Source organism: Eptesicus fuscus, chromosome 7, assembly GCF_027574615.1.
Source record: "Eptesicus fuscus isolate TK198812 chromosome 7, DD_ASM_mEF_20220401, whole genome shotgun sequence".
NCBI classification, from domain to species: domain Eukaryota; kingdom Metazoa; phylum Chordata; class Mammalia; order Chiroptera; family Vespertilionidae; genus Eptesicus; species Eptesicus fuscus.
Window position 1 is genome coordinate 68,848,568 of NC_072479.1, and position 144,179 is coordinate 68,992,746.

Here is a 144,179-nt window from a genome sequence, read left to right on the forward strand (position 1 = left end):
AATCAAATGCTTCTGAGACATGCTTGCCAGTAGAAACAGAGACGTAACAAAAGTATAGCTTCTGCCTTGCTGGCACCTTCCAAAACTCTTGCAATGACATGGGGCTCGTGGATGTTAATTACATACAGAACACAAGCTTCAGAGGAGTCTAAGGAGTGAAATTTCTAACTTTCTGGTCTCTACAGTATAGGAGACCACTAGAGAAGAATTCGGAGGAGATGTTGAGCACCAGTGAGCATAGCCACTAATCCCAACTTCTAGCATAAGGACTGTGAGCAGTTTGTTGCTTTTTCTTACTGTCATTAAGTCAATACATTTGTACCTACTTCTCTGTAATCTGATTTTTTAAAATTAAACAGCTAAATAGTTGTTCAATTTTATGGATATACAACAATTGATGTAATAAATCGCCCATTTTGAAAATGCAGATTGTTCTAACATTTTAATATTACAAATAATGTTTCAAGAAGTGTTTTTATTGCTAAATCAATGAACACATTTATGATATTTTGATATTTTCCTTAGATGAATTGTTAGAAGTGGATTTCTAAGTATGCAAAGCTGCACTGAAGTTAGTTTAGAGAAATATTGTATCAATTTATTTTCAAACCAGCAGTGCACACAATTTCCATTTCCCCCAAATCTGGCCCACACTAGGTCTTACCATTTTTAAAAGGATAATCATATTGTTAAACTTTGTAGTTACTTGACTATGAATGAGTTTATTTTTATATGTTTATTTGTCATACATACATTTTTTAAAAATATGGTTTCTTAATTCATTATTAAAACTTGGATTTTGTTTTAATTAATTTGTAAGAGATCTTTAATTATTATTAAGATGTTATTTTAATATTGTCAACCTTTTTTGCTTATATGCAAGAGTTCAATTATTCTCAGTTCAATTTTTAATGGAATCTTTTCAGTATATTTTTGTCCTATATGTTTCAATTTTTACAATTTAAGATTCTCTAAAAGAATTTTTCATTTTATGAATAATTTTACGTATTTAAGGCATTTAAAATTAAATGAGCTCTATGGTGATAAATTAGCTTTAAAAAGATAACTTCAGTGAGATATAATTCACATACCGTAAGAGTTGCCTTTAAAATTCTGTGATTCAGTGGGCTTTAGTGGATTCATAGACTTGTGCAAACATCCCATTATTTAATTCTGGAACATTTTCATCACCCCACAAAGAAACCCCATCTCTATTAGCAGCCATTCTCCATCCACTCGGACCCTGGAAGCCAGTAATCTATTTTCTGTCTCTACATATTTATATGCTGGACATTTTGTATAAATAGTATCATACTATATGTATTCTTTTGGAACTGGCTTCTTTCATTTAAGACAAATTTTTGTGGCTAACCTATGCACATATCAATAATTTGCTCTTTTTTATTGACAAAAATATTCCATTGTATGGATATGCCACATTTTGTTTATTATTCATCAACTGATAGAGGTTGACACTTATTGATTACTAGGAATAAAGTTGCTGTTAACATCAGTGTACAATTTTTTTGTGTGTGAACACATGTTTCCAGTTTTCTTGGGTAGATAATAAGTAGTGAATTAGTGCATAGATACCTTGTAGGAAGTTTCAAACTATTTTCCAAAGTGACCACATCATTTATATTTCCACCAGAAATGCATGAAAGTTCCACATATTTAGTCCACATTCTCTCTAAATCATATTATGTTTGTCTTTTTAGTAATAACTGTCTTAGTAAATTTGAAGTGGTGTTAAAATTATAGTTTTAATTGGCATTTTCTTAATGACTAATGTTGAGCATCATTTTTTAAAATTTTATTTATTTATTTTTGTTGTTGTGCATCTTTTCATATGCTTAATGATCGTTTATTTATCTTCTTTGGAGAAATATCTTTTCAAATCCTTTGCCCATTTAAAAAATTGTGTTATATGTCTTTTATTGTTGACTTACGAATTTTTTACATTTTCTGGATTAAAAAGTCCCTTATTATATGTGTGTTTTGCAATATTTTCTCCACATGTGTGGGTTACCTTTTCACTTTCTTGATGGTTTCCTTTGAAGTACAAGTTTTAATTTTCATGAAGTTGTATTTACCTTTTTCTTCCTTCATTAATTGAGCTTTAGGTGTCATATCTAAGCAATCATTTTCTAACAAAAGGTCACTAATAAATTTCTTATCTTCTTCTAAAAAGTTTATAATGTTAGCTTTTATATTTAGGCCTATGTACTATAGTGCGGTAATTTTGATAATGTGAATAAAAAGGTCCACCTTCATTCTTTTGTATGTGGATACCAGTTGTGCCAGCCCCAGTTGTTGAAAAGAATATTCTTCCCATTTAATTGTACTGGTACCCTTATTAACTATCAATTGTCTATAAATATGAGTTTATTTCTGGGCTCCCAATTCTATTCCATTAATCTATGTGTCTATACCAATACCTCACTACTGAATTACTGTCAAGCTTTGCAGTAAGTTTAAAAATGTGAAGTGTGTGTTCTCCAACTTTCTTCTTCTTTTCAATATTATTTTGATTATTCTGAGTGACTTACATTTCCATATTAATTATAGGAATATTCCATCAATTTCTGCAAAAAGGCAGATAGGATTTTTATAAGGATAGCATTATATTTGCAGATGAATTTTTTGACTCATGAACATGGGGAACTTTTCATTTATTAAGGGTCTTTAAATTCTTTCAACAATGTTTTGTAGTTTTGAGGGTTCTGGTCTTGCATTTCTCTCATTAACTGTGTTCTTATGTATTTTATTCTTTTCTTGCTGTTATAAATAGAACTGTTTACCCAATTTCATTTTGAATTGTTATCTGCTAATGTACAGGAACACAGTTTTTAAAATATAGGCCTTGTATCCTGCAACCTTGCTGAACTTGTTTATTAGCTGTAATAGTTTTGATACAGAGTTCTTAGGATTTTTAAGATCATGTCCTCTGCACACAAAGATAGTTTTACTTCTTCCTTTCAATATGGACACCTTTTTATTTCATTTTCTTGCCTAATTTCCCTAGCTAGAATTTCCAGGACAATGTTGACTAAAAAGGGCAAGTAACCTGATCTTAAGAGGAAAACTTTCACTATTACTATGATGTCGCTGGGTTTTTGTGTGGATGCCCCTTATTAGGTTGAGGAAGTCTCTCTATAGTCCTAGCTTATTGAGTGTTTTTATCATGAAAGGTTTTTAATATATTTGTTTTTAAACTTGATCATATTTATCAGCCAGTATTCAAGATTGATAAGTAAAATATTTAATCAGATAACACTATTACAATTTGGGTTTAAAAATATTGGTGTTATCCTGAAGTTCTCTGGGCTTTCCTGATAACAGGTGAAGAAGGAATCCCAAAAATGTTTTTGTGAATGTAGCAATATGGAAATTAGTGGTAACCCTATAAAAATAGCTATTCAGAACAATAATATACTGCTTACTTTATAGGCACAGTCTATGTTTTAGTACTTATTCTTTAATGTTGGGAGCCAAGAATATTACAAACTTTTCAACAAATTAAAATTGAAATATTGTGAGAACAATAATCATTCTCAGGCAGTCATTTCTCATATTAACCCAAAGCTGCCTTCCTGGAACCTACACCTTTTATCCTATTTCTGTTCTCAAGAGTAGAACACAATTGCATCATCTTTTCTGATGGGAAGTGTATTTGATATTAGGAGAATCACTTGAAGTCTACCAAGTTAGTCTTGCTTTTTTCTAAGCTAGCTTTCTTGCAAGAACAGGACTTGGAATTCAAAAGTTGCTGAAAATGTACATGCTATTTTTTTTTATCATGAATAAATTATATGAATATTTGCTCAATGAAGAAATTGTAATCATAGTAATTTATGAAGCCTTTGGTCAACATATTCTCCCTATGACACTTCTCAAAATAAACTAGTAATGTTTAAATTTTCCGATGTTTAAAAATTGGCATAGCACACTTAAGCTCTTAGTTCAAACTTGTCAGTCCCAGATAAAAGCTGCTTACAAGATATTATACAGTTTCATTTCGTCACTAAAAAGCTAAATTGTTGTTTTATTCCTAATCTTCCCATCATTGTTCTCAATTCTGGGGATGTACTGGGTGAAAAAGTCAGATATCTGGCTTTCATGGAGTCTGTACTCAAATATGGGGAAGATAGAATGTAAACACATAAACAAGCGAGCAAGAGGTACAAACTTTCAATTATAAAATAGTATGTCATGGGAATACAGTATCCTATCTAGTAAAGAGGGAATACGCTAATTGACCCTCATGCCATCGCAAAGATGGAGGTGCCCACAACCAATAAGGAGGGAATATGCTAACTGACTGCCCCGCCCTCAAAGATGGCGGCGCTCACAGCCAATAAGGATAGAATATGCTAATTGACTGCCACGCCCTCAAAGATGGCGGTGACCACAGCCACAAGATGGTGGCACCCAGTCCCCTCAGCCCCGCAGCTTCCCAGGGCCGGCCCGAGGCGCAGGCAAGCCTCAGATGTTGGCCGCCCAGCCGCCCAGGGCCACCCTAGGCTTAGGTAACCAGGGCCGGCTGAGGCATGTGCTGCCGGCAGTGCAGCAGCAGAGGTGTGATGGGGTCGTCGCCTTCCCCTGATCACTGGGTGCCTCCCACCCCTAAGGGCTCCCGGACTGTGAAAGGGGGCAGGCCGGGCCGAGGGACCCCCTCCTCCAGTGCATGAATTTTTATGCACCGGGCCTCTTGTAGGCAATAAAATCAATAATACTGTAATAACTTTGTATTGTGACAAATGGCAACTAACCTTATTATGGGAATACTTTTGTAATAAATATAAATATCAAGTCATATTAGGTACACCTGACATAAGATATTGTATGCTAATTCTACATCTTTGTTTTTTAAATATATTTTTCAGAAAGGAGCTAATGCTATAGAGATATCCTAGTATGATTTAAAACAACTGGGACCTCGCTTTAGCCAGTTTTGCTCAGTGGATAGAGCGTCAGCCTGTGGACCAAAGGTCCCAGGTTCGATTCTGGTCAAGTGCATGTACCTTGGTTGTAGGTTCCTCCCAGGCAGGCCTGTGCCCTGGTCAGGGCGTGTGTAGGAGGCAATCAATCAATGTGTTTCTCTCACATTGATGTTTCTCTCACATTGATGTTTCTGTCTTTCCCTCTCTCTCCCACTCTCCCTAAAAATCAGTGGGAAGATATCCTCAGGGTGAGGATTAACAACAACAACAACAACAAAAAACAGAAAAAGAAAGAAAGAAAGAAACCTGCATCCTCCTCAGTGAGTAGAAATTGGAGAACATTGCCTCAAGAATGGTTTTAGGGAGGTTAATGGTGTGCTGTGTGCTATGTAAGGTTATGCATTACTTCTTGCCTCTTGAGAAAGGTGCATTGCTACTTTTTAAGGATTTTGTGGGTCTCAACTGTTTTACTTTAGAATGAAATGTTGATCTGAGAAAGGCCTTGACAGGGAGTAACAAGGCTAAATTGTAACTGGTTCATATATCACGTAATCTTAATCCAAAGAATGATGGTGATGATTTGTATTGGCATAGTGTTCCATAGGTTTTTGAGCACTTTCAAACTCACTGTCTCTTTTGAGTCTCAGGACAATCCTTTGATAAAAGTAAAACACACTATTATTCTAACAGTAGAAAAGTAAATCGAAGTTCAAAGAGTCTGGGTAAGTTATATACCACACAAGTGGCAAATGACGGAACCCAGACCATGACTAAGGTTTTCTATCTAATTTGACTAACACGCACAATCTTTTGCTATTTTAGATTGGTTATTTGAATTGACTGGATATGAATGTTGGGGAACTGAGTTCTGGTGTACATTGTTAGGAATATTTTTTGGTTTTAAGGAGACCATACAGAACAGTGACTCTCTAGGTGTGGTCCCAGGACTAGCAGCATCATCACCTGGGAAGTTGTTGAAAATGCAAATTCTCAGACCACATTTCAGGCTTATTGAATCAGAAACTCTGGAAGTGGGGCCCAGAATTAACAAATGACATACATTATTCATGGGCCCAGAATTTTTATTTTAACAAGCCTTCCAGGTAATTCTGCCTACCTCCATGTCCTTTTATTAATTAAAAAATATTTTAAACTTTCATATTAACTTCATTTATACACATACATATTATATAGATTAAAATTTACAAATGTGTATAAATATGGCCATATCACTTACAGTTTTCTAGTGCAGGCTTTGAAAAATATACTCAAAATAATGGCAAGAATTCAAAAATAGTAGCACCTATTTTTGTAAGCAGGGATTGTGAAGAAAATATATTCTTACATATTTCTGGTGGAAATGTGAATTTAAACATGATTTCATGTACCAGAATTCTCTTCCTTGGGAATCCAGATCATATAAATGAAATCTCAGTATATAAATAAATATTACAAGGATGTTTACCATTATGCACTACTACAACATGTGTGAATGCATGACAGAGGACCCACAGTGGTGAATAATGAAACATAAAGTGAATCCCCATGAGTAGGAAAACAGCTGAATAAATTCTGGTATATTATCCCATTGAAAAACCTATAGTCATTTAAAATAACTAGTTAAAGGTACCCAGTTGAAATGAAGGGATTTCATTGATTATTGTTGGGTACGAACTGCACTTTTTGGGAAAATAGACATTGACAGAACAACACCTATTTATCTACACATCTACCTACATGCTTTTTTAATTATATGAAAGAGGAGAAGAATTTGACAAGATGCACACAAACTTCTTAAATGGCATAATTATTGGGGACAAGGACTTTTTGCTAATGTGAATTAAGAAGTAGGTAAAGGCCATGCTATACTTTTATCATAAGATGTTTTTATCAAGTACAGCTGCCAGGCTGAATAGCACTTTAATCTCATTCTGTCTACTGTATAATCATCTCATGAGGTTACAAGAAAATCAGCATACTGCAATAGTACAGAACCTAAATTCTATAACCTTAAGATCTTATTCCAAATCCAGACCCTGTCTGCTACCAATGCATCATGGCCTAAGAAAGTCTACTCCAGCTCTATGTAGCTCAGTTTTCAAACCTGTAAAATGGGAATAGAATAGCACCTGTCTCACAAGTTTATTGTAAGAATTAAGTGGGTTCACATCCTAAAAAGCTTAGAACTATACCTATCACTGTTCTAAATGTTAGAACCTCAGTTACTATAACAATTAGCTTACAAAGTACTTAGTTTTATATAGCAAATATTGATTATCATTATTAAATCACAAGAGGCCTGGTGCATGAAATTCGTGCACAGGAGGGGGGTGTCCCTCAGCCCAACCTGCACACTCTCCAATCGGGGACCCCTCAAGGGATGTCTGACTGCCCATTTAGGCCCTATCCCACTGGGATGGGGCCTAAATGGGCAGTCGGACATCCCTCTCACAATCCAGGACTTGCTGGCTCCCAACTGCTCGCCTGCCTGCCTTCTTGATTGCCTCTAACTGCTTCTGCCTGCCAGCCTGATCACCCCTAACCACTCTGCTGCCAGCCTGATTGATGCCTAACTGCTCCCCTGCCAGCCTGTTTGCCCCCAACTTCCCTCCTCTGCCAGCCTGGTCACCCCTAACTGCCCTCCCCTGCAGGCTTGATTGCCTCCAACTGCCCTCCCTTGCAGGCCTGGTCCCTCTCAACTGCCCTCCCTTGCAGGCCTGGTGCCTCCCAACTGCCCTCCCCTGCTGGCCATCTTGTGGTGGCCATCTTATGTCCACATGGGGGCAGGATCTTTGACCACATGAGGGCAGCCATATTGTGTGTTGGAGTGATGGTCAATCTGCATATTACTCTTTTATTAGATAGGATAGAGGCCTGGTGCACGGGTTGGGGCCAGCTAGTTTGCCCTGAAGGGTATCCCAGATCAGGGTGGGGGTTCCCTTTGGGGTGTGGGGCAGCCTGAGCGAGGGGCCTGTGGTGGTTTGCAAGCCAGCCACGCCCCCTGGCGACCCAAGGAGAGGCCCTGGTATCTGGAATTTATTTACCTTCTACAATTGAAACTTTGTAGCCTGTAGCGGAGCCAAGCCTTCTGCTCGCTCCGTGGCATGGCGGCAGCCATTTCTGTTGGGGTTAATTCACCTTCTATAATTGAAACTTTGTAGCCTGGAGTGGAGGCCTAGGCCAGCCAGGGCAGGTGGAAAGCTTAGCTTCCTCCGTTGCCGGGGGCAACCCTAGCCTGCTCTCTCCAGCTCTGTGGCTGCCACCATTTCTGTTTGGATTTGTTTACCTTCTATAATTGAAACTTTGCAGCCTTGAGTAGAGGCTTAGGCCGGCAAGGGCCGGTGGAAAGCTTGGCTTCCTCCGTTGCCTGGGAAACCCAAGCCTCCCTCCTGCTCTCTGTGGCTGTAGCCATCTTGGTTGGGTTTATTTCCATACTTGCGTTGATTGGCTGGTGGGCATGGCTTGTAGGTGTAGCAAAGGTACGGTCAATTTGCATATTACTCTTTTATTAGGTATGATATGTATAAGATAAACAATAGAACTGACACAAAGCAGGTGCTCCAAAGTTAGTCTCTGTGCCTAAGATACAAATGACCATGTTATTCCTTTTTGAAGGACATATTCCACTACTACCACTCACTCTTCCTTCTACTCCCTCCTCTCCCAACTTCTCTGGAAAGAACCATTTATTAGTTTCTACTATACCCTGGTATTCTTGAAACAAGGATAAGGCTTTTATTGCTGACAACTAGAGGGAAAAAAGATAGGGTTAATAAATGGCCTACATTATTCACTCAGCAAATATTTACCTAGTGACTATTATTGGTGGCACAGTACAAGACACTTGGAAAAGAACAGAGACAAAAGAAACAATGTTCTCTACCTAACAGTTTATCCAATTATTTGATTTAAATTCCATGAGCTACAAAAAGGAAATAGAGAATGAAAAGAAAGCACAAAGTCAAAGAATTCCGAAAAGGAAATAGACAGAAGCCAGGTCAAGAAGGCCACATTCAAGGTGCTTGGTATATCTAAAGCACAATGGGAAGGCACCAGAAGTGACACAACCAGAATTTCCCTTTAAACAGCTGATTAAGAATGACGGATTAGAGACATGCAGGTGTTCCTTTCCCACCTAAAATTACACTGAAATGACAATAGAGCAATGAAAGCTATAAATCTAAAAGAACATAAAAGAATAGAAGAGGACACCGAAGATAACAAAAGGCCAAAAAATGTCAGCAGTTTCTGAAGATGGAACAGGTGAAGGAGTAGAAACTGCTTAGCAGAGGTAGCTAAACCTCTAGAGGGAGACAACAATGGGAAGCTAGTGCTTCACCTCTCAGAGCCTCAGGCAAAACCAGAAATGGAGGTACCTTGTACTGATTCTGCAAAAGAGGGGGCAAGGTGAGAGGCTGAAAGAGGTGGCATTGGAGTTGTAATTCTTAAGGCCTCTTGAAGCTCAAGTCTCCAATCACACAACTCTTTAGTCAAGTAATTACCTTTCCCCAAACTTGCAAATAAAGAGAGTCTATCCCTCACACTATTTAACTAGAAAGAGTCCAACTCAAGACACCAAAACTACAGGAGAGCAGAATGAGGTCCCAAATTGAAAATGGAGTGTTAAGTACAAGCAGGCAGGTTTTAATTATTACTCTACATCCTTAATTAAATAGTCCCTCTTTAATATTTGGGGGATCTCCAATTCAAAATACCCTGAATCACCCATCAGTGAAGCCTGTGGTTATACTAGTAAGCCTTACTAATGCACTTGGAGCTTCAACTCCATACTATATTGCTCTTAACTATAACTGGAAAGTATTTACATTTAGTCATTTATATCAGCAGACACCTGAAATAATCCTGCAGCATGAAGAACAACTAAACAACAACAACAGGATGTTATTTGGAGAAAAAAGACACAAGACAGAAATGGGGAGAGTAAACTAAAATACACTGTTAATATGGTTAGAGAAATAAGCAGATTATCCTATATAATGAAAACCTAGGTGGCGCCTCACAACGTCATCACAAGATGGCCACCACAAGATGGCTGGCAGGGAAGGGCAATTGTAGGTGATCAGGCCAGCAGGGGATGGCAGTTTGGGGTGACCAGGTCGGCAGGGGAGGGCAGTTGGGGGCTACCAGGCCTGCAGGGGAGGGCAGTTGGGGTGACCAGGTCAGCAGGGGAGTGCAGTTGGGGGCTACCAGGCCTGTAGGGGAGGGCAGTTGGGGGCAACCAGGCTGGCAGGGGAGGACAATTGGGGTCCATCAAGCCAGCAGGGGAGGGCAGTCTGGGGTGAGATCAGGCCAGCAAGGGAGGGCAGTTAGTGGTGACCAGGCCTGCAGGAGAGGACAGTTGGGGGCAATCAGGCTGGCAGGAGAGGGCAGTTGGGGGTGACTGGGCCTGCAGGGGAGGGCAGTAGGGGGTGACCAGGCCTGCAGGGGAGGGCAGTTGGGGGCGACCGGGCTGGCAGGGGAGGACATTTGGGGGCCATCAGGCCAGCAGGGGAAGGCAGTTGGGGGTGAGATCAGGCCAGCAGGGGAGGGCAGTTGGGGGTGACCAGATCAAGGCAGGGCGCCAGTTGCTGTCATCTGGGCGAGCCTCTGGTGGTTACTGAAAATTCTTTGCTCCCATGCACTGTGGTCCCGCCTGGTGCTCGCACCTGCTGCTAGTGCTGGTCCTATCACACCCGCTGCTGATGCCAGAGCCGCCACTCACAGCCACTGTCAATGCATGGCGCCGGTCTCGATTGCTCAGCACCGTCAGCGGGTGTGAGCGGCTGCTGCCAGCCCCAATCACCCCTAAGGGCTTCTCCAACTCACTCTGCTCCTGAAGAGTGATTGGGGCAGCAGCCGCCACTCACACCTGCTGATGGTGCCATCTCATGCTTGCATCCACTGCTGGCACTGGCCCCAATCACTCTGCCCTGTCAGCACATGGGAGCAGCAGCAGTGGGAGTAGGGTTGCTAGCAGATGGGGGACCAGGGCATTGTGGGAGTAGTCAGGCGGGGGCACAGAGGATGGGCTGAGACCTACCCCTGTGCCACCTGCAGCCACCCAGTTCCTTTCAAAGTGCACAAATTCGTGCACTGGGTCCCTAGTGTATCCATAATATAAGAAACAAAAAAACAATAAACAAAAAGTATGCATATTTTAAAACCATGATAACTAATACTTGAAACCGTAGTGATAACATTATTCAGAAGGCTCAGAAGAAAAAGTCAAAGAAATCTCCCTAAAATCTAAGTACAAGGAGTAAAAGATGTTAGAGATGGAAATTGAAGAGAAATACACATTGGAGATTCAATTCTGGTAGTAAAACATCCAACATAAATGAGTTCCTGGGAGGTACTGCAAAAAAAAAAAAAAAAAAAAAAGGAAGGCAGAGAATTATTGAAGGAATAAATCAATTCTCAAAATTGAAGAACTCAAAACTGAGTCTCTGAAATGAATAGTACCTGTCAGGATGAATGAACAAAGTGAATAAATGGACAATGAGAAGACCCCAAACCTTCAGAGTTGAGTTATAATAGAACTGGACTTCTCAGTAGCAATACCCATCCATGCAAATCAGAAGTCTGGTCATCATCCTCACCATTTGGAATAATGGTCATCCTTCATTTTTCTGAATTAAGGAATACAGGAGCAGGCCAAAGCATGTACAGGAAGTTAAAATTGGGCTCTTATGAATCTGAGTTAGCTATAGAACACAGAGAAGTAAGGTAGGGATTTTTTCCCCCAGGCCTATAACTTCTTTCTTTCCCTTCCTTCCTTCCTTCCCTTCCTTCCTTCCTTCCTTCCTTCCTTCCTTCCTTCCTTCCTTCCTTCCTATTAAATTAATTGGTTGACGTTAGGTGACATGAACATACAGGTTTCAGGCGTGGGTTTCTTTGTTTCAAGATCTGTCTATTGCACCATGTGCTCACTACAGAATTTTTAAGGTAAACTGAAATTTAACATGTGTCTTGGATTTTCATCCAGACCAAGCTCGGCCGTTGTGAGATTTCCTCATTTACCCAACTTCTTAGTTCTTGTCTTGGGGGTTAAGTAAAGTTTGAAATTATAATCTCAGAAATGATTCCCAAATTCCCCTTACCTTAGGGATATCTCCGCTTCAGGAGATAACCCCTACCCCTCCAGACTTTGACAGGGGTGTGGGAAGGGGAGAAAGAAAGAATCGGAAGAGGCTTGAGCAAGCAGGGAAATGAATGTTGAATGATCAATTTTATCACTCAAGAGGTTAGGTTAGCTCACAAGGGAATTCTCTTAAGTTCTTCCCCTCCAAACCAACTCTTCCTCTACTTAATGCAGAGGTCATAAAGAAGGAAGCTGAGGCAGACACCCTTACAGTCCATATTTTTTACTATCAATATCTCATATAGCACTTCACACAGCAAATGGTGCTCAGTATCAGTCTAACATGCTCTCCTTTTCTTTATTGTTTAAGCAATTTCAAAGTGTGGGTGAAGAAGAATATGCAATCTGTATTGTTTGGCATATTTATCAGGCTCTTGCTAGTTGAAATAATTGGTGATTTTTTAAAAGATTGTAAATTGAAATTCTTGTCATCTTATCCTTCATCGTTGAGAAAAAATTACCTTGAATGCAATTTCTACTTTTCCCTAACCCTTACCTGAGCTGTTAATACGTAATAAGAAAAACTGGTTTGATTCACCTACTGATGAGCTGTGAGATAATCTAAAGAACAAAGGAAAAAACCATCAAAACCTTATGTATTAGTTTTAGATGAAAACAAAAATATTGCAAGCAAATTCAGAAAAATTAATGAATATCCACATGAAATTAACTCTGTTTGTTGTGTAAACAGTAGTAAGAGCAGCAACAGGTCAGGAACAGCATAAACAAATACCAAAAAAAAATTATTTTCTGAATGTGTTTACTTAATATTTAACACTGAAATCAAATATAAGAGGGTCATATTAGACAGACCTTCTGCATTACTCCAGTTAAGCAATCAGAGTCTGTAAGTAGTATAAGGTACTCATTTGGTCCTCCCACATAGCAGTGTGTTCATACAGTAAATACAAAGCACAGCATTGTATTTCAGCGTAGATTGTGGAGAACTGGAGAGCAAGGACAATTGGAGAGAGCCTTATTAAGGTGTGTTACTTCTCTCCAAACATACAGCAGATATTTAATATTTTAATTGACAGTGAATTTATGTCTTTAGTCAATCAGATCTAAAAAACACCCAAATCAATGTGCATAAAGACAAAAGCAAATGAAGCCTGCAGATTTTAGTTTGTCTTCATTCATGATAAAAATAGTCCTAGTTATAGCAATTGTTCTATGAATCAGGTCAAAATGATTCAACTAATGAATGCTAACCTACTGGGAGGCTGTGCCTAATAATTATAGTAAGTTTTACCATAGTGTCCTTACAGAGGAAATAATTTATCATAAACTGACCAGTAGTTGGAAATAAGATTATCTATTCTACTAGTAAAAAATATGCTAACAAGTTCAGGATATTCCACTTCAAAAATCAAGAATCCTCATCTAATTAAAGGTTAAATCAATCCTCAGGTTACAATATGGGATCAAACTCTGCCTAAAAACAATCTAAAGACAAGGTAAATGCATGTACTGTAACCTTGTGGTTCGTGTTTATCAACATTATTTTGCAGCGTTAGCTCCGTAAGTAATGTGCACCCGTTTACATTAAAGAAGTATAAGAACAGGAAGTCCAAGCCCCTCATTTTACAGACTGAGGTAAAGACCTGAGAGCAATTTCTTCAAGGGTAAGCAGAGGTTGTGTGACAGATTTGAATTTAACCTTTCTCCCCTTTAACATACAGGCCTTGTCTTTTCCAGACTTAAGTCCCTTGCACAGGTGACAAAGGGGACTTACCAAGTAGTGCATTCTCAATTGCCATTAACGGATTAATCGACAGAATTCTGACTACTAATACAAATAACACACTTCGTTTTGTGATCTTCTAAGAGGGTCAAAAAAACAAAAAAACAACTAAAGCAAACAATTTAAATTTGCCTATTCACTGTACTTATGCATAAAGAAAAACTGGACTGGGTGAAAAATAAATGCACCTCCTGTTGAATTTTACAAGTATTAATAATGAGACCTCTAGGTTAAATATTCTGTGTTAAACCATCACCGATAGAAATCATTTTAAAAATGCTTTCCAGGGATGTCTTTCTCCTTCCTATGGACGCCTGGTTAGATTATTCACCTATACATCTTTAAAATTTAACTTTTTCCATGTGTCTTCCGTTGGATTGACGCTTCGTTAAAGAAGAAGCGGAGAGAAACACAGGAGAACGTATCTGTAGTAAAGTTGAAAGGACTGAGGGTTGGTGGGGGCGGGGTCTGAGCCTGGGAAAAGTACCGAGAAAACTGAGATCTCCCCGCCCCGCTGCGCACCCACCCGTGCACCCCCGGCCTCAGCAGGGAGGCCCAGCACCAGCGCCGGACCGCCCCCTCGGGTGCCCACCCTCCCCAGCTGAGGGCGGCGGGGGCGCTGTGCGCTCCCCCTCGCGTCGTCCGGACCCGCGCGGAGCTGCGATTGGACGCGCCAGCCTCCGGCACCCGCCGGGAACACAAAAGCGCTGGGAAGGGGAGGGGGGCGTTCTTGGGAGTCCAGGGCTTTTGCTCCATTCCGTCTCCCCCCTCTCCTCCGCACTCCATGCCCCGGTTCTCTAGGCAGCTCGCCTCGGCTTGCTCTCCGCGGCCGGGAGTCGGCGCACACCTCGCCGCGGCCGCCTCGCGCGGGCTCCCGCCCAGCCCCTCCGCCCGCTCCCGCGCCCTCCGCTCCCGCCATGGGGCCAACTTGGGGCTCCTAAGAGTTGCCGCCTCTCAGCCGCGCGCGCTGCGGCCCAAGTCCCCGCGGGCGGGATATGGCTTAGGACGCCAGAGGGGCCAGCCGAGAGGCAAAGGCGAGGGGAGGGCAGCCAACTGAGGAAAAAGAGGCCAAACGATGAGTTTCCAGAATGAGGACCGAGTGAACAGCCTGTGCCAGAAGGCGCTGCACATCGTCTACGAGCTGTGTTTCGCGGGCCAGGTGGAGTCGGAGAAGTGCTCGGGCATCTTGCCCCCGGACCGAGGCAGCCAGGGCGGAGGCAGCACAGGTAACCGGGGAGGACCCCGCTCGCGTCCGCGCGCTCCCCTCCGAGCTCCCGGTTCCGTCCTCCCGCGCCGCGCTGGCGGCGTCTTTAGGGCGCAGCGCCTTCCTACCTTGCTCCTTCCTCCTACTCAGCAGCTGGCTACTTGGGAGTGCGGGCTTTTCCTGGGTGGTCTCCCCATCGCCACCCGCCCGGCTCCTTCCACTTCTCGGGTCTGCTCCTGGCCCGCCGTCTGGCTCCCTGGCTTCTGCGCCCCTTCGCCGCGCACTCCCACGCCTCGCGTCTCCCTCCCCGAGCGGAGCGGCCAGCGCGGGCTGCGGCGCAGGGGCCGCTCGCCTGGGGGACTCGGGCTGCCCGACCTTGCCCCGGGCTTGGGGAAGGGGCCTGGCGTCCGAGCTTGGATGCAAAGAATTGCCTTGCACAAGGGGGCTGCCTTGGCCTCGGAAGGCAGGGGGGACCCTGGAGAGGGTAACTCGAAGCTGCAACCTGTTGAGCACTTGATAGTTTCCAAAGCCCTTTAATATATATGATTCTCCAGGCTCCGTGTCCACGGTGGCAAAGCAGCAGGGGTTATTGATCGCCCCTCAGGACACACACAGAGTGAGTGGAGGAGAGGGGAAAGGTTATAAATCCTTCCCTCGCACACGCTCTCGGACGCACCCCAACCTACAGGCGTCTTCCTACCCCTTTAGGAAACTTGGAAATAAATGGGGTGGGATGGAGGAGGACATTGACCATCAGAAATCTGGAGATGGGAAGAGATCTCAGGTGGCAGACTTCTCTCAAGAGGGAGGGACGGAGGGAGGGGCCTTCTCAGAACCTCTGTTTTGGCCACGCTTTGGGGCAAGGGTCTTAACCACCTGCGCAGTGACGTGGTCAGCCTGTTGTTCTGTTCACATGGGAGGGATGGACTCCGGGTTTGTGGTTCGCGTGTTCGCCAGGGTCCCCCGAGAGAGTCACTTGTTGCTTTGGGAGATAAACACTGGCTGTGGGATTTTTGGCATAGGGTTTCCATGCCTCCTGGAGGGTCTTGTTTCTTCCCTACGCTCCTCCGTCCCTCTAGTCTCCCAGAGGGGCTTCGTGCGTTGCCGGTAGCCAGGGCAACAAGTAAGAGCTGGACCTCTAAGCTCTGGGAGGAGCGCTACTGCGGAGAGCCTTGCTTGCTGGGAAGGAGGCCAGAAGGGTGCACCCCGCCCCCCCCCCCCCCACCCTCCCCACCACCACCACCAAAACAGAGGGAGAGGGGATGGAGGTGGGAATAAATTTGGTTTAGCTTTTACGCACCGTAATTTAAATGGAATGTCTGCGGGGTTTTGAATGCTCTGATCCTAGGTGAGAGAAACCTAGAGAGGCTCCCGTGTGCACTTGGCAGAACCTGAGGAGATGCTGCTCCTTGGACCCCGGAGCAGCATAATCCATTATTGCTGCTGTCCACGTGCTGGAAACTTAGACGTTTTATGAATCTATAGTAACCACAACAGAAGTCTTTCCCATTTGTTCAGTAGGTGTTAAATTCCTAGGAATGGATGATACTCAACTATTAGAGGGAGCGACTGGGTGAACATCACATATACGCGTGTCATTTGTATGGTTGCTAAGCATGGGGTAAACTGTCAAAATAGTGTGACCATAACGTTCTCTGTGGTGATACTGGATAAGCTCTTCTGAAATGTCTTTAGGGATTCACATGCTAAAGATTAGACTCAGAAAAGGGTGTACAGTGGGAGAAATGACCCGTCTAAAGACCCGTTTTTTTTGGGGGGGAGGTGGGGTCAATTAACAGTTGATGCTGTGGAGAAAAATACTAATTTCTTCCCTTCCTTCCCCTTTGTGATCATACACCAAGTAGTGTTTTCCTGGGTCTCGGACTGGCTGATAATGTGGAAAATTTGTGAGGGTTGGAAACCAAATAGTACTAGCTTCTCAATCTTTGTAAATGCACAACTCTATTAGCCTAAGGTAAAACACAGTGCTGTATATGAATTGAAGAAAGGGTTCTGAGCTTAGCCTAAGCACTACAAGAGGTAGTGGTCACCCTAATTCCTTTGAACTCTCCATTGGGAACAAAAAAGGGGAGGTTAGTCTAAAACAAATACATGGACATTTTCCCCCTTACGGGAAAATATATGCGATTCAAATGTGGTATTTAATTTGACATATGAATATATATATTGAGTGGCTGTCACTAAAGAAAACACTCTGCTAGGCTGTGTCTGACATACAAAGATGCACCAGATTTCATCACACTTTCCATTTGTAAATCTAGGCAACAGAAGTAAAATGCTTTAATTGGCAAATAAACTCCCAATATCAAGAGGCATCTATGAAGTGAATTCTAAGATTAGTTACCAAATCTTTAATTGTATTAATCAGCCACTCAGCCTCACGTGTTTTAAAGTAGATTTTCTTATAACTTATGCACCTGTGCCCTTTACCATAGGTTCCAAAATAACACTTTCCGTAGGTGATCCTTCTACTACTCACTATTCGCCTAATTAGAAGCACGTCACTGGTAGGAGGACCTTGACATTGAATGGTACAGTGGTTATTTACTTTGAATGTTAATCAGCACTGCCCAGATGGTGTCAGTTACTCTAAGGTTGCAGTGACAATTGCAGGCTTCCAGATTGTGTGTATTTTTAGATGCTTTCACACGGAGTAGAGGGAGAGAAATTGAGGTAATCCCAATTAAACTCAATCTGCATTAAAGAAGTCATGAGTTACATATTTAAATAAGACATTATCCTACAGGTTTTTAAAATGTCAATACAGAGCAAGTTTCACCACCCCTTTCTCTGTATCAGCAGTAGCAGTGATATTGATATTGAGAGTTTACCAATTAAGTTGACCAATCCCATATTTCAGTAAAATTTGTAAAGACTTAGACTTCCTGCAGCTACCAACACTAGTTACTCTACTCTTTTGGAACAGTTTGTTAAAGACATCATTGATGTCAACATCACTAGTACACTAGAAACTTCATTATGTGTAATTTTTAGAAAATCAGATTTTCACAGTCTTTTTACCATTGATTCTCCCATCTCCTTAAAGAAATATGTCTACCTTGGCTGGTTTGGCTCAGTGGATAGAGCATCAGCCTGGGGACTGAAGGGTCCTGAGTTCAATTTTGGTCAAGGGCACTTGCTAAGGTTGCAGGTTCCACCCCCAGTAGGGGGCGTGCAGGAGGCAGCCAATCAATGATTCTCTCTCATCATTGATGTTTCTTTCTCTCTCTCCTTCTCCCTTTCTCTCTGAAATCAATAAATATCTATAATAATAAAAGCATAATATGCTAATTAGACCAGACGGCCAAACAGCGCAACGACCATCCGGATGACCTTCTGGACAAAGCCAGGGCTGTGAGGGCTGAGCCCCTTGCATGAATTTTGTGCATCGGGCCTCTAGTATATATATATAAAAAAAAAAGATATGTCACCCACTAAATTATCTTAATGCACAATATGATTTAATACTAAAACACTTAGGAAAAATACAAAACAATATATTGGTCTCAAATATTTTTTTTTAGATATACTGTGACTAAATATATGTAATATTTTCTGAGCCTGATTTGGGTTCATTTCCAGTCAGTCTTTAATTACTACTCCATGTCCAAATGCTTTTAAGGTTTTAGAAAACTAGGTTGTTTGCAAGGCAGACCTCATAAATCATGGCTAACCAAACCCACTTAAACTTAGTCATATCACAATTGTATAGATCTGGGTTAATGTAAATAGTTGAAATAAACATTTAATACATCAATGATTTAATTTTGCATTTTGCCACTTTTAATTTGAAACTAAATTTTTAAAATAAAAGTTTTAGATGTAGTGCTGAGTAGGCAAATGGCAAAGAATTTCATTGAAGTTAATTATTAAGAAAAGAGATAGCTACATAAAATTTTAAAAGTTACATAATGATTTTCCTCTGTGGTTAAGGAATTTAAATTTTAACATAAGAGCTTAAAATGAGTAAGGGGACTTCATAAGTTTTTCTCTACAGACATAAAGCAATGATTACTCAGTTAATTTATTTATAATTGTTATATCATTAAACTGCTGAGTTTTACACATTCTAATCAGCGTATAAAGAATTACAATTTAGAAACAGTGGAATTTTTTGTGTGTGTGACTTGTAAATTTGGAAGAAAGCAAGTAAATCACAATGAATTCAGAAGTATGGACCATTTGAAGACGATGCATAAGAGGATTTCATCCTTCCTCTCCATTGTCACTCCACTGATGAATGACCTGGTTCTTATATTTCTGGTCTCAATTTTGCTTGCTCATCAATACATGTTGTGCTTTGTCTTAATTTTTTCTAAAGGGAAATGGACAACTACTTTCAAAGGCCAAGCAGGTCCCAGCAAGCATCTAATTTTCTTAATTCTAAAACATCAATATGTTTGCAGTATTAGCAGGATATTTTCTCTTGTAACAAATTAAGATCTATAAATTCTCTTTATTTGAGCAGTAAGTCTCTGACATCTGATTCTTATAAGATTGATTTTATGTACAAAGTATATAGCTACCCATTTTATTCAAATCACATTTTCTTTAAAACCTAATCATTATTGTAATCTTGTTTAGTGGCAAAAAAAATCTTATTTGGGGGATATATCTGATTCATTTGTTGTATAAAATTCTGGCAGAAAACAAACATTATCATAAATATTTAATAAAATTTCCAGTGCCAATTAAAATGATCTATACTTGAAAATATAGTTGTGTTCTTCCTGATTTACATTGTAATCTACTAATGATGTGCACATTAAGTCAATAGAATATAAACTCTTTGAGGACAATTGTTTGTTTACTGTTTTGTCCTTAGTGCCAGGAAAAATCTGTGGCTCCTAATAGAATCTCAATGAATGAATAGTTGAATCAATGAATTTGTCCTCAAGAAGCCTCAACTTCCTTATTTATAAAATTATGGGTGGTATTTAATAACCTTCAAATCCCTTTTGTAAAGAAATTGCATATAGTTGTATGTTTGTGCCTCCAGTTTCTAATACAGTATCCTATGTAGATAAGCATCATAATATTTAATTTCTGGAATGACAGGAATTACAGTACTTGAGGCATTTAGAAGCTAAAATGTAATGAGCAACATGCTCATGAAAAAGCAATGGACACCGTCACTATATTTGTGTTGTATAATAAATGTATGAGTTTACTGAAGTTCTACTAAAGTGTATATGTCTGTTTAATATATCCATGTATAGTAGTAAAAGGAAAGCCTGTTTCCTTAAGTAGAAATGAGTTTGAAAATAATATATCATTATTCAAATTGCTGTTAGTCATTCCAGTTAGAACTAGAAATCATTGTTTTACAGTTGTGAAAACTAATGCAGGAAAAGTTGGCAACTTCCCTACAAATTACAACTAGTTAGTGATGGAGCTAGGAACCCAGGGCTCCTAAGATCCTAGGCTCAACAAAAAGTAGGAATAAGAAGAGATCCTGGGGGCATTCATGGTGCTAAAGGGCATTGGAACAAATGTTTGTAAAGATAAACTCTTAACTATTATTATACTGTTGGCTGTAATTAGTGGTATACCATAAGATATCTATAAGATTTCTTAGTATACAATTATGACCCAAGCCCTAAACTTTCTTTTTATTATATTTGCTGTCATCCTAATATAAGATACAGTATTCATTTTTTACTTGAATACATGCATGCATATGCAGTTAAGTATAGCAACTGTTTACTCATATCCTTTGCCAAATATATAATTGATTTATTTCAACAGTAAAATCTTGTAAAAGGTTTTAGTGTGTTTCAAATACACAATTTGAACTGATATAATTATAAATATAACTCCTTTTATATGTTCATAAAAAAACCAATAATGAAAGCAGATATTAAATTACCAGTTACATTGTTTTTAATTATATTTTTATTGATTTCAGAGAGGGAGAGAGAGAGAGAGAGAGAGAGAGAGAGAGAGAGAGAGAGAGAGAGAGAGAGAGAGAGAGAGAGAAAGAGAGAGAGAGAGAAACATCAGTGATGTGAGAGAATTATTGGTTGGCTGTCTCCTGCACGCCCCCGACTGGGGATTAAGCCCACAACCTGGGCACATGCCCTTGACTAGAATCAAACCTGGGACCCTTCAGTCCGTAAGCCAATGCTCTATCCACTGAGCCAAAACAGCTAAGGTGTTTTTAATTTTTAATTAGAAAAACAATACATTAAAATTGCATTGATTTATTTTCCCACCATATTTTAGCTAAGTAATTAACAGCCCATATTATTATTAAAATTCAGTACTATGAGCATTGAAGACAGAATATTACAAAAGAGATGAAAGTTATCTATTTAAAGATTCCAAAGTATAATTGGTATGAATGTGTCAAAGAAAACTAGACCTCCTGTTAGGGAGTGTTATTAAAGATCAATAAATTATTTTACTTGTATCTAATTTGTACAATACCAATTTGTTTTGTTGGTGGAATACCCAACACTGGCCAAGTTTAGAAACAAAATCCCTGACTGAAGAGATAGCTTCTTGTTATTATCTCATACATTAGTTTTTCTTTTCCTCATAACATTAAATATCCTAAGTGGCCACTGAAGCTGTGAGAGCTGACATTAACATGACCTATGTAGACTATTAGAAAACAAGACACCACATATAATTGGAATTGTGCTATGATGGCCTCAGAGCTACAAAAGTAGAATCATCTTGGGGTGGTTGGGACAGGATGGGGGAGGCGACTGATATTAATAACTATTTATTTCATTCAGGTACACCCTGAAGTGTGTTATAATCTACTGTCCAATTTAACATTTCATCATTAAATAGGAAACAATTACAGTCAATTTTTTAAATCTTGTAAATGTCAGTTTGTTCATAGGGCAGAATTATTTTAAATGAACAGCAAAGACTATTGTATTCTCTTCAGCCCTTATTATCCCCATAGTTCTGTTTCAGAAGTCATAAATTTAAGGGATAATTGATATAACAATATTAAAAAGCTTACTATCATTTCTAATATGTTTCTGTATGAGTTATTAATGTATACACGAAGTGGTTTTAGTCTTACACTTTTATTCAACAACTATTTATTGAGCACTTACTATGTGAAAGCCACTGTTCCAGATAGTAAAATGTACTGGTGCCATTAATTGAATGCTGTGCACAGTTGTGCAAGTTAATTTAAATATATAATTAACATACAATCACAGGTTATATATCATTTACTCAGGAATGAGCATATATAAAGACTTTTTAAAATAAATTTGGGTATTTGAATACCATATTGGGATATCATATTATCTTAGAGCCTAATCTAATTTTTATTGAATCTAAGATGTTATTGATTATGAGATGCACCGTTATTTTACATGGTACCAGAAAAATAAAACAACCAAATGGGTTAAAGTAACTTTAAAGTTCTGAGTCTAATCTTTCTGAATGCCTTTTTTGATTCAGAATTGAAGATGCCTTTGTTATTCCACTCATTATTAGACTGTATGCCATCAAGAGTGCTATCAAGAAAGTTATTGATGCTTTTTTTTTTCTTAAAATAATTTACAAAAACACAAAGTCTGTTTTTGTTGTGCTCCTAAGTTAGCTGTACAATTATGTGGAATGTAGGCAATGTTGCCAAACTCAACTAACACACAATATGCTCCCACCTAATCCCACCAAAAATTTGGCTTAAAGGGTCAAAGGTATGCTTCACTGTTCTCTTCAATGTTTCCTTCCCAGCCACTGAGATTTATTCAGTGGCCTTCAGTAATGATGCTTTTCCTGTGGTGCATACATCGAGAAAGCAATGGCACCATTACTTCCTGGCTATTAGTGATTGTAACAAGCGATTGATACTGATATTGACTCTGATTTCAGGAAGTGAAAATGTTTAAAAATATTGATTTTATAATCAAATCTATAATAATAAAATCGTAATATGCTAATTAGACTGGATGGCTGAAGAATCTTCCGGACGACCTTCCGGATGACCTTCTGGGTGAAGCCGGGGCTGTGAGGGCCGAGCCCCTTGCACAAATTTCATGCATCAGGCCTCTAGTATGATATAAAGTTTTTTTTTTATCATTTACTGAAATTCAAAACAAAGGCAAAAGCAATACTATTCAAGTGGAAACTGTAAGAGGCATTGCTGCAAGGGTAAGTACATGGAATGATTCTGTATTGAATTTGTAGATGAGGAAGAGATTGCTAGTTGTTTCCCAATATTCGCTTTCCCCTTCTGTTTCACAGATTGGAATCCTTTCTTTTTAAGTGGCATGTGGCAGAATTAAATTTTTAAAAAAAACCAACAACTTAAAAAGGACAACTTTTCTCAATCTCACTTGTAGTTTGGTGCAGCCATATGACTAAGTTCTGTTGCTAGGAATGTCAGCAGCAGTGATGTGCACTTCTTCCAGATTGTGCCCTTAAAATGAAAGGACTGTCACTCATCATCCATGTCCCTTGTTATTCTTCCTCCATTCAGCCGCCTGGAATATGGACATGGTGTCTTGCCATCTTAGACTTGAAGGAAAAGGCAAAACCCTTTGCATAGCAAAGCAAAAATGCAGAAGAAACCAAGATTCCAGACACCTTGAAGCTAATGTACTGCCCTGGCCTGCTTATTCCAGAAGAGTTAGTTACCTGAGCGAGAAACTTCTGTCTTGTTTAAACCACTATTAATTTTGTCCCTTGTTATAGAAATCAGAAGTATGCCCTATTATAATAGTACTAGAGGCCCAGTGCACGAAATTCGTGCATGGAGGGGGGGGTGTCCCTCCGCCCAGCCTGCACCCTCTCCAATCTGGGACCCACCAGGATCAGGCCTAAACAGGCAGTCGGACATCCCTCTCACAATCCAGAACTGCTGGCTCCCAACTGCTCGCCTGCCTGCCTTCCTGATTGCCCCTAACTGCTTCTGCCTGCCAGCCTGATCACCACCTAACCACTCCCCTGCCAGCCTGATTGATGCCTAACTGCTCCCCTGCCAGCCTGTTTGCCCCTAACTGCCCTCCCCTGCAGGCATGGTCACCCCTAACTGCCCTCCCCTGCTGGCCTGATCGCCCACAACTGCCCTCACTTGCAGGCCTGGTCCCTCCCAACTGCCCTCTCCTGCTGGCCATCTTGTGGTGGCCATCTTGTGTCCACATGTGGGCAGGATCTTTGACCACATGGGAGCAGCCATCTTGTGTGTTGGTGTGATGGTCAATCTGCATATTACTCTTTTATTAAATAGGATAGAGGACTGGTACATGGGTGGGGGCCAGCTGGTTTGCCCTGAAGGGTGTCCCGGATCAAGGTGGGAGTTCCCTTGGGGCGTGGGGTGGCCTGGGCGAGGGGCCTGTGGTGATTTGCAGGCTGGCCACGCCCCCCGGCGACCCAAGCAGAGGCCCTGGTATCTGGGATTTATTTATCTTCTACAATTGAAACTTTGTAGCCTGGAGTGGAGCCAAGCCTTCTGCTTGCTCCATGGCGGCAGCCATTTCTGTTGGGATTTATTTATCTTCTATAATTGAAACTTTGTAGCCTTAAGCGGAGGCCAAGACAGGCCAGGGCTGCAGAAGCTTGGCTTCCTCCGTCACTGGGGGCAACCCTAGCCTCCTGCTCTCTCCAGCTCCGTGGCTGCTGCCATTTTTGTTGGGATTTATTTATCTTCTATCATTGAAACTTTGTAGCCTTGAGTGGAGGCCTGAGCCCACCAGGGTGTGTGGAAAGGTTGGCTTCCTCCATCGCCGGGGAAACCCAAGCCTCCCTCCTGCTCAGTGGTCACAGCCATCTTGGTTGGGGTTAATTTGCATACTCGCTCCTGATTGGCTTGTGGGCGTGGCTTGTGGGTGTAGTGGAGTGATGGTTAATTTTCATATTACTCTTTTATAAGATAGGATTACCATAAGTAATTCCAAATTTTTATCTTAGCAGCGCTTGCCTCAACTTCCCTGAGGCAGCTCACTTTAGTTTTTTTGAATAGGATATTTACTTTGATTTAAGTTTTATTGCCCCTCTTTCTTGACAGAATGATGCCATAAATGTGGTCTGTGGTCAGGCAATAATGGAAACCACCATAAAAACAAAAAGCTAGGAATATCCATGAACTAAATTAGAATTTAATTATGAGAAATAAATTTTTGTACATTTTTAAAATTTACTAGCATTTAAAAATTTGGAAACAAGATACAGAATGTGCAGATAAGAGTATCAACTAAAGCAGTGGTAATTGGGAATTCAGAGCATGCCAGTTGGTCTATGCTTTTCTGTTCGATAATAGCCATCTGCATGGGGAGTAGGTAATTAGAGTTAAATTTTCATAATCCACAGTGAATAGGATCTTGTGGTAGTTATGATCTGGTTATACAGAGTTTAGTAAAAGTTTCTGAGAAATAGGCATTTTTAGGCTTACTCTGTTTTCTCAGTTTTTCAGAACTGTGTCACTTTATTTCAAGATACCAAGATGTGATAACAGAGTGTGACTTCTATAGAAAAAAAATGAGTCAGAAATATACAGTCAGACAGAGAGTGATAGAGCAATGGTTATATATGTACTAGAGGCCCGATGCACGAAGATTCATGCAAGAATGGGCCTTCCTCCCCCTGGCTGCAGGCAGTGCCTTTGCTCTGGCCAGAGCCGCCTTTCCGCCTCCCCACGCTGCCCAGAGGCCTGGAGCAGCTGGGGTGGTGCCTGTGTATGCAAATTAACCTGCCATCTTTGTTGGGTTAATTTGCATACTCACTCCTGATTGGCTGGTGGGCATCACAAAGGTATGGTCTATTAGCATGTTACTCTTTTATTAGGTAGGTGTAAGCAAACCAGAACTTGAGCAATTTTAAATCTAATTATCTAAGAGCCTTCTCTAATTTTCTTAAATTTCATTAACTTTTAGTCTTACCAAGATATAATAGGATGAATGTTATATAGTGGATTCTTTTTAATTATACAGACATTAAAAATTTTAGCCAGCAAGTCCTAGTCATCACGTTGGCCCACTGCAATGAGCAACTTTATAATCCGTATGGAAAAGGCAAGCCATTCATACTTATCACCCTGGACTCCCAGGTGGCACCTTTCCTCCAGTGATCTTCTCTTCTTCACCACCTTATCTCTCTTCTTTATGATCATGCCCAAACACTTGCTATAATGCTGAAAAAATACTGTCTTAGAATTATAAATTCAGGTATCTCAGCCTACAACCAAAAGCTCCTATGATTTCATCTTTCTCATGTAGAAACTTCAAAATGTTCACTTTCCTACTTTTCTGTGAATTCCCTATCAGTAAAATATGGCATCACACTTATGAGGCATCCTTCATCATTGCAGTCACTTTTTCCTTTGAGGTTTATCAGAGTCCTGGATAAGGGGGGACCTCATTCGTGGACAAATTCATCTGTGTCTCTATCCCTACACCAAAGCAACTGGAATAATTAGGTGATTTTTAAAACCAGGCAGACTCGTATCACTCACTCTATTAGTATAAAATTTCAAAAGAAGCTTCAATTTTGACCAAAAATTCTATTTTTTTCCAATTAAGTTTTCTTTTGTCCTCTATGTTCCTATTTCAAACTTTTCCACTCTAGTTAAATATTCCAAACTATTCCCAAATAACTGACGGTTAACCCTAACTTCCACTTTGGAGAGAAAATACAAATAAGAATTTACTTGACTTCCTACCAAAAACATATAAACTTACTCATTCCAGAACCACCCTCCTTTGCTTACAATGGAAGAAGCGATCCAATTGTTTTACCTCTGCGTCAGCCCCCATCCATTTTCATGTGTTATGGGACTTCAATATTAATTATTCACTCTTGCTTAACTTTCTATCTCTTTCTGTGTACTCATTCCTTCCCATAAGTTTTAAAACGTACTTAAGTATTACACATCTTACTAAAAGTACCTTCATCAATGCCACATTCTACTCGAGTTGTTGATCTAACTCTCCTCTTTTCCTAAATCTGGTTTCCTGAAGGAATTATCTAGTCATAGAATTCACATCCTCACTCCATTAATCTAGTTAACACCTTTGTTTCTCTAGCCTCATTGAATTCATTAAAGACCTACTTGTTAAAGTTAATGGTTACGTAACCCTCAAATTATTCTCCTTCAAACTTATGAAAACACATTGATCTGATTTTTTTTTTATACTCCTACTCTTTACCAAACTTTATCCATGCAAGCTTTTTGTTCCTTAAAGTTATATTTCTTAAATATTGGTGTAATCAGGATTTTGTGGAGGAGTTTATCTTCTCTTTCTTGGATTCAGATTCCACTATTTAAGTAAGTCCTTCAATTTTATCTTGAGTTGCAGTTTGCTCAGAATTTCTACTAGCATGACCACAGGTACTGGAAACTCAGTAAGGCCAAAGCGGAAGTTAGGGTCTTCCTTACATCATCATCCTGTTTGTCTCCTAAAGTGTCACATTCTTGTCCTTCAGTCCACACTCTTTCACTACAGCTTTGACTTCCCAATTATCTCCGGAATCTGATCTTTTTACCCATTTGAGAAACCCTCATTTGGAGCCGCTATAATCTTTTATGTGGATGACTATTGTAATTCTGTTAACTAGTTTCTCTTCTACTCTGGCTTGCACTCTTATCTTCTCCCTAGCCAGAGCAGCATTTCTGAAATGTATACCGGACCATGTCAGTAATTGACTTAAAAATGTTACTAGGGCTACTTGTTTTTCTCTGCACTAAATCCAAAGTTATAATATTCTTTATGTCATGGTTAAATGTTGAATCACAATCACAAAAGAATCATTAAAAACATTTTGATGACTTTATAAATCCTCCCGTAATCTTTTGATAGATTATTTTTTATTTTGTTAAACAGATTTTGTTGAAAAAATCATGTCATAAAAATCTAAGTATTAAACAGATTTTTAAAATATTTTTAATGATTAGTCATAATTGCAAGCAATGTAAAATTATATAAAATGCAAGAAGCTTATTTATATAGTATTATTTTTTATTCTTCAAAAAATAAAATTGCATTTAATCTACCTTCTTTCACTTGTTGCTATTGAGGGGAAATACCTTGTCTCCTTGCTTTATGTTTCTGGATTGAAGGAGATGCAAGATGGGAATATTTATGGAACCTTATCCCACTCCCATCTCTGAGATATGACTTAGCAGTTACCCTTCCTTTGAGGTGTATGCTCAGGAAACAAATATTCTCTGCTCCTCCACGTAGTGAATTTTACAGGATTGAGTCCTGATGGGGAATACCTATGGTAAGTTTAATGAATTCAAGGTGATATATTAGCAAGTCCACTTTCTAATAGACCTAAGGTGATATTCCCAAGTATTTTAATTGCCACCAGCTTGAATACTGTGTCTGTCCCTCAGCTGTGCTCTGCACAAAATAAGTAGGAAAATAGAATGTTATTTATTAGCTTCCTAAACATTAACATTTACTTAGAAATATTGGTCTCCATTATAAAAAAATTCACTCTTCAGTACCAGATATCATCACAAGATAAGCCTCTGCTCTCCTTTCTAAACTGTGACCCACCATTCAATTTATACCCACTCCATGTCTTTGCCTTTTTACTCCCCAGTACTTACTCTTGGTTTAAAAAAAGATAATTGATAATAATAGCAACCCATTTTCATATATATTATGTGAATTACTTAAATACTTTATATACATTTTCTTATTTAAATCTCACAGCATTTCTATGAAATAAATATCCCTACTTTATTGAGGTTCTTAAAACCTAAACAGCTTACCCAAAAATCACACAATGGTGGAGTGGACATTTGAATCTATGTCTAAATTGTTCCACAGTACAAGCTGTTATACTACCTTCCTAATAGAAGTGTTTCTGCATATTCCCTCCAAATCAGTCAACTTTAGGTCAGTCAGTCACCTTGAACTCCAGAGTGTCTTTTTAGACAACTCCCAAAATATATATTCAGTAGCTCAATAAACATTTTTGACTTTGTGATATATATACTAGACACTAGAAATAAGAAAGTGAATAAATTTGGATTTTGTTCTGAGGGATAGGGGAGTGAGTGTATTGGTAGTATGGGAACATTTGGAAAAGCAAAATAAGTACAGATCCATAATCCCTTATCCACAATTATGAAACCTCAAAATCCTGAAAACAGAACATTATTTTGTAAATTATGACAATTTGGTATTAACACCTCACCTGAATTGGCATTAACTACTTACAGTCTTTAATCATCCCACTCAGTGTTAACTAATTCAGATAGTTCATTATAGATATATTAATGTGTTTAATTACTAGATGTTATCCCGGATAATGTGTACCATGTTACCTTTGTAATATCCAAAATAAAATAATAATAATTTTGAAACCTATCATGTTCTAAGAGTGTGGGTTAAAGAATTATAGGCCAATCAATTATTATAATACTAGTGTTAGAGTGGTGGGTGTGCTTTAAAAGCCTGTAGGAATAGGAGAAGCAGAGAGAGCTTCAGGCAAGAGGTATTATTGTATCTCATTATTGAAGAATGAATAGAAATTTTCCAGGCAGCCAAATAGGAGGAGAAAATATAGTGGAGCTACATGAAACAGCCTGAACAAATTCCTGAGAGAGGAATGGTGTAGTCAGAGTAAGAAGTATAGGTAGGAGAGTGGCAGAAGAATGAAGCTGGGTCAATAGCCAGGAGTCAAATCACAAAGATGCTATGGAATGCCATGCAAAGTTTGGCTAAGAAGTGACCTGGAAGGATGTTAGGCTAATAGAGCTAAGACAGTGAGTATATAACTCAGTTGCCAGGACAGGACTTGGTTTTTCTTCGTGCTACCCTGGAATTATTGGTAGCACACCCTTTCACTTGCAAAAGTGACTTGGTTGAAATGTTTTATGGTTCCACCAAATGATAGAACCAGATACTCATTTTAGAAAGAATATTGTCAGCAATGGGCAAGATGGAACTGGGGTCAGCCACACGGCTTTTCTCTAAGATGAGAACAACCTTATGAATGCCAAAGCCCATCACTAAGGAACAAGGGCATAAGAGGATTTCATAAAATCCTTGTGGGTGGAGTAATAAAAGATCTCTAATGTCTGACCCCCGTTAGTAAGAAAGGAGGAGTGTTCCGTTACAGACTGAAAACTACTCCCCGCCTTTTCCCTACCTCACATTGTCCCACAGTTTTCTTATATCTTGGTGTTTGGAGAAGTTAGCCTGTTGGAGAAGTTAATTTGGTTAAAATATTCATAAAATACAATGTAAATGGGGCTGAAAATAATTGAAGATTAGGAAGCCAGCCTAACTGGTTTGGCTCAGTGGGTAGAGCATTGGCCTTCGGACTGAAAGGTCCCAGGTTTGATTCTGGTCAAGGGCATGTACCTTGGTTGCAAGCACATCCCCAATAGGAGGTGTACAGGAGGCAGCTGATTGATGTTTCTCTCTCATCAGTGTTTCTAACTCTCTATCCCTCTCTCTTCCTCTCTGTAAAAAATCAATAAAATTATTTAAAAAAAATTAGGAAGCCATAATTGTCATATTTATTCTTCCATTTTAAAACCATAGTTAATACTCAGGAAGCACCTTAATTTTATATATTTTTGTCTTTCCCACAAGTATGCTGCTGATGAAAATAAAAAGTAAAAATAAAGTGAAGTACAAAATATAAAATATGATCAGACATTCCTCACCAAGGGAATATAAATGGGAAATATATTCAATTATTGATGACTGGAAAGTGAGGAAAATATTAATGGCTCTATATCACATATCAAATTAATATTTATCCTTATAATTAAGTAACAGTAAAAATTTGGAATTATTTTAATTTCTGAATGGATTTTCATTAGCTACAAATTGGGAGTTTAAACAGAACCATTTTATCTTACTAATCAGGAAAATGTAAATTAAAATAAGGTATCATTTTTCCCATCAGATCAGTGAAAATTTAAGTACAACAATATTTCTCTGAGATTATAGGAACTGACAAACTCACGTGATGTTTTGTTACAGCCTCTCTGGGGTCAAAATTTAGAAATACCTAGTAAAACTAGATATGTGCATAACCTGTGACCCTACAATTCTTTCTAGATATTAACCTTAGAGAAACATCCCCAGATATGCATATGGAAGAGGGTACAAGGACACTAATTATAGCTGTGTTGTAATAGCAAGACATTGGGCATAAACTACATATCCATTATGATGACGTATTATAGATTGCTATGTGACATAAACTTGGACCTCAAGTGTTGCTGAATAAAAAAAATAAAGCAAATTGAAGAAATATGAAGTAAACCATTTATGTAAAAAGTATGTTTTTGTTCATATATATATATATATATATATATATATATCTATTTCAGAGAGGAAGGGAGAGGGAGAGAGAGATAGAAACATCAGTGATGAGAGAGAATCATTGATTGGCTGCCTCCTGCACGCCCCCTACTGGGGGTCGAGCCCACAACCCGGGCATGTGCCCTTGACTAGACTCAAACCCGGGACCCTTCAGTCCACAGGCTGACGCTCTATCCACTGAGCCAAACCAGGTAGGGTTGTAAAAAGTATGTTAAACAATTCTGTGTTTTTATGTTTTTCCAGAGATATTTTTGTTTATTAGTGCTTGGCCTGGATAGATACACACCTAACAGAGATCAGTGGTTGCTTCTGGGGAGGAAAAGAACGCCTGGATTTACAGCGCCAGTTGAAGGAAATTAGGTTTATTCTGTATTCGTTTGCTAAGGTTGCCAAAACCAAGTTCCACAGACAGAGTGGCTTGAGATAAAGGTGTCAGGAAGGGTTGATTGCTTCTGAGGTCTCTCGTCTTGGCTGGCAGAGGGCCACTTTCTCCCTTTGTCTTCACATGGTCATCCCTCTGTGAGTATCTTTGTCCCTATCTCCTCTTCTTGGAAAGACGCCAGTCATATTGGATGAGGGCCCATCCATATGACCTTATTTTGCCTTAATCATCAATTTAAAGGCCCTATCTCCAAATGCAGTCACAGTCTGAGGAACGGACTTCAACATGCAAAATTTTGGTGGGGTAGAGGAACAGACATAATTCAGCCTATAACATATTCCTAACATTTTTATTTAAAACAAATGAAAGAAATTGGGTTCATATTTGACATGGAGGCTAAACTAAATTTGTGAAATAAATTGCAAAGTTATTTGAATCTAGAACAATTTTCCTTCGTAGGAAACCTATTTGGTCTTCAGAACTTGAAGAATACTAGAACACCAGATTGCTAGCATTGGTTACCTAGGGATATGAAAATGGAAGCAGATAGGGAGATATTTACTTTTTTAAAATAGACTTTACTTTGTAGAATGGTTTTAGATGTACAGAAAAAATTGTGAAGATAATACAAGTTTTCTTTTATTATGATTTTATGTTAGGATAGTACATTTATTGCAATTAATGAAGCAGTATTGGAACATGGTTAACTGAAGTGTATACTTTATTCAAATGTCCTTAGTGTTTACCTAATATCCTTTTTTATTCCAGGATTCCACCTGGGATACCACATTGCACTTAGTTGTCATGTCTCCTCAGTCTCCCCTTGGCTATGACAGTTTCTCAGACTTTATTTTATTTTTGATGACCTTGACAGTTTTGAAGAGTACCAGTCAGGTATTTTGTAGAATGCTCTACTACTGCAATTTGTCTTATATTTTTCTCATAATTGGACTCAGGCTACAGGTTTAAGGGAGGAAGACCACAGAGGTAAAGTGTCATTTCCATCAGGTCATATGAAGTGTACATGCTATCGATACAATTTATCACTCTTGATGTTCAACTTGACCCCTGGGTGAGGTTTCTCCACTGTAAAGTTACGCCTCTTTTACCCCTTTCCATACTGCGTTCTTTGGCAGGAAGTTACTGTGTGCAATCCACACTTGAGTAAGGGCATGTGCTCCACCTTCCTGAGGGCTAAATATCTCCATAAATTGTTTGTAATTCTTCTGCCTAAGAGAATTTATGTAGTCAATCTTATTAATGTTTGTATTATATTTCTTTGAATCATTTTACATAATAAGTATATATTAATTTGTAAATATTTTGCAATAAGAATATTGTAAAGGGATTTAGATAACAAATCCTAAACTAGTTTTGGACTTTGGAAATTAGGAGCATGCAAGGTTATCAAACTATGGGGTTTGAAAATACAGCTAATAGTGCACACATTCTCTATGAGTAATATGTTATTCTCATTTACACTATATAAAGTGGTTTATACAAATATTTAACATTATTCCCTGCTCAGAGAGAGAGAAAGTTGAATTAAAGGTGAAGCAAACGAAGCTTTTTCTGCCTATGCAGTTTCTGAGTTTCTTAAGCTTCATGACTTCATGGCATTTTGCAAATAGCCAACCTTCATTTTGCAAACTCTTGGACCCCTTGTCATGTCCTTGGAAATAATATGCATCTATCATGCTTTTTTGGTATACAACCAAAACTTTCCCTGGGATGGGATTTTTCAAATATGTCCTTTGAGAATTTTCTGACATAATTACTAACTTCTCCCTACCAAGATAACTTAACATTTAATTTTTGAAATTCTAAATGAGGAAGCTATTATTAATAGTTATAATGTAAAATCACCTCGCCACTTCTGCTCTTTTATATATGTATCAATGAACTAATATTTCTTCACATTGTAACTTTTCCCCAGATATTTCGGTCAGCTTGTTAGCAGTCGTCGTCGGCTTCTGTGGCCTGGCCCTGTTGGTCGTCTCTCTTTTTGTCTTCTGGAAGTTGTGCTGGCCTTGCTGGAAGAGCAATCCCGTGACCTCCAACGTCGATGCTGTCCCGCAGACCCCTGAGAGTGCTCCTGCCGAAGTGCTTGAGACTGAAGAGAAGAAAGAGCTTAAAGAAAATGGAAAGCCAGCACTGAAAGCTATTGAGCCTGCAATAAAAATCAGCCACACTTCCCCCGATATCCCAGCAGAAGTTCAAACTGCTTTAAAAGAACATTTAATTAAGCATGCACGTGTGCAAAGACAAATTACTGAGCCTGCATCTTCAACCCGGTAAGGGAAGTTGAAACATTTAAAACTGTGTGTGTGTGTGTGTGTGTGTGTGTGTGTGTGTGTGTGTGTTATGTATGTGTGTTGTGTGAGTATTGTGTGATTTCAGAAGAGAGAAAAACAGGTGGGAAAGGAGAAAAAGAGATAAACAGAAGAAATGAGAAATACATATGAAACATAATTAATTGGATAGAGGGAATGGGTAGGACAGATTATTATTATTGACTCTTTCCCTTGAAATATTATTAGTTGATAATTACTGCATATAATCTTTCAATTTAGTTGAATTCAACCAATAAATATCAAGAAAACAGGCATGGCATGAAATCATCTAGACGTTCACAATCAAAGCCTAGGAACAGAGATGGATGTTGACTCTACAGTTGTTTAGCACGACACCATAAACATGGGGTTGCTGGAAATGTTCATTGCTTTGAATTTACATAGACCATACTCTTACACTGGACTGAGTATGGTAAGTCCCACAAGAGCTCTGTTGAATATCAGAAACAGACATGAAAAGAACAAAGAGAGAGACATTTTACCTCAGTCTGGAAAAAAAATCATTTAAAATTTGCTTTAATGAAAATAAGTTGCTATAGTGTATTTTAGATTGTGTTAACTGTTAAGGAAAAAGAGATTCTTATGAGGAGTCATTTTTCCTACTAAGTGCATGTGGTCTTCAATCCTTAAAATGAACAACATGCTAGTAGCAGTTTCTCTTTATTTCCCAGAAGTAGTAACTAATTTTAACCTAGTGCGGGGTAATAAATGGTACTGGCAGGTAAGTTGCTAACTGACTTTCTGATCTTCCCTTCCTACCACTCTAAATTGAAGGTGCAGCCTAGCTTTCCGACATGACATATTTTTGTGTGTTTAGAAATCTGTCAAGTTGAAAAACTGGGCATGGGTCATGTTTGCTACTAGAATTGAAAGAATATATTCAATATATCTTTTATGAAGTAAAAAAGAATTGTATTTATCAATAAATCCTCTTCTTTCTGATATAAATTCCAAATGTATAAGTAAAAATAATTATTGTTTGGGGGATAAGGAATTTTGGGATAAAGAGGATATATAGGGGTATCTTTTCAATGTTGTACTTTTCTATTTAAATTTTATTACCAAGGTATGCCTCATATTTAGTTATTATTTTGACAAGACTTCCTGAGCGGTGGCACTTAGGGTTCTGTTTAAAATTTTTTATGATTTTTATGTAACATGACCCAATATATGTTTATTATGGATATTTATAAAATAATTATCCCATGTGCCACTTTTTAAAATATCTATAGGAAAAACTGCTTTAAAATTATCTCATGTAGTTACTTGGTAATCACTACTATCATGGCTGCACACTGTGGCCAAATATTATATGTAATAAAGTATTAAGACACCCAGGAATTCCACAGTTAAAATATTCAATTGAATTACAAACATTTAAAAAATATTAACAACAGCCATGAATATATATCACCTTATTAGCATTCAGAATTATTCAACTCTTTTAGTCGAGAAGTGCACCCTCCATAAGGACACTCAGTTCATGAAGAAAAATTGAGGTAAGCTATGAAAATTACTTGTTTTTCTCTGCCCAAAAGCTTTTTGGAAACCTCAGAAAAAATACTATCTTCAAAGTATTATCTCTTGAGTGTAAAGAGTTGGCTTATCTTTTTATTCCTAGCTAGGGGAGAATGAACGAATATGTACTGAGAACACGTGTGAAGACTTGGTCTTGGCTACAGAATTGGTTTCCAGAAACAATATACAATAGGGGTGAAGACACATCATTCTACATCTCTTTTTCTCAGTAATTATGTGCAATTGAATAAGTCAGAAAACACTTTTTCTTTGAATCTTAAAAAACATAAAATTGGATTGTACACATCTCATATTTTCTAAAAGAAAAAGTGAAATAGAGGTTCATAGTTTTTCTAGAACTTTGATATTATTTTACCAGCATCTTTGAATTTTCTTGTTTATATGAGTGGCAGGTAAAGAAAGAAAAAAAATATTGTTTTTATTGCTTGCAATTTAGTCACTTTGCCAGGCACCCTTCCTACAAATCCTCCACCAACCTGCATGAAGTTAAGTGTTGTTAATTACCCCCATTACTTGTGAGTTAACTGAAGCTTAGAGAGATTTCAAAATTTGCCCAAAGTCATGCAGCTGGCGAAGAGTTAGAGTTCAAATTTATCTAGATGAAATACATTTTAAGCAATAAAGCCAAGCAGAGTTTGGAGGTTAGAGAATGAGAGTATCATTCTGCTCATTCTACTCAGAAATAAGGAATTATATATGGTTATTATGAATGACTAGAGTCATGATTTTAATCTGTTTGGCCTTGGGATGAATTCCATGCAGAAAACTTAATTATATCTAGTTGTCAAAAATCCCAATCTACATTAATTACTTTATCATGCTAGAAATTACCTTTCCATGGATAGGAAGAGGAAATTGCTGAGTTCATTATACAGTCCACTTAGACACAGAGATCAATGGTACGTTATTATAAATCAGATTATTCTGCTCAAATGCTAACTTTTCACTGAGATGTAGCAAAATCAAACCATATATACACACACACAAAAATGAATTTAACATTAATGCTTGGTTTCCTACCCTTATTAAGATATCCCAGCTACTCTTCTATATTTGGCTCAGGCAATAGGTGACAAACATCAGACTCTTTCAAGTTTTAATTGTCTCTATACTTAACATCCTGATTTGTTCAGAAGTTAACAGCATTGCTGGAAATTGCCACATTTTTTAAATTTCTCATCTCCCTGCTCAAATATCTGGACACTTGGCCCCATCAGCCTGCCAGGCAACCAAACAACCCAGAAGACTTTCATGTGAAAACTTCATTACACATTCTTCTAGCATCCATCTTGATTGATGGTGTGTTTTTTTATCCAATAGGCTTATTCTGTACATATTTACTTCTGGGAATAGACAGTGTATTCTACACACTCTTCCACTCTGCTAACTCTAAGGAGCTGGAAAAAAATTGGCAACATGATACTTAATACCAACTTCAATATAAGGAATTACAAGTGCAAACTGTATAGTGGAGAATGCAAAATTCAGATAATAGGAAAATCATTGCCAGCTGAGGCATGGAGGAGTGCCAGCCAGTAAGCTGAGGCTAAAGGAAACTAGGAATTTACATAAATGGCAATTGGGAGAGGTTGTGCATCCCACATGGAAACAATTTATGTGAAAAGACATAGAACAAGAAATCTCTCTAAGAAAACATCAAGTAAATTACCTTAATCAGAATATAGGGGAATAATAGAAAATAAAATGAGCTGGAATTAAAGTATGAGGAGAAATCATAGCCAAGACATTCAAAGTCTGTCTTGTCAAAAATATTTGCAGAAGACTCCCTTGAATAAAGAGCTGTGTTTTAGGAAAACAATTTGGCAAAAGTCCATAGGATAGATTAGAGGAGAAGACATCTAGTATTTTGTATCTAACACAGTATTTAAAATATAATAAAAATCAGGAAGTAGCAAGCAACAACAAAAAGACAGAAACCTGAGAAAAGTTGTAAAGGAAGAATGTAAGATTCCTTATAAAAAATAAATTAAGTGTCATGTTAGTCTTTTCAAGTTTAGTCCAAACATTTTAAAAGCCTGACATTCAAACTATTACAATCTGATGATACCAAACTACCATTATAGCACTTTTGGTACTTCCACACACATAGCACTATACTGCTTTCTGAGGCAGAGAATCGGCCAAATTCATTTCTGTATTGCTCTTGACACCTTGACAAAGCACTGTGGGAACTCAGGGTATATAAGGTAGGGCAAAAGTAGGTTTACAGTTGTTTGTATGGAAAATAATATAGTAATTAATAAATAATAATGCAAGAGTAAACTTACATTTTGCATACTTAACAACTGTAAACCTACTCTCCCCCAACCTCCGTATTTGTTGAATAAAAAATATCTACAACAAATGAATGCAATGACTTCATCTTATCCTTTCTAATAGATATTTCATGGTTGCCAATGAGGAGGGTCTCTGGTTTTTTTTATCATCCTCCGATAGACCTTAACTCTGCCTCTGTGCTTTTTGCACATGCTGTTTCCTTGGTCTGGAATGATGACCTCCTTTTTGTTTACTGTAAGATCTTTAAAGAAAATGCATCTGAGAGTCTACTTTTTCTGCCCAATCATAAGTTATTATCCTGTATTATTTAAAGTCACAGTTACAATGTAGCAATTAATGCTTATTGTCTTAATATTGAACTACTGCTGTTCTGCCAAACTACATCCTAAATTCTTAGAGAACAAGGCTGTGAAACCTGATTTCCATTGCTTTGTAGGTACATAATAAATGTCAAATGGATGCTTTTTATTGACATCTCTCCACTTCACTTTCTCCTTTAAAAGCAGCATCAGGTGGTGATATAAACTGTGCTCATATTAAAAAAGAGGTTAATGATGGTATACTCCCAGGAATGAGTATGAGGACCAATTTCCAGGGCATTCATTAGTGGTGTAAAAGTGAAGTGAATAAAAAGTGGCAAAATAATTTGTTGAGGATGATGAATAACATAGGTTAGCCACTATTAGAGAGGATTCTAAGTACCTACTGAAAATAATCAGGAAACCTAATGGCAGACCCAATGAAAAAAAGCAGATAAAGGTACATGGAAAGAAATCATTGACTCATATGTGCTGATGGATTTATAGTTAGTTTTGGTTGCTTAGAAAGGTAAGTCTTAAAATCATCACACACAATGTCAGAAAGAGCACTCAATGTATACTCTTAAACTCTTCAACAAGAAGTGAAGAATTATGTAAAAACTAGAGGCCTGGTGCACGAAATTTGTGCACTGGGGAAGGAGGTGTTCCTCAGCCCAGCCTTAACCCTCTCCAATCTGGGACCCCTCAGGGGATGTCCGACTGCCAGTTTAGGCCTGATCCCTGTTCGGGCCTAAACCGGCAGGCGGACATCCCTCTCACAATCCGGGACTGCTGGCTCCAAACCACTCGCCTGCCTGCCTGATTGCCCCTAACCACTTCTGCCTGCGAGCCTGATCACCCCCTAACCACTCCCCTGCCAGCCTGATCAATGCCTAATTGCTCCCCTGCCAGCCCAATTTCCCCCAACTGCCCTCCCCTGTTGGCCATCTTGTGGCAGCCATATTGTGACCACATGAGGTGGCCATCTTGTGACCCCATGGGGGCGGCCATCTTGTGACCACATGGGGGTGGCCATCTTGTGCGAGGGCATGATGGTCAATTTGCATATTATTATGTAGGATATGTAAAACTGGATTGCATAGTATTCTTTAAGATATTTTTTACATTAAATTTCTCTCAAAAGATAGACAAAATTGCAGTTACCCATCCCAGGACACTGTAAGGACTGGAAAGCAACATGTAACACCAAGGGAGAATTTAAAAGGTATATAGTTGCCCTGGCCAGTATAGCGCAGTTGGTTGGGTGTCGTCCTATGTACCAAAAGGTTGCTGGTTTGATTCCTGGTTAGGGTACATGCCCAGTTGTGTGTAAGAGGCAACCGAGGCATGTTGCCTCTCCCATGGGTGTCTCTCCCTCTCCCTTCCTCTCTCTCTAAAAAGCAATAAAAATACTTTTTAAAAAAAGTTTATAGTTAACTAGGGTATCAAGAAGCAGGACTTGTCCATAACCATGGGAGAAACTGAGATCTAACTCCTTGAAATAAAATTGCATGAATCATGCTATACAAGTGCTTGAAGTGGTTAAATAATCCCCTTTATGAAATATATGCATTTGATGTACCCTTAACTTCTTTTCTGAAATAGGATGGCTCTTTGAATCAATCAAGGTCATGTATAAAACCTTACAAAATAGATTTAAACTTGGAGAGTTTGTTTTTCTGGCACTGATAAATATCATCTCTTTAAAAGCACTGATTTTAAATTACTGGGCCCTCCTTCTTCATAATACAAACAATGTTTGGGGGGTTTGATTCTATCAGTCACAGAAATGTTAAGGTAAATTATTTTGATACAAATTTCAAATGGCATTTCCTTAGTTACAGTATATATTATTATGAAATTCATAAAAACATGAATACTACTGACTCCACCATTATAAAGACCACAATCAAGTAAAAGGATTTTAGAATGGAATGTTAATCTGAAAACAGGGAATTTTAATACACTATTTGTAGCATACTCAATGAAATGTGGAATATAGAAGAGGTGTCACCCAGGGTGGTAGGTGAACTCAGTGGGAAGACTAAGACATTTTCCTCCTCTAAAACTTATCTGTGCTCACCAGGAAGTAGGCTCATGATAACTAGCAGACACACTGAGCTAGAAATGTAAAGCTATAATACAGAGTTTAGATCAAAAGACCCTCTAAAGAACTGGTTATGCTAAATAGAATGTTCTTAGATTAATTATTTTGACCAGAGGTTTATCTGTATTATTATTATTACAGGGGGTTCTTTTTAATATATATTTAAAGCTTCATTTTGAATTGCTTCTTTTTAGTAATATTAAATATGTTCTCAGAACTTTATTTGTAGGTTGAAAACTACCAAGATATATTTCCCAACCTAGTTAATAGCTTCATAACATTTCTGTAAATATATATTAGAGCAAAAGCAATTGTTTACCACCTGTTATGATTTATATATACATATATTTATTTTTTTTTTAAATTGAGAAAGGTCAGGGGGAAGTCTTTTCAGAATAACCTTTGTTTGAATTTTTATTTTATTAATTGCTATTAATTTATAGATTGCTGGTAAATTATTTGAACAGAATAAAAATAGATTACTTAAATGAATTTTAATTATTATATTGCATAATTGAGAAGAAAACAGTTTTCCCTGTAAACAGCTTTTGTTGTTATTGGGTTGTTTATGAGATGTCTAAATTTTTTGGGGAAAAAAGCATTCAGTTAATTTATTAATTCAGTGATATTTATTGAACACTTGTTATGTGCCAGACATTTTTCTAAACATTTGCTTTATATTAGGGAACAAAATGGCCAAAAATTCCTACCCACATTCTTGTGAAAAAGAACCACACAACATGTAAATTACATGATGTATTAGAAGGTAATAAGTTCTATAGAAAATAATAGTGCAAAATAAAGAGATTGGTGGGTCTAAATGGGAGAGGGGGTAGCATTGTAATTTCAAAAATGACAGTCAGTATAGAGTTTGCTCAGATGTTTTGGCAAAAACTTGAAGAGGTGGGAGGGTGGGCATGAGAGTGCCTGGGGAGAGCTCTCCCTGAAAGGGCCCTGAAGCTAGAACTTGCCACTTGTGTTCCAACTGCAGCCAGGAAGCCAGTGGCTATAGTAGAGAGAGCAAGACTGAGAATGCTGGGAGAAAAATCAGAGTGGTAACAGAAGCTGAAACATTTAAGCTAAAACATTTTTGCCTTTTACTCAGAGTAAAATGAGAAGCTACTAAAGGGTTTTTATTCAAAGGGGTGGCATGATCTGACCTATGCTTTGAAAAGATAATTCTGTGTTTTGAGAATGAACATTGGCAGAGGCACAAGGATAGAAATAGAAAGGCCGTTATGGAGGCTGTATAATCCAGACCACAGGTGATGGTAAGTGAGACCAGGAAGGTGGTATTAATGATGGTGAGAACAGGCTGGATTCAGGATCTATTTTGAAGGTAAAACAAACAGAATATCTTTTTTTAAATAAAATTTTATTGACCTTAGGAAAGGAGAGGGAGAGAGATAGAAACATCATAATGAAAGAGAATCATTGATTACCTGTCTCCTGAACACCCTTCACACACACACACACACACACACACACACACACACACACACACACACACCCCACTGGAGATCGAGTCTGCAACCCCGGCATGTGCCCTGACCGGGAATCAAACCGTGACCTCCTGGTTCATAGGTCCATACTCAACCACTGAGCCACTCCAGCTGGACTAAACAGAATACCTTGACAGATTAGCTGAGGCATATGAGTAAAAAGAGGGGAGTCAAGAAAGACTCCGAGGCTCTGGCCTGAGCAGCTGGAAAGATCAAGTTGAGATAGACAAGACTGTAGATGGGGTGAGTGGGAGATCTATTTCTGTTGAATTTCAGAATTCTATTAGAAATCAAAGTGGAGAATGTGAGTAGGCAACTGAATATACTTGAATTCTGGAGAGAATCTGTGATACGTATATAAATTTGGGGTACAGCTAGTGTCTAAAAACAGGAGATGATATCATCAAAGAGGTGATTGTGGATTTAAAAAAAAAGAGAGAGAAAACCAGAGATGAATTTCTGAGGAACTCTAGTGTTAAGACATAAGGAACACATAGTAGATGCATGAAGTAGGAGGGAAGCCAGGAGGAAATAACCCAGAAGCCAAGTGAAGAGAGTATGTGAACAACCAGGAGTGACTCCGATCTTCCCAGCTTGGTTGAGGACTGTGGATTGACCTGTGAGTTTAGTAATATGGGGGAGACATTGGTGATGTTCTCAAGATCAGTTATGCTGGAGTTGGGATGTGAAAAGCTAATTAGAGTGGGCTTAAATAGAATGAGAAGAGATAAACTGGACGGTGAACATACCATCCTTAACTCTTTCAAGGAATTTACTGCAAATGTGTTAGAGAAACAGAGCAGTACAGAAAGAGAAAGTGAGGTGAATAGAAGGTTCCTTTAAGATAGGAGAAATAAGAGTATGCTGTCATGCTTATGGCAATAATCCAATAAAGAGGGGAAATTATGCAGGAATTAGAGAAGAGCATTCCTGAAGGTAACATGAGAGAAAATGGGAATTAGTCTACAAGTGGAGGGATTGGCTTTAGATAGGAGCATTGGTGGTTAATTTAATATCAACTGGAAGGCAAAATATATGGGTACAAATTCAGATAGGAGGGTTGATGAAGTATTGTGAGTCTGGAAGGTTTCTGCTCTTTGCCTCAATTTTCTTAGTGAAGTGCAAAGTCTGGTCATTAATGGAGACTGGGACTGAGGAAGAAGTTGACTAATGTGTAAAGAAAGGTGGGAAAGTGTGAAATAGTCTTCTTGAGATCTAGGAGATTTAAGAGAGAGAATAGATTGCTGTGCAGCATTAAGGTCAACATGAGAAATGTGGTCTTGAATTTAAAGTGAAACCGTGAGAGTTGTTTTATGTTTCAGTACAGTCAAATTCACTTGCACATGTGCAGGTGTAGCAATGATGGAAAATTGCATTTAACTGGTGCTGTGATTTTGCTCTAGAACTAAGAAAGTAGAGAGTAATAAGGGAATTGGGGATGTATGCATAGAGTGGCTTTAATGATTAATCGTGGGGTTGAAACTGGGTAAAGAGGGAAAATTATATTAAGGCATTCGTGATTATGAAATGGTAGTAAGATCTATGGATTGGAGGTTCTGTTGAGTTGGGAAAGTTGTCTAAGTTGGAGTAGAAGAGATGAGATGTTGATCAGAGAGAGGCATGCATCAAATAATATTGACTATATCTAACTACTTTCAGGTGTTCAGATAAGATGGAGAAAGTTTTTCCTTCACCATCTGTAAAAGTACTTGAGTGGTGCTTTCCTAGTTTTGAAGGGTAAGAATGGGATCAGAAATAATCAAATGGCCTACACTTGGATTGGTTGAATATTTTTGTGACACTAAATAGCCATTTATCTCTGTCATTCCAAAAGAAAGAAGAGAAGAAAAAGCAAGCAAGACGATCTGTGTTGTCATGGTAATAGTTTAACATTGTAATAATTAAAGCTTCTCTTAGCTGACTAGCTCAACTGTGACTTAGAATGTGCACTATTTACCCTATAATTAGGGCACTGGCTTACTAGAACAAAAATGTTACTACCCTGATTCCTGTTAGAAAGGGGCTCTTTACAGCTCTACAATTATATTCTGAAGCATAAGAAAGAAATTACTGATTATTAGGGAGAGGATAGAAGATTAAAATTTCATTATATTGAAAAGTATAAGTGAGTGTGAAGTTATGGAACTAATCTATAAAAAATGAGGAATTAATTTTTAGGGGGTTTCTTTTTTGCTCACAAAAATAAAAATTGGTGAATAAGTGAAAGTTATTTTTTATAGAAATATTAGATTATTTAATAAAATATTCAAAATCTATTAGGAACATTGAATATTTAAACTGGGTTATACCAGGCCCTTTTAAGAATTCACAATAATATGTACTACCTGTATGCCTTTTTACATTCTTATTTTATAAATGCTCTTTGATGGTTCCTTGACACTAATTTAGCCCCTGATTTTGATCCAGTATATCCCAAGGTCAAAATATATTTAATAGTATCATTGATGCATTTAAATGGGATCAATCTGTATAGCAGATTATTTCAAGCTTAAGCCAATAAAATAGATATAGGTACAGGTATAGATAGATATAGATATAGATATAGATATAGATATAGATATAGATATAGATATAGATATAGATACATGAAGAAACTAAAATATTAGGTCTTAAATTCAGTATGATTTTAATTAGGAGCTAACTCCCTCATATAAGATAGAATAGTCTTACTATATTTCTTTATATAGAAATAATATTTTCATTATTATCATATCTTAATTAGTTTTCAATGTATAATACTGAAATTTTACAAATTTTACAAGTACTTACAAATTTCTTTTTGGTACTTAGTGTTTTCAAAACATGTTGTTTCATATAAAATAAAAACTACAAAGACTGTAGAATTCATAAGAATTTTGTATATGTCTGATCATAACTTACAAATTAAACATCTTTGCTTTCTTTCAATTTATGGTAACTAGCCAAAAATGTTTAAAACATCTCAAAAAAAATCTCAAATTATTTGAACCAAGTAAACTTTGTACTTTAGTGGATTAAATAATGTCATATTTCATGTGTAAGTAGAAAAACTTAATAAAATATATACTATAAATATTGCTAATTATTTTATTCTAGTGGCCTGGTACATGAATTTGTACACATTGAAAGGAAACTAATTAGAAGAAATATTTCTATTTGCCCTTTCTCTATAATAGAAGTGTCAACCAAATTCACGATCAACAATGACAGATAGAAATGCACAGGTGCAATTGGCACCAGCAAGAGCTTTATATGTATCATGCATGCATGAGTCAACTTAGCCTTTTATATTTATACTAGAGGCCCGGTGCACGAAATTCGTGCACTGGTGGGGTCTCTCAGCCTGGCCTGTGCCCTCTCACCAGCCAGGGATCAGGACAAAACCAGCAGTCCGACATCCCCTGAGGGATATAGTAGTGCACAAAGTGGCATGTGGCTGGGGAGGATCCTAAGCCCCGGCCTGGCGCCGCGGCGCTCCCACTCATCCTGGCCCCGCTGCTCCTGCTGCCACCGCCACTTGGTAATCTCGCTGACCCCCACTGAGGAGCACAATGACCACCCGGGGGGCAGCTCCTGTGTTGAGCATCTGCCCCCTGGATGTCAGTGCGCATAATAGCTTCTGGTTAAATGGTTGACCAGTCAAACGGTCGCCTGGTCGTTTAGGGTTTTATATATAGAAATAGAATAAATTTGCTTAATTGTACTTGCTTTCTGATGTAGCTAAACTTTTTCCAGCCCAATGAAGCACCCAACTTCTCTTTCAGGTAATTGTCAGCAACACAGCAGTAAATATTAACACAAAGCAGATTATTATTGTAGATCATACAGAGAGAACAAAGGGTAAAATATTTAACTGCAGCAGTGTTTGACTATATTTTGAGCAGTGAGAAAACCTGAAGTCATTTTCAAAGTCCACCATTTCTTACTTCTTTTCAGTTGGGTCAAGTTTCTAAGCTTTCTAAATCTCCTTTTTCTGGCTAATGAAAAGAAAATAGGATTCCACTGAGTCTCCTATCTACTGACTCCAGGACTTCTGTGAGGATCAAATGAGATTAGGCATGGGAAAATGCTTCACAGACATTTGGTTAAAATGTAAAATGTTTCCACCTGGCTATAAGCAAGTCGTGTTCCTGGGCTGAAGAAACTGCAAGGAGGCTAGTTGCTAGGGAGAGGAAGCCAGGCGTTGCTATGTGACATCATTCCTTGGCTCCCACAGTCTCCATTTTCGGGTTGGGCTGGGCTGTGGGCCACATTTTGTGCCATGGGGTCTCGGCAGTGTTGGCTGCGATTTGGTGGGGTGCCACTCCAGGGTGGTGGTGAGGCCTGTGTCCCACTTGGGAGAAGCCGAGTGTTGCTTTATGGGCACCAGGTTCACAGTACCGTTTCTCTGTAAATGGTCAGTGCACGTCATGGCAGCTCCTGTGTTGCGCATCTTCCCCCTGGTGGTCAGTGCACATCATAGCAACTGGTCAGACACTTAGCATATTAGCTATATATATATATATATATATATATATATATATATATATACACTAGAGGTCCAGTGCACGAAATTTGTGCACGGGGGCGGAGGGGTGTCCCTCAGCCCAGCTTGCACCCTCTCCAATATGGGACCCCTTGAGGGATGTCCGACTGCCCATTTAGGCCCGATCCCACCAGACATCCCTCTGACAATCCAGGACTGCTGGTTCCCAACTGCTCGCCTGCCTGCCTTCCTGCTTTCCCCTAACCGCTTCTGCCTGCCAGCCTGATCACCCCTAACCACTCCCATGCTAGCCTGATTGATGTCTAACTGCTCCCCTGCCAGCCTGTTTGCCCCCAACTTCCCTCCTCTGCAGGCCTGGTCACCACGAACTGCCCTCCTCTGCAGGGTTGATCACTTCCAACTGCCCTCCCTTGCAGGCCTGGTCCCTCTCAACTGCCTTCCCTTGCAGGCCTGGTCCCTCCCAACTGCCCTCCCCTGCTGGCCATCTTGTGGTGGCCATCTTGTGTCCACATGGGGGCAGGATCTTTGACCCACATAGGGGCAGCTATCTTGATCTTGTGTGTTGGAGTGATGGTCAATCTGCATATTACTCTTTTATTAGATAGGATAGAGGCCTGGTACAGGGGTGGGGGCCAGTGGTTTGCCCTGAAGGGTGTCCTGGATCAGGGTAGGGTTCCCTTGGGGCATGGAGAGGCCTGGGCGAGGGGCCTGTGGTGGTTTGCAGGCCAGCCACGCCCCTAGTGACCTGGTATCTGGAATTTATTTACCTTCTACAATTGAAACTTTGTAATCTGGAGCAGAGCCAAGCCTCCTGCTCAATCCGTGGCTGCTGCCATTTCTGTTTGGATTTGTTTACCTTCTATAATTGAAACTTTGTATCCTTGAGTGGAGGCCTGGGCCCACCAGAGTGTGTGGAAAGCTTGGCTTCCTCTGTTGCCAGGGAAACCCAAGCCTCCCTTCTGGTAGCCATCTTGGTTGGAGTTAATTTGCATACTCACCCTGATTGGCTGGTGGCCGTGGCTTGGCTGGTGGGTGTGGCTTATGTAGCAGAGTGATGGTTAATTTGCATATTACTCTTTTATTAGAGAGGATAGATGGTTACTTAGAAGTAATTCAGTCAAATAGGCCACCATTATGACAGTACAAGGTTCAAGGGCATAGCTACTAGACTCAGGTGCCTCAACCAAATTGGTTAAATTTCAATTTTAGCACCTGCCTAGCTATGTGACTTTAAATAAGTTACTTATCACTTGTGCCTCAGTGACCTAATTTGTAAAATGGCGAACATAATGCTAAGTGCCTTAAAGGGTTACATGAGGATCAAGTGAGTTGATGAAGAATTTACAGCTGTACCCTCCACATAGTAAGCACTCAATACTATATTAACCTTTACTGGCAAAATCTGAAGAGGAAGATCACACTTTAAGTTTTCATTGTGAATATTTTATAGCATATACTTTTCATTTTTTCCTGTGTTTAATCTTATATTGCATTCATATTTTCATTGAGTATTATTTCTTCAAAATACTGGAATATAATTTTTTTCCTTAAGCCTTCTCTCTTCCATAGAAGTCTCTAAGACATCGCACTGAAGGTCTCTCTCTTGGGCATGAGGAGAAGATCATGCAGAAATGCTGCAGTGTGTTTTCACCTGTGGTCTCTTCCTCCACTTTACCAGCCTCAACCATTACCTTAATTTGCAGCCTGTGTGCTGAACTATAGTTCCTTTTTTGTTTGTTTGTTTCTTTTTTGCCTTTCTTCTTTTATTTTTTTCATCACTATTTTCTACCCTATTACCATCTTCCAACTAAACCCCCCTTTACCGCCTCCCCAGCAGTTACAACACTCTAAATCCTTTTTTAAAAGCTTTTGAGAAGCCCATAAATAATACAGTAAAAGGCAAAAAATTTCTGACACTCGCACAGCTCATTTTGGGTTGTCTTCTTCATTTGTATAAAATGGGACTATTGAGAGGTTGAATTTGTTTCAATACAACTTAAGCATTTTTTATGGTGTTCAATTAATTGTTTGGTATTTCAGTCCAGTTAGAGAAAATAAGCTAATTAAATGTAAGAGAGTGAATTTGGAACACCTCAGATTATAATTCTTATTTTTAAAAATTTAACTTTATTAATATACATAATAATGATATATTAAATATTTAGACCCATAAAATAATCAAAGAACCACAGAATGACAGAGAATCATAGAAATTAAATATTAGAAAACACTTAGAGGTCTAGCATCTTACCTGAGACAGAAATGTTTTTGTTCAACATCTAACATTGTTTCTACATTTCCTGTTTAGGGAAGTTTATTACTTCTCCATTTTAGAGCTCTAGATATCTATATATATAAAAGCCTAATATGCAAAGTGTCTCTTTGGGAGTTCAATTGCTCATTATGACGTGCACTGACCACCAGGGGGTGGTGCAGAATGAAAGAAGGCCCCGGCTGGCAGCTGGCAGCCGCTAGGGACCCTACCCATGCACAAATTTCATGCAGTGAGCCTCTAGTGTTTAAATGTTCCTTTATATAAGCCAAAGTCTGGCTACCTTTAACTCCTACAAATCTGATTAATTATGTCATGACAGTCCTTCAGATTTTAGAAGATGGCCAGCATTAATCCCATTTTTGTTCTCTACTCCTGTTTCTTAATCTTCTTTCTGGATTTAACAGTCTCAGCTCCTCTAACTACTTCTCAAATGGTATCATGGTTAGGTATCTTACTTCTGGATACTTACTAACTTGTTATTACCCTTAAATGAGTCCTTATGTGTTCATCATGTATTGATTAAACAGTGTCATCAATATTTGTGCTATAAAATATGTAGACCTGATGTAGACAACAGATAAGTAAAGGATTTTGAAGTAAGTGCTAGATAGGTATTAAATGTAAGAGAGAGCTGAAAGAAAAGTCAGCTGAAAGCTACTCTAGAAAACAAAGTATAAGATAATGAGTATCTGGATTGCATAGCAATAAAAATGGAACAGAATGGACAATTATATGTGGTATTTCAATGCAAACATTATCAGGATTTAGAAAATTGAGTAAATCCCATTGATAAAGGTGATTCAAAGCATACAGTTTCCTAACATGAGTGACTGATAAAAAATGTTAATGCTATTGTCAGAGACTAGAATAGAGACCTAGTTTGAGAGCAAATCAAGAAAATAATGAGTTGGCTTGAAATTGAGACAAAATTAGGACATCCATTAAGAAATCTCTCTTGGAGATAATAGAGAATGGAACTGGAAATGCATATATTTGAGATATATTTAGATAACCATCAGATTCAAGATAATAATTGTAGTCCAAGAACTGATGATTAGTTTAATAGACAGATGAGGAAAGAAAAGAACAAAAGACCTGGGACCAAGTTTTGAGGAGACACATACTAGTAGTTGACAAGCTCATGCCAGAAATCAGGGAGGAAGTATAAGAGTAGCAGATCTTAATGTCAATCACATTTACAGGACACTAGTAAGATTATAGAGCTAATGTTCTGGAAATGTTGACTAGGTGAAACTATAAGAAAATCAGTTTGAATTTTAAAAACTTGATTATGTTATTATGTCCCAAATTCTAAAAGTCTACATTTTTTTAATCCTTAGAATTTCTGAAGCCCACTCTCTGTTGAAAAAGGAAAATGTACTTATTTGGGCTGTCAAACTATATATGCTTTTTAAAAGTAAATAGTCATTTAGTTATCTTAAGTATTAGAAATAATTAACACTGTATAAGAAAATGTGGATTAATGTTTTTATTTTAATGCTTCAATCACTGAAACATGGAATCCATGAGACATAAATATCCAGATGAAAAGAAACCAACCATCCATATGATTTTTCTACACAATGTTTACATTTAGATATGCCTAGACAATTGATGATTCATAGTATTTTGTGAAATATTGAACTTGTTTGGTAATTGCGTTTCTTTACAACTAAAATGACAAAATTTCAAAGGTCATAAATATTTGCATTTGAGTGTTTCCAGTGTTTCTATAATTTTAGGAGACCTTTCCTTTGAATTATTGCATTTCTGGTTTTACAAAAGTGTGTGTGTGTGTGTGTGTGTGTGTGTGTGTGTGTGTGTGTGTGTGTCTTATATTGATATAAATATAATGCTTTCATTATCATGGGGGTAGGGGACAGTTTATATGCCACTATTAAATATTGTCACCAATAGTCTGCCTAAATGATCTTGTGTGTATGTTTGTGTGTACAGCCACAGTTCTTTCAAGAGACACCTACCACGGCAAATGCACGTGTCCAGTGTCGATTTCAGTATAGGCACAGAAGCCGTTTTACAAAGAGGAGAAACAACAACCAGCATTGGGAGGATAAAACCAGAGCTCTACAAACAGAAATCAGTCGACTCCGAGGGCAACAGGAAAGAAGATGTCAAAACCTGTGGGAAACTTAACTTTACCCTCCAGTATGATTATGAAAATGAACTTCTGGTTGTTAAACTCATCAAAGCTTTAGATCTCCCTGCTAAAGACTTCACAGGAACGTCTGACCCGTATGTGAAGATGTATCTTCTCCCAGATAGGAAAAAGAAATTCCAGACCCGCGTGCACAGAAAGACTTTAAATCCTCAATTTGATGAAACTTTTCAATTTCCTGTAGCATATGATCAAATAAGCAATCGAAAACTGCATTTCAGTGTATATGACTTTGACAGATTTTCTAGACATGACATGATTGGAGAAGTGATTCTTGAAAATTTGTTTGATATCTCTGATCTCTCCAGGGAAGCCACAGTATGGAGAGATATCCATTGGGCTACCGCAGTAAGTAATAGTTCTACTAATATATTGCTTTTTATTTGACCTGCAGTGGTATATAAAACAAAGAATTACCCAGCTTATTGAAATAAGTTTACAAAGTTATGGAATTTATGTGCAAAGAACCTGCAAAGGTAGGACTTGATTACATGCAAGTAAAAACTCAGGTATCTAACAGTACATACTAGTAGCTAACATTAGTGATTGGATAAATTTTTAAAAAATGTTCTTATAAGTTACTAAAAATAATAGTTCTTCTAAGAATCCCAAAACACCAATCAGAAAGAATATATGCACCCCTCTGTTTATAGCAGGTCTATTTACAATAACTAAGATCTGGAAACAGCCCAAGTGCTCATTGAGGAGTGGATAAAAAAGCTGTAGTACATTTATGCCATGGAATACTATGTAGCACTAAAAAAGAAGGATTTCACCCTTTGAGACAGCATGGAGGGTCCTGGAGAATATTATGCTAAGTAAAATAAGTCAGTCAGAGAAAGACAAGTATCATATGATCTCACTTATATGTGGAATCTAATGAACAAAATAAGCTGACTAAAAAACTAGATCCAGAGACATAGAAGCAGGGAACAGACTGATGAATTTCAGAGGGAAGAGGGGAGGTAGGGGGTGGGAAGAGATTAACCAAAGAATTTATATGCATATATGCATAACCCATGGACACAATGAAGACCTGAGGGGATGCAGGGTGGAGAGGGTCAATGGGTTTTTAAAATGGGACATCTATAATACTTTCAATAATAATGATAAATTTTAAAAAATAAACATAAATAAAATATTTGTTTGTCACCTATTCCCAGCACTTAATTACCTCATAGTTAATATTGACGTATTTAAGGTGATCGTGTTCCTCAGATCAAGCCTAAAATGTATTTTGATAATATTTTGAAAAGTCTTTGGTTTGGTCTAAAACAGCCCATTTCTTCAGAAGCTTTTTTGGAATAGACACAATTACAGTATTAGAAATGCTGAATGGTCAACAAGTGATTTTTTACATTAGAAGTTTTTACTACAAAATGCCTGATTATAAAATAACTTTAATTTGGAAAAAAGCATAGAGTTAAAGTACTCTATAATGCTATCCATCTATACTAATAAAAGGGTAATATGCTAATATCTTCGTATTTCAAATCTTTGACTTGATTCTTGTGATCGTCTAGTCTGCTGTTGGATCTCTGTATATTATTCTTTATTTCAGTCAGTGTATGCTTAATTTCTAGTTGGTCCTTTTTTATATCCTCCAGGGACTCACTAAATTTATCGGTGGTTTCTAGAAGATTCTTGAATAACCTTATAACCATGGTTTTGAACTCTATATCCAGTAGTTTGCTTTCCTCCATTTCTGTCATTTGTGACCTGTTTCTTTGTCTCCGCATTTTGGCTGCTTCCATGTGTTGATAGAGTGGCTTTGTGTGCTAGGTGTCCTATAGGGCCTAGTGGCTCAGCCTCCCCAGCTAACTGAGGTGGTCATTCTTGGTGTACCCTTTTGTGGGCTGTGTGCACAGTCTTGTTGTAGTTAAGCCTTGATTGTTGTTGGTATCTCTGGGAGGAATTGACCTCCAGGCCAATTGGCTATGAGGATCAGTTGTGTCTATGATGGGAGAACTTCTGTGCTGGAGACACACTTATGAGACAAGACTTGCTTCAGTGGGGCTTTGGTGCTCACTGAGTCTGCCCCCTGAGTGTGTCCCTTATGGATCTGAGGAGTTGTAATCTGGATGGTCCCACTCTGACCACTGGGTACACTGGCTCTTGGATCTCCAAGGAGGTGCAAATTTAGCTCTGCCTGAGGCCACCCAGCAGGAGCTACAGAGAGATCTGCAGATTCCTCTTCTTTGTTTGTGGTTTGGAGGTGCCCAGATGAGGCCCAGCTGTGAAGCAATGCAAGCTGCTGTGGAGCCTTGGGCCTTCTTTTGGAAGTTCTGGGGCTCTCTGACCCAGCTGCAGTTTGTTAGGTAATTTTAGATTGCAAAGGGCCAGGCCATTCATATGCAAAAGCCTCTGTGCACAGCTGGGGTAGGGTTGTAAATTGGGTGGGGCGGGGTCTCAGGGAATCAACAGGTCAGAGCAAAAGCAATGGCTGACCTTCATTCCTGCCCTAAGAGGCCCCCAGGTCTCAGTGTCCCGCGGTAATCGCTGCAAGCACCTCTGAGAGAAAGCCGCCCTCATGTTCAGGCCCGATGCCAGACAGTCCAGTCCCCCTCCTCCCCCCATATCCTCTGTATGAGTCTGGGTCCCCAGAGTCTCACCCAGAACTGGAGTTCAGAGCAGTCGGGAGCCTGTGTCTCCCTCCTGATTGAAAAAGACAACCGCGTCCTCAGTTGCCAGCCCTTTCTGCACATGCCTCCGTACCTCCTCACTTTACTTCTGCACCTTCTCTGATTCTCTGTGTGCTTTTCTCTTCCCTTCTAGTTGTAGAATTTCCACTCAGCCAGCCTTCCTGTGGTTCTGGATGATGTCCGTTTTGTTTTTTAGTTGTAGTTTTGAAGTGGTTGTGCGAGGCAGTAAGTTCAGGTGTTTACTTATGCCGTCATCTTGGTTTCTCCTCTATAATAATTTTTAAATAATATGTTTTTATTGATTTTTAGAGCGACAGGAAAGGAGAGGGTATATATAGAGAGAAACATTGATAAAAGAGGGACATCATCTATTGGCTGCCTCTTACACACCCCATACTGGGTATCGAGCTTGCATCCAGGGCATGTGCTCTGACCTGGTAGCGAACCAGTAAACGCCTGGTTCCTGGGTCCATGATCAACTGCTGAGCCACACCGGCCGGGTTCAAGCTTTATAATCTTAATCACATCTGCAACATTCCTTTTGCCATTTAGGTAACATATTCATAGATTCTGGGAATCAGGATGTGGCTATCTTTGGGGTGCCTTTATTCTGCATACCACATGTTTGGACAGTTTCATTTCAATATTCTAGAAAGAAAAATAAATAGGCAGATAATTAAATACATTACTATATTTTTCTAGTCAAATGACATTTCTCTTTAACTGGAACATTGAGCAACACACAGTTCCAGATACAGCTTATGAGTTTTTTATTGAGAAGATAGTAATGAAACCTAAATGTCTTGGCTATGGGACCAAAATCCACAATATACAGTAGTATCATCTTCAGGAGTATTATCTTCATGGCTAGTATTTAATTAAAACCTCTTTTAACTTTTGAAAAATCATGAAACAATTTTATATGTTCAGATTAATAAAATGAAAAAAATGTATAGGTTGAAATTTGCTTAAGAAACTTTCTTTTCTAACCTTTCTTTGACTTTAAATAAATTTATACATAAATTATAGACAATTATACAAAGAAGAAGGAAAATGGAAAGAAAGAAATATAATAACATGCCCTCACTCATCCAAATCCTGTGGAAACCCAGGTAATCCAGCTATATAAACATAGACATAAAAGAATTTACATACCAAATAAAACATATATTTGAATTAATATATTTGCTATTTATGTATTAGGAGACACTGATGACAGTATAAATAACTACCTACTTAAGCACAGATCTTGAAAAAAACATTCTTATAATATTTTTACTTGAAATAATCATGTATGAGTTTTTAAAGAGTGTCTTTATGTAACTACAAATCTCAAATTTAATCAAAATTTAGTAGGAAAAAAACATTTCTCATCAATTTGTAAAGAAATAGTTGATATATCTTTAATTTCTAATGAATCTCTTGAGTATCAAGTCCTGCTTTACTAGCATATTTATATCAGTACTATGGACCTCTTTTTTTCCTTCTCTTATAACTGTTGAAAATAGAACTTTGTGGAAATCAGAGTAGCTGCTTTTTTTCGAATTGTTGTTTTTAATTATTGTATGTGTCTCACACCACCAAATTTTCATCATAGAATCTGTCACATTTTTCCATATATCCAAAGGCCTGCCCAAAGTCTTATTCAAAAAATCATTCTAGGCCAGTTTATTAAATGAAATTTTTTTTCTATAGCATTTGATTTAAATAACTTCAGTTTGATTACATAAATATTTACTGAGAACCCTCTAAATACAAATTTTGGCCAAGAAATTTAATCTAATGGAAGAACCAGTATACCAAAAAAATAGAGTATATGCCAACATATAAATAATGCTATCTAATTACTTCCTGATAATCTCCACAAAGATTCTGTTGTCTACACACACACACACACACGCACACACGCACACACACGCACACACACACACACACTTTTTGTCACAGATTGTATCTCAGATGAAAATAGTATTTAAGATCACCTTTGGATGATGATAGAATTCTGGGGGGAAAAAGGAGATAGATGCTCCCTGAAGAGAAAACAGCATGAGGTAAAGAAAATAAATTGAGACTCGAATATGTTCAGGGGGAAAATCAGTAGACTTGTGAGTGGGAATATGGGATGAAGGTACTAAAGAGAACCCAAAGTAGAATGTGTTATTTAAACTACAATCAAGAGGACTTTCGATACCATAGGGATTCACATTTATTTTGTTTTCATTAGGGAAGTGAAACTACTGGAAATATCTTGTGTGGCATCTTGGTGTGTTTAGTGGATAGGAGTGGAGGATTATGAAATAGAGGACATCAGGAAGGAGCTTAACAGCAGTGTAAATTAGGTGAAATAAAGTCTGATTGAGGCTGGGAGCAATGGAAATGAAAAGAAGGTAATATATGTTAATGAAAGCATTATCTGTTGCACTTATGTCAACATTCTAGAAGTATATGTGTTATGTCTGCCACTTGCCTCTGATTTCTGGAAGAAGCAATTATCTTAGGCATCTCTTGCACCCTGCATGGCATATATGAGCAATTAGTGGTTAACTTTAAAATAAATTTTCATAGAAGGTCAATTGTAAGGATGTATGTAAGTACAAATCTACCACTGGAAAAAAACAATGCAGTGATGTACCCTTCTGATTACAAATTAATAAACATATGCTTAGTTATATTTGTTAACATTAACTACTTTCTATGGACAGGTGTTTTTTTTTTTATTATTCAGTCTATGGCACAAATTTATTTGTAAAATAAACCAAGAATATTTTAATTTATTGCCAAAAATTATATCAAATTGAAACAAGAGTCACACATTTTATATTCATAATTTCCTTACTAATAAATTATTTCTATACAAGGATTTATGTTTTATTTTTTTTTATTTTATTGTTTAAGGTATTACAAATAGCAGTACATATGTCTCCTTTTTTTTCCCCATTGACCTCCCTCCTCCCCCCCCCCGGCCTCCCCTACCCTCCCGCACTTGCCCTCACCCCCCGACCCAGTGTATTGCCTCTGTTGGTTGTGCTTACATGCATGCATACAAGTCCTTCGGTTGATCTCTTACCCTGCCCCAACCCTCCCCTACCTTCCCACTGTAGTTTGACAGTCTGTTCGATGCTTCTTTGCTTCTATTTTTGTTCAGCACCTTATAATGTTCTTTATTATCCATAAATGAGTGAGATCATGTGGTATTTATCTTTCACTGACTGGCTTATTTCACTTAGCATAATGCTCTCCAGTTCTATCCATGCTTAATCAGAATTATTGCCATACTTTTTAAATAAATACAGAATTGTTAGGTAAGCACAGTGTGATATTTGGATTCAGTGAAAGAATGTCATTCAGAACTTAGTAGTGAAAGCTAACCATATTTTAATCATGATATTTGTGGTTGTTTATAAAGCAAGATGATATTTTCCAAATTCTTTGTATCTACATAATTTACAATCTAAATTTCTTCATTGTTCTACCTCTAAAGATTACAATTGCCATCTAGCCCTTTCCTCCACACGCCTCTCTCTCTCTCTCTCTCTCTCTCTCTCTCTCTCTCTCTCTCTCTCTCTTATTAAAGCAGTGTAGCCTATATGGCTTTGAGCATGTTACTAAATCTCTCTAAGTTGTAATTATTTTATCTGTGCAATGGGAATTATGACAAGGCAAGAAGGCCACTCATAATTTGTTAAATAAACTAAATAAGATATTCCCTTAGCACAGAGCCAAGCCATTTGTAAATTCTCACTGTATGTTAACTGCAAAGTATTAGCAGAATGATATCTCAGGATATGTTTTTGGTTGTTAATGTAGCTTACATTTTAAATAGGAAAGTAGATCTTGGTGCTAAAAATGGCTGTCCTATTACTAGGGTAGGAGCTACCTTTAGGTTGTGTTTCTCTACTTGAGTCAGAAAGTTTTGTGTGAGGAGTAATTTAAATCTTTGTAGTTACTGTATGCTGTGACTCTGTGAGTACTGTTTTTTTTTTTATTTTTATGATGTGTGTATATATATATATAGTATATATATATATACTGTCGCCTAGCATGCCCTCATGTATATATATATACTTTCAGTATATATATATACTGTCGCCTAGCATGCCCTCATCTCCCACTTGCCTTGACTCTTCCCTCTCCACTAGGCACTTCCTCCTCTGTGTTCCTTCACCAGTCTGTACATGCTCTTATAAAGTGCACCTTTTAAAACCTCAAGAGCTAAGGATGCTGGGTATCTTCTGTGTGCCCTTTAGGCTCACTCTCCACTGTTCTCTTCCCTGTTTGGTGCCGCAGAGGCTGCCCTGTTTGGTGCCAAGATTCTCTGCCATCTGCAGAGATGTGAGGTCAGGAGGAGAATGACATTCGGATATGTATTCTCTTCAGATCTTCGTCTGTGAGATTACCCCGGGCTGGTATGTCCTTCACCTGAGGTAGTTCTTCTCAGAGTAGACTTTTCTCTTGAATCCAGGTAACTGTCCCCTCCCTCGCCCTTTCAGGCTTAGGGGTCCTTACAGCCTCTCCTGTCACCAGCCTCAGGACACTTGCATCAACTCTTGTCGTTTCCTACTCCCTGCTCACATCTCAGTAAGTGGTCCCTTGGTTAGGCCCCATGGAGTTACTCTAATTTGTGCACGCCTTCTGCTTCCTCCTGGATCCCTGACTAATACCCTGAAGAAAGAAAAATATTCCTGATTACAATCAGGTTAATTTCCTTTAACCACCTAGGACGGTGCCATGTACCTATGATTCTCTGTGTGTTCATTAACTTGGGAGACACCAAATTAATTCCTTAAAATCTTGATATTAAGACAAGTCTTTTCTTCCACCATAGAAAGAGAGAAGGAACCATGACCATTGCTAAAACCTTCTAATCTTCATGACACAGAAAATTTCAAAGGAACTCCTTAAACTGGAATGTCACATTTCATCAAAATTTTAAAAAGCTAGAGTTCCTGTCACTTAAACTCTAGGTTTCAGTCAAGAATAATACATTATTTATTTAGAACAATCTGGAAAAAAATAATTTTATGTTAATTTTATAGGTTTCAAAACACAGATTTACCTATTCAATGTCTTACTTTAGAAATTTAAAATTAAAATTTCAGTGTTACTTCTAAAATGATATACCTGACCCTGCTTTTTAAGTAGAATCTACTGAATAATTTAACCTTTTCTTAATAGTGGTGATCTTTAGCACCAGTAACCATTACAATACATTTTACAGGCAGGCTTTTATTTCTATTGATTGCTCTTCTATTACACTATTTTATCTCCACTATAAAGGTACATGCTTCCTGCATTCTTTACATCTCCAATTTGTTGCTTTCGGATTGTATAATAAAACACCTAAGTTGGGAGACTGTGTATAAATAAAATAAATAAATCTTAAACAATGCCCTGAGATATTGTTCTCAGAATAAAGTGCATGAGACTTATAACAGGTCAGGAGTGTTTTCATATTAACTTAAAAGTTCATCGGTGTGAGCTAAGTAGAATTTTTGAGAAGTGTTATGTCTAGATCATATGAGCATATTATTATAGAATTGGTAGAGTTCAAGTGTGATCATTCCATTTTATAGTTTAAAAAATCACTTAAATTCACTCAGATGATTAAAAAAACCTAAGCTTTAAATCTTTAACTCTTAGTTCAGTGTTATTTGCCTTGACTTATATCAAAGTATTACCATGCTAAAAAGAATTGGAAAGAATTGACTATTTTTAACATGAAAGTTCAACTTTTGGCTTACAGAATTGAAATCGCAGAATACTTATATAGTGTAAATTAAATAAAATGTTGATGATACAACAAAATATATATACATCATCTTTACAACTTACAATCTTACAAAATCCATCTTGTTAACAATTTTTATCTAAATTCATGGAGAATTAAGCAATAATTCTGAGCATCATTCAAACAAGCAGTTGGTATCAGTGTTACTTCAGGAAATTTGTAGGCAATGTTTTTCTCTTAAATGCAATTAATGAAAACCGTATATTTGGGATATAATTTAACTGGATCATTTGCATCTTGTGGTATTTTACAGCTTGGAGGTTGTAAGAGATAAGGAGAAGCTTTTTAGCCCCAGAGTGTTTTAGTAATATATGATCTGTTGCAAGTTTTAGGAGTTTAGTATATTTCTAAAGGTACTGTTGAGTTACCCTATCTCTCTTGCATGTAACTAGTTTAGTCATTAATTATTAACATGCTATTATACAGTGAAAAAGAATATGCAGTTCAATTATAAGTGTGAATGTTCAAAATATTCTCCTCTGTAATAGACTGCATTAAACAGATTCCTGTAAATCAGGTCACTGATTTTCTAATTTCTAAACATTTTTCATCTGCTAGCTTTGACATCTAAGACCATGAAAACAATTTTGTTTGCTTCTCTGACTAGTAACATTTGAAGCACTATTTCCATTAGGGAGGGTGCAGAGGGAAAGAGAAACTCCAGGAAGTGAAGCGGGTGTTCTTTAACTAGAATCCTGGCTCTGCTGCCTTCTCTCTCTCTCACTTGGGTAAGCTGCTTAGCATTTCTCAACTTGTTACTTCATCCATTAAAAAAATAGGTTTATAATAATATCAAACCCATAGGAATATTTTGAAATAAAATGAGATAATAGCCCTAACCGGTTTGGCTCAGTGGATAGAGCGTCGGCCTGCGGACTCAAAGGTCCCAGGTTCGATTCCGGTCAAGGGCATGTACCTTGGTTGCGGGCACATACCCAGTAGGGAGTGTGCAGGAGGCAGCTGATCAATGTTTCTCTCTCATCGATGTTTCTAGCTCTCTATCCCTCTCCCTTCCTCTCTGTAAAAAATCAATAAAATATATTTTAAAAAATGAGATAATAAATGTGAAGTTTTTGTAAAATTTAAAGTTGCCAAGTGTCATAATCTTGCACATAAAGAAAACAACTATTCCAATTTCTTTCATGTCTTGAATGCTTCACCCTAATATTTAAATTTTTTAAAAGTATACCCTTGTGTATTTTTTTAATGAGTGAGAGATACTTATTCTGTACTCTTTAACTCAATCTTGAAATTGAATAAAATGCAACAGTGTTGTAAAAGATTATACCATGGCATATATTGCATGAGGTCTTTCCATAAACTAAGTAAACCAAAGATCTTACTGACCGAACATCAATTATATTGATGTTTTCAGGGGTGCTTTTAATTTTTTAAAACTGTGCACAATCCCATACCCCATAGTAAGTAAAGGGATGCTTTACAAATGTTGTAGGCACCTATAAATACCAATCTACAGAAGAGCATAGATAACAAAAGCAGAAAATTGTGCCAAATAGATTGCTATCATACCAAGTAGACTGCAAATGTTTTAACTTGTGACCTAGTTATATGGAGAAAAGCAATTGTTATAGCTTGCTCATCCAGAGAAAATAATGGCTAAGTAAACATTTTGTAATAGAGGCTTGCTACCTGCTCTGTCCACTTGTAGAACAAGCGTGTGTTTTTTGTTTGTTTTTTAGAAGAAGCATTTTAAATTCATCAATTCAACCAACTTCTGTTTAGTTTTTCTATTTACCACCCACTCTCCTGGATGTTACAGGACATAAAATGTCCCCATTCTCTGAGTCCTACTTTGTAAGAGAGGAGACATGTAATAACAAAGGAAATATATAATATGCCCAATGAATGCAAGTGCTTTAAGAAACATGAGGCAGAGTAGGGGATAGGATGTGGCGATAGGGCAGGGACACTCTAGATAAGGTGGTCAGATAAGGCCTCTGATAAGAGTGATAGCAGATGAGATCAGAAAGGGGGCTGAGGGTCAGATTATTGAGAGGCCTTAGGCCAGGCATCCTCAAACTACGGCCCACGGGCCACATGCAGGTGTTTTTGCCGTTTTGTTTTTTTACTTCAAAATAAGATATGAGCAGTGTGCATAGGAATTTGTTCATAGTTTTTTTTAAACTATAGTCTGGCCCTCCAACGGTCTGAGGGACAGTGAACTGGCCCCCTGTTTAAAAAGTTTGAGGACCCCTGCCATGGAAAGAAGTTTGAATTTTATTCTGAGTGCCTCTGTAGATTATTCATGACTTTTGATCAGAAGTGAGCCATCGGCTCATTATCAATAAATCTCTGGCTACTATGTGAAGAATAGACTTTGGGGAGCAGGAATGAAGCCATGTGAACCAACTTAAGGTAGACTCGAGAATTGTGAAGTCAAGTTCATCCAGTCCAAGGTTATGTACAGCAATACTGACAGGGATTCCTTTCGTTAGGGATTTTGTAAAGGCACTTAAAAGCATCAAATGCTCCAAGGAGAGCTGTATACTAGTACAGTTTATTACGCTAGTTTCTATGCCCCTATCTATAAATAATGATTAAGGTTTGGGAATAAGCCTCTAGCCCCGCTCACCAAGAAGCTTAAGATATCTTTTATCCAGTATGATAAAGGGAAGAGTTCTCATCAAATTTGTGTCCTCTTCTTACGTCCTAGGTTGCTCTTGTCCCAGTGTCTGTATTGGGCTTTGCTTCAGGCCCCTCTTTGCTTCAAGCTTCTTATACCACAGGTAGTTATGAGACTTGATTTGCTAAATCCAAGGAAGGCTGTTTTAAGGCCTCAGCTCTAGCTCTACAACCTGAGCACATCGTGGCTGGTGGTAGCTTAGTCCACAGCTGTGTAGGATAGAATAAGAGCTAAACCATTTTGGCAGGCAGAGATATTTCCCACTTGCATTGGACCTGAAAATGGTTCTCCCACTGAGCAGCCACATGGCACGATTAAATAGCATCCCTGGCAACAATTGCTCTGAGTTGCGACTGTTAATCACTTAATGCTCCTTGGGGTTTGTAATTATCCCGTCTCTAACATTGCCATGTTCTCTGCCCTTTTCTGCCCTGAGTTCAGAAAATTTCACCTGGATTGTGTACCATGGCCAAGCACAATTCCTAAGAATATATGCTTAATACAAAGTGCATCTCTTCCTTCCTGCAGAAAAACAAGCAGGTCCTACTGAAGGGGACCTGGTAGCATTTTCTGTGTCTTCAAGTGGAGATGGCAGGAAAGAATCCATCATGGAAAACGTGATAGAAAACTCCAGGAATCTAACTAGGTTTTGTGAGAGAACCCTCCTTTGCCTCTTCCTGCCCCCACCCTCATTGATCACAATGAAATCTAATTTAATCAGAATCACCAGAAGAAGAAAGGGCAGGGAGGAAGTGCTGTGTGAAAACTGTAGTTCTTTGAAAGAAAAGGAGGGAAGCGGGCTAGAAAGTGAGGAAGGGTTATAATGTTAATTACATTTCCTAATTGTATATCAAGGTAGGAAGCATATCAAACAGCTTCCTCCTTCTCGTGTGCCTCTCAGACTCACTAGACAGCTTCTGCTGGTGGGTTGGAAGAGGTGGCCAGATGGTCAAAGACAAAAAGCAATGTATACACCTTAGGGATACATTTGGCTCCGAAATGCCAATGTGCTATGGAATTATAGCACACAGTATCCCAAATCACACTAGACCAGAGGGACCTGTGGAGAAATAAAGTTCAATAAAACTAGTCGATAAGTTTCCTCTAACTTTAGCTCCCCAAACCATAAATATATCTTTAAATGGCTCAGAACTGTTATGACTGTTAGTTTATTGTACTCTCAGGGCCACAATATACAGACATGCCCTTGCACAGTTCTCAGGGGTTCCACTCACAAAGCCCACAACACCCAAAAACAGTGTTGCAGTTTGCTCACTTGTCCCCTGCTTACTGAGTAGTCTTTACTCTTTGAGCAGCCATCCCTGCTGCCATTGAAGTCATGATCAGGCCTGATGCTTTTTCGATTTATTCATTCACTTCTTCATTCAATAAACTTTGTATTAAGCATCAACCTTATGCCAGTCACTGACCCCAGAAGAATTGTTTTAAACAAGAAAAAAAAATAGTAATGTTTTAATATCTACTATGTGTCAGGCAGCAAATGAAACCCATGACATACATTCTCTTTTTATATTAGCCCTTTTAAATCTAAATGCAACCTACCCAGGAAGTTGTTATTGGCTGTGGAAATGCATCTCATCCTGACTGCAGAGAAAATCAGGGTTGACCTGAATGAGTATTCTGAGGGGTCCTGGGAATACAGTCAGTGTGTTGCCATTTAAATTGTACTCTGGCATTGCCAGAGCCTGTGGTCTCTGTTTGCCTTCTGTTCCTTGTGGGACATTCCAACCCTCAAAGCCCCTTTATATGCATCTTCTCCTGTTTTTGATCCCCTTTACCTTTACTTATTCTTAAAGGTTCAGATTAAATGTCACGAACTTAATTACTCTGAAGTCCTCCGAGATCCTCATGGGAAGAATCGGGTACTTTTTATCTCTGTTCCTATAATTAAAACCCAAGAATTTCTCTAGAAATTACTTGCAACACTGGATCCAAAAAAAAAAAAAATAACAAAAACAAACAAAAACAAAAAAGCATGTACTGTAAAATTATGCAGACTTATGTGTTTCTGCTAGCTTGTTTCCTGATTAATTGCGTGACATCCTGAGAGGTTACATGACTTATTTAAATCACCTTATAAGGAGAAAAATTTTGTCTTGGTCATCAGTGTTCCCCCAATAACTAGAACATTGCCTGGCATTCTGGATGCTCTCAATAAATAAGAGTATGCTAATGAATGAAAACAATGTTTAGAGATTTACATGGCATTTGATATCGCTAGAGTGCAGAGTTTTGGAGTTGTGGAAACATCACGAGAAATTTTTAAGGTCAATGTAGAAAAACACATAGGGACCAGATTCTTAGGAACCACGTGTGTAATGTGGAGGAGGGTGGACTCTATATTTCAGGTTCTGTGTGTCTAACACATTTAAGAGATTAAAAAAACAATCCCCTTGAGATTTTTAGCACAGCCAGGAGACAATATAAATGACAATCACGTTCATTATCCTGTAAGGTCTTTCCTCATGAATCCCAACCAGATCAACCCTGATGCACTCTGCCTTAAGGAGTGCATTCTCCTCATCTAGCGTGTCATCTGGAAATCAGCATGATACCCATTTTGTATGACCATTTGTTCTTGAACTTGAAATCAAGTTATTAGCACCAGTTGATCCATTGTGGTCTTTCTTATGAGGCTCCACCAGTTCTATAGCAAACAGGGCCTGAAAATGCCTGTCCATACATTCCTGAACATGCCTGAACTATATGTGCTAATTAACCTTCATTTTGCCAGTGCTTAAAATGAAAAACTTTTAGAACTAAAGATAAATTAGTTCATCTCTTTGAGCACCCTCATGTTACACCAAAAAAGCTGAGATCAAGTGAGCTTAAGCATATTGCTCAAGGTTAAATGCCATAATCTTTTTTAGGCAAATGGGAGGTGTGCATCAGAGAGAAATAAAAATGTTAGGGTACTTTGAATCCAGTAGAACTTTCTGAGTCTGCATTTCACTCTAGCTTCATTTTATGAGCAGGTGGATGAAGGACTAAAGTAATTTGATGAAGAATCTCGTTTGCTCTCGTAACTCATTGTTTAACAGTGGGTGAAAAACCATCCGTTCTCTTGCCAACCAGGAAATGTAGAAGGCAGGCTGCATTTAGGGTGCTAAGTGGATGTGATGGCTGCTGTCACCTTGGCAACCAACTGCTTGTTTAATGGTGTGTGTGTGTGTTTTTCCAATAAGTCTTAATGATTTTTACTTTCTAATATATCACTGAATTCAAATCTTTCTTCAACCAGCATCTTCCCACACCTGTTTACTTCAATGCCCTCACTCTTCTATCTTTTTCCATTCTAACCTAGCTTTCTCAAAATAAAGAAACATTTTTCAAATTTTGTTACCATTCCTACTAACTATAGTTCTCACATACCACATTATTCCTCTTCTTCTCTCTAAATCCCATCTGTTTAATTTTTCGAACCCCAGTGTAATGATTATTCTCCTCCCAGAATACCTCCCTTGGCTATCACACCCTCGAGTATGGAGCTCTCAGTGTGCCTTCTCTAGGTCTCTTACACTCAATTGCTGTAGTTCGATCTTGCTATTAGTTCTGTTAGTCCTGAAATAGGATGTACAGTGCAACTACTTGTATATCAATTTGTTTTTCCAATGCTTTTTATTTTGGTGAGACAGTGCCTGGAACAAAACTACTTCATCACCGTGACTTCGTTTGTGAGGTTGACTATAGCCCATCACCCAGCTCTGTCTGTGGAGCCAGGGTGAAGAAATCAAATGTACAGGCCCTGACCCAGCCAGAAGACTGGGTCAGGGTGAATGTTCAACCAAATACATTAGCGTGTCTGAAATGAGAGAAAGTTCTTAGAATACTATATCCTAGACTTTATAGCCAGCTTTCAAATGATTATTTGCTCAAAGATAGCAGTGTTTTAAAATTTACTACGTAAAGTTCATATTTATATAGAATTACAGTAAATAAATTACTCATAAATAAACATTTCAGAAACTCAAAGCTTTTCATTGTAAGCCAAAATTACCACTTCAAACATTTTAAGGATTTTAGATAAAAATAACTGTAAAAAATAGTGTACATGTCTCTACCTTCTTGAACAGAACATTTAGGATATTTTCCCTTAGCTTGATGACTCAGAGTCATCATTTTGAATATTACTTTCTTTTCAAGTCTGTAAAAAACTCTTGTTTTTAAGTTGCTGAAGCATTAATGTTAGTTCCCCATGATACAAAATGACCTAGGTTGCTATCCTTTTCAGAATATTGGCTTCTTTTTTATATGTATGGCGTCTTTGCAGCTATCATTTATTTCTGTCTCCACTAGACCTAAAGGTATAAGTTTCCCCACCTCCCCATTTCGCATGAGTTTTGACCTGATATATATTGATATACTAAGTAAACATTTTTGTTAGAATTTTGTCTAAAAGAATAGTAAATTGGTGTTGAATAAGAAACGATATAGTCTCATTAAATAAGAGGCTTATTTACTGCATAACTTTTTATATTTATGCTGGTTGTTCAAACACCTTTCAACTTATTTCCTGGTTCTTTGCTAGGCGTCAGAGGGTTCATACTGTTGAGACTGAGTATGGCCTTATAAACCATAGTGGTCTGGAGCAGAGAGAGAAGAGGCAGCAATTAGAACTTGACCGTCTCCCTGGAATTGGGTCATCAACCAGGACAGACTTGGTGGTGGGCAATGGGGATCAGTGCACACCAGCTCAGAGCACTGTAGCTAAAATCCAGAATTCTGCTGCTACATCTGCTGGAGGACCTTTTTAAGGTCCCATAGCCATTTTTCTTCATTAAGTTCATTTTTCATGATTATCTCTTTTTGATCGCTTCCAAATTTTAAAAGTTGAAGAATAATGGCATTTACCTTAGAGAGCATTCTGCCCTTTTCAGTATGTAGGCAGTTCTAGTTCTTTCACAGCTATACTTCCTGAAGGATCATTTAGTCTACTGAAGAATGAATCTTTTGTGCAATTATCATGGCTGCATATTATAAATCAATTTTTACCACCCAGTTCATTCCAATTAAAAAAAAACACAAACTCCTGGCTACATGTAGTTTAAATATTTAAGTAGGTTTCTTATTACTGGACTAGGCATAAAGCCAGCTAGCTTGTTAATCGGAGCTGCTCAGAGATCATGCTTTTTGTTTTCCATATATTTGGACTAGTACTTTGGTCAACTCCTCACTTTAGACTCTGTGTTTACAAATACCTGTTAACAATGGTCAAAATTATGTTGTATCTGGATTCATAGGAAGGGTCTTTGAGAGATAGGACCAAACATGATGAACTTTTTTGTTTCAGCTAGTAAGCATGTCATCTACCCAGAGAAGTACAAAATTACTCCTTCTGATTATTTAATGTGTAAAAGTAAATCCATGTCAGTCAGACACATGAAAATGTTTTATTTACGAATCCCTTTGGATGCCTCTTCACACGTTTTTCAAGTTTGCATCTGGTGCACTTCCCATTGGAGTCCAAGCATTTCATCTCTGAGATCTTGTCTCCTATTTCATTCCTTGCTCCTCCATCACCACCGCTCACCCCCATGTTTCTTGGTGGAACTTGGTACCTTGCTCTACATTCATAATTTTTACCAGCTGACAACACAATATGCTGACTCTCATTGATAGTTCCTGGGAGGAGGAATACCCAATGCAGGAGGGGTATGGCTGCCGACAGGAAGCTTCAGCCCCTTGACTAAGCCTAAAGGAACATTTGGAAAAAGAGATAGAAAATGAAACAAGGAGAGACTCATCAGATAAAGACAGAATTCAGAATTATTTTATTTGCCCTTTGCAGACTACTCTCTTCCTTTTCAACGGATATCTTCAAGGGCAGAATCCTGCCACGTCTGTCTTGGTGTCTATAGCACCTACCATGGGCCCAGGAAGTAATACTCAGTACTTGCTTGGTGGTGAAAAGAATGAATCCTTGGCAGGAAGCTGTTTTCCCTGAGGCCTCCCCTATTAGGTCTTGCTCACTACTTTGGGTCTGCAACAATCCAATAGCACAGAGGAGACCCAGTTGGATATAACTTTTTAATAAAATACTTATTTTTAATAATTTTCTTAAAAAAATAATATTTGCTTCACCTTATTAATTTTTATTTATTTATCCAGTACTTGCAGAGCACCTGATATGTATAAGGCACTGCTCCATGCGATAGCAATACAGCAATGAATAGCATCTTTTACCACATGCCAGATACTGTTAAATAAGTTGGGGTTTGTTTAGAGCATGTTGATTAAAACCCTTGTGGCATGGGCATTTTCCTCAATTTAAAAATGAAGTTTCAGAGAGTCAAAGCTTACTAGTAATTAACTTTTGTAGGATCTCACAGCTGAGAAGCAGAAAATAGGAGTCAAAACCAAGTTTAACTGACTCAAAGTTTATTCTGTTTATTATTTGGCTTTACCACTTCTAGACCATGAATAAAGAAATGGCAATACATAAATCAGAACCTGATCTGTAAGAATATGTCCAATAAATGATAATAGCTTATCCTGAACAATTTTTGAGAGCCTAGTTCTTTGACCTAAATGCGTAGCAACCTATTTCCCACCAAATTAAATCCACCACAGATTGTCTTAACTAGGAATGATTTGATCAAATCCTGTAAATGACTTTTTGAGAAGCATCCTAAATGCGCATTGTTCACACTCATTTTCATTTGTCCACAATCTATGCGCCAATGACAGCAAATATATCTATATCAGGGCACTGTGGACAGTTTATAAATGAAACAAAGTAGGTCATTTTTTATCCAGGTTACTTAATAATCTTTTCATTCCTTCAAAAAAGTGCACTGAGAGCTAGCTATGCACCAGCCACTTCAGTAGGATGCAAAAATAAGACAGACAAGAACTCTGCTCTTATATATGGGAACCAGGGAAACAAAAAGTGAATTTCAAGGATAATTTCTGATGATGGTAACTTCTATGGGGGAAAAATGTGAGGGATCTGTGAGTAGGGTGAGTGTAAGATAGGAAGGGGGAAGGCCTCACGGGAGAGATGCTATTTGAGCTGAGTCCTGCATGGTGAAAAGGAGTCAGCCATGTGAAGATTTACAAAATAGAAAATTCAAGACCAAAAGCAAGAACAAAATTCATTTGTTTGAACAACAGAAAAAAAAGGCAAAAAGGCTTTTGTATCTGTATCAGAGTGAGCTGAGGGGAGAGGCAAGAGATAGAGTTAGAGAGAGAGGCATGGTCCAGATCACACAGGACCCTGTATGTACAACTTTGTAATGCATTGTCCAAACAAAGACATGTATAAGAATTAAATAGGATGTTCTTAATAATTATACCAGACAATAGGTAGAAAGCCAGAATTTCCCAGATACACCAGGATTTATAGTTATCCCACTTACATGCCAGGGTAAATAATTTTAATTTTATTACAGTATAGTCACGAACCTTTAGATGGTATTAAGTAGGAAAGTGAAATAATTTGATTTGTATTTCTAAATAACCTCATTGACCACTGTATGAAGGCTAACTCATGAAATGGGAGGTCAATTTTAGAGACTAATGAAATAGTCCTGGTAAGAGGTGATAATGGCTTGAATGGTAGTAATATAGTTGAAAAGAAACTCAGTAATTTGGGATACATTTTGTAGATAATGTAGATAAGACATGGGTTTGATGTAGGCATGAGGGAAAGCTAAGAATAAAAGTGCCTGCTGGGTTTTTGGCTCTAACCTCTGGATGAATTATGCTACTATTTGCTGATTGTGGAAAGACTGACAGAGGCATTGGTTTCAGAAGGTGATGGGGAATGAGTGGAATCAACAGTCTGGTTTTGATTCTATTAAGTTTGAGATTCTTGTTAAAAATACAAGTGGGGTCTGGCTGGCATGCCTCAGTGGTTGAGCTTCAACCTATGAACCAGGATTTCACGGTTCAATTCCTGGTCAGGGCACATTCCCAGGTTGCAGGCTAGATCCCCAATAGGAGGCGTGCAGGAGCATCCAATCAGTGATTCTCTCTCACCATTGATGTTTCTATCTCTCCCTTTTCTTCCTCTATGAAATCAATAAAAATATACTTTTCAAAACAGAAATACAAGTAGAGATGTTAAGTAAATATCTGAGATAGGATATATTCTCTTTTCTTTCTCCACGTGGAACAGCTTTCTCGCAATGTTATTTGTATCCTCAATAAAACAATTTAAAATGACATTCAAATATTCTATTAAAGTGATTTTTCACTTAACCCCTTCAGTTACATTTTGTATTCACTCTCTGGTGTTTGAAATTGCTAACATTACCAATTGCCTTTCTAGGAAAGCGTAGACCTGGGTGAAATCATGTTTTCCCTTTGTTATTTGCCAACTGCTGGACGTATGACATTGACGGTCATCAAGTGCAGAAATCTGAAGGCTATGGATATTACTGGCGCATCAGGTATGCACAAGAGTGGTTAGTGAGCCAAAGATACATTCCCGAATAAAATAGTCCATGTACCTACCCAAAAGTATGTGTGGCGATGGAATTAATGAGTTCATTTGTCTATATTAGGGTACTATAAAAGTGGACAAAGAGATTACCAACGAAAGTGCTCCAAATAACCTTTTTTATTTGCATTATCATCACAAAATTTTAAACGGTGTTACCAAATAGATTGACTTTGAACTTGGGTTTTTATTTTTATTTCTTCCTCTACTGATTAAATCTTTCTGAAAAGTATATGATTTACTGCCGAAACCGGGTTGGCTCAGTGGATAGAGCATCGGCCTTCAAACTGAAAGGTCCCAGGTTCGATTCCGGTCAAGGGCATGTACCTCGGTTGCGGGCACATCCCCAGTAGGAGGTGTGCAGGAAGCAGCCAATCGCTGTTTCTCTCTCATCGATGTTTCTAACTCTCTATCCCTCTTCCTTCCTCTCTGTAAAAAATCAATAAAATATATTTTAAAAAAAGAAAAGTATATGATTTACTATCCAATTCCCTACTTGCAGCTAATCACTTGCTTATAAAAGACAATTCTTGGACTTGAAGGCATGTACTTCGAACTTGCATTAGTTTATGACTGGGGACCACTTGAAGACATACTTAGACTGAATTTATTTCCCTAACCTGATCTGCAGAGGAATAACCAGGTTTCAAGAACACCATTTGCATTTGCATTCTTACTACCTAACTAAAAATTTGGCAATAATTGGAAGTATGTTCTAAGGGATGGAAAGAAATAATAAAATAAATAAATGCTTCTTGAAGTTTCTTAAAATCATTCTTGAAAGAAATATTTTTTGTGCTAACTTTGTTAGTATTAAAGCCACATCATTCTTTTATCCCTTCATTTACATCATTGCAGTTCTGGAGGATTATTTATAACTGAATATGTGACCTTTGGCATACTCTGGGGAAGGAAAAATAAGAGCAGAGTAGAGAGGTCAGTAACCATTTGTTGAAATGAACAGAAATAATAAATAGTAATAGAGATACAATAAAGGATGACATGGGGGGCAATTTATAATGTTGTGGTTCTTAAGAACAAAAATACCCCCTAAATTTGCATTACAAAAAGCCTGAGGAAACTAAATTCTGGTGTGGAAAGAGGGACAGGATTTAGTATATATATTAAAAAAAATAAGATGCAAATGTAAATATGGATATCATGCTCCCTTCTATGTAAGAATGGGAATTTTTAGGATATATGTTCATGTTGCTAATATTAGCATAAATAAATACTGGAATGGTACACAAAAAAATTGGGGTTGGAGTTGAGAGGTATGGAGACAGATGGGAGAGCGACTTCTTATTGCACATCCTTTTCTAGCATCTTGACTTTTGAACTATGTCAAGATTTACTATTTATTTATTGTATTTGTTGCCATTTTATTGTTTATATATTTTTTATTTTTTTCTAATCTTTATTGTTGAAGATTATGTCCCTTTTTTCCCCCCATTGACTCCCTCCAGCCCACTCCCACTCCCCACCCCAGGCCTTCATCACCCCACTGTCTGAGTTCATGGGCCTATTCATTTTTCTTTTTTAATTTGCAATACATAGTTGATATATAAATGTAGAAGAAAGTAAGTAAATTCCACATTTATTTTTAAATAACTCAAGAAAAATTATTGGGTCAACAAATATTGAAGAACTTAAGTTAAACAGTGTACTCGCAAATTATTGTTTATTCTATTCTTTCTATCGCGAATCAAAAGAGATCCAATTTTGAGACAAGCAAACAGCATCAAAGTTGTAATTAAGTACAAGATTACTTTTTATTTATGTGAGGCTTTTTATGAGATGAGTGCGTGCTTTAAGAACACCACCTCATTAATTCTCACAAAAGGCTTGTGAATCAACTCAGGAGCCGGCAAATTATCCTTGTCATGAGTAGAGTAGAGAAATGTCATCAGAGACACGATGGGGGCATGGAAGGATAAACCAGGCCTTGTTCCCATTGTTAATGAAATGCCTAAGCCTAGGGGCTCATACACAAAAATAGATCACAAAAATGAGCTTCTTCCTTAGAACATACTTCAAGTTATTGAAAAATCTAAATATATACATTTTTTTTGCAAAATAAATAAATGAAAATAAATGGAAAATAGCCATTGAACATTGCCCTTTCACCTTGTTTTCTTCTCCATACCTCAATTCGAGCCACAAAATATGTTTTTAACCCATGGAGGATATGCTTATAAAATACATAGATACATTTTTCTAAAGATCAAAAAAAACATTAATTTGCTCAACTAAATTAATATTGCCATCATTTTGGCCTATTCTAAGGAAATAAGATTTATTATTACATTGGTGGAAAGAGAAAAGGAGGTGGTGCTATAGTTGGAGGATGACCAGAAAATAAAAACATAAAGATAGAGCTTAGAAATGGATTGTTTTAACCATCTACCATGCCAACACCCCCTCCCAAAGCCATGCCTTCTTTTTATAAAAAGTAAAGGTTTTTTTAAAAAAACTTTTGTGTAATACTATATAACTTTCTATTGTACTGTAACAGTTGTTCTACGTAAGGTGTCAGGAGTAAGACAGTAGAGACAAATATAACCCAACTAAATTTTTCTCTTTCCAGTTGGCATCATATAAACAATGTCATAATAGAAACCTTCCTTGTGGCCATCTTTAAGGCACATATTGCCCTCTTTTTGCATGCTCTTGAGCATCTAATAATTATGTGTAGTAATCATTTCTTCAATCTGAGATCGTTACTAAGCACTAATGCTATGATTAAAATGAGACCTCTGATTGTAGTATCTTTTACAGTGATTGAAGAAAATGCCAGCTATTGTAGTTGTTGCTTTCTAATTTCTACTTGTTATGACTATATATACTGGTCTAGATAGAGTATTGCTCTTTCATACGTTTTAGTATTCTTATTGTAAATTATTTTGAAAGAAATTAACTTTAATATAATTATCCTTACTTGTTAGGATCCTATTCCTTAGAAATCACTTCTAACACGCTGTGTCCTCAAATAGCTATGACTAAAAGACTCATTGTAGCTCTGGATTGGCTCTTGAGAAACAAGTGAGTTTTCTCTGTTATAGTACAAATAGTGAGATCAAGTTCATTATTTTCCAGTTCATTCAAGATAAATGCTTTTACTTAAAGTAAGAAGTCCTAGAGAGTCTACTGCCCCCAATTAAGTCATTTGAATTTAAAACTGGTAATATTAAATAGTTTAAGTGCCACTTTTCTTAGTAATAATTAACAGCAATTTTATTTCTACTTCATACTATTACCTGTATTTTAACAAAATTACCTTCCCACTCCTAGATCCTTATGTCAAAGTGTCTCTGATGTGTGAGGGTCGAAGATTAAAAAAGAGGAAAACAACTACAAAGAAAAACACTCTAAACCCTGTGTACAATGAGGCCATTATTTTTGACATCCCTCCGGAGAATGTGGAGCAGGTCAGCCTCTCCATCGCGGTCATGGATTATGACAGGTACGTGTATCTGTGTACTCACTGATGAACAGTCATGTTCAGTTATATGCAAACCATATTCCACTGTAGTGGTTTTAATGTCCATTGGAAGAGGAAAACGTTATTCATTCTAAACTCATTTATTCCATGTTATAATATTTCTTTTTTTTTTTCTTCTCCAAAAGAAGTCACTGTTAAGTTGAAGAATGGGACACCTGGGGCTGGTGAAAGAATGGGTACACAGACGCAGTATGGAACACATTATAGAAAGCACTGTGTGAAGCCTTTTGACAGTGGCAACAGAAATTAAAATCCACGGAGTTTGTTTTTCCAACTGGGCTAGAATATGAATATTATGATTCTTATCAGAGCTCTATCATTAACTGGCTGTGTGAAAGGGAAAGTTATGCAATCTCTTGGGGATTTGCTTTTCCCATTTGTAAAACATCAGCATAATATGGAACTGTGAACAGTGAGCATTAAGAGGAGAAATTGACTAGTGGCCATAGGAATGCAGCCTTGATGCTCTCACATCTATCTTAAAACATTGCTGTGTGGCCAGCTCTTCCAGCTCACACACATGGAGTCACTTCTCCTTTCATGAGAGAAATTGCAAACTCCCAGGTACAGCTCTGAAGGTTCCTCCTACTGCAGCCCTTACCTTTTATCTTCCCACCCTTCCCTTATCTGAGATAGTATCACCTCGCTCTGTGTATCTCATCCCACCCATGCCTTACAGCCCTGCTCAAGTCACCAGTTCTGTCTTTCTCTGCTAACCCACCTCTTCTTCCTCTGAACTCTTGTCCCACCTTAAACATTCATAACTCTTCTTTGGTCCTTGCTCTATACTTCTTTCTATTGTTTTGCTTTTCATATTAATAAATCCTTTTTGGAAAGGACTATTGTATGTTTAACCTACAAAATTATCAGCAATAGACAGTATCTTGTTACATTTATTTTTTTCTAATAATAACACAAGTGGAGTGGAATACACATATGTAAATATTTTAAAGGAGCGTCCACTATATAGGACCATGAAAATGGTAGTAACCAGGACCCTATAACCTTGAGAAATTAATATGCTATCTTCTGGCTCAGAGCTAACAAAATGAAGCAGTGAAAAATAAAATGACACGTATCACCTAATATTTGAAATTAAATTATATCACAGTTTACAAAGAAAGCTATCCTACCTAAGAAAGAGAGAGCTCTTGAGTTAGCTGAAATTTCAAACGCTAAACATGTTGTGCTGTTTTCATTGGGAGCCCTTGTCCTGCTTTACCAAGAAAATGACTCCTATTGATTTCTCACCACAGTGATTGCAGGTAGATCCAATGGAGAATTTGTCATTCAGACAAGTTTAGGGAAAATGGATCCTGACAATATACAAAACAGGAAGATGAAAAAAAAAACTTATTTTTAAAAGTATATTTGTTTGGGAAACTTAATATTGAGGAAAAATGATAGTAAACATAAAAACCAATATCAATGACAGGAAGAAAGTAATGAAATGTCCTAAAAATAACCTCAAAGTCTCCTTAGAGATGTCTGTCAAAATAACCTTTAGAAATGCCTTTAAACTATACTCCATTCTTGAGAAGCAACCTAACCACTTGCACACTTGAGTCAATTATCTCAATTCAAATGCTGCCTCAACCTTTTACTAAGCGTGTAAGGCAGGCAGGTCCCTGGACTTCTGGGTGTTTGTCTCTGTCTGTAAAATGAGATGATGGTGATGCCACTCACTGTCTTGGTGTGAGGATTAAGTGAGGCAGTACCTTTAAATTACTTAGAACAGTGTCTGGTATATAATAAGATCCCAAACTACTAACTGTCATTGTTATTTTGATTTGTTGCTGTAAAAACAGGACATGAATGGAAAATAGCAATGTTGTTCAGTATGCTCAGCTGCTATGCAATGATAAATCGGTGGAACTGAACATAGCCCTGCCCTGTTTAATTATAGTACAAGTATAACATTCACTGACACATCATTAAGAGTCGATTAAATATGGTCATTTATACAAAAAAAAAAAAGTGGATACTGAGGTCTTGGTGAGAAATATGAGCATCATTACAAAACACTAAGCCTTGTGGAAAGAACAAGATTGTGATTCACATCACTTAACGTTAATAGGATTGCTTCCAAGAAAGAAACTCATCATATAGGGACCAGCTGGCATTCCTCATTCACATCATGTTTATTATGGTGCAACGTGCTCAAGTTACGAAGCACCAAAATGGTTTGTGTGTGCACCTTTACAGATTCATTTTTGAATGCTGCTTCTGTTTAGTAACTTTTAGTTTACTTGAGATTTTTTTTATTTGCCCTAAAGTAGTTTGATTTGCAAAATCATTTAGAACCTGTCACAAAATCTAGTGTTTAAATCATATGTTTAAAATTCTGCTAAGATGTGTGAAACGCCACGTATCTTTGAATATGGAAATGAAAATGTAACATGCTCTGAATTGTAGGGTAGGACACAATGAGGTCATAGGAGTGTGTAGAACAGGACTGGACGCTGAGGGCCTTGGGCGAGACCACTGGAATGAAATGCTGGCCTATCACCGAAAACCAATAACACATTGGCACCCCTTGCTGGAGGTGAGTGTGATTCCCTGACACCTACTCTCTATTTAAAATCCCTTTTGCTTAAATATGTTATCTGCTAACCATTCTCTGATGTTTTATATATTCACCTATTTTTTTAAAAAACACCGCACAGATGTTTCTCTTGCTTTGCCCCCACAGGCTCTGTCATCCAGTATTCAAAGTTCTGTGTTTCTTGTTAGATTTCCAAAATCACTCAACTTTCTGGGTTTGATATTCCTTTGGACAGTAAGCTCCTAAAAACTGCAAGTCTATTATTTTCTTTCCATAGCGGGAAAACTTAATCAGTGAATGGTGGGGCACTCCAGTAAATTCATTACTAACTGGAAAAGGAATGTTGGTGCTTTCCTTTTGTGAAAACCGCCACCTCACCTAAACTTCTCCAGAAACCCTAACTAGAGGTCCTGTCAATGAATACCACTCATCTATGTAGGAGGACAGGTATATCTACCCCAACTCTGGCCAGGAAGTAAAAGTGCTCACAGATTTTTTAAATATAGAGGCGTCCGCTTGTTTGAGACCAAAGCGTGTCTGTGCTGTGTGACTACATATTGGAGAAGCTTGGGGCGAGTTACTTTAACCTAAGTTCTGCTATTACTCTGTCATAGTAGTAAACGGAGAGAGTAAAACTAAATAACATGCTGAATGTTGAACTCTTAGCCCTGAGTGTGATGCAGTGTTAGCTTCGATTATAATAATAGTTATTTCACCAGAATGGGTATCAATACCAGCTTCTGTCAGGATTTTTAGCCGTGAAGTTAATTGTCAGTCTACTCGAAACACTGAATGTTGCTAGATGGAAAGGCAATTGCTGGAGCCTCTGGAAGAGTCACAGAGTGAGTCATTTATATGACCTGGTTAACTGAGAGGTGATGCATGTTGGCAGATGATGGAATTTATGCAATTCAATAAAAAGAACAGTTATGATAACCACGTGGTAAGTGGACGATGTATTGCTATCTCGCTGTGGATATGATTCTGCTTCTTGTTCTGGCACTGGGTGCAGTGTAATTAACTACTAAATGCCAGTGGGCTCAGGTCCTAATCTTAGCTTAGTCACAAAAATGTGACCTTGGCCGTGTTACTTAGGACATTATAGAGAAAACTGGATGAATGTGGTGTGAATATTGCATGCTCAGATAACAGAGGTGAACTGTCATCATAGATATCTGCTTATGTGTGTGTGTTTCACATGTTTACCTCATCTCATCATTTAAAAGTCAGACACTCACACAAATGCACATGTACACAGCACTTACCCCTAGGGTGGTTCAGAGAGACAAGTATATCCTCTAAATAGTTCAGTGAGTCTTGGGAAGGTTGTATTTTATTTTAACAGTGTTTTTGGCTAAAGTATAAAGTATACTCTACTGCTTATTGTACATTTACGATCATTTTCCTGATTTTCATCTTTGTTTTTATTTAAGGATTGAAAAGTGAATATTAATTTATTTTTATAAATATGTTTTTATTGACTTTTTTAAAGAGAGAGATGAAGGGAAAGGGATAGAGAAGTAGGAAGACTGATGAGAGAGAGAAACATCAATGGGCTGCCTCCTGCTCACCCTCCACTGGGGATCGAGCCCACAACCTGGGTATGTGCCCCAAGCGGAATCAAACCAGTGACCCCTGGTTCACACTGGCTGGGTGAAAAGTATATATTAATTTTAAGAATCTAGGCATGGGAGTAAAATTTGCTGGGCAGAGAACCACACTGAAGGGGAGACGTGGATTCTAATCCTTGCTCCTCTGGCTGGATAATCCTGGGCAGACCACTCTCTCTGCCTACAGCTGCATTTCTCCATAGTTAATGAAAATGGAAATGCATGCCCCTCAGACTTCACAGGCACTATGTAGGGAGAAATGAGGTAATGGGAGCAAGAACTTTAATGAAAAAACATATGTTGTGCAACCCAGGGCATATGATAATGACATATGACTGTTTAATAAGCAGTTACACGTTTATCTGATGAAGGGGAGCTATGGACTAGGCATGTATTTGTGTCAGTCATTGTAGGGTATACAGGAAGAATGAGCTACAATATGGATATCAGAAGATCCCAGATATTTTTCTAGCAGTGGAGTATCAGAGGATAAGTGGACTAAAATATGTAAATATACTTTCTCCAGCAAACAGCACCTTTTATCCAACTCCTGTACCTACATTCAATGGTCAAACAGAACATATGGACTAGAGACCTAAGAACTGGCTGGATTTTGCACTGTGGGAAAGTGATGCGTGTGTAATTATGTGTTTTGTTGCCAGAGAAAGGATTAAAATGAGAAGGGAACAATTCCAGAGCTGGGTAAGTTGGTGGGACAGAGACTAAAGCAGCATTTAGAAAATCTGGTTACTTCTACCTAGATGATCATGAATTTATTCTGTTGTAACTAAACTTTTAAAATACACATAATATTTGGGGACTGAAAGAAATTATTCTTCATCACTTGTGGCTCCCATTTGCCAAACTTAGTCCCTGTCATCTCATTAATTGCTCCTATGAAAGTCACTTTCTGCTTTGGAGCAAGTGAAATGCAGTCTCTTGTGTCTAGAATCTCTTATTGCATTTACCTAGCAATTGCCACCAACGCCCCTCCCCCATTACAGTAAACCAGTAATTAATTTACAATAAGAACTAAGCTCCTGTCATAGAATGTGAAAGGAATAGTTGTCCATGCCTGGCTGTTCTGCATACCATCTGTGTACCATACCCTGCCTACATCTCTATGATATATTTGTGTCCTCTCATGTGACTTCAGGAGGTGAGTTGTGGAGGGCAGGGGGAGTTATGTATATTTTCTCTTCAGAGGCTTGCATATCATGAATGAATATTCACTGTTAAAAGGTAGCAATAGCCAGGCTGGTGTGGCTCAATAGTTGAGTGTCGACCTATGAGCCAGGATATCAAGGTTCAATTCCTGGTCAGGGCATGTGCCCAGGTTGCAGGCTTGATCCACGGTAGGAGGCGTGCAGGGGACAAATGATTGATGTTTCTCTTCTCTCTCTCTCTCTCTCTCTCTCTCTCTCTCTCTCTCTCTCATCATTGATGTTTCTCCTCTCTCTCCTCTGAAATCAATAAAAATAAAATTTTAAAAAGTAAATAAAAGGTAGCAATAATTACCCACTTTATTATTTTTATACTAGGTCATACATTATGAAATTATTGTCTTTCAGTTACCTGGCCGGGCGAACAGTTTTGATAGTCAAGGATCCTGTTCATCTCCCAAACCACCTTCCACACCGTAATGCCTCCAAAATAAGATCATTGTAGTGAGGACCCAGGACATGTGCTCATCAGATCAGAAAAAAAAGCAGAAGGTTTGATTTCCTCATTTAAAATATATTCTGGTAGTAAACAAACTTGTGCAATTTTTCGTTTACTTTTTTGTCTGTGTATTAACTTTGGACATCTTGATATATTTTACTTGAAAACAGATAGTCCTTACTTCCACGAGGTGTTTTATTCTTCTTATCACATGCCTATTAGCACAGAGTGTTGTATTAAGTTGTAATTCTTTGCATAAGCAAAGAAACACGTTTTTTAAAAAGATCGATACTTATCTAAAATTTAATATAGTCTACGCTGCTATTATATAAAGTAGCACATCACATGTGTATGGTTTGGATTTTATTAACTGTTCATTTCTCATTATGCACATATTTCTATAGAAGCTTTAATGGAAATTTTGAACGTGATTTGCACAGGATTAAATCCTTGTGCCATCAAATTAATGTTACTTTTCTGATAATCTTTCATTCTCAGTAAATTATTTTCTTGATGAGGTTTGGCTCTGCTAAACTCAGAACGTTGTCTCTCAAGCTAATTGTTTAAAACATACAGTTGAAGCTCTAATTTAAAGAAACATTTTGAATATAAATGTAAAAAGTAATATTTAGCAGCTGGAAAATGGAGGTTGAGCCACTTGGGCTACCATTTTATACTGTCTTAATGTTACATTAGTTCACACATCTGTTACACTGTTTAACTGATATTTTAAAATTCTAATAATCTTACTCTCAAATGTAGCAGTAGTATTCCTAAGCAAATAGAATTAGAATTCGTTCATTTTTTGTGTTCGTAAGGTATTCAAGTACTGTGACGTATATTTTGTGACATGAAGCGTTCGTGTAGATCTCGTGTTTCTGACAGATCATACTAACAGACACCAAAGGTACAATAAATATCTGTGCTCATTGTCATTTAGGTTGTACTCAGTACTGGTGACTTTCAAACCAAATCAGAAGCTAATCGTTAAAATTGGGTATTTTCTTAAAGAAAAGGATGACCTATTTTTCAGGAAATTATAGAAATGTACCATAAATAATACAATTTCAACATTTAATAAAAATAAATTCTGACGGCCCAGACCCACAGTCCTTTCATAAAAGGCATTTGCCTTAAATAAGGATCAAGGATCAGGCCACTAGCGGTAAAAACTATGCAAACGTTTTTACAAGACAGAACTTTCTTTTAAATTATGTCAACTTTTTATTGTTGTACTTCTTGGCCCTTTTGGAAGGTATCTATATTGAACAACCCAACCTTACTTTTGAGATTTGTACTGTGGATAGTGCATATTTCAAGCTTATCCCAAGATAGGAGGTTAAAAGAATACAACAAAAAGGCAAGAAAATATGTACTTATACTTAATATATAAAAACACCTTCATCAAGATGAGAAATTTGTATTAGCAATTTTAAAATTTTATCCCATATTTCTAAATATTAAAGAATAAAAAGGTTTAAAAACCTTGAAATTTGTTTATTGGCATCTCTCATAATGATGGCATCACTGTTCATTAAGATGTAATTTACACATTTAACATTATAAAGGCAAACACAATTTCCTAAAATTTTTCAAATGCTTGTTAGCATCCTAATGAAAACGAGTATTTCTAGCTAAATTTTCTAATTGAAAACAGTAGAAGAAACCTGTTTGAAAATACCTGGCTATCTTATCCAGCCTAAAAGAATCATTGCTGTAGGTAGAATCACTGAATATGACACTCCCATTTTGGAATTCTTTATTTTACTGGAAAATAACAATTGTCATATGGGAAGACAAGTTATCCTCTTAATAAAATGACATTTTTGGAGGCGCTTGTTTTATTAGTAGATGTAGCTGCAGCTTACGATGAATTAGTAAATATATTTCCTAAGTGAATGTAATAACTATTTTCATCTGCAAACATATTTTCAGAACTTTATACTCATTCTTAAAGCTAATGCTTTTCTTTGCCTCATATGGGGAAAAAGCTAATGATTGTGATGGTGAAAAAAATGCCATCAGCCAAACAGGATTGTAGATTAAATAAGTTTTAAAGATAATTTTTAAGAAATGTTTCCCATGGATTAAAATAAACTCAGCAAGTTGTCTTTCATGCAATACAGGAGAGGGGTTTACACTCATAATTGATAAAGCATAATCATTTAAAATGATAGCTCATATTATAAAATTGTAATCCCACCACTTTTCAATACAACACCTCCTCACTCTACACAGCCACACATTCATACAACCAGAATTTATCCTCTTCCTACTTGTGATTGAAGGTGAAATGTGTTTAAAATAAGGTTTCATGTTACATATTTCCTGCACTAGTTTGTGTGGGATACCACATTTTAACGATAACACTGACACATTATGAAGTTGCAGTTTAGGTAATGAATGCCTAATTTTCAGGGATTTATTCAGGGACTTACCAAACTTAAGTCTAGGAAAAAGGAGCCAGTGTTGATTCATTCGCATAACAACACCAATGTTCTTTTTCGGTTATTTATTTATTTATTTATTTATTTATTTATTTATTTATTTATTTATTTTACCTGATTCACTAAGTCAGTGGTTGGCAAACTGCGGCTCGCGAGCCAGATGCGGCTCTTTGGCCCCTTGAGTTTGGCTCTTCCACAAAATACCACGTGCGGGCGCGCACGTACATGCAATTGAAACTTCGTGGCCCATGCGCAGAAGTCGGTTTTCGGCTCTTAAAAGAAATTTCAATCGTTGTCCTGTTGGTATTTGGCTCTGTTGACTAATGAGTTTGCCGACCACTACTAAGTGAACAGGAGAATGAGGAAACTGAATATGAAGAGCATTAGTGTTTGTGGAATATGTAATCTCGCAGAATTCTGAACAATTGACTTTTTTTTACATTGGCTCCTTAAAAATATTTTTCTTAACAATTTTAATTTTTTGGTCAGACCAGCCCTGGTTTCTAGTACTTTATTTACATGTAAAACTCATGATCTTCATACATTCACAGTTGAGTGAAAATTTCACCCAGATTATTGCCAGGGAACAAGACACAGGAAGGCAGAGCCAAGCACCCACTTTCTCATGCAGTTTTGGGGAGTGAGTGCGTGTTCTAGTTACTGCAGGGAGATCACACTGATCAATACTGACTCAGGTTTTAGATAAAAGCAAATATATTTGAACCTGTTTGGTTGTGATATTTAATTGACATTTTCACCTGTGTTTATTCTCCTGTGATGTTTATTATTTAAACATTTTGCAGACTCAATAAAGAACTATCAATGTCTTAAGGCTTTCACTTAATGATTAACTGTTTCAAAAATGAGAAAGCCAAACTCCCACTCTTTTATCAAATTTTAATACCCACAAAACAAATTGTAAGTTATTTCAGAAAGAGTTAGCCAAAGAGCCAAAGGACTCTTACAAATAAAAAGACCCAAAATCTTAACATTGAACACGTGGTAATTTCTTAAATTACTTCTTTAAAACGAGTACTTGATATTATCTCAGAATAAAAGTTTTCATAGAATGGAGTTCCATGTGAATTTTTTTTTTTTGCTACTTTAGTTGTGACTATGACCAGGTAATTTAATAACCTGATAATTTAAAAAAGAAAACTAGAGTTGATAGGATGTAAGAAAGAGATTCTATTAAATCTAAGTGAAAATGCGGAGATCTGTTTTCTTCACAACTTGTTTTTTAAACAACTCCGGTTATTCCAAGGTACTTCAATTGATAAACTCAGTTTCCACTCTAAAAATGTATTGCTGACAATAAGAAAGTATACAAAAGCAAGAAACATAAAATAACTTAAAGTAAGAATCTACATAAATAAATGGTAAACAAATGCATTATAGCATATGGAAATAAACATATTTTGAATGCAAAACAATAAACTCCTTAGTATTTTAACTTTTAATGGAAAGTGAATCCTCCAATATTATTCAAAAAACAACAACCCATGACACAGTATTTTATTAGTTAGTGAAATGGCTCAGGATATGATTCATCTGAACCTATTATGACCCATTATGTAAAGAAAATAGTGATTTGTATTTTACATAAGCAACAGAGCTAATTAAACTAAATGCTATTTCTAATACGTTATTCAGTGATGCTCTTTAAAATAAGAATTTTCTGTTTCATTAAAAGACTTCCTACATTGACTCAATCTTACATTAATTAGAGTGAATTGTAATTTAATAAACGATGCATTGTCTTCTGCCATTAACAGTTCACCAAAAATATGTACATTTGAACAGAGGCATTTAATAATCAGTTCAGGTGTTTCTCATCAAAGTAAAGAATTGTTTTTATTTTTGCCCTGTTCATCATGAAGATAGGTAACTAGGGTTTGACTTGATGGGATGACAATATCATGCCATAGAGACTTAAAAAAAATCAGTAAATTAAGGTTTGAGATGGGATTTAATGATTTATTGAATGCCAACATTTTAAATGCTAGAAATGGTGATTGGAAGAAAAAGTGGAAGATGTTTAAGAGAAAAATAGATGTTTTCATGCCTGAAATGATTTAAATATACTCCTACAAGGAGGAATTGATTAGAATAATCGTACTTTTACTAGTATCTATGCTGACACACTGGAAGTGACTTGATATTGATGGATCTAGAGATGGAGATAGTACTTATATGGAAACACTTTCATCTCAAACTGACAATAACTTCTAAGCTCACCTGGGTCATGAGAACCTTCTCCAAAGAGCAAGCTATACCTGATCTTGTCATGAAAGGGTAAAAATAGGCCATTGTCTTTGGAAATTATGTTGAGATTTGCATTTGCTATGCACAGAATCCTTATTTACTGTACAGGGTGGTGGATTTCAATTATTCAATTTCATGTTTTGTTCCGTCAAAAACTAATTTGTTAAAAAACAATGCATGTTATAGAAATGAATCAAAATTGTTAAGAGAAGTTGAAAGGTTAATACATTGGATTTTTGTCTTTTTCTGTCTTTCAAAGAAAATTTTCCCCGTTTGAACACCAATACATGAAATTATGTTTAACTAGGATTTTGCTGTAGAATAAAATTTGTGAACCAAAAGAATCCCTATCATTCCTAAAGCTATGTGCAAACTGGCCACAGAATCGTTCGTTATAAAAATCACATGGTTTTTTTCTATTTATATAGATTGTTTGTGTGGGTTTTATTATAAATCTTTTTGCTTTTTCCCTTAAAAAGACCCTCTAAGCTTTCTATTTTAAAAAACAAAACAAAACACAATAACCCCCAGTGTGACTAACTTTATAAATTCTATTACTGTATAAGAAAGAACCAAGTAGACCAGATACAAAATATTTGCATTTATAATTTTTTGTAAACAAATAGTTCAACCCAGGTTCATATCATTCACATTAACTTTTTATTGACCTTTCCAACTGAAAATGTGATTTGGTTTATCTGCAAAATAGGGATAAATTATGGATCACAATGAAGTAAGACCTTCATTTTATTATGAAGAAAAAAGTCAAAATAGAAAAGAACTGCCTGACATTGTAAATGTAGCAATTTCACTAATGAATAGTCTGATATATTTTCCAATTATTCTAAACTGGCAGCAACCATGTAAATTGAATAATTTGGATCCATCATATTTAATCCTCCTTTGTATTCTTCAGACATTGTTCATAAGGTGACTTTTTAACTGAATTTTGTGGTGTAATACGTAGCCATTGTTCAAATCAATATCGTTGACTTCCGTAATATAGAAGAAACATTTTTAAATCGTTTGAAATTCGTGTTTCTGGCTTTTGTACACAGTAACCAGCCATTTGTGAAACTTGACAGCATATAATTGTATTCCTGAGAACAAATGTTTTGCAACCCCCTTTAAAAGATGTACACATTTCAGTATTTTTACAATGTCTTCTTTAGAATGTGTGAACATATTTGTCAGGTTCAGATGAATTATGTAACAATGAAACCTCAAAGCTGTTATGAAGTGTACAGTTTATGATTACTTTTGTAAAAGAAAATGGAAAAGCACTTGAAATATAATTTTACTGTTTCATATGTATTTTGAAAAAATAAATAAAGTGATTATAAATTATTTTTGTCTGTCTTTGAAGAAAATAACTTTTTTATATCTAATTTTGAGACATCTGTGTTGCTAAGTGTTTCTTTATTAGTCATCTTTTTGGCACTCATGAGAGAGCAGTGTAACCCATTTATCAATATTTCAACTGTTCAAGCAACTATATCTTAAACACTCTACTTAATACATACATTTCCCCCCAGAAAATTATTAATTTAAAGTTCTGGATAATTTCCATTAAGGGTTAATTAAACAATCATTAGTCAAGTGTTAAAAGAGGTAAATACCATTTACACATATTAGCTACATTTTTTAATCTGGAAAAAGTCCCTATAAATACCTTAGCAGGTGATCCATTCGTTGGGGTATACCAGTTATTTTTTGCTTGTTTGTTTCTGCTTTGCCTCAAATTTTCAAAAAATATTTTCATAAGGAATGTTTGTAGCAACTAGGTAATCAATACAGCACTGGCTCAAAAGTAGTTATATTTGTTGAAAAACCAGATGTTCTGAACCTAGAATCATTGTTATAAAAGAGATACAGCTCAAAGAAGCAAGTAAATAAATCTGTATAGAATGGAGGGTAAAGATTAGTTGAAGATCTGACTTGTCTGTTCTTGCTTAAGTCTTTACATCCAAAAAATGGGGGAGCCTGATTGAAATCTAAACTTCTTCTGAAAACAAATGCTCATTCTTGTTAATATTTCTAAATATTTCCCCAGGAAGCATTTATGATTTAAAAATCTATATTCCCACTAACAATACATGTGTTTCCAAATACTCTGATAAATACTTGGCATTATTATTTGAATTTTTGCCAATTTGTGCATGACAAAAATGGTATCTCATCAGTGTTTTAAAATTTTTTTCTAGTGGTATTGATCAGTTTTTCATATATATTGATTGGCAATTTGGATTTCATTGTTTAAGATTTTCCCCATTCTTCTGTTAGAATTGTCTCCCTAATTGATTTATAGAGGTTTCTATTCTAGTTTATTTTTTAATGGAGACACATTCTTCATATGACCACATCTCAAACTGATCTCTGCATTATGCAAAGCAGAAGGCATAATATTAGGTTATAATCTGTAAAGACAATTTATACAATATATATGAATGAAAAATGTATACTAAGAGTACCGGTTAATAATGGCAGATTTTGTAATCAAAGAAAACATGATAATTTCAAGAAAAACATCAAAAGTGCTTTATTCAAAGTAATGTCCATTGCTAGCTACACATTTCCCCCACTTTTCAGGTAATTTGTGGATACCATCCCAATAGAACTTTTCTTGTTTTGAGGCAAACCATTCAGAGACCAAATTTTCCACTTCTTCATATGTTTTGAAGTGCTGCTCAGAAAATTGGTGTGCGATCGATCGGAACAAGGTAATCTGAAGGAGCAAGGTCTGGTGAATACAGTGGGTGGGTTAATACTTCCCAGGCAAGATCTTTTAATGTGTCCTTAACTGGTTTTGAAGTGTGTGATGGTGCGTTATCATGAAGCAAAATTACTTTGCCGTGTCTTCTGACACATTCTGGTCGTTTCACAATCAAAGTGTGTTTCAAATTGATTATTTGTTGTCAGTAGTGATCAGTATGAATGGTTTCACCTGGTTTTAGAAGCTCATAATACACCACACCTTCCTGATTCCACCAAACGCAGAGCATTGTCTTCTTTCCTAAGCGATTTGGCCTTGCAGTCAATGTTGATGGTTGACCTGGATCAACCCATGATTTTGTGCATTTGGGATTCTCAAAATATATCCACTTTTCATCACCAGTCACAATTCAATGCAAAAAAAGACTTTCTTTTGTGCTATTGAAGTAACATTTTACTGATGACTTTTTGGTTTTCCATTTGTCTTTCCTTCAGTTGATATGGCACCCATTTTCCTTTCATTAAAATCTTTCCCATTGCTTGTAAACAATCGGAAATTGTTTGCTGAGCAACATTTAATCTTTCTGCAAGTTATTTTTGAGTTTGACATGCATCTTCATCCAATAATGCTTGTAATTATTGGTCTTCAAACTTTTTCGGTTGACCTGGACGTTCTTTGTCTTTCACATAGAAATCATCACTTTTAAAGCCTTTAAGCCAGCGTTCACAAGTATCTTGAAATGGAGCATGTTCACCGTAAGCTTCCCGAAGTATACAGTAACTTTTTCTTAAAAATAAAGTAATGAATTAAAACTTCTCACAAATGCTCTTTTTTTTGGCACAAAATTCGACATTTTACTTAATTTTTAAGTAAAATTATCTATGATGTTAACACCTTCAGCAAATTTGACATATAAAGTTTTGAAGCTTGCTGTCAATACAACAAAATAGCATACATATCGAGTCACATATATCAACATATGTGTAATTCCACCTATTGAAAAAAATCCACATTATTAACTGGTATACCTAATACATTGAAAAACATGTGAGAAATAGAAAGCAAATGCAATTAAGAGTTAATGAACTGCTGTAAGAGATCAACCGAAGGACTTGTAGGATGCATATAAGCATAACCAATGGATACAAGACACTGGGGGGGGGGGGAGGTGAGGGCATGTACTGGGGGGTAGGGGAAGGCTGGGGGAGGGGTCAAGGGGGGAAAAAAGGAGACATATGTACCACTATTTGTAATACTTCAAACAATAAAAAAATAAAATAAAATAAAAAAGTTAATGAACTCTTGAAATGTATGAGTTGTTATATTGACAATTTTCTAGGTAATTTTGGGCTGTCACCACTGGAAGTATTTGAAAACATCCATTTCATGGATAAGTCATTATTTATGCTATTGTTTAAAATTCCTTTTTGTGCTAAATTTAAACATTTTTTATTCTATTCACTCTCATAAAATAATACAGAACAAAGGGAAGTTATGTTCATTAATGTCTACAGAGAATACAACCAAAAATTTGAATAGTAACCACAAATAAGACACTTGACAGTTTTCATGTTTTTTAAACTCACTTCCCTTCCGAATAATGAAAAAGTAATCATCCAAAGTTCTAAATGCAAGTGTACATTGTTTAAACAGAAGAAGTTCCCACTGTGAATGCATTTAGTGAGTCTAATTGTTTAGCTTGTGTGTATTTTCATGATCAACTATTTTTCTTTGATAAATTTCAGCACATATATGACTGAAAATGTTACTTTAAATGGAAAATTAAACCTGAGTCAGTGATGGGAACACAAACCAGAAAGTAAAAGACCTAATATGTAAGGATCATTATGAAAACACAAGACACAAACAAGCCACCAAATTGCACAACTCCTGGAGGCATTAATCACACTATAGCCTGTATAAATGATGCCTCCCAGGGTACACAAATCCTATTACCTGAATAATAAGGGAGAAGCAGTACTGAAAGTTATCTTACCCAGAAGCTGTAATTGAAAGGTAGAGTCAAGAATTAGATTTTTTTTAAGTTGGACATATTGCCTAAAACATACAGAACATGTACCATGCACCAAGCACTGTGCTCATTACAAACCTATCTCTAATATGTACAAAATCCCTGTGATGTACTAAGATGACTATATTAAGGTGTGGAAATAGAGGCTTAGATTAATTGAGTGGATATACATGTAGTTAATACTAGAGCACAGCTCTGAACACATGGTTAACTCATTCCAAAGTCTGACCTCTTAGTCTCTACATATCATGAAATATGAAAACAAATATTTATTCAACTTAAAAAAATACTTTTACACTCCTGTAGCTTAAATCTTAACACAAAGCATGTAAGTTTTATCACTCCCATTTCACAGAGATGGTGATTGTGGTTAAAGGTCGTGTAATAGAAGGTGGGACTGGCCTCAAATCTGTCTTTGGCCCTCAAACTACATTCACATCAGGCATGATGCTTTTTTAGTAGAACACCCTAAATATGCTATGAAACAAGGAAGAACATTGAATTTTGTACCTCTTTATATAAATCACCAAGATGAAAGATATTGTGAACTTCATTGACCTTTACTCATCTATAAATTGATATCAATTGTATCTGACCTCTCAATTAGTTAATGTATGTATCAATTATATAATACTATAGGCCTGATGCATGAAAATTTGTGCAAGAGTAGGCCTTCCTTCCCCCAGCTGCCGGCACTGTGCGGCTTTGCTCCGGTATCCGGGCTTCCCTCCTCCGGCTGCCAGCAGGCACCCGGGACTAGGGCTGGCTTCCCTCTGGCCCCAGCTTTCATCAGGAAGGACCCGGTCTAATTAGCATATTACCCTTTTATTATTATAGATGTAAACCACTATGCCAATAGTAGTTACTAGGTGTGTTTTTTTATTTAACCAATACTATTTCTATCATAAATACTTGAAATCCATGGGTGAGATAAATACTTTTAAGAGCCATAAGATAGGTGTATGTACAGATCAAGTTGCTAAGAAGGGAATTAATACAACAAATTGACTCTGACCTGACCAAAAAAAGAAAAAGAGCAAAGAAAGGAAGAGAAGGAGCCTGGTGAATAAGCTCAAGTTTGATAGATTCCTGCTAATCACATCTCATTTTAAAATTACTTTTCCATTGCCTGAGTTCAGGCCCTGAAACCTCTTGTCCGCATTTTATAAGTCTCACCAATTGATTTAACAACCTCCAGATTCTTCTCATTGAAGACACTCTCTACTTAGGTTGCTTCCTTAAATTGGCTATTGTAAATAGTACTGCAGTGATCATAAGGGTGCATGTATCTCTTCGAATTAATGTTTTTGTTTTCTTCAGATGAATACCCGGAAGTGGAATTGCTGGATTATATAGTTCTATTCTTAATTCTTTGAGGGATCTCCACACTGTTTTTCATAGTGGCTGCAACAATTAACATTACCACCAACAGCTTATGAGGGTTCCCTTTTCTCCACATCCTCACCAACATTTAGTATTTTTTTATCTTTTTGATAATAGCCATTTTAACAGGTGAGAGCTCATATCAGATTGTGGTTTTGATTTGAATTGTTCTGACAATTAGTGATGTAGTGCATCTTTTCATGTGTCTGTTGGCCATTTGTTTGTGTTTTTAGAAAAAAAGTTTAGTGAAAGTGTCTTTTGTTTTGCTGATCTTCTCCTTAGATTTTTATATATCACTCTCAACATAAAAACTGAGACAGAGCTGAATTCTCTTGCAAAATTAAAGAAAGAAGTATTTAAACTTAACAGGAGGTAAGTGAGATTGGAGCCAACAAGACTTGATAACTACCGGGAAAGTTCAGAGAAACTTCTGGTGACAACAAAGCCAAGGGCATCAGAGAACACAGTGCCTAAAGAGATTTTAAGATTCTGTTGTGACCCCTCCTTAACATTCTTTCTTCCATAAAGCCTTCCTTGTTCACATTGACATTTGTGTGAGCAGATAGATCCTGTAGGGGACTTGTAAATGTGCTAAGTTCCATGGTAGAGTGATGGTGAGGGGAGGAGAGAGCGCACACAGCAGTGAAGAAGAGGTAGAGTGGTCTTATGGGCATCTCGGTTACATCTTCTATAGAAAAAGTTTAAAAGTAGATAAAATGGTGACTGTTTCAGGATAGTGTGCTCTGGTGTGATCGGTTTCTTTATTTTAATACATTTCACATACAGAGAACACATTTTACAATACATGCCAATGATTTTCTAACAAGGAAAAACAAAAGACAATCCTTTAGTCATTAGTTCATTCAATAAATACCTACTGAGCAGCTACTTTGTCAGCTATTTTTCTTGAGTTGTAAAATTTATAAATGATCAAAAATACAAAAATAATCAAAATCTGTGATCTTATGGGAATTAAATTCTAGCCAGATAGTCAGACAATAGAAGGGTGGGGCCAACATCTGGCTAGGAGAGGGAAAGCAGGGGGTTAAGAGATAAATTAGAGGTGAGGGATTTTGAGTCAGTGAACATGAGATTCTGTAAAGAGCAGAAGAATGGAACTGTATTTGGTGGGAAAAGTGGGATCAAATAAAGATTTAATATTTTTTTCAGATGGGAAAAATAACATTGTACTTTTTAAGAATAACAGTATAAACTGGGAAAACATAATACAAGAAGTGGGGGGCAGATTTCTGGAGCAATGTCTTTACCTGAGTGAAAGGAGCTGAGGTCAAATACACCAGTGGAAGGATCCACCTAAACCAGGTGCACGGGTGTTATATTGTTAATCAGAAGATGCCTTAATCAATAAGCCAAATTTATTTGGAGTCCTTTTCATTTTGCTAGCACTAGCGGGCCCAGAGGAAATCTTGCTTCTCAAATTCTGGGGGCCCAATATGGTGGAAGTCTTTCCTATTTATATGTTTTTCAGCTCTTTGTTTTCCAAATTTGTAATGAGACTTCTGGCCTTCTGAGAAAAAGTCCTGTGTGCTGGGACAGGACCATGAGACCATATCTCAAGGCCTGGCCTGGCGCCAGCACTGACAACTCTGTCTGGAGCATAGTTTATGGCCTCTCTGGAATGGGGAGCAGTCTTATTTTTCCCTATTATTTAAGAAAGCAAACGTTTACAGAAGCCAGAATAGCAGGGTTAAATTTCAAACAGCAGTTTTTACCCAAGATGGAGGTTACTATGCTTCAGGGGCAGCTCATGCACCAATGTGTTGTCAGAGCTTTTAGCTACAGGCATTGGTACATTGGTAGATGTGGTGGTGGGATCTAGGAAAGCGCTCCTTTGAATGCTTCAGTGTTCTCAGGGGAGAAGGAAGCAAGGATGTCAGTTAAGGGTGAAGGCCACAGGTAAGTATTCAAAATAAAGTGATAAACAAAATAGATCCAGAAACATAGAAGCAAGGAACAGGCTGTGGAACCCCAGAGGGAAGGTAAGGGAGGGTGGGTGAGTGGGAAGAGACCAACCAAAGAATTTATATATGCATAATCCATGGTCACTGACAATAGGGTGGTGAAGGCCTGGGGCTGGAGGTGGGGGAGGGGGGCGGGCTGGAAGAGCTCAATGGGGGATAAAAGGGGACATATGTAATACTTTCAACAATAAAGATTTAAAAAAAAAAAATCCTGAGAAAGGAGGAGATGAGAAAATCTTCCAGAAGAGTGGAGGGTGAGCAGCCTGGGGGAAATGTAATATGATTGCTGGGCAGAATTAATCTTTACTTCTAGGTTTGTGACCATGAATTTAAACTAGGAACAGTCAGCATGGCTGTGTGCTTTTCTCCAGTCATGCTCAGCTTCAGGGGTATAGGCACAGAATTTTGATAGAATAGGATTAACAAAGAAAGTAAGCTGGAAAAATAGGAGCTAGTGACCCAAGAGCAAGGCATAAAATTGAGAAAATAGAAGGGCTGCAGTTATTTATGTTTTCTATGAGAAAAGAAAATTATACTGCTGTTGTTAGTCACAATAAAGAGGAAATAATTGTAGGGTTTTTTAATTAAATTTATTGGGATGACATCTATAATAATAAAAACGTAATATGCTAATTAGACCAGAGGTCCTTCCAGGCGACCTTCTGGACAAAGCCGCCGTGGCAGCGGGGGTGGGGTGGGGATGCCCCTTGATTCTATGATACATTATCTGTGTATTGCACTGTGTTTACCACCCAAAATCAAATCCCCTTCCATAGCCACATATTTGACCTCCTTTACCCTGAAAACCCCCTCTCTCCCCCTTCCCTCTGGTAACCACTATACTGTTGTCTGTGTCTATGAGTTTTTGTTTGTTTGTCATGTTTGTTCATTTGTTACTTTCAGTTTTATACACTATGTAGTGAAATTATATGGTTCTTTACCCTTTCTGTCTGATGTATTTTGCTTGGCATGATAGTCTCAAGGCTTATCCATGTTGTTGCAAATGGCAATATTTCATCTTTTCTTATGGCTAAATAGTATTCCATTGTATATATGTAACACATCTTCTTTATGCAACTCTCTATCAAAGAACACTTCAGTCGTTTCCATGTCTTGGCCACCGTGAATAATGCTGCAATGACCTAGGGGTGCTTATCTCTTTACAAATAAATGTTTTCAAATGTTTTGGGTAGATACCCAGAAAATAGGTCATCGTGTCATATGGTACTGTTCAGATCCTCTGCCCATTTTTTAATTAGATTTTTGGGGTTTTGTTGTTGTGTTGTATGAGTTCTTTATATATTTTGCAATTTTTAAAGTGTAGTAAACAGGCTAATTTAAAGTCATTCCTTCACTTTTTAAAAAATGTATATTTTTTATTGACTTCAAAGAGAGGAAGGAAGAGAGAGAGAGAGAAAGAAACATCAATGATGAGTGAGAATCATCGATCAGCTGCTTCCTGCATGTCCCCTACTGGGGATCCAGCCCACAACCCAGGCATGTGCCCAGACTGGGAATTGAACCATGACCTCCTGTCCAGGTTCATAAATCAGTGCTCAACCACTGAGCCACGCTGGCCAGGCCATTCACTTTTTTCATGGATGTTATTGATTATCTACATGAGTAAACAAAATTGATCCAGACTCTACCATTATGGAGCATAAATTGAGGTAGGGAGAAGATTTTAATCAATACTTCTAATTGAGACATGCAACTTTTTAATACTTTGTAACAGCTAGACCTAACCTAGTCTGCTGGAGCTTGGTCAATGGAAATTTCATTAGAAAAAGGGATATTTTAGTTGAGTTATGAAGTCTGAAAAGGTGGTAGGTGTGATGGAAAACAGAGAGTAGTGCCTGTGCAAAGACCCTGGGCAGGGTCTTTTATAAGAAATAAAAGATGCTGACTATGGATGGAACAAAAAGATTAGTAGTGAGGAGCCGTACAATATGTGGCTGGAGAGATAACTAGGTGGGAGCCAGCTTATGCAGCAGTACGACTACTAATCATTTGGACTTTCTAATAGGAGAATGGGATCCCCCCCCAGACAGGAGAGTTTACACTTTTTAAATATTGATAGAATGGACTGTAAGGATATAAGAGTGAAACAGAGAACACTGAAGAAGGGGTATTTTTGATGGAGGAGGGGAGATCAAAAAATATTTTCCACATACTCAGTTTGAGGTGACAGAAAGATCTAAATATCTATGGCAAGTAGTCCAAATTATTTGCTGAGTAAGATGGAAGTAAGGTGCTTAAGGAAATAGAGGAAAATTCTAAAATAGTTATTGAGGAACATGAGAAAGTTACATGTGTTCACTAACCTTATTGTAGTAATCATTTTGTAATATCCACATCTATCAATCAAATCGGTACAGTATACTTCTCAAACTTACACAACATTATCATTATATGTCAATTATATCTTAATCAAATTGGGGAAAAACAATTATGCCAATAGGTTATATAAGCTGACAAGCAATATAAGAAGTTGTGGCCTTAAGTGAAATTCCTGAATTGGGTATTTTAAGGTTGAACAAAAGGTACAGGATGAACATGGGGAGGTGAGATTCTCAGGTGGATGAAATAACATCACTTCAGGCAGGTGGCCAAGGCGTAGTAGCTTAAGTGTTTCATATGATCTGACCTAGAGATGAATGTGAGCAGGTGGACAACCAGGAGGAGGTCAGGTTAAGGCAATCATGTGGAAGACACTGAGGCTATACAATATTTTGCTGATCATGGATTAGCAATAGCAAATGGCACACACAGAGAAAGGGAAGTGTAAAAGGTGTGAGGGACTAGCATAGTAGAGAAACCCCAGAGCATTGTGAGAATGTGAACTTGAAAGTGGCTGAAAACGACCAGGATGTCTAGAACCACAGGAATGCCAAGCAGCAGATTTCACTTCAGTCGTTCCTGGAGGGTGGTGGGCTCTCAGCTTCCCAGGGTTGCTGAAGTTTGGAAAAGATGCCCTGTGGTTTGTGATGGGGAAAGGGGGGGAAGATTTCTTGATATCTTTAAGTGACAGCTGTGGAAAGCTCCTAGGAAATGTTTCTTTTATGAAACTGCATTATCCAACAGCTTAATTGTACTTCAATTCTCTGAAAAAGTGAACAGGTTTCCCCCCAAAGAAGAAAAGTTAATAGCTTTTAATGAGGGTTGGGAGCATGAGTCACTTCCTCCCCAAGAACCACGCCTTTGCCCTGTGGGCTGACCTAGAAAGCAAGCTCTCTGACTACTAAAGTAGTTGTTTTCACTTTCTGCTGCTTGATGACACTTACCTTTGGATCAAGTGGTATGTTCCTCCTCCATCAATGTAGACTATTTAGCTGAGGTGTCATACAGTCTTCAATTAACTGATTCTCTTATTGTAAGTTGTTTTTGACAAGTCAATTTATGTAACCCATTTTGGCTAAATGAATCATTCTCATACTCTTACCAGTTGTGTCTATATCGTGAAAGCAACGACTAAAGCAGTTCAGAATCTCTTTATGTAATGTGATTTGTTCACCCTCAGTAAGAAAAGTCTTATGAGTTCAGGCTGTCCATTAACTGTCATGTGTGTGGAGCGTGCCATACGCAGCCTCTATTCTAAGCCTCTCAAAGGGAGAGGCACCAATATGTTTATCACTTGAGCTTCTGCCCTGAATCTCTCTCCCTTATTTGTACCTTAGAGAATAATTTGGGACAATTTAGGAATTTAAAAAAGAGGTTTTGCTTTAAGCTCTCTCTCTTTTTTAACCAAAAGCACTAAGCAAACTCCCAGAAGATAACACATTATCCTGGCTTCTCATTCCCCAGAATTCAAAACTCATCCCCAATAGCATGTATTCCTTTCATTAGTTGAGACAAAGACTGAGAGAGAGCAAGAGCCCTCCAAAACCCAAACCTGAAAAGGTACCACTTCCCAAACTTCAAATGAGCATGAACCTTCCTTTGCTTTCTGAATTTGGTAATCCCATTTCTTCTTTTAGGAGAGTTGATACAATTAGTAGTCCTAACAGACTTTGAGTGCTTAAGAACCATTTATCCATAACTGATTATGTTTTTGGTAGGAGCATTTACAACTCTAGTTTACTAACAGATGAAGAAACTGAGTCATGGAACATTTCAACAGCCTCCCCTGAATCACACTAGTTATAAATAGTAGGGTCTGGTTTTTAGTCCAGAAGCCCAACTCCAAAGACTCATATACTGAGTTGTACTCCACCACCTTAAGGAGGCTGAAAGAGGGGGTGGACTTTTCCTTCCCTCCCAGAGTATAAGATTTTGTTCTATTGTCTCTCAATCTCTTTCTATGCTCAATGCAGTGACTATAATCCCAAATATAATATTTCATGTTCTGAAATGAAATTGTTAGCATTCAGTAAAGGATTAACTCAGCAGGCCTCAATTGTCCAAACCTTGCACATTCCAAACAAAGGTTTGGCCTTGACTGGCTCCTGGAAGGTAATATCTGAGCCCTTAGAATCTTATGCCTGAAAAGAGTATCTATGTTTACCTATGGCTTTGGGTCACAGCACACAGTTTATGTTAACAAAGTAATTTATGGGGCCACACGGTGTCAATTTGATCTTGGAGTTGCTGGAGACTGAGTAAGGTCAGCCATATGGGTATTCCATAACTATGTGACTGACCTCCAATAAAAATCTTGGGTGCCATGGTCTAAGTGAGTTGGCAAAACTTCATACATGTTATGGCTAGAAGAACTAAACACTGTCCATGTGACTCCACTGGGAGACAATAACCATGAGCTTGAATCTGATCTCCCTGGACTCAGTTCTAGGCATACAAGATATTTAATTTAATATAAAAGAACACATGAAGGAAAGTTATCTATAATAAAAGTGTAATATGCTAATTAGACTGGACAGACAAACGTCCTTCCGGACGAAGCCAGGGCTGTGAGGGCTGAGGCAAGCTGCTGCGGCTGCGAGGGCCAAACCCCTTGCATGAATCTTGTGCATTGGGCTTCTAATTTGTAATAAAATAATAGATATTTAAACATGGAATTGCCTGGGCATGACTACAATATATAATGTAGTCAGATGCTTGGACATAGACCACTAAAGAGCACCATTTATCTTTGGAGGCATGATTTTTCCAAACAGTTAACAACTCTTGGCAAATTTCAAAGTGTAATCTCCCCTCAATAGCATTATTCCTGGAAAATTAAATGCATTTCAACACTATGCAAAAATACTTTGTGTTTATATGTAAAACAGAGGTAAGTTTGAAGTTTAGATAATTATGAGTAGATTTTTATCTATCTGATGTCCTGTGGCTCAATTGAAAATCATGCAGGATACTGGACAATTCTTTCTTGTGAAGGCTGCCCCTGAATATTTCAGGACAACAGCACCCCTGGTCTTTTCTCATTAAATGAGTTAGGACTATGACATCCTGGGAGAGTGTCATTCTTATTGACAACTACTGATGCAATGGCATTACTTCTTTCTCCATGGTTTAAGCCTGTGTGACATTTCTAAACATGCTCCCATTGGTCACCGGTTCTTTAAATTCCTTCTTAAGGAACTACTAGATGAAAGGGGCTTATAGCATTTTACATGCATACATGAATACAACCAGTAGCATAACAAGCATGAGAGGAAACTATTTTCAGAGGTTTAGCAATGTTGTTGCTTTCTCCTTCCTCCTTGGGGTTTACTTTTTCTCACCTCTTTCTTCTTCTGCTTGCCACAGTCAAAGCAGCTGTACAGTATTTTCCATGATCATTTTCTCAGGGGAGAAACATGACAAAAGAAAAAAAGAGTTTCTTCTTGGCTTTTTTGTTTCAAAAGCCAATACTCATTGGGGCACAGAGATGACTTAGTCAAATTAAGGCAGAGTTTTTTTCCGCTTCAACTCCTGTGAGACTAGAACAGGTTTTATAGGCTGGATGGTGGGGAGCTGAGCCAGGATGAGAAGGCCTGACATGACAGGAATGAGGGATTTTGAAGCAAAGGATCACTCTCAGGAAGCATTTTATTCAAGGACTTGGCAGCTACAGAAAAGCTGACCTTCCCCAGTTACAGTGGAGGAAGCACTACCTACCACCATTCCCATTGGTTAAGCTCCCTACTGATTACAAGACTTCTCTAGCACCACAGCCAACTCTAAACTGAGTGTCACCTAGCAGGGAGTGAGTCTGCCAGTGCTGTAATGCTGCTTGGACCCTTACCGATGTATTGCAACTACAAAGTACTCACTTCAATCTCTTGGAAGAAGGGGTGGAGATTGAATTTGTAACAGAAATGAATTTAGGGAACGTCACTATAACTGGTTTTGGGTGAGAATGCAGCTCAAGATCTTTCTAAGCTGGTCTAATGCATACTCATTGTGCTAGCAAAATGGAAGCCAACTCAGTTGTGGTGTCACCTCCACTGAGACACAAATGAAGATGCTCATCTCATTTCTCCATACAGAAAGACAGTGGTTAAGCTATTCAAGGATGAGATTTGGTTTGTTTGTTTGCTTGTTTATTTGATGTGAGGAAACAAGGGGTATAAGAAGAAATGGTGATAGTTTTGTTTGTTTGTTTGTTTTATTTTATTTTGTATTTGTTGTCTTAGTTTGGCTTTAGAAGCACATACATATTTATGGCAGATGACTCAACTCATTTCTACAAATATGAATGCTCTGTAGGGTCTTCCCTGAATGTGCACCCCTGTGAAAAAAATTGAGCTCCTCTTGACTACTGAGCCATTCTATATAATAAAGAGGTTATATGCAAATTGACCATGATGCCAACACACAAGATGGCTGCCCCATGTGGTCAAAGATGGCTGCCCCCATGTGGACACAAGATGGCCACCACAAGATGGCTATCACGGGAGGGCAGTTGTGGGCGATTAGGCCTGCAGGGGAGGAAAGTTGGGGGGTCCAGGCCTGCAGGGGAGGAAAGTTGGGGGTGACCAGGCCAGCAGGGGAGAGCAGTTAGGAGCGACCAGGCCGGCAGGGGAGGGCAGGGGAGGGCAGTTAGGGGAGACAGGGCCTATAGGGGAGGGCAGTTGGGGGTGACCAAGCCTGCAGGGGAGGGCAGTTGGGGGCGACCAGGCCTTCATGGGAGGGCAGTAGGGGGCAACCAGGCCTGCAGGGGAGGGCAGTTGGGGGTGACCAGGACAGCAGGGGAGGGCAGTTAGGGGCAACTAGGCTGGCAGGGGAGGGCAGTTAGGAGCAATCTGGCTGGCAGGGAGCAGTTAGAGGCAATTGGGCCAGCAGGGAAGCAGTTAGGCGTCAATCAGGCTGGCAGGGGAGTGGTTAGGGGGTGATCAGGCTGGCAGGCAGAAGTGGTTAGGGGTAATCAGGCAGGCAGGCAGGTGAGCGGTTGGGAACCAGCAGTCCTAGATTGTGAGAGGGATCCCAGATTGGAGAGAGTGCAGGCTGGGCTGAGGGACACACCTCTCCTCCCCCGCTCCATTCATGAATTTCATGCACCAGGCCTCTAGTTATGTTATAAGGATGATAGACTGGATATAGGCAGACATGGTTGTTTCACTTAGCCCAGATTGCCCCTGACTTCCTGTCACCCTCCCTCTTGCTCCCTTTCTCCTCTTTTCAAGTCTTCATCTTGAGAACTTTTTTACATTCTAAAAGGTACAAGATTAGAAGTTGCTGCTGTGGCTCTTATTCCATAATAAACTTGTTTTGACCTAACTTTGCTAGTAGGGACCCACCCTGAACACAGCAGTGTGGGTGCCTCACATGGTCCTCCAAGTCCCCACGTCAGAACATAAGGAGCATAGGCTAAGGGAACCCCTTGCACAGAACCTACTGCCCAGTGAAAACATGAAGAGATTCTGAAAGCAACTTGTAAGCATTACATTGGGCACTGGATTACATGTGTGTTAACAGAACAAGACTGGAATAACTTACTATGTATTCACGGAATGTTTTATTAATAATACGTTTTAAACTTAAATTTTTTTAAGACTTGATTGTATTAAACTGTCTACTGCAATGAGAGTGTCACATTAAGGAAGACAAACATGATTTTGATAGGTATATCAATGTTCAGGAGCTAGAAAGCCAGGCTGCTGGCCCCAGTGCTGCTGGTCTCCCACTCCAACTGCACCTTGGAGCTGTCTGACCTCAAGTTAATGCTATGTTCTTTGATTTTCAGCCTATGGCTCAGACAAGGTAGACCCAGGAAAGCCAAGATTCACAGTCATGTCTACATGTTCACACAGAGTTCTTGGTTTGAGGTTTTGTTTAGGGGAGAGGGGCAGATAGTGGTGTTTTATATTTGAATTTTATGCTCACCCAGCAGGTTTAAGCAAAAGTGTGTACATGTCATGGAGAAGATACATCTCAGCTCCTTTTGGGCTTTACTTCTCAGATAGAAACTCTGAGGTCTGCCTGCTGAGTACAATACAGTGAACAGAAAAGGGGTGCAGCCACCAATCTCCAGGTAATGCCCCAACCTGTGTTCCTAACTCCTGGACACTGCAACCAGTTCTGCAAAGCATACTATTTCTTTACTGGCATACTGGTGTTTTAGGTCTGGTCAGGCTGCTATAACAAAATACCACTGACTGTGTGGCTTAAGCAACATACGTTTATTTTCTTACAGTTCTGAGGGATGGAAGTCCAAGATTAAGGTGCCACCAGGGTTGGTTTCTTGTAAGGCTTCTCTTCCTGGCTTACAGATGGCCACCTTCTCACTGTGTCCTTTACATGACCGTGCCTTTGTGGACATAGAGGGAAAGAGAAAGAGAGAGAGATTTCAGGTGTATCTTCTTCTTCTTAGAAGGACACTAGTCCTATTGGATTAAGGATCTATCCTATGACCTCACTTAATCTTAATTACCTCCTTAAAAGCTCTATCTCTAAATATAGTGACATTGGGGGTTAAGTTAGTGGGGGGACATAAATCAGTTCATAGCAGTAAGTATTCAATTAAAGGAAAGAGCTGGTAATTGTATTTTACTCATCATCCAGTCTCTCTCTTTCTCTTTGCCTTATTCTCTCTCAGTTTCTCTGTCTCTATGCAAGTCTCTGTCTCTCGTTAGCTTAATACTCTTTGTACATCTACTTTCAATTTCTTTCACTACAACATAGCACTGAGAAGGTCCTATAGCTTCTGAATTTTGATAACAAGAGAACAAATTCCAAGTTAAGTGGTCCTAAATCATTGTCCCTAACTTTCCAGAAGCCACTAATCTTAAATATTTCTATTTGATATTAAAAACCCCCTCCTCGCCTAGCCGGTATGGCTCAGTGGTTGAGTGTCGACCTATGAACCAGGAGGTAATGGTTCCATTCCCAGTCAGGGCACATGCCTGGGTTGTGGGCTTGATCCCCAGTAGGAGGCATGCAAGAGGCAGCTGATCAATGATTCTTACTCATCCTTGATGTATCTTTATCTCCCTCTCCCTTCCCCTCTGAAATCAATAAAAATATGTTTTTAAAAACCCCCACCTCTTTGGAGCTACTTAAAATTTGATGCATGCTATATGCAAAATTGTCAGCATCACATGTTACTTCTTTCGTGTGACATATTTCACCAAATTTTGTTGTTGTTTTTCTCCAACATAGAAAATATGTTTCAGATTCTAGTACCTGAAACAATCTTGACCATATGTCTCGCTTTATTTAATTATCTGGCTCAGAACATTTTGTCTTTCCTCTCTGAGTCACAATGCAACCTTACCAGTTAACCTCCTATTATTGAAATAAAACCTAAATAACTTCCAGAGCTAAGGCAGTGTCTCAACACATGTGGCAAAATTGAAAAGCATTGAATGTGTTCTAATTCAGTTGTTATAAGTCACCCCGTGAAGCCTGTTCATTTCTATGAACAGCAAGAAACCTGGAAATCCTAGAGTTCTAAAAAAGAAGCACTATTCACATTGTGAAGGGTTGGGCCAATGAAATTTGGGGATTAGACAAAAATGTACAGCCGCAGAGGGAAGAAGTTTGCACACCCTTTGATGGAAACTGGCCTCTTTTCTACTACATCCTCTCCTTTTTCCTCCTCACTCATCCAGTAATTTAATTCCTATACTCCCTTTAAAGATAATCAAAATCACACACCCCTTAATTAATGTCCCCTTAAGATTTCAACATGCAGACTTTAAAAAATATTTTAGCTTTTATGTTATAAACTAGAACTTAATAATATCTATAATGGATTGCCCTTTCTACTTGTTTCCTTGTCATGATTAATAAATTTACAGCAGCAAAGGAAATTAATTTTCTCATACAGGGGTTTGAAAATGTGGGTTTATAGTTGTTCACAATAGTAATACAAGAATAAACTCCTGTGCTTTGTGTACTCAGAACCATAAATCTACTTCTGCCCACTCCTGTAGTTCTAAACAATATAGAACTAGGCACATGTCAGGATTATAATAAATGTTTTTTGCTTTGTTTTTTTTTTCTTTATTGATTAAGGTATTACATTTGTCTCCTTACAATCAATTCTTAATTCAATTAAGATTCCTCTTCCAAATTTTTAATTGCACAACATATCCTTGGTTTATTAAGAAAAAATTCTTAGGAACATGATCATATTAGCAGAATAAAAAAAACATAGAAAGGCTGGAAATAGCATAATGTAGGACTAAATTTTTCATATAGCATATTCTTGTTTTAATTGTCTCAATTGTATTTTCTATTTGGTCCAGAAAATTAAAATCTGGATGAAAAAAATTATCCTGCATATATAAAAAAATCATTATTTTATTATTATTAATACAAATTGTCAAACCTGATTTTAGCGAAGCAGCTTATTATCATTACTCTGTTTCACCTGGAGAGAACTAATGAAAGGGCATGCCTTAGAATTTGTAATGGTAAATTTCTGCACACACAAAAAAAATTATTGTGCTGTTTCTTTTTCCTCCAGAGAATATTCAATGTTCTCTCTAGCAAAGAACTTAGATGTAAGAAACTATGAAATTTTAATCACAGAAATAACCCTCTCAGCTTGATAGTCAACAAGCACTATTGCAGGGAATAAAGATTTGCTAAAACTAGACCTCAAGGTAACCAATAATGAAGTGAAGGAAAATACTTTGAGATAGAGTAACACTGGTGTTTGGTCTGATTTTAGATCAGATCTCCTATGGAACTTGTATTGGGCAATGCTGTGAGCATAAATAAGGAAGGCAATGACATTTTTGTGGACCTAAGAAAATTAGAAACAAGAAAGCTAAGTCAATAAGAGGTGAGATGACTACAGAAGAACTCACCAAAGGAACCATGATCAAAATGAGATGACTAGAGATTAACTCACCAGGGGAATCATGATAAAAAATAAGGACGCCTGAAAACATTAAAGACTGTTTCTAAAGAAACTCAACTTGAAAGTCAGAGTCCATTATATAAATATAATGATATCTCGTATTTTTCATTTGGGATTATTTGTAAGAGAAAGTCAAAGCTTGATATAACTAAAAACAAATGGAACACAATAAAAGTAGACTAGTGTGAAAAACGAATCATATACATAACTGCATGTTCAATGGGTATAGAGTAAGATGAAAAGTGATATAAGTTAGAGTAAAAACTAAGATCTAGAACAATAATGGGGAAGGCAAAGGATAGATGGCCCAAAAAGATGGACACAGCCAAAAAAGGGGCTGACTGACTGTGGATGCTGGGTTCTGTGGCATTGTGTTGGTAAATCTTACCACTGCCACTTGGGGAATCTCAGATTATATTGGAAGCAACAACAGCTAACTCAATACTGAGTGGATATGCAAATGGCACAGATTCCTGAATTTCTCTATCATAAGTATGGAGTATGTCTATACCTATAGAGGAGGTTGAGTAGATTCAGTTTAGAGAAATGCAAAGGTGAGCTTTCAAGAGCTATAACATCCTCTGAAAGTCAACTTGACTTTTAAAAAGAATAAATTTATTTTAGAATTATCAAATGCCAAGGAACATAGAAAATAAAGCAGTGGCTGTTATAATCTCAGAGTTTGACTTAAAATAATTTTAATTATATATTAAAACCTATTTGGTAATTATAGTGTTCATGTGACATGCCTCTCAAATAAATGTGCTTCAAATTAAATTGACACAATCTTATCCACAAAGTTTACTCTCATGTTTTTAAACTTATGACCTTCAAAAGGAATCATGGGAGAAGATTATTAGAAATAGAAGTGTATGGCACTATTGATTTCTATTTTAAGAACATTAAATCAATATTTAATTGGAGTAAATGATAATCCTCTTCCATACTTTGGCGCTCTCAGTTTAGTTTATACCTAGAGTGAAAATAATTAATATAATGTCCTCCAATAATATAATTTATTTCTAGAAATTTAAGACAGAAATTACAAAGTAACAAAAAAAGACTCAACATGTGTTACACATTTATTCATTCTATTACCTTTCTCAAAATGACAGCTATAAGTCAGGCACTGCTTTGGTGCTAAGAATATATCAGTAAGAAGATACACAAAGCTGCTGTGGTCAGAGAGTTTACATACAGATCTGGGGTAAAGAGATAGACAATAAAAATAAATAAAAAGATAATTCCAGATTGTGATAAATGCTAAGATAAAAATAAATAAGGTGATACTGTTATCGGAGAATTGGGTGGGTTGCCTTTCTCTATTCCTAGTAGGAGTAGGATTCTTTGGGTGCCACTGGAATATGAATTCCCAGAGGCCCCCAGAGGAGAATGAGATGTGATAGCTTTATTTGTGTGGGATTACATTTCTCGGGTCCCTTTTCCCTTAAACCAGTCCTGGAAAAGGTGCAGCTGGGGATTGAGCAGAGCTAGAAGCAGAGTCAGAGTCCAAAGTTTCCATTCCATGATGGAACTTGCACAGCACCAGGCTAGTTCGAGTCCATCAGTCCATTGTGTGTGGGTCCACATGGCTGTGGGCCCTGTGGGTGAGTGCAGAGTGTGAGAGCACTGCAAGCCAGGAGTCAGGCCGAGCAGCAAGAGCAGGCGAGAGTGTAAGAGAGGGACCTCCTTTGTTCAAGAGTTTATGTATCTTAGATTTCCCACCCTTTCAGTGGCCACACCCATTCTGGCCAATGGCCTGCTTCTAGGTGTGGCCGAAAGTCAACTATCTTTCCTGAGTCACCCAGACTTTACTGGGAATGCCTATAATATTTGGTTTTCCCTTTGTTTCTTTCCAGTTAATTAGTAACTGGGTTAAATATAAAGATATCAATCAGAATGAAGAGTAAATGAGTGAACCCACTTTGAATATGATAATCAAAGAAGACCTTTTAGAGGATGGCACGTTTAAGCTGAGACCTACAAGCTGAGAAGAGAACAAGAGACAGCTAAGATGAAAGTCAACAGCAAAAGCCAAGCTCCTAGGCAACGAAGAGACTAGAGGAACATGAAGAAGGCACGCTGGGATCAATGATGTCCTTTCAGAGCAAATTATTATACTGAAATAGCCCTGTTCCCCACCTCCCCAAAGAGACTACTTCCAAACCTTTAATACAGACATCCAAAACCTACAGCAGGAGACCTACAGCTGTTGCCTGAAGCAAAGTGAATGGGATAGAGTAGCATAAGATTATAATGGAGCGCCCACTGAGAGGGCCAGGAGCAGTGTGAGTAGCTAAAGAAGGGTGTAGACATTACTCATTTGCAACAGGAATCCAAAGAAGAGTATTAGTCAACCTCATGACATGAAGCCATTTATATTTGTGACCTACCCAATCAATGGCTTCCATGTTTCTTCCTTACCTCTACTGGTCCCTCTTAGGAAATGGCCAGTCCAATAGCAGCAAGATGGAAGCCTTGCCAGTTGAACACAGAGTGTAAGCTTCATGAGTCTGTCCTTGGCCCTGGCCTCATGCGTGGATACTGTGCCTAAGTGAGACCACTGCCTCCTCTATCACAACTGTTAACTCACTAGGGCTGAAAGGTTTTCAGAGGTTTGTAATTAAGGAGTCACAGTGACTCTTGGGGTCAGTCCATCAATCTGTCATTTTTTCAAGAAATATCACCCACAGCAGGGGCCAAGGCAAAGGAGCCACAGAAGAATCACCCCGAGTTCTGTGTGTTCTCTGAGGGCAATTATCACCTTGACATAGCCCTGTTTCCACCTCCTGAAACAGGCTGCTTCCAAGCCCTTAATAGAGATGTCAAAAACTCAAATGCCTCTCTGAGCCAGGCAGGGAATATAAATGATTGAAACAGGCATGACAAGGACCAAATCATATACTTCATCTAAAGAAATCAGCAGCGTATTAGCTATAGCAGATTGTTGCCTTGTAAATGCATATCTTTTTTAAAAATTCTTTATTGTTGAAAATATTACATATGCCTCCCCCCCCCCCCCATTGACCTCTTCCATATTTTAAAGAGCAGCCAAAATCTCTATGTTAAATGCTAGTAACTAATTAAAAACTTATTTAACTGAAAGGATCAAAATTTTAATAAGCAGCAAGGAATTGCAGTCTTACATCTTGGTGCTGACCTGTCAGTAACAAATTTGCAAATTTTCCTTTTAGGTACCTTTGGAAGCTCACACCAATTTAAATCTGTCTAGACCTCCTATTGTTTCCTGAGCCACCAATAGATTCTACTAAGATTTAGAAAAACTTCTCAGACGATCCAGTAAACAATACACTAAGGGTAGAGGGTCATAATGTATGCAACTTTGCCTTAAATTTTCCAGAGGAGAAAAACTCTGATTTTCCACGTGGGTCATTTATTCATGCACTCATTGTTCATTCACTCAACAAACATCCTCTATTACATATGCTTTATTCAACATTGCCTCCTCAAATAGATTGCCTGCTATCTGATATGTACTTAATAGATACAATACACAAAATTATGTTATCTTATCACATTCAAAAGATATAGAAGTCCAGTTCCTTAAAACATTAAGAATACTGCTGACCTTTATTACAGTTCAGTTGAAAATGTATTGGAATTACTTTTCACATTAAACAGTAAAACGTTCCCAACTCCCTCTAAGTGTCACTTTAAATAGCAGTGACTGGAGTCTCTAAAGCAAAATTCAACAAAGTCCCTGACTTCCAATCTCAAATTTCTCTTTGGCATTTCCTATACTGGTGATCATCTTATCCTCTCAGTTTCTTCCAGTGTCCCTACTCCTATATTCAGCACATTTAGAGTCTTGTGAGCACAACAAAGACTTTTAGCTGACCAAGCTACAAGTCATTCTTCCTCCTTAGAAACCTGGGCCAAATGGGAGAACAAGTTTGGGGAGGAGATGGAGGTGAAAAGGAAAGAAAAAGACTTATAAGCAATTTTCCTTTATTCCTATTTATAGGGGCAGAAATAGAATATTGGGGACCAGCTAAAATTTTAAGAAATATTAATCATGCTCTTTTAACAGTGATTGTTTTGTTTTGATTAAAGAAGGCACATTCTAACCTGGCTGGGAGTTGCATATGGGACCTGCAAGCTCACCTGGAAATGCAGCCCATCCTCCCCATCATGCCTATTATCATGGAAAGATTAACAACCTTGTTGCAGAAACCAGAGATGCTAGCTCTTTGAAGACTTCCAGCCCTTTGCATACCCTCAGGTCTTTGCAAATCTCCAGCCTGCATTTCCTAACTGCCCATTTGGCATGCCCTTTTGCCTACTTCCCCATGTAATCTTTGTCCTACCCGATATAAGCAGCTGGCTTATGGTGGGTGCAGAGCAGATTTCTGTGGATGACCTGCTGCTCTCCCATACTGCTGGCAGTATTGGAATAAATGCTCATATGATTCAACCCTGTCTCTTGCTTAATTGACTCAAGTAGTGACAGGCAGCATGGACCCATTGATTGTCCAGTTACACTATCACATAGATGCATGTGGAATAAAACAAACAAGCAAGCAAACAAACAAAAAAAAAGACTCCTCTGCAGTTTCTTCAAAATGAAATAAAGATAATGTCTTGCCTTCAGAAACTTTCAATCTGATACCCAGTCTAGATAAACTCACAATCCAATCCCCCAAAAATAAAACAAGTAAAAAAAGAAAACAATCTGATTCATGTAGTAACAGAACCAAACATACTATCAGAATTCCTGTTGGTGTGGTGACCATATACATCCTGAGACAGTGCTGGTTTATAACTGGGATTCTTGTGTATAGTATCAGTGTGCCCTTCACTCTCATTGTCTCAATTTGGGTGATAAATTATGTTTGCCATATCCATCAGCAAAGCAGAGTGAAGTCTAACTTTAATATGAGAGACGTTCCTTTTCAAAGACAGAGGTGGCCTATATCCACAGGACTTCATAATAAGCAGGTTTTCACTGGAGAAATTCTTCAGGGGAGTTATAGGCTAACCTCTGACTGCTACTATTAAAAGAAGCTTCCTGGAAGTTGTAACATTAGTTAGGCCCCTTGGGAAACTGCATACTCTCTCACCTGTTCAAATACCAAAGTCCTCCAGCATTCTGAGTTCAGAGCAATTGGATGCTGAGGATATTTATTCTAGACTGGGCCTTTCCTGACCCCCAGGGGACTAGCTGGACTTTGGGTGATAATGAATAAGATTTAAATCCTGGTTCTCTCCAACTTCAAGGACTAATTTTGATAATTCCAATGATGTCAAAGTGTTATCTTAATAGAATAGTCAAGCAAATCAATGATCAATTCTGAAATGAAATTAATAAAGGCTTCATAGATATCTACAAATTGATACAGAGTGATATTTTTTAAAGCAGAGGTTCCAAAACAGGAAAAAAAGCATACTCTATACATATGAATGAGCACTTTTTATATATCAGGTGGGCTTTTAAAAAAAATCTTTATAGAACTGAAGATAAAAGAATTAAATATAAATCATTTTTAGAACTTCCTTCCCTGTCTTTCCACCTTTGACTAAAGGTTTTCTGCCTCAAACATCAGCTTTAGGCAACCAATTAAATAAGTAAACATTTCTCTCTGAGAACTCAATTATTTGAGTGGAGTGCTTAGCGTAGCTTCTTGACTATTCTTTTTCTATTGAATGGTCCAAACTTAAGTTCATCACTGCTAAAATTTGTATACAAATAATGCATTTCTTTTATTTTATTTATTTATTTATTTTTAATAAATCTTTATTGTTCAGATTATTACAATTGTTTCTCCTTTTTTCCCCCCCATACCTTCCCATCACCCAGTTCCCTCCCCCCGTTGTCCTTATCCATAGGTGTATGATTTTTGTCCAGTCTCTTCTCATACCCCCACACAGACACCCCTTTCCCCCTGAGAATTATTAATCCACTCCCATTCTATGCCTCTGATTCTATTATGTTCACCAGTTTATTCTGTTCCTCAGATTTTTAATTCACTTGATTTTTAGAATCACTTGTTGATAGATATGTATTTGTTGTTCATAATTTTTATCTTTACTTTTTTCTTCTTTTTCCTCCTTTTAAGGAATACCTTTCAGCATCTCATATAATACTGGTTTGGTGGTGATGAACTCCTTTAGCTTTTTCTTATCTGTGAAGCTCTTTATCTGCCCTACAATTCTGAATGATAACTTTGCTGGGTAGATTAGTCTTGGTTGTAGTTTCTTGCTATTCATCACTTTGAATATTTCTTGCCATTCCCATATGGCCTGCATAGTTTCTGTTGAGAAATCAGCTGAGAGTCGTATGGGTGCTCCCTTGTAGGTAACTAACTGTTTTTCTCTTGCTGCTTGTAAGATTCTTTGTCTTTTGCCCTTGGCATTTTAATTATGATGTGTCTTGGTTTGGTCCTCTTTGGATTCCTCTTGTTTGGGGTTCTGTGCGCTTCCTGAACCTATAAGTCTATTTCTTTCACCAGGTGGGGGAAGTTTTCTGTCATTATTTCTTCAAATAGGTTTTCAGTATCTTGCTATCTCTCTTCTGGCACCCCAAAAATTCGGATATTGGTATGCTTAAAGCCATCCCGGAGGCTCCTTATGCTATCCTCACACTTTTGGATTCTTCTTTCTTTCCGCCTTTCTGGTTGGGTGTTTTTTTCTTCCTCATATTCCAGGTCTTTGGTTTGACTCTTCGGGTGCGGTGGTCTACTCTGTATATTCTTTATTTCAGACAGTGTATGCATAACTTCTGACTGGTCCTTTTCCATTTTTTGGGGTATTCTTATTTAGGTCCTTGAAGGTCTCTTCAAGTTTCTCAGCGGTTTTTAGAAGATTCTTGAGTAACCTTATAAATATGGTTCTGAACACTGTGTCGTCCATTAGTTTGCTTTCATCTATCTCTCCTACTTGTGACATACTTCAATGTCTCCACATTTTGGCTGCCTCCCTGTGTTAATGGAGTGGCTTTGTGTGGTCGGTGACCTATAGGGGCCGGTAGCTCAGCTTCCCCAATCACCCTAGGTGGTCGCTCTTGGTACTCCCCTTTGTGGGCTGAGTGGAAAGTCTTGGTGTAGTTAAAATCCCTGATTGCTGTTGGTACACTGGGAGGAATTGACCTCCGGTCCAATTGGTTGTGAGGGCCTGCTGTGTCTATAATGGAAGAATTGCTTTGCTGGAGACACAGTAGGGCTTTGGTGCTCACTGAGTCTGCCTCTTGAATGTGTCCCTTATGAGAGTGGTTGAAATCTGGTGTCATCCACACAGACAGAAAAGTCACTCTCACTCTCTGACCAATGGCCGAGAGTCCCGTAGGTGTCTGGGTCCCCCGCGTGTCCCCAGAAACTTGAGTTCAGAGTGGTTGGGATTGTTGGTATCACTGGCAGGAGTTGATCTCCAATCCAGTTGGCTGTGAGGATCAGCAGTGTCTCCGCTGGGAGAGCTTCTGTGCTCAGCTTAGATGGGGCGGAGTCTCAGGGTGGCACAGACAAGCTTTGGTTTCCCGTCTGCTCTGCCCTAAGAGGGGCGGTTTCTCCGTGCCCGAATTAATGGCTGTGCGCCTCTGAGAGAAGGTAGCTTTCGAGCCTCTCCCGCTGCCTAACAGACCAATTTCTCCCCAGCTGGGGCTGGAGACCAGAGGTTTTGTTTGTTTCCCGAATGAGAAATCCAGTCACTGGGAGGGCTGTGCTCAGCTTGGATGGGGCGGAGTCTCAGAATGGTGCAGACAAACTTGGTTTCCGTCCACGCCGCCCTAAGAGGGCAGATTTCTCCGTGCCCTAATCAATGGCTGCGTGCCTCTGAGAGAAGGCAGCTTTTGAGCCTCACCCGCTGCCAAACAGACCAGTTTCTCCCCAACTGCAGCTGGATTTCAGTGCAGTCGGGAGGTTTTGTTTTTCTCCCAAATGAGAAAGTTAGCCACGCAGCGTCTGCTGCCCTCCCTCTCCGAGCCGCTGAGAGCAAGCCTGCCATGTATTCAGCCGCCCGCCCTTTCCACGCTCACGGATCTCCGCACCTCCACAGCTCCTGAGGCTCAGCATCCCCCTCTCTTTTTTTCTCTAGTTGTAGGTTTTCCACTCTGCCAGCTTTCCGGTGGTTCTGGACGGTGTGCACTCTGTTTTCCAGTTGTAGTTTCAATTGTTGTGGCAGGCAACAATTAGATGTTTACCTTATGCTGCCATCTTGGTTTCTCGAATGCAGGTCTTTTAAAGGATATGATTTTTAGGGCCTCTACCCCATTTTGTAAAAAGCCCCCAAGGGTTACCTTACCCTCTCATAAGAAACATAATCTGAAAATGACTACTAGTAGGTACCAAATGGCATCCATTCATCTTGCCATCCTATACTGTATAACCCTGTTAAACTCTAATGAAGTCTGAAGCTATACTTTAAAGTTTTCCATGTCTTCTAGCTTCATTCACAATCATCTTAATCTTCAAAGTAAATCATTTTGATAAAATAGATTTTGATAAAATCTATTCAAGTGTAAATGTTTTATAAATAAAACTAGAGGCCTGGTACACGAAATTCGTGCACAGGGTGGGGGTGTGTCCCTCAGCCCAGCCTGCACCCTCTCCAATCTGGGACCCCTCAAGGGTTGTCCAATTACCCATTTAGGCCCAATCCTAAACAAGCAGCTAGACATCCCTCTCACAATCCAGGACTGCTGGCTCCCAACTGCTCGCCTGCCTGCCTTCCTGATTGCCCCTAACCACTTCTGCGTGCCAGCCTGATCACCCCCTAACCACTCCCCTGCCAGCTGATTGATGCCTAACTGCTCCTCTGCCAGCCTGATTGCCCCTAGCTGCCCTCCCCTGCAGGCCTGGTCACCCCTAACTACCCTCCCCTCCAGGCCTGGTCCCCCCCAACTGCTCTCCCCTACAGGCTTTATCACCCCCAACTGCCCTCCCTTGCAGGCCTGGTCCCTCCCAACTGCCCTTCCCTGCTGGCCATTTTGTGGTGGCCATCTTGTGTCCACATGGGGGCAGCTATCTTTGACCACATGGGGGCAGCCATCTTGTGTTTGGAGTGATGGTCAATTTGCATATTACTCTTTTATTAGATAGGATAGAGGCCTGGTACATGGGTGGGGGCCAGATGGTTTGCCCTGAAAGGTGTTCCGGATCAGGGTGGGGGTTCCCTTGGGATGTGGCATGGCCTGGGTGAGGGGCCTGTGGTGGTTTTCAGGCCAGCCACGCCCCCCATGATCCAAGCGGAGGCCCTGGTATCTGGGATTTATTTATCTTCTATAATTGAAACTTTGTAGTCTTGAGCGGAGGCCTGGGCTGGCCAGGGTATGTGGGAAGCTAGGCTTCGTCCATTACTGGGGAAACCCAAGTCTCCTGCTCGCTCCGTGGCCACAGCCATCTTGGTTGGGTTAATTTGCATACTCACTCCTGATTGGCTGGTGGGCGTGGCTTGTGGGTGTGGTGGAGGTATGGTCAATTTGCATATTACTCTATAGGATTACCCTGAGGAGATACTGCTCAAATTTAACAAAACAACCTTTGAGCTTTATTATGTATCAAGTAGTGTTAGGTGTTATGAGAAACACAAAGATGAAGATGACACAACCTAGTCCTCCAGGAATTCATAATCTAGTAAAAGGGAGAAAAAACACATAAATAAACCATGCAATACAGACTAAATAAGGCCCAAAATAAGGTACCATGGAGGAGTTGTGGGATAACAAAATAAAGTCTCACCTTGGAGGGATTTATAATTTTCTGGCAGAGACAAATAGTCTACCAATGCTAATACTAAGTAGGATGTCCTAGGAGGTTTATTAGAAGTGTAAAGTAAAATCATCTCAGGTACAACCATTTTAAAAGCTTCTACATTTGCCCATATCTATGTGTGAATCTGGAATATTCACTAGCTCATTTAAAGAAAGCAGACATTAATTATTAGGGGAAATAAAGGAAGGTTTGATGATAATATATAGACTGGTACAGAAGCAGCAAAAGCAAGAGTTTATCATCCTGGATGCTCAGACAGGTTTGGTAGTGTGCTCTTTCTCCTCTCCAGCACATAGACATCTTTTTGTGAGGCAATTGCACAGGCTGCATGGGCAGTAGCCATCAAGTACACAAATTATGGAAAGGTGATCAGGAAAAGTATGGAAACAAGGATTGTTTTAGTAAGGCTTATTATGCATAGTGAAGTCCCTGTCTTTTTCACTGTAAGAGTTATTGAAGAGGACTCCTCTTCCTGATAAATTCATACAAATAGAAATTTACTTTTTAAATGTAAAGTTTTTTTTACAAAAATAAAATTTATCCTATTTTTAGAGCTTTTCCAGCATCTGAAGGTTCTCAATGGCCTTTTGATAAGGGTTAGCTAGCTAGCTTAATTAGGCAGACAGGCAGGGGAGATCCAGGAAGGATGGAGGCATTTCTGGCCTGAGCAATTAAAACAGCCATAAACCAAGGTCAGAGGTATCTCTGGCCTGAGCAGCTAGGAGAGCCATAAGGGAGAATAAAAGCAACTCCAACCAGCAAAATAAGGGGGAGGGAAGAGAGGGGCACCACATGGGCTTTGAACTTTGAAACTTATACTATGTAGTAGTGTGACCAATGGGGAAAGCATGGGGATCCCAAATTAAGGAAAGGGACCAATTAGAAAACGTCATGTTTAGACCAAGAGCTTTTATAAACCAGAGACAAAGAGACTCAGCAGATTCAGATTGTTTAGATTTTTCCCATTAGAGAGAGAGAGAGAGCAGGCCTTTCCCAAAGGGAATACCCCCCTCACCCCCACCTAGATGAAGTTTATATATGCTTCCAATAAACTTATACATTTTTATTAAAGACTAGAGGCCCAGTGCATGAAATTCATGCACTGGGGGGTGTCCCTCAGCCCATTCTGCACCCTCTCCAATCTGGGACCCCTCAGGGGATGTCCGAGTGCTGGTTTAGGTCTGATCCCTCTCACAATCCAAGACTGCTGGCTCCTAACCACTCACCTTCCTGCCTGCCTGATTGCCCCTAACTGCTTCTGCCTGCCAGCCTGATCGCCCCCTAACCTCTCCCCTGCCGGCCTGATTAACACCTAACCACTCCCCTGCCAGCTCGGTCGCCCCCAACTGCCCTTCCCTGCTGGCCTGGTCACCCACAGGTACCCTCCCCTTCCAGCCATCTTATGGTGGCCATCTTGTGTGGCCATCTTGTGACAACATGATGGTGGCCATCTTATGATAACGTGATGGCATTGTGCAAGGGCGCGGGGGCCACCTAGGCTTTTATTGGTATAGAAGGCTTTAGTCAATGAATTTATTCTTCAACTTCCTTGGACAAGGACCCATGATAAGTCTGCATCCTGAGCCCCACATTTTACTTTGACTCAAAATTGTCCATATGCCAAGGAGACATATTTTGGGGTGGCAAATTCTAGTATCCCTTATTGATCTTTAACTTCACATTTTAATGACTTGTTTTTCATATGTCAGAGTGACCTGTATACTAAAGTTGATGGCTGCCATATTGTTTATACTTTCTCAATATTTTCAGTTTATAGGCTCTGCAGATGACTTTTATAAGGAAGAAATTTTTTAATGTTATCAATTTACATTTAATGAATTTCATTGGAGATATATTCATTTAGTTTTACTAGGTTTAGGAGTATTCCTTAGATTACTACCTCAGTTTACCAGCACTTTAAATATAACTGTCCAATGTAACAGTATTATTCTCAACTTCCATTTTAAAAGATTTTTTTAAAGAAGAAATGTTCCAACTACCAAAAATTTATTTTCTAAAATTTGTTAACCCAAAAATTGTTACCATGTCATTAAATATAATTACAGCAAATGTTGCCTTATTCAGTGTTCTTAAATACATTTAGACTTCTACAATCTGCATTTTGGTTTTTCAAAACAACTTATTTTCTTCCTGGCATTAAAGTACTATCATTTATCTGATAAGATATCAAATTTTCTGGAAGACTACTGGTGAAAATGTTGATGTATGTTTGGAAATGCCTTTATATAAGTATTTGTGAGTAAAGTACACAAATTTGTCTAATATAAGTTTATTCTGACATGGGAACATTCATTAAGTAAATGTTAAATATGAGCATTTTTGTATTGGGCTTGATGAAGAGTAGAAAGCTGTGGAAAAATATGATAGGACAAAGGGGTACGAACCAAGTGCAGTAAACTGGGGGAAACTTAGCAAGTACTGTTCAGATTCCTCTTGATGTCCCTCCAGTCTTCAGAGATAAGGATGCTCCTTTCTTTGGGGTATAGGGAGAGCACTTCCCATTTGAGGGTCTTATGATGCTTCCTAATACATACTTGCAGATCACCTGTAATGAAGAATAATTCTCAAACCCAACATGAAAAGGATGAAAAGTCCTGTATTAGTCGGGGTTCTCCAGAGAAACAGAACCAAGAGTAAGATATATTTTTTAAAAAAATCTGTTTTAAGGAATTGGCTCATATGATCATGGGTTGGCAAATCCCAAGATCTACAGTGTGACTTGGCAAGCGGGAGACCCAGGAGAGCCAGTGGTATAGTTCCAATCCAAAGGCCACCAGGCTAGAGACCCCAAAACAGCCAATGTGTTTAGTTCAAGTCTGAAGGCAGGAAAATACCTGATGTCCCCCTTTGAAGACCATCAAGAAAGAAAGAATCTCTATTACTCAGGAGAGGTTCAGACTTTTTTAAATACTTAAGCCTTCAACTGATTGAATAAGGCCCATCCACATTAGGGAGGTGGTTCAATATGCTTTACTCACTCTACCAATTTAAATGTTAATTTAATCCAAAAACACCCTCATAGGAATACCCAGAATATTTGACCAAATATCTGGTCACCCCAGAGTCCGGTGTAGTTGACACATAAAATTAACCACCACATGTGCCTTTTCCAAAGCCTCCCATGCAAAATTGCATTTAAAGAGTTTTTATATATTTCAGACTCATGACTTTTACATTTTAAGCCCCTCTTTTATGAAATAAGAAAACCTACGTATTTTAATGACTTTGCTGACACATCTCTAAATAAGGCACTGCACACATTTATTCCAATTGAGTCCATCAGAAGCTGAAACAATGGGTGAGCAATGGCATGTCAACCAGAAAAATACAAAAACTTAAAAAGAAGACTAAGTTTTACTGAAGACAGACCTTTTGGATAGGCTGATTTTACTCCCATTTTTCTGTAAGATCTGTTTTATCCTCCAAATCCTCCATAGATATTTTATATTCATGAATAAAATATGGCTTATAGTAAAGGAGCACCTGCAGTACCTGAGCTATATAGACCTAGCATCCTTCTCAGATAATACAGACTGCTAACATCTCCATTGAAAAAAAAATCTTGTAACTTTTATTGGGCTCTGAGCCTACAAAGATACTAATAAGAAAGCATGAGAAACAGTTACCCTGCCCAAAAAAAAGGTAGCTGCTTTAAGAACTCAGAGATGTCAAATATGACTCAGCCTTCTGGTGCCTGAACACACACTACCAAGGTGCATGCAAGGTGCATAAGAAGGAAGTCCTCAAACACTCAAATCATCACTCACTCTAAAGCCTATTCATTTACAGTATTAATTTTTAGATCTGCTTATATTTTCATTCTACTCAGATATAAAGGTAAACATGCATACATGCAGACTATGTGAAGTGAGTAAGCTCTATGGTAGAGCTGTTTCCAGGGACTAATATCTCACGGCCCATCGCCCATTGTATGTCAGATATGCGGACTGCTTCCTTGAATCTGTTGTACATAATGTGCTCCGCTTGAGCAGCGTTCCCCAGGCAAACACAGAGTGCACATGTGCCCTCTCTCTCTTAGCTTCTGAAAGCTTAATTGCAGTCCTGTCATTAAGATCACAGCAAAAACTATTCATCTCTCATCATTCTCATTCAAGTCTGTCTTGCAATAGTGTGTTTGAATTTTGTTAAGCAGGAAAATGATTATGTAAAGTGTGTACTTTTATAGCATGAATGAGTAATCTGTAATATGTTTATTTAAAGTGAAAAACAAGGCACTGAGTGGACAGAATATTTATTGGCTCTACTTTGGAAGACATGGTAATGCTTAGGTTGAACCCTTTAAGCAGCTATGGGCGGAGGTTGTAACAGCAGCAATCTCCACTTATCTGCAGTTTTGATTTCTGTGTTTCAGTTACCCACAGTCTACTGTGGTCCGAAAAAATATAAATGCTCATGTATACTGAGACTTTTTTTTTTCAAATCCACACCTGAAGATGTTTTTCCATTGATTTTTAGAGAGAGTGGAAGAGAGAGGAAAGACAGAGAGAAGCACCGATGTGAGAGAAACAGATCGATTGGTTGCCTTCTGCACGTGCCCTGATCAGAGCCCAGGCTGGGGAGGTACATGCTCTTGACCAGAATCGAACCCAGGACCCTTTGGTCCATAGGCCAATGCTCTATCCACTGAGCCAAACCGGCTAGGGCTGAGACTATTGTGATGATGAACAAAATACTCATGGTTAAGTGAGATGGCAACATGTACCCCTCCCCAAAATGGGTTCTGAATAAGGATATATTTCTTTTCCATTTACCTCTCAACCATATGTTTCTATCGAGTGTAACTTCTGACAGAAATCTAGTTATTTAAAGTGGATTGTAGTTATATTGTGGAACACATTAAACACCAGATAACTTCTAGTCACACAGAGATTGCTTAGACCCCCTTCTTTAAAATGGTTTTATGGGCTCTACTTCGGAAGGCGCGGTAATGCTTCTGTTGAATCCTTTAGGCAGCTGTGGGCGGAGGCTGTAACAGCAGCAATCTCCACTTATCTGCAGTTTTGATTTCTGTGGTTTCAGTTACCCACAGCCTACCGTGGCCCGAAAAAATACTGCGTGGAAAATTTCATAAATAAGCAATTCATACGTTTTAAATTACACATCCTTCTGAGATGCGGTGATGAACTCTCGCGAGGTTCTCCCAGGACGGGAATCTGCACCCCTCCCGCCCTTCGGTCACGCACAGCGGCCGCCGCCATCTTGCCACCTGGACGGAATGGACTCTGTGCTGTGAGGCTTCCCACGGCTTGTGTTCAGGTAACACTTATTTTACTTAACAGTGGCCCCAACGCGCAAATTAGTGATGCTGCGATTCGAGTGTGCAAAGGGAAGCCCGTAGTGTAAGGGGACCAGATTTTAACATTGGTAAAGCGGGACACCATTGACCAGGTGGGGGGGGGGGGGGTTTTTTTTTTTTTTTTAAAATACATTTTATTGATTTTTTACAGAGAGGAAGAGAGAGGGATAGAGAGTTAGAAACATGGATGAGAGAGAAACATCCATCAGCTGCCTCTTGCACACCCCCTACTGGGGATGTGCCCGCAACCAAGGTACATGCCCTTGACCGGAATCGAACCTGGGTCCCTTCAGTCCGAAGGCCGACGCTCTATCCACTGAGCCAAACCAGTTTCAGGGCGGGGAGGGGGGGAAGGTTCTTGATTAAAAATTTGGTCTATATTTTAATCGCTTTTGGTTTTTTTTAATAAAAGGAAATTCACTTCTTATATCATCGTTGAATTTGCATCCTCTTTTCTTACCCATTATATTAAAAATCTAAAAAAAATAATTTAAAATTATATTATAAATTATTATATACATATTGCTTAAAAACACAGTAAATAGGTAAATAATTACATGAACATATTTTAATGTTAGTTTATAAATTAAATTAGTTTGATTGTTATAAAGTAACTATATTTTAAAAATTATTTTAATCCTATATTTCTTTCTAAATAATAACAATACTAACTTGTATTATTTTTCCTCTGAATTTGCCGTAACGTAAGTCGTGTCACTTTCAAGGCCGGCGCTAGACTTTTTGCCGCCACTGTAAAATATAAATAATACGAGTACTGTCTGCTAAATTCAAGAAAATTTATGTATTTATGAAATAAATAAATTACTTACCTAAATTATCTGAATAGCTGATTTGTAATGACATCACCTGTTTAACTAGCTTACTAGCACGCAGTACGATGTGTATCGTCTGAGAGACAGTTACAAAATGTTTTCGTCGTTGCCAATCCCCAAAAATGCCATTGTTCATTAAGTCCAAACAATGGTGGTCGAATTCTAACAACTGATCAACAATGCGAACTTTGATAAGCAGTTCTCGATAATCAGTTCTCAACAATTATTTGTTATTATTAAAGTTTAACATTATAATATTAACAAAAATAATATAAAACTCATATCCTGGCTAAATAGCCACATGGCCTCCGAAAACCGTATATTCCCTTCCCGTTCTCCCGCTGTTCCCTAGTTTGTCATGCATTCTTTCCAAAAATCGGGACTTTTTTGAAACGCCGCGGGACGCGGGACAAATTGTTAAAAATCGGGACTGTCCCGCCAAAAGCGGGACGTCTGGTCATCTTACCGTAGTGCTTCTTTTATGTGAAAATTCTCCAGGTAATAAGGAAACAACGTCGTTTGCTGAGTTTGCTGAGATCTATGGTGAGAAGGGGGTCTTCTATCCACGAAACTGTGAAGAAGGAAAAAGAAATTCGTGTTAGTTTTGCTCTCTCACCTGAAACTGCAAAAGTTACAGCCACGGTGCCTGATAAGTGCTAAGTTAAGATGGAGAAGGCATTAATTTGTGGGTGGAAGACATGAACAGAGAATGTGCTCCAGTTGAAGGCAACATGTCGGGCCAGGGAGCGTTGAGCCTCACACCGAGACTTCACCAAGGGATCCCATGAAAGAAGTAACATCGAACCTTTTACTGCAGGTAAGGGATGGTTACACAGATTCAGGAATTGTTTCGGCATGTTATCGTCTCTCAGCACAAGAAGGTGAGTACGGTTCAATTAGATATTTTGAAAGATACCACATTCAGAGACCTTTTGTTACAGCATGGTGTTATAATTGCTCTATTTTATTATTGTTGTTAATCTCTTACTGTGTGTAACTTATAAATTAAACTTTATCATAGGTATGTATGCACAGGAAAAACATAGTATATATAGGATTCAGTACTATCTGAAATTTCAAGCATCTACTGTGGGTCTTGGAACATATTACCCATAGACAAAGGTGGGGGGTAGCGTAATAGCAAAAATGAGGAATTATTCATCTAGGGACCTCCCCTATAAATCTACACAAAGCAGTGGGTTAAGCAGATAGAATTATCTTTTGTTTCCCATAACAAGATCTTACTTAAAAGATAATACCATCTATAGACCATATCGCCTTAGATTATTTTAGTTAGAGCTTGGGAATAGAATAAAAATGACAGCAATATTATCTATCAGTGAGAATGAGATTTAGCTGCATGGAACAGAAACAACAGAATCCAGCAATACTACTAGCTAAATGTATGTGGGGCTCTTTTTCTCTCAATTTTAAAGAAGTCCTGAAACAGAGGCCAGGACTGATATTACTGTTTCTTGGTCATTAGTGTTTATGTTTCTATTTGGCCATCCTCAGTGCATGACTTTCAACTTCAGTTTCCTTGTGTTCCAACATGGATGTTGGAGCATGGTCATCACTTAATTATTCCAGGAAGGAAACAGCAGGAAAGGAAGCTAGAAGGGAAAAGAATCAATTTATATAGTCTCAATAACTTCTGCATGTTTGGAATTTATAAATTTTTGTGTTCCATAATTTTAAATCACTATTAAAACTATATAAAATGTTTATAATTATTCCATTGCCACATGGGAAAGGTTATATTCTCTATAAATTATAAGAGTTTTTCTTTATAGATTTCAAATAAACCTTGTCATTTAGCACCTCTATTTTCTTACATTATGTTTTATAGATTTATTTTTACAGCTTGAAAAAGCTCTCCATGTGATTACATTTCTGAAAATATTTCCCTATATCTTTAATGTTTTTTTTTCCATATATTTTAGTGCGATTCTATTCAGTGATTATAGATTCATCATCCCTTCTGTGGCATAGTTAACCTTTTTATATCTTCTTTTCCTTATCTATAAAATAATGATAATATCAATACCTATCTCAGAGAGATGTGATAAAAATATACACGAAATATTTAGCAGAATGCTTGTCACATATTAAGTGCTAAATTAGTTACTCATCATTTCCATTAAAAATAAACAGTAACAAGTAAAATATGGTATGATTTTAAGTAATGAATGGGATATAATTGAAAGAAAACTTTAAACCTTCTTGTTAGAAACATTTCCTTTAGGTAGGCAGTGACAGTGACATTGGCTCCACAGAGTTGAAAAATTCAAGAAAATGCAAGTTCTCTAAGGGCATAGGTTATTTACCTATCCTGTTTACTGTTATATTTTTGGTGCCTAAAACAGTATCTGACACATGATAGGCACTTAGTAAATACTGAATAAATACTTGTTGTTCTGGGTGTAAAACATATCTGGTGTCATAGTAAAATAAATGGTGTGCTTAACTAATTTTCAACATCTAAAGTCAACCTGTGGAAAATGCACTAATCCTTGGTTTGGGTTGCAGAACAGAATGTAAACATTGGTAGTCTTTGCAACATAAAAGTATAACTGACAGAAGGTTGGAAGTAAAAACAGAGAAAGGAAATATCATGATAATTCTTATTTTATATCAAGCAATGGCAAGATATTGAGGAATGTTGATTAAACACAAAATAGGGGTACTTTTATTATTATAACAAACATTTGAAGGGTGAAAAAGGAGATTATAAGGTGAGATAAATTTTCCTTTTCATAGCAGAGTTGATAAATAAATAGATATATGAGCATATTATTTCAATTTAGCACTTAGGGCTGCTATATGCAGTAATCCACTGTCATGCTTCCTTTTTGTGAAGAAAATCAATTGTACAGAGAAGACCTTGTGGCAATAAACAAAGTTTGGATAACTAGAGTTGTACTATAACTAGGTACTCATTCTGTGACCTTTTCATCTTTTCTATCCCTCAATTTCCTCATTCATAAATGGATTTGTTAGAAAAATTGAGTTTATATTTCTAAATTAAATGAGTTAATTTGTGCTTAAATAAGTTAGTTTGTAATTAAGATAATATATAGAAATACCTGGCTCATAGTAACTATTATGATATAACTTTAAAATAAATTTTAAATTAACACATACATCATCATGGAGACTACAGATTTTCATAGTTATTTATATCTGTTCTTTATGTTTTGGGGGTTCTGGTTTTTGTTGTTTGTTTGTTTTATTTTTGCTGGACAATAAGGCATATTGAAAAATTCTGGGCTTTTCTCCCTGTTGTTCCTACTAAATTATTTCTCTCTCTCTCTCTCTCTCTCTCTCTCTCTCTCTCTTTCTCTCTCTCTCTCTCTGTTATCAATTGAAGTATGTATCAATGGAAGTTAAACACTTCTCATTAGTCACCTGGAAATTTTTGACAGATGGTTGATAGCATCTGAGTGATATGGTTTTTTATAGCACACTAATCAGTCACTTCAACCTCTGCTAGCTTTGAAAATTTCTATGTTCTATTCTGAGAGATTTCTTCTGTCACTAAATTACTTGGCTTGTGACAAGTAATCTTCTGTACACAATGTAACTTTACATTTCAATGCGACATCACAATGCAGTCTTTCCAAAGACACTTTAAGTAAGAATTAGAAATTCAGAAATAACTTATTCTATTGCCCGTGGAATTAGTTATCAATATAAGTGAATCTATTGAGGTGACAATCAAAGGAACCTCTGTAAAAAGGAACCTCACAAGCAAAGGCAATAGAAACTTACTCCTTGTCCTGGTGGCCAGCAAGTTTCTTTTGACATTTCTAAGATACATCCCCACTTCAGAAAGAAGGTAGAGAAAAATGTGCAATTTGGAAGAGAGGAAAGAAGAACAAATTATTGAATACCTTGAACAGATTCTGTGCAATTTATTTTACATGTTTTACCTCTACTCGTAATCTTTTTTTAGGTGAAAAAAATTATAACCTCAAAAAAATTGAACTAACCCCAAATCACATAGTAATACACATATACCTCAAATATTGCTGAAGTGGAGTTTAAGTCAGGCATATCAAAACATAAGGTTCAGTTTATTCCATTATGTTCCTTGCCTATCAAAGTAACATGTACTATGATATATACAGGATTATCTTAGTAAATAAAATTTAATTTTCCATTAACATAACTATCATATCATAATCTTAAAGAGAATATCAGAACTTACTGAGGCAGAAGCATTTTGGTGATCTAAACTTAAAAATTATCCCCACTCCATCCTTTGATCCATTTTCTTTAAGTTCCCATGGAAATCATCTATTTTGGGTCTATTATGTATTGTTGTACCTTGGTTGCTCAGATTTGGGCTACTTTTGTCGGTCTTTATAAAAACATTATTGAATAGAATATTACAATCATACTAATTTTTATATCCTCTCTTTCCCCTTTCTAATGTATTAATGTTAATTATTCTTGTTTCTTTTATTTTTCATGCCAGCCTATTTACAGTTTTATGTCTTACCACATTTTAATTGTGCCCGGAAGTTGTCCTGCACAATCATTAAATATTGAATCTTTCTTGATCTGCTATTTTCATAACCTTAAACCTTTCTGCAAAATTACTCATTTATTCTGTGATTTTGCTATTTTTGTCTAAATATCTTCACCTTTAATTTTCTAGCCTATAACTTAATTAATTGAGCGTGTAGTAAAGAATATCAATTTTTGCTCTTTAAACATTATGTTTTATTCTTTTGCATGATAATTCTCCGTACTTTATATTTTTTTGTCTCTTCACTTTCTGACCTTTTGGGAGAATTCATTCTTGTAATTATATTGACCTACATTTCATTTTTTGTTTCCATATGAATTTGCAAATCTTCCATACACTCTGCATAATTAAAAAATTTAATATTTCCAGAGCATTTAAAAACACAGTACATATCCCAGTACATATATGTGTGTGCTTATTTTACTCCTACTTTTTTTACATCTCACATCTGGACTCACTTGTAAAATCAAACATCCTTTGTATTCTGTTTTTTAAAACCTTTGTAAATATTATATTTCAGAGTTTATTTAGTTATTTGCATATTCGTTATCTCAAAATAGAGCTAAAATTCCCAACCCAGAAAGACTCTAAATTCTCAACTTTCCCTTTCACACAGCTCCATAGGTTAACAGTTACAGATTTGACCCATTGCTTTCCTTAGTTTATTTCCATGATTATACATCTGCAACCCAGTATTCACATATTTTGAACATCTATGATACATGAACCCAGCATTTCTTGAATTATTAATTTAACAAATACATACTGATTACCAATGATGTTCCAAACCCTGTATTATGTGCTGAGCATAATAAGAGTGCCAACTACTCTAAACACTTCCCATATATCAGCTCATTTCAATGCCCTTTAGCTGACCCCTGCCATGAAGAGAGCTTCCCAAACTCAGAGGAGGAGGCAGCATGCTTCTGCTTCCTCTCTTCTTTTTTTTTTTTTTTTTTTCAATTTTTTTTATTAAGGTATTATATGTGTACATATCTTACCATTGCCACCCCCACCCCACTCCCATATATGCCCTCACCCCCCCCGAGTTTTGCATCCATTGGTTATGCTTTCCTCTCTTCTTTTTAAGGACTGGTCTCTTCTTTCTGACAATTATACAAGAACTCCAAGCATATACTTTAGAGAAAAGTTACCAGTTCATTTCTTTATCTTCCCCTATCCTTGAAAAAGACCAGATAGAGCAGTCTCCTTTATGATAAGCTACATCCTCATTTACTATGGAACCTCTTTTTTTGCAGAAAAATCTGTTGTGTCTTTCTTTTCTATATCCAAAATATTTTTCTGATGGTACATTTCACTAGATGAATATTGGAACCACATCTATAGCTTCCCTTTCTTTGTTCTCAAAAAGAAAAGAAATAAAGAACCTAGTATAGTGTTAGATTATTAAATGCTTGTGGGTAAGAAATGACTTAAAAGAAAATCCCTGAGCTCTGTTGTTAACAGTGTTGTTGAATCCATATCATTTTGTGTCAGGGGAAGGCAAGGAGATAGTTGGCTATAGAAAAAGAATTCTGAACTCACCATATTTAGAGCCTCAAAGCAACTCCAACTGATATATTTTTCATGTTAGTTCCATTGGGGCCTACAGCACCATCCTATTCTCTCTTCCCTTCTCTTATTTTTGTCAGAAGCTGAAAACATCTCTGTAGCAAGTAGAATTCTAGTTTTCATAATATTAAGGTATGTTAAGACAAAAAATATCTATAAACTAAACTCTCAAATAATGTGATTCTGAAGAGGCATCTAAAGAGAAGGTAAATTAAGAAATTTGATTCTCTGATACACTTTCCACATCCTAAATTATAGTGAAGCATAGGCCATCTTGTTCCAGTAACCTCTATGTTGTAAAAAACTGCTGTTTGAAATTTTCCACTAAAATGGTCCTTTGTTCTGTGAATTAACTCTGCTATTCTTGGTTTCTGTAAACATGCTTGCTCGAATAATAGGGGAAAGTGAGCTCACTTATCTGGTCCTGCAAGACCTGTTTACCCAAAGTACTACTCCCATTTTAGAGAGGCCATAAACCATGAACAATACTCAACCCCCAGACACAGTTATCAGTGCTGGCGCCAGGCCAGGCCTTGAGATATTGTCTCACTGCCCTCATCCCAGCACATGGGGCTTTTTGCAAAGCCCAAGAAAGGTCTGGAAGTATAATCCCATATTTGGGAGACAAAGACACTGAGAAAGTATAAAGGGAAAATTCCCTCCATGTTTTTTGCTCAGACTTTGAGAGACAACTCCTCTGAGACCACTAGCCTAATAAAGACTCCAAATTTGGCTTACTAAGGCATCCTCTGTTAAGCTCACTGATTTACAATATAACAATAGGACACACTTTGCCACTTCAATTACATAGGAGTCCATGCTGTAAGATGTCCTGAATGCTTTGCATTACTGCCTTTTCATAGCCAGTGGTCCCCAGGCAAGTCCATATTAGTCATCTATAAAAAAAGGGATTCGTCACCTACTGTCACCATAGAAATACTTCTTGACAGCAGCAGGTTTCATTAATTTGCTTTGCAGTGGCTGTTGTAGCAGAAGGAAGTTTCAGGGTATGAAGCCTCATAGGGGTGAAGGTGCTAAGAGAAGCCTGAAGCCTAGAAGGCACCAAGTTTTAGATTCTAGATTACATGAAATATTAACTCAATTCACATATGTTATTTATAAAAATAATAGTTATAGCAGTCCCTTGGAAGGTGACTGAGACACTTTTATTACTTGTGCCATGTGTGTTTACTTTGGATCCTTATTTTCTAGTAGCTAGCCACATAAAGAAGTCAGAAAATCATATTCCCTAAGATTTGAACACCTCTTGTTCCTACTAACCGTAACCTTGGGGATGGGAGGGAAAATAAGTTGTAACCCCACCAGGATGATCCTCAGGAGCTTACTGCAGAGACACACAGGAGCCCTTAGCCTATGGCTCAAAGACCAACATGTAGTTCTCTTGGATGCTGCCATCTGAAAGAAATGTAAACATTTATCATCTGGCATGCTGGGGTGACAGGAAAGGACATTTCCTCTACACTATTTGGCAAAATGTCTGGTACCAGAAAAGGAAGACAAAGCATTGAGGTATTTGGAAGAAAAATCCCATTAAGGAGAATATTTTATGCTTAATGCCAAAGTGGGGATGGGGGGTGGGCGTGGGGGAGTCTGGCATAAGGACAAGAGGTTCTAAAGCTTTTGTAATACCAAAGAGAGAGATATTGGTAATTTAATGGATGACTTAAATCACAAGAATAGAAAGATAATAAACCTGTAGGCAAGAATGAGACTGTCCTTGCTCTCAGCTCTCCACTACGCTAATTCTGTGTTTCACTCCTTCCCCTGAGACTGACAACTGCCTTGCTGAAGAGAGACTCATAGTGTGGTTCCTCTCCAGTTTGCTGTATTTCTCATTCCTTCCAACTCAGGAGTCTCTACCATTCAACATTTAGAAATACAATGGCCCATTCTCTCTCTTATTGTGTGGGTAATGCTAATCCTGGGAATTGGATTGACTCCTTTTTATTCCCACCCGAGGGTACTAAAAATTTATGCTTGAACCTAACATTCTGTCCTCTTCTGGGCACAGGGGTCCCACAGTCAAATAGACTATAGCTGTCCTGGTACTATACAGCTGTCTCTGTACTACACAGCTGTCCTGGTACTATATTGTCTTTATTTCTCTGTGCAAAGCTTTTTTATTTTCTGGCTCATCTTTAGTATTTAGGTTGTAGAGACACTGTTGTAAATCCATTCCTATTGTCCAAAATAGGAGACTCTCCAAATGGGATCAAACTGACAATTGAATATATAGTTATATATGGGAAAAATCTTAAATGTATATTATTCAAAATATTTGAACTACTTAAAAGGAAGAATATCTTATGAAAATTATATAGGATATTAAAGTATAGGACAGTGCTTCTGAAATGAACAGTTTTCTCGGTTTTTCAGTTTTTTCATAGTGTAAAATAATATGATCAAATGTCCAAAATAAAATCACAGATATCTGCCATCTACTTTCCTGTGATTGTACTGGCAAATGCAATTTATGGTTGTGCAATTCTACTGATTGTACTCTCATTTATTTTGGGTCTTTTCAAATTAAATTATATGATTGGTAAAAAAATTTGGTAGGAAATGTACAGTGTAAGAATATACTCTGAAAACCACATCTTTTTCTGAAAACAGATATCCAGACTGTCATCCCCACATGCCAGAATCAATAGCTATTCCAAATTTTTTAATGTGAACATACAAAAATATTCTAGCAAAGACATACACCCAACACTGTTCTGATTACTTGACAAAGATTTATCAATTCCTCATTGTAACCAATGAGTACATATTCTTTTTAAAATATATATATTCATTTTTAGACAAAGAAATTGAGGTATAGAAAAAATGAATAACTTGTTCACAGCCCACATTTTATAAGCAGTGGAACAATAATTCTATCACAGAAAGCCCAGTTACAGATAATATGCACTTGACCACAATGCTCTACTTCCTCCCTATAGCCCTTGTCATTAATATTGGATACCATTTTACACATTTCTTCAATTTACATTCAACAAGTACAACAAATGAGAACCTAGATTAATTTTGCACATTTGTATAATAATGTTCACATTCTCATTTTTTAAAACCTAGTCTCTGCATCTGCAAGTGTATGTTAGGAATGTAAGAAGAAATGTTTTGTGTATGAAGTTAGATATTAAGTCTTTTGTAAAGTTACACATTATGACTTATTTTAGAGAGAGAATATAAATATGAAATTGAGCTCTTTTCTCTGCTAGTTCTCAAATATACTTTTATCAAACTCATGTAGGAGTGTTTGCTCTGAAATGCAATCAAGAATCTCACTAGGAAGTAAAGAGTAGCAGTGTTATTATCTGTAAACAGAAAATCCTATATAATAAAGAGGTAATATGCAAATTAACCCTTATGCGGTAACACCGTCACAAGATGGCATGCACAGTGGGGGCGGGGCTGGCTGCTCTGCACGCCTGCTGCTGCAGTTCCTGAGGCCCCACAGGAGGTTGGGAGGTCCCACAGCTGCTCAGCGCACCTGCCACTGGGTTCCCGTGACCACGCCAGGGGGCAGGGCCCAGAGGCTTCCACTGGAATTCCATCAGCCCCGCTGCGGGGTGGGTCCTGGCCGCTGCTCCACGCTGCTTCTGCCACAGTTCCCTCAGCCCCGTCAGGGGAAGGATCCCAGCTGCTGCTCGGCATGGCTTCCACCGGGGTTCTCTCAGCCCTGTGTGCCACAGTGGCAGCACCGTGGAGGGTCCCATGGCTCCATGCAGCTTGATGCTACATCCGTCTGCGTGGGCGCAGGCAGGTCTGGATCTCGTGGGATTTTGAGGCACATGCAAGTGGGTGAGGACTTGACTCTAGGTTTCCTGGTACAGGTGGACTTGACACTGTGTCCCCCATGGGCGCCGGCCCAGACTCTGACAGCAGGGAGGAGGGAGTCCCATCCAGAATCAACCAGAATCAGCCGTTGGTTAGCCAGCTCTCAGTGGCCTGACAGCCAGGACTCTCCTTCACCTGCATCCCAGACCCTGACAGCAGGGAGGTGGAAATATGTCTAAAGAGCAACTATTGACACAATGTAGCTCTGCAGCCCAAAGAAGCCGGTGTCATGGACAGAAAATGTCTGAAGACCAACGTGCCTCTGAAGCTGAAAGAAGGCGGTGTCGGCAACAGAATGTATCTGAAGAGCAACTATTGGCACAACGTAGCTCTGAAGCCGAAAGAAGCTGGCATCATCAACAGAAAATGTCTAAAGACCAACGTACCTCTGAAGTTGAAAGAAGGCAGCGGTGATGACAGACTATGTCTAAAGAACAGTCATCAACAAGTACTACCAATACTGGTAGGAACTGCCTTCTCAGTGAAAATGGAGTACATGAGGATGCAATTCTCAAACATAGTTGAGGTGGAATGACTGTTAGATGTCAATTTTGCCTATCACTAAATTTCTCTGACGAAAAACCATGTATATGGAAAATTTACTCGATGTTGTAGCAAAGGTAAAGTTTGTCCAAATGGTATACATTTTCCAGAGTACTCGGCATATTTAAAAAGATTAATGACAAATGAAGATTCTGACAGTAAAAATTTCATGCAAAATATTCATTCCATAAATAGTTCTTTTGCTTTCACTTCAATGGGTGCAAATATTGCATCGCCATCAGGATATGGGCCATACTGTTTTAGAATACACGGACAAGTTTATCATCATACTGGAACTTTACATCCTTCAGATGGTGTTTCTCGGAAGTTTGCTCAACTCTATATTTTATATACAGCTGAAGCGACAAGTAAAATATTAGCAATGCCAGAAAACCAGGATGCTCAGAAAGTCTCATGATCAACATCAACAACCTCATGCATGAAATAAATGAATTAACAAAATTGTACAAGATGCTACATGAGGTAGAAAAGGAAGCCCAATCTGAAGCAGCAAAAGGTATTGCTCCCACGGAAGTAACAATGGCGATTAAATATGATCGTAACAGTGATCCAGGTAGATATAATTCTCCCCGTGTAACCGAGGTTGCCGTCATATTCAGAAACGAAGATGTAGAACCTCCTTTTGAAAGGGACTTGCTCATTCATTGTAAACCAGATGCCAATAATCTGAATGCCACTAAAATGAAACAAATCAGTATCCTGTTTCCTACATTAGATGCAATGACATATCCTATTCTTTTTCCACATGGTGAAAAAGGCTGGGGAACAGATATTGCATTAAGACTCAGAGACAACAGTGTAATTGACAATAATACTAGACGAAATGTAAGGACACGAGTCACACAAATGCAGTATTATGGATTTCATCTCTCTGTGCAGGACATGTTCAATCCTATTTTAAATGCAAGAAAATTAACCCTTTGCACTTGCTTGCTTTTTTCTCGAGCTGCTACCGATGCTAACCGTGTCGAGTCACACTCGACATCCGAGTGCAAAAGGTTAACAGTTTATTGTGGAGTCATTAAAAAATGGAGGCCAATCGGATAAATTTCATTAAGTTGAGAGTTGAAAAATATAGTGGTTTGATGGATTATCTCACATCTAGATATGAAAATGACAATGTGCCAATTGGTAAAATGATAGTAGTTCCATCATCTTTTGAGGGTAGTCCCAGAAATATGCAGCAGCAATATCAGGATGCTATGGCAATTGTAACAAAGTGTGGCAAACCCGATTTATTCATAACCATGACATACAACCCCAAATGGGCAGATATTACAAACAATTTACAACGCTGGCAAAAAGTTGAAAACAGACCTGACTTGGTAGCCAGAGTTTTTAATATTAAGCTGAATGCTCTTTTAAATGATATATGTAAATTCCATTTATTTGGCAAAGTAATAGCTAAAATTCATGTCATTGAATTTTAGAAACGCGGACTGCCTCACACTCACATATTATTGATATTAGATAGTGAATCCAAATTACGAACAGAAGATGACATTGACCGTATAGTTAAGGCAGAAATTCTGGATGAAGACCAGTGTCCTCGACTTTTTCAAATTGTAAAATCAAATATGGTACATGGACCATGTGGAATACAAAATCCAAATAGTCCATGTTCCCCGGAGGGGTCCCAGATTGGAGAGGGTGCAGGCCCGGCTGAGGGACACCGCCCCCCCCCCCCTCCGTGCACTAATTTCATTCACCAGGCCACTAGTTTATTATATTTGCCTTAAGGGTGTAAAAAGGAGAATAGGAAAACAGATTTATTACAATATCACTACATTAATATCATATTTTTAATTGGAATGCAGGTATAAAATAGCAATAAATACGCATAAAACTACAAATTGAAGAGTGTAGTGTAGCACAATAGGATTATCCTGTGAATAATTATAAGACAAGGCTATAGATACAATCAGGGCATATAAAGTCATGTTGATAATAAAGAATATGGAAATTATGGTGATGATTAAACAGAGCTAAAAGCAAAAGCAAGTGCCCTCAGGAGGTGCCGACTTCCCCAGTCCTGGGTATTCATGGCAGCTGTAGAGCTTCAAATGTTAACAGCCATGCAGAGTGACAGTAATGATTCCACCAAGTACAATAGCTCACTTTGCCATTCTCATGGTGCTTCGTACTCTCCTACCTGATCCCATGCCAAATGATCTACCCAACCCTGTTTGGAAATTCTCCATGACATTTTTACATGTCTTGTCTGAGTTATTGTTCAGAAGTATCTTGTAATGATAATTGTATAGCAAACAGATGTGGAAGATAGAGGTAGCTGTGTGGGACAGAGGACAGATTTCTTTCCTGACCAAGATAATTAATGTCTCCCTCTGTGGGAAAGTTGGGTGGGTTTGCTAGCAGACCTTTTAAAGGATTAGAGTTTCCTAATCTTGGAGTTGCTCAGCTGTAGCACAAACACACGGTGTGGGCAGCATTCACCTGGGCCTGCCTCTGCATTGCCCCCAGGGCACTTGGAGTAAAAGGGAGCCAATGCAAACATGAAAACCATGCTGCCTGCTGTGGCAGGAGTAATAAAGTCCTTTGTCTCTGAGCTAGTACTTTGTCTTCAGCCAGCACCTGGGAAACTGTGGTAGACTAATTTAACTTGCAAAGGGATACAATCTCAGAGCCTTCACAGTTCTTGATGAGCTTTTCTCTAATACAATCAATATTTGTCTTATTTAAGTATCAATGTGGACATCTTACAAAACAAGTTCTAATTTAATAACGGTTTTTTTTCTTGTGCTGTTCAATGTGTCATTACCTATGTACTAGCAGTTTATCCTCAGACTTGCATATTTATCCCTTCACGCACCACCCAAAAGCAATTATGAAAGCATTCTTGTTTTTGACAATGATAAGATGTTGTAGGCTTATGAAGAATATTCCTATTCAAAATATAGAATCATCTAGTTTCTAAAAAGTTCTTAAGTCTATTTAAAGAAGAGTATGGAAGACCAAACTCTAGACATCAAAAAATAGTCATGATGATGTTGTGGCATACCAAAAAAAAAAAAATTAAAAAAATTTCTTTTTTCGTTCAAAGCTCATGAATTCACACTTGTAAAATTTCTTTTTACTTTGCTTTGAAATGAGAGTTTATTAATTCAAGTTGTTTTTTTCCCCATGAGCTTTGATGCTGCATATTGTCATGTTATACTATGTATTCGAATACAATGTCACCCCTCCACCTCTATAGACGTTTCTATTTCCTTTTCCTTTAAGGTCTTTGGATTGGCTTCAAAGTGCACAGAGGCAGATAACACTGAGAAAAGTTAGAAGCAGGATTAAGCAGACAGGGAAAGAATTGGAAGAGGAAGAATTGTGGAGCTAACTGAAACCACAAAATGTTTTGCAGGAAAACGGGATACCAGAAAAACAGGGTATTTTGAGACAAGGATGTTTTTCTTGCAAGTGAAACATAAAATGTTGCCAAAAGTCCAGGAACCAATCAGAGAGCAGCACAGATAGACAAAGAGAGGGCCTTTAGCAGATATAAAGAGAAGAGCAGATTGCTTTGGTGGCAATCCATTTGGATCTTCTCCCCAAGTGGGGAGCCTGTGTTTGCTTGCAATAAACTCTTGCCTTGTTTGAATTCCTCTGATCCATGGCTTCATTCTTCTATTCCATGAGACAGGATCCTAGGGAGAATTCCTGATTGCTGTTTCCGGTATCAAAACCATACAGTTGTATCTGAAAGAGTAAAAGAACCCCTTCCTTCTCGCTATAATTCAGGGTTTCATTTCAAGCAATATAGAGCCCCTTACTGACTATTTACACTAATAAAAGAGAAACATGCAAATTGACCATACCTCCACGATGCCCACCAGCCAATCAGGAGTGAGTATGCAAATTAACCCAACAAAGATGGCAGATTAATTTGCATATGCAGGCACAGAGCAGCTGGGTGGGGCGGGACACCTGCTATGAGGGGGGCGCGGGGGATGGAGGTTGCTACAAGAGCGGTGTTCCAGCCGGAGCAGAGAAGACTGAAGGCTCTGGCCAGAACACACACTGAAGGCTCTGGCTGGAGTGAAGACAGAAAGCGGCGGCCAGAGTGAAGGCCTGGGTCCCGGGTGCCTGAGGAAAACTGGTGCCAGCAGCTAGGGGAAGGAAGGCCTATTGCACGAATCTTTGTGCAACGGGCCTCTAGTTATATAATAACAAGATTATCACATTTCACATATACATTTCATAGGTACATAGATCATATTAAAGGAAAGTTCTAAATGCATGACTCTGAACAGATTTTACCTTTGTTATTTTGTTCCCCAAATTCTGTTTTTGTTTTTTTTTTTCAAAATTCTAGCCCAATATGAGCCCAAACTGAATCTATTCCCTAAAGTGGGATCAGCAACTTTTATTTCTGTAAAGTGTTAAAGAATAAATATTTTAGACTTTGCAAGATAAGAAGCAAAATCAAGGATGTTATATAGATACTTATATAACCATTAGAGTATAATCATTTAAAAATGTAATAACTGTTCTTATTTCAGAGCTGTACGAATACAGGCAGTAGGCTGGATGTAGTCTCCTGGCTATAGTTTTCTGTCACTTGCCCTACAGCACAACATCCTTGTTACCTAAAATTCTATTGACAATCATTTTTTAAACCCAGTCATAAAATATATTAAATATTTCTTTTACATGTTCTCAGTCATCATTTGTGTTTTTTTTTCTAGCTTCCACTTATCCTAATCACGTTATTCCTTCTACTTTAATTTAGTGAATGATTAAAATTATAAATGATATAAGTTCACACTCTTCCCTCTTTTTTTTTTTTAAATATATTTTATTGATTTTTTACAGAGAGGAAGGGAGAGGGATAGAAAGCTAGAAACATCGATGAGAGAGAAACATTGACCAGCTGCCTCTTGCACATACCAGGGATGTGCCCCCAACCAAGGTACATGCCCTTGACCGGAATCGAACCTGGGGCCTTTCAGTCTGCAGACCGACGCTCTATCCACTGAGCCAAACAGGTTTCGGCATTCTTCCCTCTTTTTGAAGATTCTTCTCACCCACCCAATCTTTTACTCTGAGAATCCAACTTCTATTTAAGTCTCACTTTCTCTAAAGATATCTGACCCTCTGATCATAATTTGATAGATATGTTGCCATCTTATAATGATGAATTATTTTCCATCAGATCACATATCTTAAGGTGTAGTTTATATTTATTTTTACTTTGTTTTTAATGATAGCTCTCCTACTAATTCCAATAGCTTCTACTAAGCTCTATGAAATAAAAGTGATGTCTGTTGTTACCATGAAATGCTCAGTACCTAAAGAGAATGCCTAGCACAAAGAAGGCCCTCAATAAAGATTTGCTCACTGAATAAATATTTGAAGAACAGGATGGAATTTTTAGTCCCATGTGAAAGCCTATTCAATATCCATTCTGTACTTTTCCTTACAAACAGAATCCCAATTGTATTTGAGGCATCAATATTGTAAAAATCTATATTCCCGTCTTTGCCTTTGCCTTTTCTCTTTCTCCTTCATCCTGTATCGAATATTGCACTTACATGGATGTTGATAGATAAACTAGAAGGAGCCTGAGTCTTTGATGATATTGTGGAGTTACCATACCTACATCATGGCAAAACTAAAGTCAAGTCACACAAAGTGAAGTATAGAGCCCTAGGGGACATTAGGAACAATCCAGTTCAAACCTGCTTTTTATAAATGAGGGAAGTGAGGCTCAGTGAGGTTACTGGGTGAAGATCTTATAGGTGTAGTAAGGAGTAAATATAAGATGGTAATTCAGTTTCCTCACTTTCAGGTCAGTGCTGGGTTAAAACTTCTCTTAGAGTTTGTGAGTCATTACTGTTGTTTTTCTCATGCAGAAGAATTGAAATTTCTGCATAGCATTTTCCAGGAAGGTGGCATATAGGTGGGAGCCATCCTGTTAGTTTTAAGGGCAAGACAGCAAGAAGCTGACTTAATAAGCTGGAAAAAAGTGGAGACAAGAATGAAAATTAGCTACTTAACAAGAGGCAGACTTTTTCTTTAGAACTCAGAGGAGATATTCAGGTTGATTTAATGGGAAAGTGTCTTTCAAAGGAAGACAGCAATAATATTTAGTTGTGTTAGTTTTGTAAGGAAAGAGAAGTTCCTAACATATTGATAGACTTAAATTAACTGCTGGTAATACAAGCTACCAGTTTCCAAGAACATAATATTCCAATAATGCAGTAACAAAGCTGGTACATTGCCACCATAAAATATTGCTATTTCATCATATGAGAAATGTAGGTAATTTTTCTGAAAAAAAGTTTCTAATATGCCCATCAGCTTGGGCAGTATGACATTGTAGGTGAAAATACAGAAAAGGAGAGAGGAATATATTCCATTACATAGAAATATAGAATGCCTTCACATAAGTAAACTTCACAGTGATCTTACAATTGTATGGGATTATTGATAAAGATATATGGGGTGTTATGTTTATGATATAATACAGAATAACCTGAAATGAAGTGCTCATATACCAAAAAAATTACATATGATTCCATCATAATATACACTAGTGTCTGGGATGGGGTGCCTTTTTAATAAATATTATTGAATAAATAAAATTTCTTACCCCCCTGTGAATGTTTAGTAAAAGAACATATAGTTCCTTCATTGGGAGTGAATACAACACATTAATATGGCTGCTTTTAAAAATTCTAGGTAACATCTATGTAATTTCCTGTAATAATATGTTAGTCAGGATTCAGCTAGACAAAGCAGACACCATTCTAGGCATTTCAATACAAGATGGTAGTCTTCTTATAAGTCAGTTACAAAAAATTTTGAGGGAAATAGGAACAAAAATGGGGTGGGATGGGGTGGGGTGAATGGCCAGGGAAGGAATAGGCATATTCTACAGAAACCAGGAATTGCAGGAAACTACTGTCAGCACCACAGGAGAGGGCACTGATGTAGCCACCATTGACTTGCAGCCAAGCAGAAGTCTGCCTTTATTTCCTGCTGCTACAGGGGAATACTCCTAAGAAGGATGCCCAGGTTATTTGCCTCCACAACTGCAAAAGCTCATAAAAGTTCTAACTCATTTTCACCTCCCATTCTCAGACAGAACACCTCCCACTGGCAGGATCTACGCTTAAGCCCTGCTAGCAGCTGAATTTAGGTTCTAGCAACTGTGGAGGTCATTTATCTATTTGTATTGCACAAGTTTTTAACTATAAAATAGTGAGAAAAATAGTCACAGTCCTTAAACTGTTATTATAAAAACTCATTCCCTGTGGGAAAAAAGATAATTATAAAAACAATAAATGTAAATATATATGTTTATGTACATACGACATCCCATAATGTAAGTAATCCTATCTAATAAAAGAGTAATATGCAAATTAACTATCACTCCGCTACACCAACAAGCCATGCCCACAAGCCACGCCCACCAGCCAATCAGGAGCGAGTATGCATATTAACCACGACCAAGATGGCTGCAGCCACCAAGCAGGAGGGAGGCTTGGGTTTCCCCAGTGATGGAGAAAGCCAAGCTTTCCACACACCCTGGCAGGCCCAGGCCTCCACTCAAGGCTACAAAGTTTCAATTATAGAAGAGAAATAACTCCCAACAAAAATGGCAGCAGCCATGGAGCTGGAGAGAGCAGGAGGCTAGGGTTTCCCCGGCGATGGAGGAAGCCAAGCTTCTGCAGCCCTGGCTTGTCTTGGCCTCCCCTTAAGGCTACAAAGTTTCAATTATAGAAGATAAATAAATCCCAACAGAAATGACTGTCGCCAAGGAGGGAACAGGAGACTTGGCTCCGCTCCAGGCTACAAAGTTTCAATTGTAGAAGATAAATAAATCCCAGATAACAGGGCCTCCTCTTGGGTCGCCGGGGGGTGTGGCCGGCCTGAAAACCACCACAGGCCCCTCACCCAGGCTGCCTCATGCCCCAAGGGAACCCCCATCCTGATCCGGGACACTCTTCAGGGCAAACCAGCTGGCCTCCACCCATGCACCAGGCCTCTATCCTATCTAATAAAAGAGTAATATGCAGATTGACCATCATTCCAATACACAAGATGGCTGCCCCCATGTGGACACAAGATGGCCATCACAAGATGGCCAGCAGGGGAGGGCAGCTGGGAGGGACCAGGCCTGCAAGGGAGGGCAGGTGTGGGCGATCAGGCAAGCAGGGGAGGGCCGTTGGGAGGGACCAGGCCTGCAAGGGAGGGCAGTTGGGGGCGATCAAGCCTGCAGGGGAGGGCAGTTAGGGATGACCAGGCCAGCAAGGGAGGGAAGTTGGGGGTGATCAAGCCTGCAGGGAAGGGCAGTTGGGCGGGACCCAGGCCTGCAGGGGAGAGCAGTTGGGAGGAACTAGGCCTGCAGTGGAGGGCAGTTAGGGGTGATGAGGCCTGCAGGGGAGAGCAGTTAGGGATGACCAGGCCTGCAGGGGAGGGCAGTTAGGGGCAAACAGGCTGGCAGGGGAGCAGTTAGGCATCAATCAGGCTGGCAGGGGAGTGGTTAGGGAGAAGCTGTTAGGGGCATTCAGGAAGGCAGGCAGGCGAGCAGTTGGGAACCAGCAGTCATGGATTGTGAGAGGGATGTCCAATCTCGGGCCTAAACGGGCAGTCGGACAACCTGCAGTTGGACGTCCCTCAAGGGGTCCCAGATTGGAGAGGGTACAGGCTGGGCTGAGGGACACCCCCCCGCACCATGCACGAATTTCATGCACTGGACCTCTAGTATCTACATATTAAAATAACATTTTTATTTATACTATATATTTTAAATAATATATTTTTATTAATATGTCATATATAATAAAAGCCCAATATGCAAATCAATTGAACAGTGGAATGACCAGTCTCTATGATGTGCACTGAGCACCAGGGGGCAGATGCTCAACACAGGAGCTGCCCCCTGGTGGTCAGTGCGCTCCCACAGGCAAGCACTGCTCAGCCAGAAGCTGGGCTCATGGCTGGCGAGTGCAGTGGCAGTGGCAGGAGCATCTCCCATCTCCACTGCAGGCGGCAGTAAGGAGCAAGGGGTCCCAGACTGCAAGAGGGATGTCTGACTTCCGGCTTTGGCTCGATCCCCCTGGGACATCCCCAGAGGGGTCCTGGACTGAGAGAGGGCCCAGGCCGGGCTGAGGGATTCCCCCCACCTCCTCCAGTGCAGGAATCTCGTGCACTGGGCCTCTAGTATTATACTAGTATATTACATGTCAAGCACTATTCTGAATCCTTTAAATGTATTAGCTAATTTGATTTTCTAAAAACCCATATGTGATAAGCACTATTACTTCCATTTTACAGATGAGAAAACTGAAGCATAGAGAAGTTCAATAAAATTTGCCCAAGTTACACAGCTAGTAATAAGCAAGACGGGTTAGCACCCAGTTATTCTGGCTCAAGTTTAGTCCCTAATATGCTATGCTGCCTGTGCCAGGATTAGGACAGGAGGAGCAAAATGCTATGGCAGCACGTGGGGGGACAAAAGTTTATCTAACCCAGAAGACTTAAAAGTCTCCCAGGCAAAAGTAATATTCAAGTGGAGGCCTTAAAGATGAGTAGAAGTTAGCAATGTGAGCAGGAGGAAGATGGCATATTCTGGAAAAGATAGCATATTCTTAGGCTAGAAAAAGGCATGGCTGTACATACAAAAGTAAGTGGAAGTCAGTGAGGCTAAAGCATAGGGAGTGAAGAGGAAAATGGAAAGTAATGAGCCTGGAGAGGAACCTGGGTTCCCTTAGGCATTAACATATGCTAAACTCTAACCAAGAGTGTCTGGGGAGCTGGAGATTGCAGCTAAAATATGAATATTCTAATACACACTAACCCCAAATAACTACCCCTGTCCCAGTGTAAACTTCAGCAATGTGCAGACCAGAAGGTGGACTGGTGTTGTAGAAAGAAGCATTAGAAAGGAGAGTTGAGGAGAAACCAAGATGGCAGTATAGTTAAACACCTATACTGCTGCCTCGCACAACAATTTCAAAACTGCAACTGGAAGACAGAGTGGACATCGTCCAGAACCACCAGAAAGCTGGCTGAGTGGAAATCCTACAACTAGAAGGAAAGAGAAAAGGACACTGAGACTCAGAGGAGCTGTGAAGGACAGAGGTGTGGAGACCCGCATGCACGGAAAGGTCGGGCAGCTGAATACACAGCTGGCTTACTCGCGGCGCACAGAGAGGGCAGGCAGCAAGCACGCGGCTAGCTTTCTTGTTAGGGAGGGAAACAAAACCTCCAGACTGCACTGAAATCCAGTTCCGGGTGAGACTTTGGGTACCCAGACTCATTTGGGGAGAAACTGAACTATCTGGCAGCGGGCAAAACTCGAGAGTAGCCTTCTCTCAGAGGTGCATGCAGCCATTGCCGCAGGACACTGACACACAGGGGCCTCTTAGGGCGGGGCTGACGAGAAACCAAGGCTGTCTGCTCCACCCTGAGAATCTGCCCCATCCAAGCTGAGCACAGAAGCTCTCCCAGTGGGGAGACAGCTGATCCTCACAGCCAATTGGCCTTGAGGTCAACTCCCCCCAGTGATACTAACAACAATCTAGGATTAACTATAACAAGATTGCACACACATCCCACAAAGGGTACACCAAGAGTGTCCTTCTCAGGTAACTGGGGAGGCTGAGCCACTGAGCCCTGCTAGGACACCTAGCATACAAAGACACTCCATCAACTCAGGGAAGCAGCTAAAATGCGAGACAAAGAGGCAGGTCACAAATGAAGGAAATGGAGGAAAGCAAACGAATGGATATAGAGTTCAAAACCACAATTACAAGGTTTTTCATGAATTTCCTAGAAAAGGCCGATAAATTTAATGAGACCCTTGAGGATATGAAAAAGGATCAACTAGAAATTAAGCATACACTGACTGAAATAAAAAATATTATACAGAGACCTAAAAGCAGACTAGAGGATCATAAGAATCAAGTCAAAGATTTGGAATACAAAGAAGCAAAAAACACCCAACCGGAAAAGCAAAAAAAAAGAATCCAAAAAGTTGAAGATAGTGTAACGAGCCTCTGTGACAACTTCAAGCGTACCAACATCAGAATTATGGGGGTGCCAGAAGAAGAAAGAGAGCAAGATACTGAAAACCTATTTGAAGAAATAGTGTCTGAAAACTTCCCCCACCTGGTGAAAGAAATAGACTTACAAGTCCAGGAAGCACACAGAACCCAAACAAAAGGAATCCAAAGAGGACCACACCAAGACACATCATAATTAAAATGCCAAGAGCAAAAGACAGAGAGAATATTAAAAGCAGCAAGAGAAAAACAGTTACCTACAAGGGAGCACCCATACAATTGTCAGCTGATTTCTCAACAGAAACTATGCAGGCCAGATGGGAATGGCAAGAAATATTCAAAGTGATGAATAGCAAGAAACTACAACCAAGACTACTCTACCCAGCAAAGTTATTCAGAATGGAAGGTCAGATAAAGAGCTTCACAGATAAGAAAAAGCTAAAGGGGTTCATCACCACCAAACCAGTATTATATGAAACTAGAGGCCCGGTGCACAAAATTCATGCATGGGGCCGGGGGGTGTCCCTCAGCCCAGCCTGCTCCCCGGCCGGCCTGATTGCCCCAAACTGATTTCCCCTGCTGGCCTGGTCACTCCTATCTGCCCTCCCCTGCCAGTCTGGTCACCCCTAAATGTCCTCCGCTGCAGGCCTGGTTGCCCCCAACTGCCCTCCCCTGCTGGCCCGGTCATCCTAACTGCCCTCCCCTGTAGGCCTGGGTTCCTCCCAACTGTCCTCCCCTGTAGGCCTGGTCCACCCCCCCCCCCCAACTGCGCTCCCCTGCAAGCCTGGGTCCCCCCCAAATGTCCTACCCTGTAGGCCTGGTCCCACCAAACTGCCCTCCCCTCCTGGCCCGGTAACCCCTAACTGTCCTCCCCTGCTGTCCTGATCACCCCTAACTGCCCTCCCCTGTAGGCCTACCCCCTCCCAACTGCCCTCCCCTGCTGGCCTGATCTCCTCCAACTGCCCTCCTCTGCTGGCCTGGTCAACCCTAACTGCTCTCCCTGCTGGCCTGATTGCCTACAACTGCCCTCCCCTGCAGGCCTGGTTCCCCACCAACTGCCCTTCCCTGCAGGCCTGATCCCCCCTAACTGCCCTCTCCTGCAGGCCTGCCCCCCAACTACCCTCCCCTGCAGGCCTGGCCCCCCCTAACTGCCCTCCCCTGCAACTGCCCTCCCCTGCAGGCCTGGGTCCCCCCAACTGCCCTCCTTTACTGGCCTGGCCCCCCCCAACTACCCTCTCCTGCAGGCCTGGCCCTCCCAACTGCCCTCCCCTGCAGGCCTGGGTCCCCCCCAACTGCCCTCCCTTGCTGGCCTGGTCTCCCCCAACTGCACTCCTCTGTCAGCCTGGTCACCCCTAACTGCCCACAACTGCCCTCCCCTGTCAGCCTTCTTGTGGTGGCCATCTTGTGTCCACATGGGGGAAGCCATCTTTGACCACATGGAGGTGGCCATCTTGTGTCTTGGAGTGATAGTCAATTTGCATATTACTCTTTTATTAGATAGGATGCTGAAAGGTATTCTTTAAGAAGAGGAAGAAGAAGAAAAAGATAAAGGTAAAAATTATGAACAACATATATGTATCTATCAACAAGTGAATCTAAAAACCAATGGAATAAAAAAATCTGATGAACAGTATTAACTGGTGAATATAAAAGAATCAGGGGCATAGAAAGGGAGTGGACTGACAATTCTCTGGGGGAAGGGAGTGGGGTGTATGGGAAGAGACTGGACAAAAAGCGTACATCTATGGATGAGGACAGTGGCAGGGAGGTAAGGGTAGAGGGTGGGGTAGGAACCTGGTGGAGGGGAGCTATCGGGGGGGGGAAGAGGAACAATTGTAATAATCTGAACAGTAAAGATTTATTAAATAAAAATAAAAATAAAATAAATGGAAAAAAAAGAAAGATTTGAGAAAAGGCTGAATATTAAGTTAACTTATAACTATCTCAATAACAATATCTGAGTCTATTTTCTAAAACACATTTTTTAACAAATACAAATAAATGGTTCCTTGTGGTTCCTTTTTATTCCCCCCATTCCACTGATCTTTATTGAGGAACCAATTGTTTGCTGAAAACAATGTAAAGCCCTAAAGATAAAAAACAAATGACAGCCTCTGCATTCAATCTATATATATAAACGCCCAGCGACCAGAATGGCGGAACGACCAGAACAACCGGTGGCTATGACACGCACTGCGGCAGCCAACCAGCCTGATTCGGGCCCCGATTAGCCCTCCTCCCCCGGCCAACCTGGCCCCAGATGGGCCCCCAACACCTCGATTTGGAGCTGGGCCAGCTGTCCAACCACCCACGGCCCCTCCCCCCTGCCAGCTCGGCATAATGGGCTCCCATTGGGGCGGGTCAGCTGGACCCCACCTGTGCATGAATTTGTGCACTGGGCCTCTAGTCTTACAATAAGTGCTAAGATTCCTAAGCACAAGCGGCTAGGAGAGCTCATGCCTAACCCATCCAGAGGAGAAAAGAGGTCATGGAGGTCTACCCAGATTTTGGAAAGTAGAAGCATTATTAGGGGAAGATAGGGGATATGATTAAAGACAGAGTACTCATCCCAGAGGTCTGCAGAGGGTGCCAGGAGTGAATTCAGAAGTTTGGACATTTATAAAGACACTTGCTATGAGGGCACACAAATAAGAGCAGATGAATAATGGGTTGGGATGGTAGTGGGACAGAAGCACATGGTAAATAGGCAATTGGCAAGGCATCAGAGAGAATTGCAGAGGGAACAGAATTAGTTCTAACTAAAGTACATTTGGGGAAAAACAGACAAAATGACTGGTGCTGTCTCAACTGATATCTAAATGAATACCATTAATTGAGAAAGTAACTTGACTGTAAATTTGTTTGCTAATTATGATTAATAATTAAATCTTTGCCAGGAAATAATTTTGCTAAAAAAACTCATAAACTAATTGAAGATTGAGAGAATTAAAAATTAAAAAATGAAATGTTTCCTTCTATTAAAGCCATTACCTGACAGCTAATGAGATTAGAGAATCCTATGTAATAAAAGCCCAACAACCAAAATGGTGGAAGGACCAGAG

At 38.5% G+C, this 144,179-nt stretch overlaps 1 protein-coding gene across 1 annotated transcript; it reads left to right on the forward strand.

The window, feature by feature from the left end:
* Positions 1-14,903: 14,903 nt before the first annotated feature.
* On the forward strand, positions 14,904-79,577 carry SYT10 (synaptotagmin 10). The gene is made up of 7 exons (XM_008140549.3): positions 14,904-15,054; positions 33,640-33,997; positions 50,520-51,087; positions 70,107-70,227; positions 73,569-73,740; positions 76,195-76,324; positions 79,506-79,577. The coding sequence occupies exons 1-7, from the start codon at positions 14,904-14,906 to the stop codon at positions 79,575-79,577; spliced, it is 1,572 nt and encodes a 523-aa protein (XP_008138771.1).
* Positions 79,578-144,179: the final 64,602 nt, after the last annotated feature.

Excerpts from the sequence above, each read along its gene's own strand:
- SYT10 (XM_008140549.3), top strand. The coding sequence starts at position 14,904 with ATGAGTTTCCAGAATGAGGACCGAGTGAACAGCCTGTGCCAGAAGGCG. Across the intron at positions 15,055-33,639 it reads CCAGGGCGGAGGCAGCACAG|ATATTTCGGTCAGCTTGTTA; the intron begins GTAACCGGGGAG and ends ACTTTTCCCCAG. Across the intron at positions 73,741-76,194 it reads GCGGTCATGGATTATGACAG|GGTAGGACACAATGAGGTCA; the intron begins GTACGTGTATCT and ends TCTGAATTGTAG.